This window comes from Carettochelys insculpta, chromosome 32 (genome assembly GCF_033958435.1).
Source record: "Carettochelys insculpta isolate YL-2023 chromosome 32, ASM3395843v1, whole genome shotgun sequence".
Taxonomy (NCBI): domain Eukaryota; kingdom Metazoa; phylum Chordata; order Testudines; family Carettochelyidae; genus Carettochelys; species Carettochelys insculpta.
In genome coordinates this window covers 5,803,753-5,942,840 of record NC_134168.1, presented here as the reverse complement: position 1 = coordinate 5,942,840, position 139,088 = coordinate 5,803,753, and the positions used below count along the sequence as shown (strand labels likewise).

The 139,088-nt window shown below is 51.0% G+C and overlaps 9 protein-coding genes across 11 annotated transcripts in view; 2 read left to right on the top strand and 7 right to left on the bottom strand.

Moving 5' to 3' along the window:
- Positions 1-809, top strand: part of LOC142004425 (cathepsin G-like) — a 10,879-nt gene extending 10,070 nt beyond the window's left edge. Inside the window, exon 5 of the mRNA XM_074982080.1 lies at positions 336-809. Within this exon, the coding sequence (XP_074838181.1) occupies positions 336-482 (147 nt within the window). The 3' untranslated portion in view covers positions 483-809. The remainder of the gene's footprint in view (positions 1-335) is intronic.
- An 11,663-nt stretch (positions 810-12,472) lies between these two features.
- LOC142004625 (mast cell protease 3-like) lies at positions 12,473-15,804 on the bottom strand. Its single transcript, XM_074982243.1, has 5 exons — positions 15,741-15,804; positions 15,034-15,184; positions 13,766-13,901; positions 13,415-13,678; positions 12,473-12,637 (listed from the first exon to the last, which is right to left on the bottom strand). The coding sequence occupies exons 1-5, from the start codon at positions 15,802-15,804 to the stop codon at positions 12,473-12,475; spliced, it is 780 nt and encodes a 259-aa protein (XP_074838344.1).
- A 5,297-nt stretch (positions 15,805-21,101) lies between these two features.
- On the bottom strand, positions 21,102-25,336 carry LOC142004426 (mast cell protease 1A-like). Its single transcript, XM_074982082.1, has 5 exons — positions 25,273-25,336; positions 23,067-23,214; positions 22,175-22,310; positions 21,542-21,814; positions 21,102-21,251 (listed from the first exon to the last, which is right to left on the bottom strand). Exons 1-5 carry the CDS (start codon positions 25,334-25,336, stop codon positions 21,102-21,104), a joined length of 771 nt encoding a protein of 256 aa, XP_074838183.1.
- Positions 25,337-33,351: 8,015 nt separating this feature from the next.
- LOC142004429 (mast cell protease 1A-like) lies at positions 33,352-39,334 on the bottom strand. Its single transcript, XM_074982085.1, has 5 exons — positions 39,241-39,334; positions 38,182-38,326; positions 37,590-37,725; positions 36,668-36,922; positions 33,352-34,038 (listed from the first exon to the last, which is right to left on the bottom strand). The coding sequence occupies exons 1-5, from the start codon at positions 39,317-39,319 to the stop codon at positions 33,892-33,894; spliced, it is 762 nt and encodes a 253-aa protein (XP_074838186.1). The 5' UTR covers positions 39,320-39,334; the 3' UTR covers positions 33,352-33,891.
- Positions 39,335-59,706: 20,372 nt separating this feature from the next.
- LOC142004422 (mast cell protease 1A-like) lies at positions 59,707-65,255 on the bottom strand. Of its 2 annotated transcripts, none has more exons than XM_074982075.1 (5): positions 65,189-65,255; positions 61,894-62,041; positions 61,278-61,413; positions 60,707-60,979; positions 59,707-60,425 (listed from the first exon to the last, which is right to left on the bottom strand). In XM_074982075.1, exons 1-5 carry the CDS (start codon positions 65,253-65,255, stop codon positions 60,228-60,230), a joined length of 822 nt encoding a protein of 273 aa, XP_074838176.1. In that variant the 3' UTR covers positions 59,707-60,227. The 2 variants fall into 2 exon arrangements, with proteins under 2 accessions (XP_074838176.1, XP_074838177.1); XM_074982076.1 differs by having other exon boundaries at positions 61,278-61,410; positions 65,189-65,252.
- An 8,922-nt stretch (positions 65,256-74,177) lies between these two features.
- LOC142004430 (mast cell protease 1A-like) lies at positions 74,178-78,095 on the bottom strand. The gene is made up of 5 exons (XM_074982086.1): positions 77,908-78,095; positions 76,291-76,438; positions 75,674-75,809; positions 75,102-75,374; positions 74,178-74,824 (listed from the first exon to the last, which is right to left on the bottom strand). Exons 1-5 carry the CDS (start codon positions 77,972-77,974, stop codon positions 74,663-74,665), a joined length of 786 nt encoding a protein of 261 aa, XP_074838187.1. The 5' UTR covers positions 77,975-78,095; the 3' UTR covers positions 74,178-74,662.
- Positions 78,096-80,268: 2,173 nt separating this feature from the next.
- LOC142004423 (granzyme H-like) lies at positions 80,269-84,487 on the bottom strand. Of its 2 annotated transcripts, none has more exons than XM_074982078.1 (5): positions 84,395-84,487; positions 82,867-83,014; positions 82,250-82,382; positions 81,315-81,578; positions 80,269-81,095 (listed from the first exon to the last, which is right to left on the bottom strand). In XM_074982078.1, exons 1-5 carry the CDS (start codon positions 84,459-84,461, stop codon positions 80,940-80,942), a joined length of 768 nt encoding a protein of 255 aa, XP_074838179.1. In that variant the 5' UTR covers positions 84,462-84,487; the 3' UTR covers positions 80,269-80,939. The 2 variants fall into 2 exon arrangements, with proteins under 2 accessions (XP_074838179.1, XP_074838178.1); XM_074982077.1 differs by having other exon boundaries at positions 80,279-81,095; positions 82,250-82,385.
- A 6,233-nt stretch (positions 84,488-90,720) lies between these two features.
- Positions 90,721-99,801, bottom strand: LOC142004424 (mast cell protease 1A-like). Its single transcript, XM_074982079.1, has 5 exons — positions 99,735-99,801; positions 93,400-93,547; positions 92,785-92,920; positions 91,715-91,987; positions 90,721-91,434 (listed from the first exon to the last, which is right to left on the bottom strand). Exons 1-5 carry the CDS (start codon positions 99,799-99,801, stop codon positions 91,273-91,275), a joined length of 786 nt encoding a protein of 261 aa, XP_074838180.1. The 3' UTR covers positions 90,721-91,272.
- A 15,254-nt stretch (positions 99,802-115,055) lies between these two features.
- On the top strand, positions 115,056-124,147 carry LOC142004428 (duodenase-1-like). Its single transcript, XM_074982084.1, has 5 exons — positions 115,056-115,104; positions 116,181-116,325; positions 119,928-120,063; positions 120,652-120,906; positions 122,927-124,147. Exons 1-5 carry the CDS (start codon positions 115,056-115,058, stop codon positions 123,071-123,073), a joined length of 732 nt encoding a protein of 243 aa, XP_074838185.1. The 3' UTR covers positions 123,074-124,147.
- Positions 124,148-139,088: the final 14,941 nt, after the last annotated feature.

Genomic DNA, 139,088 nt, shown 5'->3' with positions numbered 1-139,088 from the left:
GGAGCTGCAGGTGGGGATAAAGGTGCACAAGCTGCCCTGGACACCCCATAGACCTCTCCTGCCCCATCAGTGTGGTAATAAAGCCCACAACCACATTCTCTAACGCTGCACAACCCAACGCACAACTTTCTAACTTCACACACCAGAGCGATACATGCACGAAAATAAAATATACCCATTCCGCAGATGGCAGCACTGATCCCCAACCGCTACATAACCTGGTTTCCCATAAAGCTTCATTGAGTTAGCTATATTCATCAGCCAGTTTTCATAGCACACGGAGGACAGGTGTGATACTGGGGTTTACACTTGTGTCTCCACTTGTTCCGGGACAGGGCGATTCTGGAGGCCCGCTCGTGTGCCATGGAGTGGCCGAGGGCATCGTCTCCAAGAGCAAACGGAAGAGTATCAAGCCTCCTGCTGTCTACACTCGGATTTCCCACTTTCTTTCCTGGATCATGGAGACCATGAAAGAAATGTAGCCACACCAAGCGCTCGGTCTTCTGCTATGCATCCTGCTTCTGGAAATATGGGGTCAGACTTCTCTCTAAGTCTGGACCCAGCTACTCAGCAAGTTATGGTCCACAACAGTCTTGTGCCCAGACGGCAGATTTTACCCCCTGGCGGGGAAAGGCCCCAGGTCCCGTCTTCCTCAGCCAACCCACCCCTCTCTGTGTGGTGGAACGTAGCTGGTGCCTCTGAGACAGAAAAGACCACATCCTGTGTGAGGGTCTCTGAAGACAGCAGAGGAAAATGTGCAGGGTTTTCCGCTCTGCGGGTGACGCGCGGCTTGTGATGCATTAAATGGCTTTTTGCAGCAGCTGCTGGGGTCTCGAACGACTCGCTGGTTACCAAACCCCCCTGCCCTCTTCTGAGTAGGGGGTGGGGGATGTACAGTTAAAATGGCCGTGTGTGGAGACAGGAGAAGTGGCCCCATCCACCCACCCACCGAGCACTCGTCAACATTTCAGCTCCCGGCAGGTCCCTGTGGATCCGCTCAGGGAAAGAGAGCGCTTGAGCCCGGCACGTGCTGGCGCGGTCGGCTAAAGCAGGAAAGAAGCTGGGAGTGGGAAGGGAGAGTGGCGGGGGGAGGTTGGATGGAAGAAGGCAATTTCGGTGCACAGCGAAAAGAGATCACAGAATGGATGGAGCTTTGTATGAGACACAGAGAGACAAGTGTGTGGGGAAGGATAGCTAGATAGCTAGATATGGTGTATGGGGATAGATAGATACATATGGGATATGGGGATAGATAGCTATGGGGGATGGGGATAGATAGATAGATACAGGATATGGGGATAGATAGCTAGATATGGTGTATGGGGATAGACAGATACATATGGGATATGGGGATAGATAGCTATGGGGGATGGGGATAGATAGATAGATACAGGATATGGGGATAGATAGCTAGATATGGTGTATGGGGATAGATAGATACATATGGGATATGGGGATAGATAGCTATGGGGGATGGGGATAGATAGATAGATACAGGATATGGGGATAGATAGCTAGATATGGTGTATGGGGATAGATAGATACATATGGGATATGGGGATAGATAGCTATGGGGGATGGGGATAGATAGATAGATACAGGATATGGGGATAGATAGATAGATATGGTGTAGGGGGAAGGACAGATAGATAGATAGATATGGTGTATGGGGATAGATCGTTAGATAGATACGGTGTGTGGGGATAGATAGAAAGATAGATAGATAGATACGGTGTATGGGGTAGATAGATAGATAGATATGGTGGGTGGGGATAGATAGATAGATAGATGCAGTGTATGGGGTAGATAGATAGATAGATAGATATGGTGGGTGGGGATAGATAGATGCAGTGTATGGGGTTAGATAGATAGATAGATAGATATGGTGGGTGGGGATAGATAGATAGATAGATGCAGTGTATGGGGTAGATAGATAGATAGATAGATATGGTGGGTGGGGATGGATAGAGAGATAGATGCAGTGTATGGGGTTAGATAGATAGATAGATAGATATGGTGGGTGGGGATAGATAGATAGATGCAGTGTATGGGGTAGATAGATAGATAGATAGATATGGTGGGTGGGGATAGATAGATAGATGCAGTGTATGGGGTAGATAGATAGATAGATAGATATGGTGGGTGGGGATAGATAGATAGATGCAGTGTATGGGGTAGATAGATAGATAGATAGATATGGTGGGTGGGGATAGATAGATAGATGCAGTGTATGGGGTTAGATAGATAGATAGATAGATATGGTGGGTGGGGATAGATAGATAGATAGATGCAGTGTAAGGGGTAGATAGATAGATAGATAGATACGGTGGGTGGGGATAGATAGATAGATAGATGCAGTGTATGGGGTTAGATAGATAGATAGATAGATATGGTGGGTGGGGATAGATAGATAGATGCAGTGTATGGGGTTAGATAGATAGATAGATAGATATGGTGGGTGGGGATAGATAGATAGATGCAGCGTATGGGGTAGATCGATAGATAGATACTATGTATGGGGATAGCTAACTAACTAGCTAGCTAGCGAGATGAGTAGCCATATTACAATACATTATTTGTTCCACCCAGCTGTGCTGAAAGAAGGATGAAGATTTCTCTTCAGCAGCGACCTGTCCTCTTCAGTACCTACGGCTCTCCCGATTAGTGTGTTATCTGCCAACTGTATCAGCGAGGGTGGAGTTTTGTTCTCAAGGCCATTGCTAAGTTCTTCCGGGTATCCATCTCTGTGGGGACAGGCTGGTAGAAGGGGTCAAGAGGGGGTTAAAATACCTGTCAAAGGGGAAGGTAAAAGAGAGGAAGGAATTAGGTCACAGCACAGGTCTTGTTTTCCTTTGGGTGCTGAGCTTTAACAGCGCCCAGCCAGAACACCTCACACCTCGGTGGATTCTTCCAGACCATGAGCAAAGCCACCTCATGAGCTCTGAGACATCATGGACAACCTTGTCCTCTCCGCTCCCAACCGAGAATGAGGTGGGAGGACAGAGAGGCGGACTTCATGCTGAAACAGGTATTGTTCACCACCCAGCAACCCGAACCAGAGAGTTTTCTGACCTCAAATAACCAATTCTTGGTGGCTGATGACCAGTCCAGGGTCATGAAACACATAGAATTCTTGACTTGCTTCTGCACCATTACAACCAAAAAGCCGTCCAGTAGCCCTTTAAAGACTAACAAAATAATTTACTAGGTGATGAGCTTTGGTGGGACAGACCCACTTCTTCAGCCCATAGACATACCAGGACAGACTCGATATTTAAGGCCCAGGGAACCAAACATACTAATCAAGGTTGACAAATCAGGAAAATATTATCAAGGCGAGCAAATCAGAGAGCAGAGGGGTAGGGGAGGACAGTCAAGAATTAGATTAAGCCAAGTATGCACAGGAGCCCCTATAATGACCTAAAAAATTCCCACCCCGGTGCAAAGCACATGTGAATGTGTCGAATTTGGGTATAAAAGAGAGTTCAGCAGCCTCTCTATCCAATCTCTTTTGAAGATTCCTCTTCAGTCAGATGCAAACCTCCAGGTCGTCAACGGAACGGCCCACTCCATTAAAACTCCGGCCGACCGGTTTGGGGCTCAGGAGTGTTTCTATGCCTGTTTTGTGCCCGTTAACTCTTTGTCTGAGAGAGTTTGAAGTCTGTCCAACTGGGCATTGTTGGCACGTCTTTTCCGGTGTGGCGATGATCTGAAGTGGGTCCGTCCCACCAAAGCTCGTCCCCTAACAAATGATTTTGTTAGCCTTTAACATGCTGCTGGATTGCTTCTTTGTTTTGATAGTATATAGACTAGCACAGCTCCCTCTCTGTTACGATTCGACACCACTGTTGTTGTGAGCCTGTCGTACAAACCAGAGGGGTTAGAACAGCTCATCAGTTTGCTGGTGCGACTGGAACCTGGTGGGATGACTCCCAGGTCAAGGTCAGTGATTGTAACCCATTCAGGAAGGATCAAGGGGACACGAGGAAGGTGGAGGGGAGGGATGCTCGGTTCAGAGTTTTACTCCTTGTTTCCAAGGCTTTAATAGCATGGCAGGAAATGGCCCCGCAGATGCTTCTGGATGCGTAAGAGTTTGTATCCACCACAGAGAGGTCCAGGCCACCACAAGGGAGGAGGAATGGTCCTTCTCACCTCTAGGTGTCACCTGGTTGCATCCCCACCGGGGGCTCAGGTTATGAAGGGCATTGGCCATTGATTGCATGTAGACTTCTGGGAATACTCACCTGTCCCAGGCCACAGGAATCCTGGCTCCCAGCCCCTTCCTTTCTCCTGCTCTGAGCAGCGTATCCCGCACCTGTCACCTCCGACAGAGAAGGGAAAGAACCTGGGAGGCCCTTTCCTACTCTAACCACTAGACTCCACTGTCCTCCCAAAGCCAGGGAGGGAACCCAGGAGTCCTGGCTTCTCGTCCCTGTGCTTAGCATTGGTACCAGCTGGCCAAGTGTTCACTGCCCAAAACGAGCCAGTCCCATCTCCTATGAAGTTGAAGAGGGAGAGGGGTAGGTTGGATATTAGGAAAAACTACTTCCCCAGGAGGGTGGTGAAGCACTGGAATGTGTTGCCTAGAGAGGTGCTGGAATCTCCATCCCTAGAGGTTTTTAAGTGCTGGCTTGACAAGGTCCTGGCTGGGATGACTTAGTGGGGGTTGATCCTGCGTGAAGCAGGGGGCTGGACTAGATGACCTCCTGAGGTCCCTTCCAGCCCTGGGATTCTGTGATTCCATCTCAGACCTGACAAACTCACTATACCTCCGAAGAAAAGTTATCCACCAAGGCTCTGTTCCCAGCTCTGGTCAGGGAGTGGGGGCTGGAAACCAGGACTCCTGGGTTCTCCCCGGCTGTGGGAGGGCAGTGGGGGCTGGTGGTTAGAGCAGGGGCTGGGAGCCAGGACTCCTGGGTTCTCCCCGGCTCTGGGAGGGCAGTGGGGGCTGGTGGTTTGAGCAGGGCCGGGAGCCAGGACTCCTGGGTTCTCCCCGGCTGTGGGAGGGCAGTGGGGGCTGGTGGTTAGAGCAGGGGCCAGGAGCCAGGACTCCTGGGTTCTCCGTGCCTCTGGGAGGGTGGGTAGAGCAGGGGGCTGGGGGCCAGGACTCCTGGGTTCTCCCCGGCTGTGGGGGGGCGGTGGGGGCTGATGGTTAGAGCAGGGGCTGGGAGCCAGGACTCCTGGGTTCTCCCCGGCTCTGGGAGGGCGGTGGGGGCTGGTGGGTAGAGCAGGGGGCGGGAGCCAGGACTCCTGGGTTCTCCCCAGCTCTGGGAGGGCGGTGGGGGCTGGTGGGTAGAGCGGGGGGCTGGGAGCCAGGACTCCTGGGTTCTCTCCTCAACTTTGCTGCATCATTTCCCCTGTGGTGCTGCACAGTGAGTGGTCTCAGCTGCAGTACCACCCCGCTGGGTGGCCACAGCCCCACCGCGAGGCTTCTCTGAAATGCTCCAGCTGCGGCTGCTGTGAATGGGTCTCAGCCTCACTCCTCCGCCAGCTGAGTCACCCTGAGACAGACCCCAGGGCCCCGTTCCCACCCGTCACTGTCAGCCACTGCCCCCACCACAGAACCACAGGCAGGGGCTGAACCAGAGGTGCAGCAATTCTTTCCCTCCGCTCTGCGCTGAGCGGCCTCCGTGGGGCTCGTGTCCAGTTCTGGCCCCACATTTAAGGGAAGACGGGGAGAAGCTGCAGAGGGTGGAGAGAACAGCAGCAAGGCTGAGGCCAGGTCCAGAGAACATGAGCTGTGAGGGGAAGAACTGGGCTGGTTTTGTTCAGAAAAGAGCAACCGGAGAGGGAACATGGTGGTGCTTTCAAATACCTCAAAGAGGATTAAAAGGAGGAGGGAGAAAACTTGTTCTTCTTGGGCCTCTCAGGATGGGACAAGGATCAACGGCCGTAAACTGCAGCAAGGGAGGTTTAAGTTGGCCATTAGGAATAAACTTCCCAACTGCCGGGGTGCTCGAATGCTGGACTAAGTTACCTGGGGAGGTTGTGGCGTCTCCATCATCGGAGATGTTTCAAAGCGGGTTAGACAGACACCTCTCAGCCGTGGTCTAGAGGGTCCTGCCTTGAGGGCAAGGAACTGGACTTGATGACCTCTTGAGGTCCCTTCCAGCTTCATTGTGATTCTATGAATAAACCAGCTGCCGCCTCACCCAGGTACCAACAAAACCAAATGTTTCGGGGTCGTTTTTGGGCGGGGAAGATGGAGTGGATGAAACACCCGGGGGTTCCCATCCACACAGATGTTTTCTCTCTTCCACCGCGGTTGTAGGTGATTCTCATGGATGATAAAGAGCTACAGGCGGAGGGGGAGCAGCCCCCTCCATGATCTCTCCCTGTTTCTTTACACACGAATGAAAACCGGGCAGGACAAAGGAAACAGCCTGGGTCTAGGGACGAGATCTGACGGAAGGGAACCGAGACAGCACAGTTGCAGAAACCAGGGTTGGGAGAAACCTCACTGGGAGTAGCTTGTATGAAACTTATCGCCGTCCAGTAGCGGGTGAACATAACCCTGCAGGACCGGGCGCATGGCCCCACCTGGCGCTGTACCCATGGGAGGCAGCCACAGCCCATGTTAAGAAAAGCCGCCTAAATAAATCAGTCACCCCTAGGGATGGTGCAAACACCTCCAGGTTACACTAGAGGAGCAAAACCCTCTGTCCCATTTCCTGCCCCAGAACCAGCTGGGAGCCGCCTGCCCTGATTAGCAGCAGATCTGAGACCCCAAAGCCATTCGCTAAAGATGGGGTAACTACTGCCCCACTCCACCTGTGTATGGCGCTAATTCCCCACCCAGAAGGCCAGGGCTGGAGAGCTGCCCTCTGGCCCCACGGGGTATCCAGTGTGGGGCAGAGCTGAGCCGGGGGATGGGTTGCAGGGAGAGGGAGCCCAGGTGAGAACCACGGGAGGTGGATTGAATTGGCTGGGACTTCCCTTCGGGATGGGGAACTCGGCACCTGCTTGGCCGAGGGAGACAACGATGATCTTTGCTCGAGCTTGGTATCCCCCCAGGTGAGATCATCGGGGGCCATGAAGCCCGGCCCCACTCCAGGCCCTACATGGCCTATCTCAGGATTCAAGATGGAGAGGAATATAAGAGCTGTGGAGGGTTCCTGGTGAAGGAGAACTTCGTGCTGACGGCCGCTCACTGCTGGGGAGCGTAAGCGCCTCTGTCGCGGGAATGTCGGGGCAAGAAGGGGTTAGCAGGTGATGGGGGGCTGGGTGCTCTCGCTCCATTGTAGGTTGCAGGGTAGGACGGGTTGGGAGAGCAGAGCCCAGGGGTCTGATCTGCTCAGGAGTCACTGGCGCATCTCAGCAAACCGTGGCACAGTCCCAGAGCTGGGGAAATCGCTGGGGCTATGGCCAGTGATGCTGACTAGGGTCACCTGGTCCTTTGCGCGGATCAGGGCCGAGATGGGCTCACAGCACCAGGACCACTTTGCAGGGCTCTGGGCTGCACCTCGCCAGGGAGGAGCCACTGGGGTGCAGGGGACCAGGATGACAACAGGCGGTGAAGCAGCTCAAGGGAACACGCCAAGGGGCCGATGATGTCTCTGGGGGGATGCTTTGTGCTGGGGCAATACCCACCTGAGGGGAAGGTCCTTCATGCCGTGCCCCATCCCACCTCAGCAAGCCCATCTCCTCGCAAGAGGGTCTGCAGCCAGCTCTGTTCGAGGGACCTGGTCTCCTGGCCCATTTCCCAGCCCCTGAGCAAGACATTCTCCAGACCTGGGGGGGGATTTGAGCTAGAAAGGGTCGGTGACTATTATGCCTCTTTACTGGCCAGATGCTGAGTCCAAAATGACGTCTCCAGTGTCTCTTGGGGTAGATCTCTCTATGGGTCAGACACGTGCCCGTCCCATACCACCAACACGATCTCGCCCTGATCACCAAGTGTCGCTCTTGGTTTCTGCAGTAGGATCACTGTTTACCTGGGAGCCCATAACATTAGCCGACCGGAACGGAGCCGACAAGAAATCCTGGTGAAGTGTTCGTACCCCCACCTGGATTATGATGACCAGACCAAAAATAATGATGTCATGTTACTGCAGGTATTACCCCGCCCCCAGTGACCTCACACTGCTGTAGGTACCGCCCCCATCCCACCACCCCGCCCCTAGTGACCTCACACTGCTGTAGGTACCGCCCCATCCCACCACCCCGCCCCTAGTGACCTCACACTGCTGTAGGTACCACCCCATCCCATCACCCCGCCCCCAGTGACCTCACACTGCTGTAGGTACCGCCCCCTTCCCATCACCCCGCCCCCAGTGACCTCACACTGCAGTAGGTACCAACCCCATCCCATCACCCCGCCCCCAGTGACCTCACACTGCAGTAGGTACCAACCCCATCCCATCACCCCGCCCCCAGTGACCTCACACTGCAGTAGGTACCAACCCCATCCCATCACCCCACCCCCAGTGACCTCACACTGCTGCAGGTACTGCCCCCATCCCATCACCCCGCCCCCAGTGACCTCACACTGCTACAGGTACCGCCCCCATCTCATCACCTCGCCCCCTGTGACCTCACACTGCTGCAGGTACCGCCCCATCCCATCACCCCGCCTCCAGTGACCTTACGGACTTTCATTGGCTTTGGTTTTTCTCCTGGTCTATGGGAACATCTCTGCCCATTGTTGACTCTCACCTTCAGCTTGACCCTGGTCTCTGTTCTGTTTTTATCTCAAGCACAGAGCCCCCCTCAATGGATGCATAAGCCCCATCCTCCTTCCCCTCTCCCTCGAGCGCATGCGTCCAGGGACCACATGTCATGTCGCCGACCGGGGACAGACAAGTTCAGCTCACGGGGCGAGGGCAGACCACCTGCAGGAGGTGGACCTGGATGTGGCCAAGGGAAACCTGTGTGCCAACTATAACCCCAAGACCCTGCTGTGTGCGGGGCACCCAAGGGAGGAGAAAAGCTCTAGCCAGGTGAATCTCCTCCTCTCACCTTCTGGGGGTCCTTGGCAAATGCTTGTGTCTGAGCCTGTTGGTGTTGCAGCTGAGTTGCAGAGTCGGAGAACAAGCCCTGGCGGGCTCAGGGATATAGAAGTTGTTGGCAAAAGAACTTTGCTTCTCCCAGAGGTGGAAGAAGCCTGACGGCTGTGAAGGCTGAGGTGGAGGGATGCTTTGATTCTCTGTGCTGGGCATGTGGAGGTGCAGCTACAACCTGGGGTTGATCTATCTCTCATTCCATTCCACCAGGTAACTCTGGCAGCCCCCTGGTGTGTGGGGGAAAAGCCCAGGGCATCGTGTCTCGGGCATCTCCAGATGGGACCCCTCCGGCGGTGTTCACAAGAGTGTCTTTCTTCACCCCCTGGATACAGGCGACCATGAGGAATTCGCAGCCCTGAACCCTGCTAGCAATTTCTTCACTATCCCATGGATATGCTCAGGTAAAGGGCTGAGTCTGCCCTCTTCCGCCTATCGTCTCACTTCCCCACACGCCCATGGCTCCTTACGGGCATTCCCCAAACTATAAGCATCCAAATTAGGGGCTTAGCATTGAGATCCAGGTTCATGGCCAGGAAGGCAGGACCACAGCAAAGGCAGGGCTGAACTGATAGGAGACCAGTCCTTGGAGCTGATCCTGGATTTCCCATCTGCCCTGCTCCACCCTGCTATGAGGCTCTTGCCTTCCACTTGCTGCTCTGCAGCCAGCAATGAATAAAAATGAAGTATAATAAGGACATAATAAGGATGGAGTTTAATAAGGACAAATGTAAAGTGCTCCACTTAGGAAGGAACAATCAGTTTCACACATACAGAGTGGGGTGAGACTGTCTAGGAACAACTACAGCAGAAAGGGATCCAGGGGTTATAGTGCACCACAAGCTAAATATGAGTCAACAGTGTGATGCTGTTGCAAAAAAAGCAAACGTGATTCTGGGATGTATTAACAGGTGTGTTGTGAAGAAGACACGAGAAGTCATTCACCGCTCTACTCTGTGCTGGTTAGGCTTCGGCTGGAGTATTGTGTCCAGTTCTGGGCACCGCAGGTCAAGAAAGATGTGGAGAAAGTAGAGAGGGTCCAGAAAAGAGCAACAAGAATGATTAAAGGGCTACAGAATGTGACCTGTGAAGAAAGGCTGAAAGAATTGGGCTTGTTTAGTTTGGAAAAGAGAAGATTGAGGGGTGACATGATAGCGGTTTTCAGGTATCTAAAAGGGAGTCATAAGGAGGAGGGAGAAAACTTGTTCTTCTTGGCCTCTGAGGATAGAACAAGAGGCAATGGACTTAAACTGCAGCAAGGGAGGTTTAGGTTGGACATTAGGAAAAAGTTCCTAACTGTCAGGGCGGTCAAACAGTGGAATAAATTGCCAAGGGAGGTTGTGAAATCTCCATTGCTGGAGATATTTAAGGATAGGTTCGATCGATGTCTATGAGGGATGGTTTGGACAGTACTTGGTCCTGCCATGAGGGCAGGGGGCTGGACTCGATGGCCTCTCGAGGTCCCTTCCAGTCCTGGTATTCTATGATTCTAGGATAAAAAAACGAGTTGGGTACTGAACGATCAACATGAGCAGTGAAATCCAGAGATGCATTGACTAGGAAGGAATTATCCCCTGAAGGGGAAGGCCAGGCAATGGTAAATGCAAGAGGCTGGCCCTAGGACACAGAATCACTGGGTTGGAGGAGACCTCAGGAGGTCATCAAATCCAACCCTCTGCTCAAAGCAGGACCAACCCCAACGAAATCATCCCAGTCAGGGCACGTGGATTTTTTTTCCTCTATCTGTTATAAACAAGTGCTCACAAATCTAGCTGGTGCCTTAGGTAGGTGTCAACAAAATCAGACGGACCACATTTCAAGGAGGATGTGGCGAAATTGGAGAAGGTCAACAAGAATGATGAAAGGTCTAGAGAACATGGGCTGTGAGGGAAGACTGAAAGAACTGGGCTGGTTTAGTTTAGAAAAGAGAAGACTGAGAGGAGATGTGATAACCTTTTTCATGTGCCTAAAAGAGGGTTACAAAGAGGAGGGGAAAATTGTTGTCCTTGGTCTCCCAGGATCGTACAAGGAGAAACGGGCTTCGACTGCAGAAAGGGAGGATTAGGTTGGTCATTGGGAAAAACTTCACAACTGTCAGGGTGGTTAAACACGGGAGTAAATTGCCTCAGGAGGTTGTGGAATCTGCACCACTGGGGATATTTAAAAACAGGTTAGACAGACGTCTATCAGGGTTGGTCTCCATGGTGCTTGGTCCTGCCATGAGGGCAGGGGGCTGGACTCAATGACCTCTCAAGGTCCCTTCCAGCTCTGGTGTGCTATGGTTCTCTGATCCTGTCCTCCAGCGAGGTGTGACGGTCTGTAACAGATGCCAACTAACTCGTTTTCCTTTGCATTCTCTGCTAGGACATTGCTCTGTCGGCATTGAGGGGCATTTTCTTCCAAGCTACCAGTGACTCAGAAACAAGCGGGGTCATTTCTAAACACGAGCATGTGGTCTGTCCGCTTGCATCCATCTGTTTCTTCCTGACTAGGTGGTAATCACGGCTTTTGACAGCAGCCTTCAACTTCCTGAAGGGGGGCTCTGAAGAGGATGGAGAAAGGCTGTTCTCAGTGGTGAGGGATGGCAGAACAAGGAGCAATGGTTTCAAGTTACAGTGAGGGAGGTGTAGGTTGGATATTAGGAAAAGGTCTTCCCCCAGGAGGGCAGTGAAGCCCTGGAGAGAGGTGGTGGAATCTCCATCCCTAGAGGTTTTTAAGTCCCATCTTGACAAAGCCCTGGTTGGGATGATTTAGTTGGGGGTTGATCCTGCTTTGGACATGGGGTGGCTGGAGTCAGTGACCTCCTGAGGTCCCTTCCAGCCCCAGGATTCTATGATTACAACCTCCATGCCCAGCCATGTGAAGCAGAGAGGGGAAACCGACCGAGCTCAAGCATAACAAAACCTGACTAGAAGCTCCACCTATACCATACTTGAGGCTGGAACAGTGTTGCCCTTCCTGGACCTTCACATGTGTCGGGAGAGAGGAGCAGAAAGGAGGGGGGCATAAGACCGAGTCCCGACTTCTTAAATTGGCGTCTGGGAGTCTGGTGCTGCAGATGGTGTAAGCGAAAGAGACTGGGACAGCTGTGCAGGGCATTGGTCCCAAGGAAGCCCCAGAGTGCCCATCCCGTGGGAGGCAGAGACTGGGGTATGGGATAGGACCCAGACGTCTGGGATCTCAGTGCAGGACGCTCACCCTCCAGGGGGCCCCACGGCTCCTCGGAGAGACAGGGCTGGGGAATGGGACCCAGGAGTCCGGGATGGCAGGGCAGGATGCTCATGGCTAGAGGGTGCCACAACATACATGAACATCCACCGAAGAGAGTTCCAGATGAGTTTGATTCAGGAGGCATGTACAAAGCGGGGCATTTATTGAAGCACTCTTTGGTCTCGGCACCAACGCTCTGTGGAACTCAGAAAGCCCCAAACCCCAGACCAACCCTTCCCCCTTCAAGGAAAGGGTCAGGTCCTTCAAAGTGCCGTTCCCCTGCGCCTGAGACGCCTCAGTTTGCTCTTGATCCAGGTGATGTACGTGGATATCCTGGTGAACACCCTCGGGGGGGACCCATTCTTTTTCCCAAAAGACACGATGCCCTCGGCCGTCCCCGCACACACCAGGGGGCCCCCGGAGTCACCCTGAGAAATGAAGTGGGTACAAGATGAACAGGAGCTCAGAGCAGTCTGGTCACCTCTGCTATCTGACTTGCTCTATATCCAGTTGCAAGGTGCACACAGCGAGCGATCAAGTGAGAGAGAGAAAGAGAGACGGGGATGCAGAGGTAGACAGATAGATAGATAAATAGATAGACAGATAGATACGGTGTATGGGGATAGATAGATGGATAGAGAGAGAGAGAGAGAGAGATACGGTGTATGGGGACAGATAGATAGACAGATACAGTGTATGGGGATAGATAGATCGATAGATATGGTGTATGGGGATGGATAGATAGATAGATACGGTGTATGGGGACAGATAGATAGACAGATACGGTGTATGGGGATAGATAGATCGATAGATAGATAGATAGATGGATAGAGAGCGAGAGAGAGAGATACGGTGTATGGGGACAGACAAATACATAGATGGATAGATAGATACAGTGTATGGGGATTAGATAGATAGATAGATCCGGAGTATGGGGACAGATAGATAGATCGATAGAGATGGTGTATGGGGATAGATAGATGGATAGAGAGAGAGAGAGAAAGATACGGTGTACAGGGACAGATAAATACATAGATAGATACGGTGTATGGGGATAGATAGATAGATTGGACGGTGATGGGTAGAAGGAAAGACAGATGTAAGTCTTAGTGTTGGCAGTTGAAGGTTACCTTAATTGGACCTCTATCTAACTGGGCTCCTTGGGTTCAACCCAGAACCACCCCTCCCCGGGGCTGGGTGCTCACCCAGAACGATGCCTTGTTCTCATCAGGGTCCCCCACACACATCATGTGGGAGGGCTTGTAGCGGCTTTGGATGAACTCGTCAGCCAGGCAAGTCTTATTTGACATCACCTCCAGCTCCACCTCATGGAGGATGCTGGTGGTTTTGTAGAGGCTGGTCCTGCCCCACCCAGCCACACTGCACAAGGAACCTGGATCCACCTGCTGGCGAGCCCTGGGCAGGTTGATAGTGCCCACAGCATCGGTTAACTCCACCGGCTCTTCAAGCTGAAAGAAGGGAGAGCGGAGGGGTCATAATCCGACCTTGAGATGGACCACGAAAGGTTGGGCACTTGGAGCCTATGGGGCAGATACCTGTAAGAGCATCAGGTCATTCACAAAAGACTTATTGTCGTAGTCAGGATGGGGGATCTGCTGCTGCACAGAGATTCGTTGCTGGGTCTCCTCTTCTTGACTAATGTCGTGGGCCCCGAGAACCACAGTGATCTCTCTGAAATACATGCAGGAATCAGAGTAGAACAGACGTTTTAGGAACCAATGCCAACCCTGTCTGTGATTTGGAGTGGGAGGAGATTGCCTTTCTCTGGAGAGGAGGTTGGGTCGGGGGCACTGTGCTGTAAGGAGAGGGGTGGACGTTGGGTCAGGGGCGCTGTGCCGTAGGCAGAGGGGTGGAGGTTGGGTCGGGGGCGCTGTGCTGCAGGTAGAGGGGTGAAGGTTGGGTTGGGGGTGCTGTGCTGTAGGTAGGGGGTGGAGGTTGGGTCAGGGGCGCTGTGCTGTAGGTAGGGGGTGGAGGTTGGGTCGGGGACTCTGAGCTGTAAGAAGGGGGTGGAGGTTGGGTTGGGGGCGCTGTGCTGTAGGTAGGGGGTGGAGGTTGGGTTGGGGGCTCTGTGCTGTAGGTAGAGGGGTGGAGGTTGGGTTGGGGGCGCTGTGCTGTAGGTAGAGGGGTGGAGGTTGGGTCGAGGGTGCTGGGCTGTAGGCAGAGGGGTGGAGGTTGGGTCAGGGGTGCTGTGATGTAGATAGAGGGGTGGAGGTTGGGGCGAGGGTTCTGGGCTGTAGGCAGAGGGGTGGAGGTTGGGTTTGGGGGTGCTGTGCTGTAGGTAGAGGGTTGGAGGTGGGTTGGGGGTGCTGTGCTGCTGAAAGGGGGCGGAGGTTGGGTCGGGGCACTGTGCTGAAGAGTGTGGGGTTTATGTTCATTGGGGTGCTGTGCATGGGAATGTGGTTAAACTTCAATCGGGGTTCTGCAGGATTTTGCCTTTGGGGTGATTATATTTATTTTTCTTCTACAATTGGTGGATTGGTCGATGCCTCCAAGGACGCCCATAACGCTTTAGCGAAACATCCAGAGGTGACATTGGATGAAGTTCCTGAATCACAAAGACTTCATCTGTCAATATGGATGAACTCGTTCTTGGGCTGTTGGACATTATTTTTCCATTTGTCCTTTAGTGAGAAATAGACTGGTCAGGTGAGGTGGGGGCTGGACATCTGCCTCCCTGAACCTCTTGGGGCTCTGCACCGTGGATTCCCACCCAGTTGGCGGATGGGATGCCCTTCCCTCAGGAGCCATGGACACCTGGGTGCCAGGTGCAAGGAGAGACCAGAACGCCGAGGTGGGTTCTTACCTTGCAGCACAATGAGCAGCGGTCAGCACCACGTCCTCCCGCACCAGGAACCCGCCACATCTCTGCTCTTTGCCGTTGGAGAGCTTTCTTTCAAGATAGGCCATGTAGGGTCGGGAATGGGGCTTGGCTTTCCGGCCTCCGATGATCTCCCCTGGACCCCAGGGAGAAACAAAGTGAGGGCTCTCAGCAGCTGCCCTGATCCTGGCCACCCCACGTCCCAGATGTTCAGAGGTGCCTGGCCCTCAGCTGGCAGCTGCTGGAGCTGTTGGCCGTTGCATGCCCTCCTGGGAGCTGCTGTCCAGATGTGGAGGACACCCTCCCCGAGCCATCACCTCCCTGACTGCTAGGAAGGCTAAACCCTGAAATAAATTCCCTGGGGAGCTTGTGGGATCTCCATGGCCAGAGATATTTAAAAGCAGGTTATTTAGACATCTCCCGGGGTGGTCTAGACAGTTCTTGGTCCTGTCATGAGGGCAGGGGGCTGGACTCGATGACTTCTCAAGGTGCCTTCCAGCATCCCTCACACCCTCTCCCTTCAGCCCCTTAGCCCAAGGGTTCAAAGGTGCCACTCACTGAGCCCCCGCCTGGAGCCCCCCTATTGACCTCTTAGACCAGGAGGTCTGTGTGTACCACCCATTAAGCCCCCTTCCTCAGAGCTCCCATTCAACCCGAAAGCCCCAGGGGCCCCCTTTCCCAGGTGTACTCACCACCCTGAGCCCTGGGGGGCAGGAGAAGGGCCATGGGGAGCAAGAGGAAGTTCTGGACCTGCATGTTCGGAGGCAGGCTGGTGACGGTACATCTGCCTGATGCCTGCGGGTTTTATAGACACAGCTTGGAAGGGCTCAGGGTCGGCAGGAAACCTCAGGGCCACCCACATGCTCATCTCAATGCAGGGCTCAGGCGTCTCCGTTTCCAACCACAGCCAACCGCACGGTCTGGGGGCAGGCCAGGTCCCACATCAACCCAGTAACCGGGGAGCCTGCAGAACTGGCTGGGTTCTTCACAGGTGGGTCTCAAGGATGGTGGACAGAGAAGACCCTGGTGGTGGAGCAGGTCTAACAGGATATCTGGATGCTCCAGCTGCTGGCTCACAGCTGGGCACATCTGGAGCTCTTAACAGCTGGCTTAGTCCCCACTCAGCTCCTCTGTGGTGAGCATTGTGGGTGACAGTGACTGATCTCAACAGCGGGTGGGAACGGGGCCCTTTCATCTTTCTCACTGTGGCTCAGGTGGCGGCTCGCTGTGGCAGGGCAGACAAGACACAGGTCCCATCACAGCAACAGCGGTGGGAGGGTTTCAGCGCGAAGGGGATGTGGCATTCTCTGTGACAAGCTTCTGCTGGGAAATAGCCTCCGAGACGAAGCTGCGTCTGACTGTAGCTTCACAAGAACAAGTCTGTCTGTAGCACCTTGAAGACGTAGGGACTGAGCTTGTGTGTGAAAGACCCTGGTCATTCTGGAGAAGAAATGAGCAAAGAGGGTAAATGTATCGCGGGAAGTAGGGAAAGAAAAAAATAAAAGGACCGGGGCGGTGTGGGGGGTGGAAGTCAACTGTCATTGAAAGGACGTCTGCAAAGAGTAAATTAAGTCGTGAACATTTTACCAAGAGTCCTGGAGGATCGTTGGCTATTTTGGACGGTTTTTTGAAGACCTGCTCCAGGATGTATGGTGGGGAGGTCTCTGGTCTGAGGGAGAGAGAGGTCAGATTCGATGATCCTTGTGTCCTTGAAATCTATGATGCTAAGCAAGTGACCCCTTACCCCAAGAGTGGGGGAGAGCCATGGTCATGGGTGTGCAGAAATTTTGGGGTGCCCAGAGTCCACCCCCTCTCCACTCAAACTCTCTCCCACCCACATATGTCCAAGGCAGAGATGGGGAACCTCTTTGGGTTGAGGGCCACTGACCAACAGAAAATTCAGTCAGGGGCCACATAGAAGTGAGAAGCACAGAAGAAAAACCCTCACGGGCGTAGCCCGTGACTGAGACACCTCAGTCCCCTCATGCTCCAGCCCCGTGGCCAGTGGGATGGAGAAGTGGGGCTGAGGTTCAGGGCTTCTCCCAGGCCAGATTAAATATGCTGAGGGTGAAGAGTGGGACCAAAAATGTGGGGGTTTGGGGTACAGGAGGGGCTGCCAGGGTGCAGGTATACAGTATGGGCGGGAGGGTGTTCCAGGAGTGGACTGGGGGAGGAAGTTTGGGGTCTTGGTGGGACAGAAGACGCAGGAGTGGGCTGGGGTTGGAGTGTCTGGGTGGGAGTTAGGGTGTAGGAGTGGGCTGGGGTTTAGGGATCTGGGTGGGAGTTAAGGTGTAGGAGTGGGCTGGGGTTGATGGATTTGGGTGGGAGTTAAGGTGTAGGAGTTGGTTGTGGTTGATGATTCTGGGTGGGCGTTATGGTGTTGGAGTGGGCTGGGGTTTGGGTATGTGGGTGGGAGTTAAAGTGTAGGAGTGGGCTGGGGTTGATGGATTTGGGTGGGAGTTGAGGTGTAGGAGTCGGCTGTGGTTGATGGATCGGGGTGGGAGTTAGGGTGTAGGAGTGGGCTGGGGTTGATGGATTTGGGTGGGAGTTAAGGTGTAGGAGTGGGCTGCGGTTGATGGACCTGGGTGGGAGTTGAGGTGTAGAAGTCAGCTGGGGGCTCTTTGCCCACCACAGTTTCTGCTCTAAAATATCTGGCCCCTTCCCGCTTTTGACTCATGTTCAGCTTGTTGTCCTCTGTGGCTCCTGCTCCTTTCTGCCCTCCTCCTTCCTAGCCAGTCGCTTCCCTTTCTGCGTGTTTGACTCAGTAGGTGCCTCGGCCCTACCTCCAGTACCAGCTGTGCAGCTGGGGTAGAGTTCACACGTTCATCCCTGCTGCCCAGAGGAAAGCTGAGGGGTGTCTCCTTGTACTGCTCCACCAGCTGGCATGGCCTTCCCAGAAACACCCCCTCACCGACTGCAGGGACACGTGTCAGCAGCTTCCATAGCTCTCCTGTGCTGCCAATGACATGGGGGCGGGTGGTCCCTGGCTTGTTTTGCATTGGCAGGGGTGGCACATGCTGCTGGGAGGTGGAGTAGGAGGTCATGTGGCTTTGCAGAGAGATTGGGAGACAAGGAGAAGGTATTGCAGGGGTCTGCAGATGGTCAGCTTTGGTACAGCTGGACCCAAGCCCAGGAAGACTCCTGGCCCCGGAGGCTTATATAGCCCAGTGCCCTGGAAAGAGGTGGGAGAGTCAGAGAGACCTGCCTGACCCCATCTACCACTTCCCACCAACCCCTTGATAAGGGTGTGAATATAAAATGTCTGATTCTTAACCCCCCTTCCCTCAGAGCCAGCCAACCCCTTGCCCTGAAGAGACGTAAGAGATGGAACTTGGGTCTGACGTTGCATGGGGAGGGGGAAATACATAGTTAGCCAATTAGAGAAGGGGCTGTAGGGCGTGGTGGTTGGGAATGCGGAGAAATGCACAGCGAGACGGACAGATGTAAATGTGGATGAATTAGATAGATGGGTAGATAGATAGTATGGGGGTGAGGGCTTGTCTAGAGAGAGAGGTTGGAATAGAATACATTGATGCATGGATGGATGGGGACAGGTTGAGAGGGATGTGGCTAAATGGACGGGAAGTTGGCCATAGACCTAGATCAATAAGGCTAGGATAGATTGATGGGTGGGGACAGCTGGAGACAGACGGCTGGAGATGAGAACAGATAGCTCGATGGTGACGAAGAGGTGGCTATAGCTGGGAGGCACAGGATAGACCAGAAGTTGGGGGTGGGAAAAGGCAGGTCCATTATTTTTTCCCGAGAACTGTTTAAAACTGGTCCCAATTTAATGGCAGAAGCTGAATGTCTGGAGTTATGGCAGCTGGTTGCTCAGGCAGCTTTTTCTCCTTGGAGTTCTCTTCCCATCCTTGTCCCGTTCAGCAAGGACTCCTCCCGCCTGAGGGGGTTAATTCCCCACTGGTGTCCACCCAATCCGCCTTCTGCATGAAGCCACTACCCAGCTTTCCCTCGTGGGGGGTTCAGTTCCTCCTGGGCCTGGCAGGTTGGGAGCCAGGTGGCTGCTCTGGATTTCACAGCTTGGGTTGAGCATCCATTTTGTTGGGAAACTTAATTTTTATTCATTGCTGGCTACAAACCGAATCAGGCAGCAGTGCAGGGCAGGGGAACGGATCCATGCGGGTGATTAATCTGTGATTAGTTCAGAGAAGCCTTAACTGAGTTCCAGGGGATGCCAGGGGACGTCGTGAAGACCAGGTCTTTAAAGCTACGTCTACACGTGCAGCCAACATCGAAAGAGTCTATTTCGATGAATAACGTCTACACGTCCTCCAGGGCCGGCAACGTCGATGTTCAACTTCGACGTTGCTCAGCCCAACATCGAAATAGGCGCAGCGAGGGAACGTCTACACGTCAAAGTAGCACACATCGAAATAGGGATGCCAGGCACAGCTGCAGACGGTCACAGGGCGGACTCAACAGCAAGCCGCTCCCTTAAAGGGCCCCTCCCAGACACAGTTGCACTAAACAACACAAGATACACAGAGCCGACAACTGGTTGCAGACCCTGTGCCTGCAGCATAGATCCCCAGCTGCTGCAGAAGCAGCCAGAAGCCCTGGGCTAAGGGCTGCTGCCCACGGTGACCATAGAGCCCCGCAGGGGCTGGAGAGAGAGCGTCTCTCAACCCCCCAGCTGATGGCCACCATGGAGGACCCAGCAATTTCGACGTTGCGGGACGCAGATCGTCTACACGGTCCCTACTTCGACGTTGAACGTCGAAGTAGGGCGCTATTCCGATCCCCTCATGAGGTTAGTGACTTCGACGTCTCGCCGCCTAACGTCGAAGTTGGTGCCGCTACTTCGAAGTAGCGTGCACGTGTAGACGCAGCCTAACAGGATTAAAAAAAGAGCTAGATAAATTCCTGGAGGTTAGGTCCATCCATGGCTATAAGCCAGGGTGGGTAGGAAGGGTACCCCTGGCCTCTGTTCGTCTGAAGCTGGGAATGGGAGACAGGAGTGGGACCACTTGATGGGTACCCATTCTTTTCCTCGCCCCTGGGGCACCTGGCATTGGCCGCTGTTGGAAGAGAGGACACTGGGCTAGATGGACCTTTGATCTGTTCCCGGCTATTCTTAGAATGATAAAGTCACAGAACACTAGAACCGGGTGAGACTCGAGAGGTCCTTGTGGCCAGTCCCCTGCCCTCATGGCACGACCAAGCATCATCCAGACCATCCCCTGTAGATGTCTATCTAACCTGCTCTTAAATATCTCCAGGGATGGAGATGCCACAACCTCCCTCGGCAATTTATTCCGGTGTTTAACCACCCGGACAGGTAGGAAGATTTTTCTAATGTCCAACCCAAACCTCCCTTGCTGCCGTTTGAGCCCATTGCTTCTTGGTCTAACCTCAGAGGCCAAGGAGGACAATTTTTCTTCCTCCTCCTTGTAACCCTCTTTTAGATATTTGAAAACCACCATAATGTCCCCTCTGAGCGTTGTGTTTTGTAAACTAAACCAGCCCAGTTTTTCTATTCTTCCCTCCCAGCTCATGTTATCTAGAACATCCATCATTCTCGTTGCTCTTATGTTCCCTTGCTACTGGCCTGGCCAGCTCTGGGGACATGTGTCTTTGGAATGGGAAGGGTCTATTCAGGACAGAGCAGGCTGGAGTGTTAACAGGACTTTGTAGGTCAGGTAACAGTGAAGATCCCCCGTGCATGGTGACAAACTGGCCGACATGGGGGTGAGCCACAAACCGTCGGGTCCTCCCCTGAGCTGGGCTCTTCTCCATGACCCCAGGGAAAAGAAACCAGCTGTTTCCATGGCACAGGGGCAGCCGAGGGATCTGGGCTTTCCAAAGGAAGTTGACGAGAGCTGGCTTTGAACTTGGCTCCTAAGTCCCTGAGGCTCCTGACCTTGATACACATAGATTGGGTGCTGGCTGAGAGGATCAACAATCAATGGTGGGAGGAGGGAAGCATCAGCCTGGGGGCTGTCAGCCGCTCTGCAAAGCAGGCCCCACATCTCGGCATGTGCAAAGAAGACAAGCGGCAGAGCTGTGGTCCACGCAATGATTCCTGGTGGGGCTCAGGGCTGCAGCCTCCTCATCGTCGCCTGTATCCAGGGGAGGAAGGTGGAGACACGTGTGTACACTGCAGGAGGTGTCCCCTCCTCGGACCCCCAGGAGACGATGCCCTGGGCTGTTTTATTGCACACCAGGGGGCCCCCAGAGTCGCCCTGTGAAATGAAACAAGCCATAGGTGGAGATCAGCTCCCTGAGTCCTTTCCTACTGACGGACAACCGCTTCCGTCCACCCGACCCTGCTTCGCGCCCCATATGGCCACCAGCTGGTCTCAGCGGCCCAGCCAATCGCCTGCCCCCCAAGAAAAGACCAGTTCTTCCCCGCATTCATTTGCACAGCAAGCACAGATAGGCTTGATCACTAATCATGCCTGATGACCACAACTGTCCAACAAACAACCTCATGAGCAGTAACCATGTAGGAAGGAAGCTGGAAGAGAATTACCAGAAAAGAGCTTTCGTTGCCAGCCGGGTCCCCCACACACAACATGGTGGTGGCGTTGTAGTTACGATACACCCCGTTAAAGTCCCTTGGACACATGTCATCGTCCATCACCTCCACGTCCACCTCCTGGAGGACGTCCGGATACGATTCATTCTCCGCGCTAGTCCTGCCCCAACCAGCAACGCTGCACATGACTCCTGGCTTGACTTTCTGGCCAGGGCGAGGGAGGGTGAGGATATTCACCCATCCATTCCGCATCGCTCGCTTCTGCAGCTGGGACACAAAAAACGATAAAGGTCGATCTCGGCATGGCGTGCGAGTGGAATGCTGGGAGGGGGGCGGTACCTACAGCAGTGTGAGGTCACTGGGGGCGGGGTGATGGGATGGGGTGGTACCTACAGCAGTGTGAGGTCACTGGGGGCGGGGTGATGGGATGAGGCGGTACCTACAGCAGTGTGAGGTCACTGGGGGCGGGGTGATGGGATGGGGGTGGTACCTGCATCAGTGTGAGGTCACTGGGGTGGGGTGATGGGATGGGGGCGGTACCTACAGCAGTGTGAGGTCACTAGGGGCGGGGTGGTGGGATGGGGCGGTACCTACAGCAGTGTGAGGTCACTGGGGGTGGGGTAATACCTGCAGTAACATGACATCATTATTATAGGTCTGGTCATCATAATCCGGGTGGGGGTACAAATGCTTCACCGGGATTTCTTGTCGGCTCCGTTCTGGTCGCCTAATGTTGTGGGCTCCCAGGTAAACAGTGATCCTACTGCAGAAACCAAGAGCGACACTTGGTGATCAGGGTGAGATCGTGTCGGTGGTATGGGACGGGCACGTGTCTGACCCAGAGAGAGATCTACCCCGACAGACACTGGAGACGTCATTTTGGACTCAGCATCTGGCCAGTAAAGAGGCATAATAGTCACCGACCCTTTCTAGCTCAAATCCCCCCCCAGGTCTGGAGAATGTCTTGCTCAGGGGCTGGGAAATGGGCCAGGAGACCAGGCCCCTGGAACAGAGCTGGCTGCAGACCCTCTTGCGAGGAGATGGGCTTGCTGAGGTGGGATGGGGCACGGCATGAAGGACCTTCCCCTCAGGTGGGTATTGCCCCAGCACAAAGCATCCCCCCAGAGACATCATCGGCCCCTTGGGGTGTTCCCTTGAGCTGCTTCACCGCCTGTTGTCATCCTGGTCCCCTGCACCCCAGTGGCTCCTCCCTGGCGAGGTGCAGCCCAGAGCCCTGCAAAGTGGTCCTGGTGCTGTGAGCCCATCTCGGCCCTGATCCGCGCAAAGGACCAGGTGACCCCAGTCAGCATCACTGGCCATAGCCCCAGCGATTTCCCCAGCTCTGGGACTGTGCCACGGTTTGCTGAGACGCGCCAGTGACTCCTGAGCAGATCAGACCCCTGGGCTCTGCTCTCCAAACCCGTCCTACCCTGCAACCTACAATGGAGCGAGAGCACCCAGCCCCCCATCACCTGCTAACCCCTTCTTGCCCCGACATTCCCAGGACAGAGGCGCTTACGCTCCCCGGCAGTGAGCGGCCGTCAGCACGAAGTTCTCCTTCACCAGGAACCCTCCACAGCTCTTACATTCCTCTCCATCTTGAATCTTGAGATAGGCCATGTAGGGCCTGGAGTGGGGCCGGGCTTCATGGCCCCCGATGATCTCACCTGGGGGGATACCAAGCTCGAGCAAAGATCATCGTTGTCTCCCTCGGCCAAGCAGGCGCCGAGTTCCCCATCCCGAAGGGAAGTCCCAGCCAATTCAATCCACCTCCCGTGGTTCTCACCTGGGCTCCCTCTCCCTGCAACCCATCCCCCGGCTCAGCTCTGCCCCACACTGGGCACCCCGTGGGGCCAGAGGGCAGCTCTCCAGCCCTGGCCTTCTGGGTGGGGAATTAGCGCCATACACAGGTGGAGTGGGGCAGTAGTTACCCCATCGTTAGCGAATGGCTTTGGGGTCTCAGATCCGCTGCTAATCAGGGCAGGCGGCTCCCAGAAGGGGCCTGGCTGGCTCTGGGGCAGAAAATGGGACAGAGGGTTTTGCTCCTCTAGTGTAACCTGGAGGTGTTTGCACCATCCCTAGAGGTTACTGATTTATTTAGGCGGCTTTTCTTAACATGGGCTGTGGCTGCCTCCCATGGGTACAGCGCCAGGTGGGGCCATGCGCCCGGTCCTGCAGGGTTATGTTCACCCGCTACTGGACGGCGATAAGTTTCATACAAGCTACTCCCAGTGAGGTTTCTCCCAACCCTGGTTTCTGCAACTGTGCTGTCTCGGTTCCCTTCCGTCAGATCTCGTCCCTACACCCAGGCTGCTTCCTTTGTCCTCCCCGGTTTTCATTCGTGTGTAAAGAAACAGGGAGAGATCATGGAGGGGGCTGCTCCCCCTCCGCCTGTAGCTCTTTATCATCCATGAGAATCACCTACAACTGCGGTGGAAGAGAGAAAACATCTGTGTGGATGGGAACCCCCGGGTGTTTCATCCACTCCATCTTCCCCGCCCAAAAACGACCCCTGAAACTTTTGATTTTGTTGGTACCTGGGTGAAGCGTCATCTAGTTTATTTATAGAATCATGAATAAGCTGGAAGGGACCTCAGGAGTCCAGTCCCCTGTCCTCAAAGAAGGACCAAGCACCATCTAGACCATCAGTGACAGATGTCTGTCTAACCTGCTCTTAAATATCTCCAGTAATTGGGATTCCACAACCTCCGCAGAAAATTTATTTCAGGGTTTGACCACCCTGACAGTTGGGAAGTTTTTCTTAATGTCCAACCTAAACCTCCCTTGCTGCAGTTTAAGCCCATTGCTCCGTGTCCTGTCCTCAGTGGCCAAGAAGAACAATTTTTCTCTCTCCTCCTTGTAACTCTCTTTGAAGAACTTGAAAACTGCTGTCATGTCCCCTCTCAGTCTTCTCTTTTCTAAACTCAACAAGCCTGGTTGTTTTTGTCTTCCGTCTTCACTCATGTTCTCTAGAACTTTCATTGTTCTTGTTGCTCCTCTCTGGACCTTCTCCAATTTCTCCACACCTTTCTTGAAATGTGGTGCCCGGGACTGGACACGATACTCCAACTAAGACTTTGTCAGTGCAGAGGGGAACAGAAGAATGACCTCTCGTGCCTTGCTCACAACACCCCTGTTAATACACCCCAGCATCATGTTTGATTCACACTGTTGACTCATATTTAGCTTGTGGTCCACTATAACCCCTATATCCCTTTCTGCCATACTCCTTCCTATACAATCGCTTCCCATTCTGTATGTGTGAAACTGATTGTTCCTTCCCAAGTGGAGCACTTTGCATTTGTCTTTATGAAACTTCATCCTGTTTACCTCATACCATTTCTCCAATTTATTCAGATCATTTTTAATTTTGACCCTATCCTCCAAAGCAGTTGCAACCCCTCCCAGCTCGGTATCATCTGCAACCTTAATAAGCCTCCTGTCTATGCCAATATGTAAATTGTTGATGAAGATATTGAATAGAACCAGTGCCAAAACAGACCCCTGTGGAACCCCACTTGTTCTGCCCTTCCAGTTGTCCCTGGAGGTTTTCGGTGATACCTCACAAGACACACTTTGCATGAAATAGATAATTGTCCTGGAGAAGGGGTGAAAATAGGCTGACAGCTTGTCACTGGCCCCTGGACACCATCCAAAGAACCCAATCCCAAAAGCTCCTCAATTCATCCCAAAGTTCTTGCACCCCCGAGCCCAGCTGCACTCACCAGCCAACGTCCCACTGGGCAGGAGAAAGTCCATGAGGACCAGGAACAGCAAGGGGACCTGCATGTTTGGAGACAGTGCTTCTGCCTCAGGACTGGGGGCTTTGTAGACTCTGCTTGGGGGCCAGGAAACCTCAGCGTGACCCACATACTTATCTCAATGCAGTGCTGAAGTGTCTCATTTTCCAACCACAGGCAACCACACGGGCTGAGGAGAAGGCCAGGCCACGCCCCACCTAAGGTCCTGCACGGCTGGCTGGATTACCACCTGCCTGGGTCGCTGCTGAGCTGGAGGGATGATACACCACCAGATGGAGGAGACCTCAGTGGGGATGCATCCAGGGCTGCTCTGATGGCTGGTGTGGGGGGTGGGTCTAGCTCATCTGGCTCAGCTCCTGCCTGTGGCTGTGTGGTGGGGGCAGTGGCTGACAGTGACGGGTGGGAACGGGGCCCTGGGGTCTGTCTCAGGGTGACTCAGCTGGGGGAGGAGTGAGGCTGAGACCCGTTCACAGCAGCCGCAGCTGGAGCATTTCAGAGAAGCCTCGCGGTGGGGCTGTGGCCACCCAGCGGGGGTGGTACTGCAGCTGAGACCACTCACTGTGCAGCACCAGAGGGGAAATGATGCAATAGAGTGGGGGAGTGAACCCAGGAGTCCTGGCTCCTGCTCCACCCACCAGGCCCCACTGCCCTCCCAGAGCCAGGGAGAACCCAGGAGTCCTGGCTCCCAGCCCCCTGATCTACCCACCAACCCCCAGTGCCCTCCCAGAGCCAGGGAGAACCTAGGAGTCCTGGCTCCCAGCCCCCCGCTCTACCCACCAGCCCCCACCACCCTCCCAGAGCTGGGGAGAACCCAGGAGTCCTGGCTCCCGGCCCCCTGCTCTACCCACCAGCCCCCACCACCCTCCCACAGCCGGGGAGAACCCAGGAGTCCTGGCTCCCGCCCCCTGCTCTACCCACCCTCCCAGAGCCGGGGAGAACCCAGGAGTCCTGGCTCCCAGCCCCTGCTCTAACCACCAGCCCCCACTGCCCTCCCAGAGCCAGGGAGAACCTAGGAGTCCTGGCTCCCAGCCCCTGCTCTAACCACCAGCCCCCACTGCCCTCCCAGAGCCAGGAGATAACCCAGGAGTCCTGGCTCCCAGTCCCCCTGCTCCTTGACCAGAGCTGGGAACAGAACCCAGGAGTCTTATCTCAAAGCCCCCTTGGGACCAGCACTGGTACCACCCAGCCAAGTATTCACTGCCCCACACAAGCCAGGCCTATCTCAGGCCTGACAAACTCATTCCGCCTCTCATTCGGCTGTGTGTTTGCTTTGCTCAAAATAGAGATGAAGCTGGTTGAAACATGTTGTTTGGGACCTGCGAAACGCTCTGAAGTTCCTGCCTGCACGAACGGCTCATACCACATTTGTGCCCTGGGGAAACAGGCACGTTTTGCTTTCACACCAGAAATGTTTGCTCTGATCTGGGAAAATGAAGCACATAAATTTCCCTTCCACCTCCCTCACCCACCCATGAGGGCTTTCAAAAATCAGACGGCCCCTCGTGGATGTTGGCATCACAGAGGATTCATGAACGGCCCTCTGGGCACTGGCAAATGCTACCTTCATGGAAGTATGATGCACGTGGAAGCTGAAAGAAGTAACAAATAGGAAGACGATGGTCTGTTTTTTTAGTCAGCGCAGACATTTTCCTTGATTGTGGCTGTCTGAGCCCCTCATCAAGTCTCCCGCAACCTTTCTTACTCCTCGGGGAATTCTCCGCCGAAATATTGCGTCCAAAATGAACAATCGTGCACGGGTTTTCAAATTCTGCACCATGCTGTGCGTTTTGCTTGTCAAAACAGAGCAAAATCTTCCTGCTCCTTTCAATCGGTTGGGTCATTTATTTCCAGTTACGTTAAAAAAGCAGCCCTGTAGCCCTTTAAAGACTACCAAAATAATTTATCGGGGATGAGCTGTCGTGGGACAGACCCGCTTCTCCAGATCCAAGTATCTTTCAGCTTGTGGCTCTGTTACATGACAGAGAAAAGGAAATCTGGTCTGTTTTTTCTGTTGTGACAAATAGGTTGCTAACGAGGCAGATTGATCAAGGATGAATTTTTCCCCGCAGAAAATACATCCAGTAAACTTTCATAGCCGGCATTCTATCATCCAGAACTCTCAAATCACCGACATTTTAACCCTAAGTAAATGTTCGTTACGTTTTCTATACATGAAGCCAAGTGAAAGTGAACACAAATCAACACAACCGACTCAGGATGGCTACAAGTACAGAGGTGAGGTTTTCCAACAAAAATCGGTGTTTTTGTCAACAAAACACGCCGAGCGTCCAGACACAGAGGGGGCGTCTCCACTTGCGTTCCTCTTTCAAAAGAGGTGTGCAAATGAGGAACATCAAAAACGCGAATGAGGTACACGTTTGTATATTGGACACCTCGGCTGCATATTCTGATTTCGAAAGCGCTTCTTTCGAAAGAAGAAAGCCAGTGGAGACGCTGCTCTTTCGAAAGTCAACTCCAACTTCGAAAGAATCCTTCTTCCCATTAACAAGGGGGAAGAAGGATTCTTTTGAAGACAGGTTTGCTTTCGAAGGAGCAGCGTCTACGCTGGCTTTCTTCTTTCACAATTAGAATATGCAAATGAGGTGTTACCTCATGAGGTGAACACCTCATTTGCATTTTCGATTTACCTCATTTGCATGCCTCTTTCGAAAGAGGAATGCAAGTGTAAAGGCCCCCAAAGGCTATTTCTTCTTGGCACTGCCCAGAGCTATGCAAAATGAGCTGCTCGGGATTACAAATGGCACCCCATTTGCATACTCCCGGAGCTCATTAATATAGCCCCATGAGAGCTCAGCATTGGCAGAAGAGGGTGCTGGCACTGCAGAGGCTGTGTGGATGTGACTAAAATGCATTTTGTTGACAGCCTGTCGGCAAAACTTGGCCCCTCCACCGACAAACCATGTGAGGAAGAGTTTGCCAACAGATTTTGCCAGCAAGAACGCTGTGTGTATGTTCTGCAGGGGCCTTCTGTCGACAGGCAGGGCCTTCAGGACACTGGGGCTACATCGACAATAGAAACATCTATCTACAGACATTACTGTCGGAAGAGATAGACCTACGAGGAGAGGCTGAGGGACTTGGGCTTCTCTGCTTTACAGAAGAGAAGGCTGAGGGGTGATTTAATAGCAGCCTTCAACTTCCTGGAGGGGAGCTCTAAAGAGGAGGGTGAGAAATTGTTCTCAGTGGTGTCAGAGGGCAGAACAAGGAGTAATGGTCAGAAGTTGAAGAGGGAGAGGTGTAGGTTGGATATTAGGAAAAACTACTTCACCAGGCGGGTGGTGAAGCACTGGAATGTGTTGCCTAGAGAGGTGGTGGATCTTCCATCCCTTGAGGTTTTTAAGTCCCAGCTGGACAAGGTCCTGGCTGGGATGACTTAGATGAGGTTGATCCTGCTTGAAGCAGGGGGCTGGACTCAATGACCTCCTGAGGTCCCTTCCAGCCCTGGGATTCTGATTCTATGAAGTGGGTTTTACCTACGAAAGCTAATGCCTTAATAAGTCCCTAACTGTTATATCGCACCTCTCCTTGTAGAACCTCATCAGATTTCTTTTGGCCCAATCCTCTAATTTATCTAAGTCACTCTGGACCCTCCAACCTACCTACCTGTTCCCCTAGCTTAGTGTCATCCGCACATTTGCTGAGGGTGCAATCCAGTCCCTCATCTGCGTTCATCTCTTGGCGATCACACTTCTTCCTGCAAGATATAGATTTCCAACAAGGAGAAGTTGCCTCTGTAAAGAGTTAACCAGTTCAGAACTGTATCGAGGCCTAATGGTTTAGTTGTGGATTTGCAAGAGTGCTCCAGTCAGCTGCTTACCCTTGTAATCAAGTTTTGAAATGGTTTTTAATCCATTCCTCAACATCCAGGGAAGGCCAAACTGGAGAAGAATGCTCCACCCCGACTAATCACCCTATGGCTAGTCTGCACTGGCCTAAGTAAGTCGACTGCAGATACACAAATCTAGCTATGGCAATTGTGCAGTGAGAATCAATGTATCTGCATTCGGTTTGCTTGGCCATCCTCACCGAAGAAGGTTGATGGGAGGGCTTCTCCCATCAACCTCCTTTATTCCTTGTGTCTGGCAAGGAGTGCAACCCCTGAAAAGTCGATGTTGTGTGTGCCTATAACACGCACAACGGCAAACCCCAGAAGATCGACTCTGAGTCTAAGTTGCAATGGAAATAACATCTTTCTTTTGCTGTAATTTTCTGACCTGAGGGCCACACCCGCGTTCATCCAAATGCTGGCTCAGGCATCTCACTTTCTAAACACAGATGCTTGAGGGAATATTGGGGTGTGCAGCAGTGTGTCAAGAGGGTGATGCTGTTGCCAAAAAAGCAAACATGATTCTGGGATGCATTGTGAATAACACATGAGAAGTCATTCTTCCGCTCTACTCTGAGCTGGTGAGGCCTCAGCTGGAGTATCGTGTCCAGTTCTGGGCACCGCAGTTCAAGAAAGATGTGAAGAAAGTAGAGAGGGTCCAGAAAAGAGCGACGAGAATGATTAAAGGTCTAGAGAATGTGACCTATGAAGAAAGGCTGAAAGAATTGGGCTTGTTGAGTTTGGAAAAGAGGAGATTGAGGGGGGACATGAGAGCGGTTTTCAGGTATCTAAAAGGGAGTCATAAGGAGGAGGGAGAAAGCTTTTTCTCTTTGGCATCTGAGGATAGAACAAGAGGCAATGGACTTAAACTGCAGCAAGGGAGGTTTAGGTTGGACATTAGGAAAAAGTTCCTAACAGTCAGGATGGTTAAACAGTGGAATAAATTGCCAAGGGAGGTTGTGGAATCTCCATCGCTGGAGCTATTTAAGAAGAGGTTAGATAAATGTCTCTCAGGGATGGTTTAGACAGTACTTGGTCCTGCCATTGGGGCAGGGGGCTGGACTCGAAGGCCTCTCGAGGTCCCTTCCAGTCCTAGTGTTCTATGATCCTATGACCAGTCCTGCAACCAAGGGTTGAGGATATCTGTGAGAATAAGGTTCCGATGAAACCACGTTAGCATGGAACCGGTTTCGTTCTGATTGGAACTCACCAGACGCATCCATGGTATGATTTGAACCTGGGACACCTTCACCGTTGTCAAGGACGATACCATATCTCCATAGGTTCTCAGCATCCAGGGCTGCTTGTTCTAAGAGATATAGTCAGCCCTGCTTGGGGCGTGCTTACAGTTCCCTTGCTCATCAAAGGAGCCCACGTGGCCAACAGTTGTGGTTGGAGGTCCAATTATCTGGAAAACCAATCGGTCCAACTGATGTACATATTCTCTTTTCCCACGGCCGCTGCTGTGAAGCCATGGAGGTAGGGTACGGTCCTTGACGACAGCGAAGGCGTCCTAGGTTCGAATCATGCTACAGGCATCAGTTTACGCCAGTCTGATGAGTTCCAATCAGAATGAAACTGGTCGTGTGGTTTCACTGGAACCTTATCCTAACATGGAGGTGAGATGTTCCTATCTCAGAGAGATGGAAGAAGCCTTCAGAGATCGTCCAGTCCACTCCCCTGTCCTCACAGCAGAACCTGTTGGCCCCAGATCCCTAAATGGCCCCCCTCAAGGACTGAGCTCCGAAGTCTGGATTTAACAGGCCAATGCTCAAACCACAGAATCCAGCTCACAGCTGCACACCTCCAGGGCCCTGACTCACCTGGCCACATCCTCCTACAAGTCCCAGCCTGAGTCTCTGTGGTGAGGGCTGCTGGAGACACCTCTTGATATTTGTGGGGGGGTTACAATGCAACCCTTTGAGTGGCCCAGGCTTGAGCCGGGTGGAGCTGAGGCAAACAGCCCTTGGAAGGTGGCTTCTGAGAAACCCCTGGAGACGTTATTGACAAAGTGGTGGGGATGTGGCAGCCTCCGTGAGGCTCTGAATTGGAGAGCAGCAACTGTGCAGCACCAAATGACAGCGACACAGCAGAGTCAAGAGAGAACCCAGGAGTCCTGGCTCCCGGCCCCTGCTCTACCCACCAGCCCCCACAGCCAGGAGAGAACCCAGGAGTCCTGGCTTTCAGCCCCCTGCTCGAACCACCAGCCCCCACTGCCAGGAGAGAACCCAGGAGTCCTGGCTCCCCTGCCTGCTCTAACCACCAGCCCTCACTGCCCTCCCAGAGCTGGGAGAGAACCCAGAAGTCCTGGCTGCTATTCTGAAATAACTTTCCCAGTGTCTACACACCCCAACCAGTATTTCAAAATAACGGCTGGCTTATTTTGCATTTGGTAAACCTCTTTCTATGAGGAATAATGCCTCGACAGATAAATAGATATTTCGGAAGAGGGGCCGCGTAGACAGGGATTACGTGCTGTTTCAAAATAAACTGTTCCAGAATATCTTATTCCAAAATAAAGCTGTTGGGTAAACATTGTGTTTCAGATTAGATCTCCTGGAAGCTGGACTCTAATCTGACGTAATCTCTATTGGGTGTGGACGCTCTATTTCGGCATAAGTTTTGGTTATTTTGGGGCTTCCCTGTAGTGTGCATGTGTTATTCCAGAATAATAACTCCAGAATAAGATGTTCCGGAATAACGCTGGCGTGTAGACACACCCTGCCTGGCTGTCCTCCTGTAACACTGAATCGTTCGCACACACAATGTCCGGTGCAGAGGCCAGTGATGAAAAAGGCAACACGAATCATTGAAGGAAAATATTTTATGGTGTATAAATAGCGCTTCCCCCTCTTTTTCAAACAAACACCTGGTTTTAATGTTCTCCCAATATTTGGAAATACGCCTGTCTTCATTTTGTCCCCATGTATCTCAGCCATGTTTCCTGGCTTTATTCAACCTCTCCTTAGCATCACAAGAATAAACGATAAAAACTGAAATACTCTTGGGTTGGGAGAGGGGAGGAAAAAAACCCACAGAAAACAAAGACAAGTTGGATCTGGCTCCAAATGAGTGAAACAAAACATTCAGCATTCCATTTTTTCTCAGAGGGTCATTTCTGCATCCCATGGTCATGTGCTGTTGAAGTCAGCGAGCCAGGGAGCTAAGGATAGGTTGGCGAGCAAAGCCATGTGGTCCTGTTGCTGCTGAGTGGTTGGTTGAAAGAAAGTTCTTAAGACACCCATGATGCACTGCCGCCGCAAGAAATGTTCATAGTAGAAAACTCAAAGAATGTGATGTAAAAATGTTCAGCATTTCTTGAGGGCCTACAACATGGAGCTGAGAAAATAAATTGCCTAGAGAGGTTGTGGAATCTCCATCACTGGAGATGTGGAAGATCGGGTTGGATGGACAACTATCAGGGATGGTCTAGAAGTGCTCGGTCCTGCTGTGAGGCCAGGGAACTGGATTCGATGACCTCTTGAGGTTCCTTCCAGTTCGAGTGTTCTATGCACCTGTGACTTAAATACCTCTGTCCAGGTGGAGCATAGGTCATCCATAAGGTTCCTCCACTTCCTTCTGTCTCAGGACACAACCCCAGACTCTAGACTTTTAACTTGGAGATACACATGTCTCATACAACTGGAGGGGAACCTCTAGAGGTCATCAAGTCCAGTCCCCTGTCCTCATGGCAGGACCTATCACCATCCATGATAGATTTTTTTTTTAATCTAACCTACCTGAGGCCCTTGAAAGGCCCCTTCAAGGACTGAACTGGATTTGCTCTGGATTTAAAAGCCCAGTGCTTTAACCAGTGAGCTATTCTTTCTTTCCTCAGCTAGCCCTCCTATTCATGAATGGGAATTCCAATGACTCAGAAGAAAACATCGTCGCTGAGTATTGTTCTGGATTAACGAGGCATGTGGATTGGACAGATATAATACAGAAGAACCTGGCTGGAGATTAATGCTTTCTGCTGTTTGATTCTGACTGTGCTCATGGAAAGAGAAATTCAGATATTCGTTCGAAATAAGGATACGTCTACACTAATGGGAAGATTGATGGTTGATCATCCAGGGTTCAATTTAGAGCATCTGGTGGGGATGCATTAACCTGAACTGTTATGACACCTCCGTCAACCCCAGTACCTCCTGGCAGTCACGAGGAGTAAGGGAAGTCGGCTGGAGAGTTTTTCCTGTTGAATTCTTGCTGTGTGGATGGTGGCAAAAATCAATTTGAGAGACGTCAACTCCAGCTAGGCTATTCTTGTAGTTGGATTTGTGTATCGAAAATCGATTGCACTTCCTAGTGTAGACTGGGCCTATAGCAGATCCCATCTACTACCAGATTGCATCATCAATTTCTGCTCCCAATTGCAACACCCTCATGGTCCCTTGGCAGAAACGCAAGAACGGCCACACGGGGTCGGAGCAAAGGTCCATCGAACCCAGTATCCTGTCCTCCAACAGCGGACAAAGTCAGGTCCTCCAGAAGGAGTGAACAGTACAAGTGATCACGAAAGTGATCCTTCCCCGACTTTCATTTCCAACTTCTGACAAACAATAGAATAAAACAAAATTTCAAATGTCAAGGGGCCATTTTCTAGGCACAAACAGATGATAGGACTGAGCCAGCCATAGTCTTGCCTCTAACACTTGTAAAAATACTTTGAGTTAAGCACCATAGACATAGATCCCACAATGGCCAAATTTGCCCTTTCAGGGAGGACGTCTGTTTTAACTCAGTTTCTGCAGAGTCTCGGTGATCCAGGGGATGAAGTTGGAGATTCTCGTGTATATGCTGGGAGGACTTCCATCCAGAGTTCCACTGGAGACGATGCCCTGGACCACTCCATCACACACCAAGGGACCACCGGAATCGCCCTGCCAATAAAAAAGAAGAAAGTCAGTGCATTGTGGGACATGTAGTCCAGACATGGGCTATATGAGGGAAAAGAGAGGCCTCAACTAAGCTCCCAGAAGGCAAAGTGATAATTAGGACCTTACAGCTTAATGTTGAACTGTCCTAAAATGAAACATGTTGCATGAACTCAACCAGCAATATTCTAAATTCACAGAAAACTCAAGTTGGAAGGAGCCTCGAGAGAGCCTCTAGTTCAACCCTCTGCTTGGAGGCCAGACTCAATAACCCTGGCTCGTCTTTGAGAGATGTTTGTCCAACCTGATCTTAAAAGCCACCAATGACAGGGATGCCTGCGCCTCCCTACTGTTGGGGAACCCCGTTCCCCTGGGGTACAGTGTCCCCCAAAGGTCCAAGGCTGGAGGTCAAAGCAGTCAGGCAAGAGTGAGATCTAAAAGGAAACTTTATTTGCATGCATGCAGGCTGCCAACTTCCAAAGAAGTGGGAGCCCTGAGAACCAGTTCCAAGGACTCTTTGTACAGTTTGTTTCGACAGTTTAGTCGTTAATTGTTTTCTTTAACATATGAAAGTCTCAGCAGAATTGTCCTGGGACGTGTCTGCAAACACCAGCTGTGCTTGAGGCCAGTATACACCACAAAGGTACCTGATAACCCAGACAGAGGAGCCTACAGGATAAATTGTCTCTAGGTGACAAGGTTGGGACTTCAAAGAGGTGCAGATGACCCCCTAGTATCCCCTTACAGAGTGAGGCCTGGTTAGTGTGGAAAAAACTCTTTTAACCCTTAGAGCAGTTTTCCCCCCACACGTTCCAGAGCTGATGGATGCTCAGGGTTAGAAAGTTTTTCTTAATACCCAGCATGAGTCCTTCTTGTTGCAAATTAAGGCCATTTTTTCTTCTCTAACCTTCAGTGGACATGGAGAACATTTGGCCCCTGTCCACTAACCAGCAACTCTTAGCATATTTGAAAAGGTTTGTTGTGTTAAGCTCCCGCTTAATTTTCCCAAGTCAAAACACCACTCAGTTCTTTCAGCTTTTACCCCTCGGTCAACACTTCTAATCCCTGAATGCTTATTGGCTCTCGTTTCTCTTCTCTGAACGCTCTACTATTTGCTCACCAAGAAGGAAACATTTCAGTCTCTCTCCATCTCATCTAGTTTCAGTTCCATTAAAAATGTCTCAGGCAACATTTCAACATTTCTGAGTCAATCTGGCTTTTGGAGTTTCCATTCCCCCCAGAAGTTGACATCTGAACTTTTCTTCAGAAACAATGATTGAAATGTGGCTGTTTCCTGTAAGATGGGAATGTTGACTCCCTTTGATTGCATGGTTACCTTGGCAACATCAACAGTAAAGCTCCCAAACTCATTTATGAGGCTAAGATTTCAGGGTCCTCTTTACTGAGTTGCCCCAGGGTTGAGTTCACCAGGCGACCCTCCAGCGATGGTGAAGGTCAGAATATGTGGTAGGGCTCAGAGGGAGATCTCCCTTTTCATCATCATGTTTCTGAAATATTTTGCTAGAAAATCACAGCCCAATAATGTCTAATGATGCTGCATCATGGGAGCTGAATTTCAATATCTCATGCCATTATGGGAATAGAGGACTGGAATTACATCTACATGAATGACGTTGATGAGGGGATGGATGGCACCCTAAGCAAATTTGTGGACGACACTGAGCTAGGGGGTAGCTAGATATGTTGAAGGGTAGGGAGACGGTCCAGAGGGACCTAGATAAATTAGAGGACTGGGCCTAAAGAAATCTGAAGAGGTTCAACAAGGACAAGCGCAGAGTCCTGCACTTGGGATGGAAGAATCCCAAGCATTGTTACAGGCTGGGGACCAATAGGTCAAGCAGAAGTTCTGCAGAAAAGAACCTAGGCATTACAATAGTTGAGAAGCTGGATATACTCAAGTGTGCCCTTGTAGCCAAGAAGGCTAACGGCATATTGGGGTTTATTAGGAGAAGCATTTCCAGCAGATCTACAGAAGTTATTATTCCCCTCTATTCGGCACCGGTGAGGCCACATCTGGAGAATTGTCTCCAATTCAGCCCCACCTCCACTTACAAAAAGGTTGTGGACCCATTGGAGAGAGTCCAGCGGAGGGCAACAAAAATGATTCAGGGGCTGGAGCGCATGACCTAAGAGGAGAGGCTGAGGGATTTGGGCTTATTTAGCCTACAGAAGAGAAGAGTGAGAAGTGATCTCCAAGCAGCCTTCAGCTACCTAAAAGAGGGTTACAAAGAGGCTGGAGAGAGGTTGTTCTCAGTGGTGACAGACGGCAGAACAAGGAGCAATGGTCTCAAGTTACAGAGGGAGGTATAGGTTGGATATTAGGAAAAACTATGTCACCAGCAGGGTGGTGAGGCACTGGAATGCATTACCTACAGATGTGGTGGAATCTCCATCCCTACAGGTTTTTAAGCCTGGCTTGACAAAGCCCTGGCTGGGATGATTTAGTTGGGGTTGGTCCTGCATTGGGCAGGGGGCTGGACTCGATGACCTCCTGAGGTCCCTTCCTGCCCTAGGGGTCTATGATTCCATGAAAGTGGTTCCCACCGGCTCCTTCCCTTGTAACAGCTTCCTGCACCTCCAGTGTCACTGAAGGGTGGGGTGGGGAGATAGATACCTGGGATGCTGACTTGTTGACATGGGGGTTCCCCGCACACAGCATGGTGGTGGAGTTGTAATACTGGAAGCGCTCTTTGCACAAGCTGTCCGACACCACCTCTTGCTCTGCCTCCTGAAGCCTGTCGGTGTTGGTGTTCGCGCCAGTCCGGCCCCACCCTGCCGTACTACACGCAGTGCCTGGGCTGATGGCCTGATTGGCCTCTGGCAGGCGGATAGTCGCCACCCAGTCATTCAGCTCTGCACCTTTCAATAGCTGCCATGGATGGGAAAGACAGAATGGACCTGAATCAGTGCACGTCTCGGAGATTTGGGGTATTGCACAGCTATCCATGCAATGAGTATGCGAGGGAGGTCACTGGGGGCGGGGTGATGGGAGGGGGATGTTACCTGAGAAGTGTGAGGGCAATCTAGGTCCGGTGATGGGATGGGGTGGTACCTACAGCAGTGTTAGCTCACTGGGGGTGGGTTGATGGGATGGGGTAGTACCTACAGCAGTGTGAAGTCACTGGGGGTGGGGTGATGGGATGGGGACGGTTCCTACAGCAGTGTGAGGTCACTGGGGGGTGATGGGATGGGGTGGTACCTACAGCAGTGTGAGGTCACTGGGGGTGGGGTGATGGGATGGGGGTGGTATCTGCATCAGTGTGAGGTCACTGGGGGTGGGGTGATGGGATGGGGCGGTACCTACAGCAGTGTGAGGTCACTGGGGGTGGGGTGATGGGATGGGGCGGTACCTACAGCAGTGTGAGGTCACTGGGGGTGGGGTGATGGGATGGGGTGGTACCTACAGCAGTGTGAGGTCACTGGGGGCGGGGTGATGGGATGGGGCGGTACCTACAGCAGTGTGAGGTCACTGGGGGTGGGGTGATGGGATGGGGTGGTACCTGCAGCAGTGGGAAGCCCCAGGGGGCGGGTGTTACCTTTAGCAGCATGATGTCATTGTCAAAGTTCTCATTGTTGAAGTCAGGGTGCTGGACCCAACGCCGGACCTGGATCCGTTGCCAGTTGTGTGCTGGTTCTATAAAGTCTTTGACTCCCAGGTAGACAAACATCTTGCTGGAAAAACAAAGGGGTGGGGATAATATATGGCAGTTACTGCCTGATGGGCAGCAGGTTGGGGATGTCACAGCCCTGAGGGAAAGGACACCAGCCCTGCTCCTGACCTTTGCCAATTTCTATGTGAAGCTTTGCGAAAAAGCCCTGCCTGGGATGATTTAGGTGGGGTCGGTCTTGCTTGGAGAAGGGGTCTGGACTCGGTGACCCCCTGAGGTCCCTTCCAGCCCTGGGATTCCATGATTCAACATATCACCCGCTGTGCTCCCACCCCAAGGTAGGGGACTGGCAAGCTTGGATGATGCAGATAATGGGGGTTTTCCCTCTAGGGGCCCCAGCCCTGATCCGGCCCCCGGCGTCGAGTACGATTGGCTCTGCAGGTGACCAATGGGAGAATGGGTGTTTCCCCAGGGCATGGCACTGGCTGGGCTTAGGTTCAGGGGGAGACGTGTTTCTTACTCCAGGTTGCAGTTACAATGAGCTGCCGTCAACACCACATCCTCCTGGATCAGGAAACCTCCGCAGCTTCCTGTGGATCCAATCTGCACATAGGCCATGTAGGGTCTTGAGGTGGGTGAGGTTTCCTCGCCTCTGATGACCGCAGCTGGAGAGAGACCGGGAGGAGTTCAACAGGGAGGCTGGAGCGTGGAAGCAAGATCCCACCGGAGCGCAAACTCTCAGCCCTCAGCCCAACCTTGATCATAGGATCACAGAGCTGGAAGGGACCTCAGGAGGTCATCGAGTCCTGCCCCTGCCCAACGCAGGATCAACCCCAACTAAATCATCCCAGCCAAGGCCTTGTCAAGCTGGGACTTAAAAACCTCCAGGGATGGAGATTCCACCACCTCTCTAGGTAACTCATTCCAGTGCTTCACCACCCTCCTGGGGACATAGTTTTTCCTAATATCCAATGACCTCCCACACCATAACTTGAGACCCATTGCTGCTTGTTCTGCCATTCATCACAGCCTCTCTCCATCCTCTTTAGATCCTCCCTTCAGGAAACTGAAGGCTGCTATCAAATCCCGACTCCCTCTTCTCTTCTGCAAACAAAAGAAGCTCAAATCCCTTAGGAACTCCTCAGGGATCGTGTGCTTCAGCCCCCGAATCATTTTTGTTGCCCTCCGCTGCACCTTCTCCAAAGCATCCACATCTTTTCTATACTGGCAAGGCCCAGAACTGGACACAATACTCCAGATGTGGTCTCACCTGAGCTGAGTTAATGGGTTCATAACTCAGATAATGAAAGAGAATGAGGGTGGAAAACTTCTAAACAGGACCCCAAATAAAGCCAAAAAGGGGAGAAATGTTTCGGGGGGAAGAAAATGGAAACAAATGAAAACCACAATATTGGCTTTGAAAGAGTCTTTTTAGAGTTTTCACTTCACCAAGAAAAAGCTTTGTGGAGGAATGCCATTTTGGCCCAGATTTTTGGTTTCCAAACCCAAAATTCAACCCCACTCCCCGGGTTAAGCCCGCTAGAGCTGGGATCTCAATGGCTGACTCAGCCGTACTCACCAGAGAAAACACTGGGAGGCAGGAGAAATTGCCCGGCCAGCGGGAGAACGCCGGTGGAGAGCAGCAGAAGCAGAAGCATCCTTGATTCTAGTCCTCGAGCCGAGACTGGTGGGTCCCGTCTCAGCCCCGGGTTTTATTGAGATCAGGCAGCAGGGCGGGGACCAGGGGCAGGCAGGGTGGCCTAACCAGTTTATAAGGAAATCTCCAGAAATGATGAGTCAAGGGTGGAGTTTCCTCTGGAAGAAACCTCTTGCCACATCCACATCAGCAGATATTTCTTTTTCCTGCTCTGGTCCTTCTTTGTCTGGTGCTGGGGCTGGTGCTGAGGCCTCCCTGCTGCAAAAGGCAGAATCCTCCCTAGCCTGTGTTCCTGGATCCCCACGTCTCCAGGCGAGGTCACATCTGGAGTACTGCATCTAGTTCTGGGGTCCCCAAGACAGAAAGGATGTGGATGCATTGGAGATGGTCCAGGGGAGGGCAATGAAAGTGTTGAGGGGCTGGAGCACATGACCTATAAGGAAAGGCTGAGGGATTTGGGCTTCTTTAGTTTGCAGAAGATCAGACTGAGGGGCAATTTGATAGCAGCCTTCAACTTCCTGAAAGGAATTACAAAGAGGATGGAGAGAGGCTGTTCTCAGTAGTGATGGATGGCAGAACAAGGAGCCATGGTCTCAAGTTACAGATTGGGAGATCTCGGATGGATATTAGGAAAAACTCTTTCACCAGTGATGACGCACTGGGATGTGTTACTGAGAGAGGTGGTGGAATCTCCATCCCTAGAGGTTTTTAAGTTCTGGCTTGACGAAGCCCTGGCTGGGATGATTTAATTGGGGTTGGTCCTGCTTTGGGCAGTGGTCTGGTCTCGATGACCTCCTGAGGTCCCTTCCAGCTGTAGGAGTCTATGATTCTATGTTCAGGCCAGCAGGGTCCATTCCATTTCTCCATCTAGACTCTGATGTGACCTCCGATGGAGAACCTCACCTAGCTGCCCTCGTCTATCTATCTATCTATCTATCTATCCCCTTCCGCCATATCAATCTGTCTACCTACACACACCCTTTGTATTTATTTATCTATCTCTGAATCTATCTGGCTGAAGACCTGAGCCCATGGTGATCAACTCTGAGAACTCATGGGCAAAGTCAGGTATCCCAGAGATCTGGAAATCAGCAGATAGCATCTGTTTATAAAAAGGGGTAAACCAGGGATTCATAGATCAGACATCTTTGTTTTGGTACCTAGGAAGGGAATGGAGGAAATCATCCCACATGCCCATTGTAAGCCTCCGAAAGAAAAAGCGGGTGATAAGGCAGATGTATCATAGATTTGAGAAGAACAAATCATGTCTCATCAGCCTCGCTTCTTCTTACGGGGTTCCAAACTGAATGGACAGGAGTCAAGCAGTAGACTGAGCTTGACTTTAATAAGGCTTTTAATTCTGTCTTGCATGACCTGCTCATAAACAGTTTTGGTCAATGTAGCCCAGATAAAGCCAGTATAAGATGGGTGCACAGCTGGTCAGAAAACCTTTTCCAGAGCGTTATCCTCAGTGACTGATGACCAAGCAGGAAGAGTGGGGTCCTACAGGCATCTGTCCTGGGTCAGGTTCTATTTAATAACTTCAAAAATTACTCCCACTGGTGGGAATGGGGGGAAGAACCCCAGATCTTGTAAATCACCAACAGAGTGCTGGGCCATCTCTTTGAATCCTCTATGCAACTCTTAAGGGATGGGAGACAGCTTAGCAACATCGTCCAGGCATCTCGAAGGGCCGTCTATCCCCGGCCTTGCCTGCTTCTGCCTGAGGCCTTCCGCTTTCTGGGAACATGGAGTCTGCACCCTCCACACCTTGTCCGTGAGACCGCAGAAGACATCAGCACCAATGACTGTGTTGAAAGCGTGCCTCTAAAGCAGGGAGATAATATCTCTTTGGAGAACAAGATTAGAATTCCAAATCGTCTTGACAAACCGGAGAGACGTTCTGAAGCGGGTAGGGTTTGCACTGGGTTGGGTTTGGGATGAATTTGTGTAGATTTTTGTAGGAGAGGGTTGTGTTGAAAAGAGCTGGCTAGTTCAAGAGTTCATTTAGAAGAAACTGGGTAAAGTTAGTAGAACTTGGGGAGAAGACAAGATTCAATAAGGACAAATGCAAAATCAGTCTCTTTAGAAAGAAACAATCAGTCGCACCCCTGCAAAATAGGAAGAAAATTGCCTGGGAAGGAGGATGACTGGAGAAAAGTAGCTGGGGTCATAGAACACCACAAATGAATCATGAACCAAAAATGTCATCGGGTTGCAAAACAAGCAAACGTCTTTCCTGGATGCATTAGCAGGAAAGTTGTAAGCGAGATAAGCGAAGAAATGATTCTGCTTTGGTCAGCTCTGCTAAGGACTCATATGGAATGTTGCATCCAGCTCAGGAAACGACACAGGAATGATATTGAGAAATTGGAGGATGTCCAGAGAACAGCAACAAAATAGATTAAAGGACTATGAAAAATGGCCCATGAGGAAAGTTTGGGGAAAAAAAGGATGTCTTTAATCTGGAGAGGGCTGAGGGGAGACTTGGTAACAGTCTGCACCTACCTAAAAAGTTGCCATGAACTGGAGGGTCATAAATGTTCTACTAAACCCCTGAGGACAGGAGAAGAAGCAGTGGGTTTAAATTGAATCCAGGGAGATTTAGGTAGGACATTAGGAAAAACTTCCTAACTCTCAGGGTGGCTAAATACGAGAGCAAGTTGCCTAGGGAGGTTGTGGAATCTCCTTCACTGGAGGTTTTCATGAGGGGGTTACAAAAATGCCCAGCAAGGATGTTCTAGAGCACAGCTGGGTGAACTCTGGTTGCCCACAAGTGTCCTCTGGCCCATCGGACATTTTAATTCATCCCTTGGGGTCCTTCTGGAGAAAGCGGTTGTGTCTCGTCTTGTCCCCTTCTGCGCATGAAGCACTTCTGCATGGATCCCAGAAGTCAGGGCCACCAGGGGGCTCTGCGTGCTGCCCGGTCCCTAGCACCAGCTCCGCAGACGTGATCGGGAACCATGGCCAATAGGAGGAAGAAGTACCTACAGCAGTGTGAGGTCACTGGGGGCGGGGTGATGGGAGGGGGCGGTACCTACAGCAGTGTGAGGTCACTGGGGGCGGGGTGATGGGATGGGGTTGGTACCTACAGCAGTGTGAGGTTACTGGGGGCGGGGTGATGGGATGGGGTTGGTACCTACAGCAGTGTGAGGTCACTGGGGGCGGGGTGATGGGATGGGGGTGGTACCTACAGCAGTGTGAGGTCACTGGGGGCGGGGTGATGGGATGGGGTTGGTACCTACAGCAGTGTGAGGTTACTGGGGGCGGGGTGATGGGATGGGGGCGGTACCTACAGCAGTGTGAGGTCACTGGGGGCGGGGTGATGGGATGGGGTTGGTACCTACAGCAGTGTGAGGTCACTGGGGGCAGGGTGATGGGATGGAGGGGTTTAAATCTGCTTTGGAGGCTCTGACTATGAGTCTGTGGAGACTAGACATCAGAGATGCTTTCGGTGTCTGGGCTGGGGCACAGGTGTTATTGTGAACACAGCCACATACCACCCATTCACACATGGGGGGCAGGGCTTTGTTTTCTCACCTATCCCAGATACCAATCGGTGTTACCAACAGCCGTCGCCAACAGAAGCGCTTGGGCAGGGCAGAACATACTTCTTTGGACAGAGATAGCAGTTCGGAAATACCCTAGGTGGAAAACACCTCATATCGCATTCCACACCCCCAGAGCCAGCCAGACCCCCGCCACGGGGCTGGATCGGAAATTGTCACTCCCGTACGTGAAAGGTCCAATGTCCCATTCCACCCACCCTGAGACAACACATCTCCCACCCCAGACTTGACTTGTGTTAAACCCTTGCACACCACTTGGAGCATTGGCCATGTACAAGTCTCCTCCACTCCACTTTTGGGACAAAACTTCTAGCTGGCCACGGGAGCCTCCTGGTTTTGTCCTTCAGTCTCAGCAGATCTTCTCCACGTTGTCCGAGGTCGTTAGTATTAATTTCACCAGTGCTGCATGACGACAAAATCCCCTCCCTGTCCCTAAGCCCCACCCTCTGGCCAGTTTTGCTCCAGCAGGGCATGGAGAACTTATGGAGCTGCCTCTTCACTGTGAGCTCTCCTAGATCCTGCAAAAGGTCCCCTTTCTCCAGGACATCATCCTGGCTCCAGAAAGATCACAGAATCATAGAATCCAAGGGCTGGAATGGACCTCAGTGGGTCGTTGGGTCCAGCCCCCTGCCCAGAGCAGGACCAACTCAATCATCCCAGCCAGGAGTTTGTCAAGCTGGGACTTAAAAACCTCTAGGGATGGAGATTCCACCACCTCTCTAGGTAACACACTCCAGTGCTTCACCACCGTCCTGGTGAAATGGTCTTGGCCTTGGGCTGGACTGCAGAATGCTGCATTGGTTGGATTCACCCCCCTGGAGTATGACTGTAACAAGGTCACCAAATGCTCCAAATTCCTTTCTGTCCCTGTCCCCACCTGGTCAGTATTTTCTATGTTTCCAGTGGCTGTGACACCCACAGATTTCATAGCAGCTGCAGCTGGGACACTGGGGTGACTCTGATTTTGGGTGTCCAACCTGAGATATTGTGTATAGACAGGACTCAGAATACCAGGGTCCCCTCAGGAAATCATAGACTATTACATTTGGATTCAAGAGGTCATCAAGTCCAGAACTGGACTACTAGACATGGCCATCCACAGACAGGGAGGTTGATAGAGGAAACGGAGGAGCATTGGGGGCCAGCAGAAACAATATAAGGAAGTGATGAAGGCAGCCGGTGTTGACATCTGGGAGAACCTGGCCTAGGACCATCCCCAGCGGACAGCGGTAATCTGTGAGTAGGAGGACGTTAATGGGCCCATCGACCTCTCTAACTTCTTGTGAGAATGAGGAGTACCAGGATCGATTGCTGAGCCCTCATTGTTTGATTTAGCGTGTCTCCACTAGGCACACTCAACTGAACCCTGGAAGATCAATCTCAACCAGGTCGATCTTCCAGTAAGCGTGGACATACCCTCAGACCAGTGAAGTTATTTGAAGAAATGACGAGGAGCCAGCCACTCCCTACGCATCTCCTGTGCGATCAGTGGAGCTGGGTTGTGAAATGAGACCTTTCCCCACTGCAGGGCACTAGCTCCCCTCCAACCCCAAATGCAGGATGTGTGAACCGGTCTGCAGCTATTCTGGTGGTGTAAATATCATCATTACGTTGGGATACAGCCCGAAGGGTCTCTGTTCAGCTGAGGAATGTTTAGGTCTAGGGGCAGAAGACCATCTAAGGCATTAGATGAAACCATCCAACCCACCGATGAACATTTCTTGTGGAGTGTAAGAACATAAGAACAGCCACACTGGGTCAGACCATAGGTCCATCAAGCCCGGTATCCTGTCGGCCAACCGTGGCCAATGCCAGGTGCCCCAGCGGTAATGAACAGAACAGGTTGATCGTCTTCTCACTTAGCAGATTCCAAACTCCTGCCGAGAGAAAAAACACTGCACGTTACACCGAGGTTTGAGACCACCACCAGTTGTGTTGGGAAAAAAATGGTTGCTTGCTGTAAATGAAACGTCCATGGAAAACTAGGGTGTGGAGCTTGTTCTTATGGAGCAAGAGGGTGGATGTGGTTGTCAAAAGGGTAGTTGGTTGTACCCCTGGTGGTGTTAAGTGACAATTTCCAAACCACCACCACCTATGGGTGGCCCGGTGCTCTAATGTGGACCTCTGGGTGCTTGTACGTGAAGGGCCTAGTCTGTATTTCCAGAAATGGTCTTAACATCTACTGCTTCAGCTGTGACTTTCTTTTTCCTCCTGGTAGCCAGTTACCAATATTCCTTAAGAGTGAGGAACTCCCGGCCCACTGTCCAGATCTGGACCCTGTCTTGTCTGGACACAGCTCCCCTCCACCGTACCTGGGCCGGATCAGGCGAGCTGTGGTCCAGGTCGAGCCCACGGGCTGGGCCGGGGGGCCACAGGGCAGGAAGCAGCTCTGATGTCACTGCTGTTCACGGCTGTTCCCCCTGGCGGGGAAGGAGGAGGAACCGCAGCAGCTTTGGCAACCTTCCTGGAGGCGTCATGTCATGGCTCTGATTGGCCAGGATTTCAGACAATAGAACAGTAGAGGGCAGAGCCTGGGAGCAAGGAGGGAGGGGACCCAGAATCATGTACCTCCAGGGGTGCTGCAAAGATAAGCTGCACCCTCTCCCCCAGGAGATACACCCCCAGACGGCTCCTGTGCCCCCTCCCATCCAGACCCCTACTCTGACCCCCTTCCTTCCCCCTCACTTCCAACCTCCCTCCTGCCCTCTCCCTCCCAGACCCCTCACCTTTACCCTGACCCGTCCCATCCAGACCCCACACCCCAAACTCTTCTGCGCCTTCCCTCCAACCTAAACCCTTCAACCTTGACTTCAACCTAGGTCCACTCCTGCTGGGGCCCAAATCACCCACCCCACAGCCCACTCCTGCACCCTCCCCTCTGCCCAAACCCCACAGCCAGGGAGCACATCAGAGAAGTTTTTTATTTATTTTGATTCTCACGTGTGTGGTCCCCTGACCCGAGAAAGGTCCCCCCAACCTTGCAACCTCAGGACAGCTCTCTGATCCCCTCATCCTGGTCTCCACAGCTATCTCTTTGGTCTTTTTTCATGGTTTTAAATAGTGAAACCCACCCCTTCAGTGTGTGCCTGGTGTTGGATGGGTAAGGAGATATTTAACCACATCCTGGACTTTTGACACTATCTTTACTCTTTTCAGCACCCAACCTCTCTTCCAGAGGTAGCATCTTCACCCTTCTAGCACCCCTGCTCCACCCCTGAGCCTGAGCCCAGAACCTAAACTCCACTCCAGCACCTACCCCCTGAATCCTTCCCGCCTGCCAAACTCTCTCCCAGGGCCATAGGCAGGTGAAGGGGTAGGATTTGGAGTGCGAGACAAGTGTGGGTTCTGGCTATCCTGGGCCTGTGAACTCCTTTGCTCTCAGGAGATAACAGAACCGCAAGGCAAGTTTATACTGGACGATGCTGGGAAACCTTGTTATAAAGATAGCTGGTGTTTTCAAAGTCAAAAGAAAACCCATGCGTCTTCTCTCTCCTTCTTACACCTCTGCCCTAGTGGTTTTGAAGTTCTTTTCTTAACTCTATGGCTAACAGTGCAAAGAAAGACACCCCTTTCTTCAAAAGATGGTGTACTTTCCACAAAATAAAAAAAAAACTTGCTTCAGAAACGGACAAAACAGCAAGGCTTCAGTTATACTAGGGAGCTTCGCTAACCAGACCCCGGTTTGGTCAACAGAAATGGCGGAAAGTCCAAACGCAAAATGCATTTTGTCGACAGGTTATTGACAAAACTTGGCACTTTTGTCGGCAGCGTTCTGCCTCTCAGCCACGAGACGTAAGGTTGCTGTCGACAGATTCTGTCATAGACTCATAGACCCCTTGGGCTGGAAGGGACCTCAGGAGGTCATCGAGTCCAGCCCCCTGCCCAAAGCAGGACCAACTCAACTAAATCATCCCAGCCAGGACTTACTCAGCCTGGGTCTTAAAAACTCTGGGGATGGAGATTCCACCACCTCACTAGATAACCCATTCCAGTGCTTCACCACCCTCCTGGTGAAATAGTTTTTCCTAATATCCAAACTAATCCTCTCCTTCTGTAACTTCAGACCAGTGCTCCTTGTTCTGCCATCTGTCACCACTGAGAACTGCCTCTCTCCATCCTCTTTAGAGCCCCCGTCAGTAAGTTGAAGGCTGCTATCAAATCTCCCCTCACTCTCCTCTTCTGCAAACTAAACAAGCCCAAATCCCTCAGCCTCTCCTGTTGACAAAAGAGCCACGTGGACACTCTGAGGAGATCTTCTGTCAACAGACAGGGTATCCCAAACAATGCAGCCCTATCTGCTGTGCTTTCCAGGTGCCCATTTCGTGGAGAGAGTGTCTGGTCAGCCCAGCCTCTCTGTCGACAGAGTGGAGAGCTCTTCCAATTGGTTTCCGGGTGTGGCCACTATCAGTCTGCAGAAGTTCATTGGGAAATCTCTTCCAACAGTGATTTCTGTCCACAGAGCTCTGGAGTGCAACCACAAAAATAACGAGAAGTCCTGGGGCTCCGCGTGGACTACCTGATGCTTTAGAGCACAAGCTTTCATGGGCAAAGACCCACTTTATCAGATGCAAGAAGTCTTCTCCAAACCAAGCTTTCATAGGCAAAGACGAAGGGTATCTGACCTTTCGCGGACATCTGATGAAAGCTTGTGCTCCAAAAACTCTATTAGTCTATAAGGAACCAGAGGACTTCTCGTCGTTTTTACGGATACAGACGAGCCCATCGACCTCTCTAGTCCATGTAGTGTAACCGTAGGCTCAGTGTTTTAACCCCTGCATTGGCAATAAATGTTTAAAGGACAGAATTGCTACAGTAACATGCCCCTGCTTCTCTTTCCCCCTAGAAGACAAATGTGTGGAAGTAGTAGATAAAACTCCCTTCTAACTGTTTGGAAGAGAAGCTTGGGGTTACTTTTCATTCTTTGGCTAGCAGACAATAAAAAGATACACCTTAGAATCACGCTTCTGATGAAGCAGGTCTTTGCCCATGAAAACTTATGCTCCAAAATATCTGTTAGTCTATAAGGTGGCCACAGGACTTCTTGCTGTTACCTTAGGAGACCTCAGGAGGTCATCAAGTCCAACCCCTGCTCAAAGCAGGACCAACCCCAACTAAATCACCCCAGTCGGGTCTTTATCAAGCCTTGTTTTTATATCCTCCAAGGACAAGTATCAGAGGGGTAGCCGAGTTAGCCTGTATCTTCAAAAACAACCAGAAGTCCTGTGGCACCTTATAGACTAACAGATATTTTGGAGAATAAGGTTTTGGGGGAAAGACCTCTCAGGACAGAGATTCCACCATATCCCTAGGTAATCCACTCCAGTTCTTCACCACCATCCGAGTGAATTTCTTCCCAATATCCAACCTAGACCTCCCCCTCTGTAACTTGAGACTATTGCTCCTTGTTCTGCCATCTGTCACCACTGAGAACAGCCTCCCTCCAGCCTTTTTGTAATCCTTTTCAGGAAGCTGAAGCCTGCTACAAATCCCCTCTCACTCCTCTCTTGTGCAAACCAAATAAGCCCAGATACTTCAGCTGCTCCTCATAGGTCATGAGCTCCAGCCCCTTAATTATTTTCATTGCCCTCCACTGAACTCTGTCCTTTGCATCCCACATCCTTTCTATGCTCGGGTGGTGGCCCCAAAACTGGACGCAATACTCCAGATGTGGCCTCACCAGTGCCGAAGAGAGGGGAATAATAACTTCTCTAGATCTGCTGGAAATGTTCCTCCTAATGCATCCCAAGATGCTGTTAGCCTTCTTGGCTGCAAGGACACCCTTTTGATTCATGCCCTCCTTCTCATCCACTATAGTGCCCAGATCTGTTTCTGCTCCACTGCTACTTAGCCAGTCGGTCCCCATCCTGTAGCATTGTTTGGGATTCTCTGCACTTCTCCTTGTTAAAACACATCAGATCTGTCCTCTAATTTGTGTAGGTCATTCTGGACCTTACCCTTATCCTCCAGAGTGTCTACCTCTCCCCATATGAACCTCTCTTCTTAAGCATTTACCTTAGGTGTTTACTTTTTCTGAATGGTAAAGTTTTGCCATTATTTTAAACTATGTAATTTTTGCATGTGCGATTTCATTTTAGGACTATGTGCTTTTAACGTTTGCTTTGTCAACCTTTAGCTAGATCTTAGACGAGAGGCCTGTGGTTGTAAAAATGGTGTAATTTCTTTACAGAAGTTTCCTTTGAATAACTGTTTAAACCATGACACTGACTGTGGTTAGAACGTATGTATTCATAGTCACATCAACCAAAGTACTAGGGAACAAGCTTATCTGTGAAACAGTGAGAAGAGATATTTATCTACTTCCTTCACACAGTTAGTCTGTGAACAAAAAGGGGAGGGCTCTGTTACTGCATTATTTCTCTCCTTTCTTGTAAAACAGCTCAATAAATGTATATTTTAGAAAGAATCCATGCTCATTGCCTTATAAGTGGGTAATGCTATTTAGATTCATAGAATAATAGAATTCTAGGGCTGGAAGGCACCTCAGGAGGTCATCTAGTCCAGCTTGCTGCCCAAAGCTGGGTCAACCCCAGCTAAATCATCCTAGCCAGGACTTTGTCAAGCCTAATGTTTAACCTAGGTCCCTTCCAGCCCTATGAGATGTGTGTTTCCATATATTACTTCGAGTACAGAAAAAGCCCCGCTGAAAACCTCGTGGGACAGCAGGGGGCACTGTTGGTTCAACAGGTGAATTCCCGCTGGGTCAGTATCTCAAGGAGGCTTGAAACTGGGTAGCAACAAAATCATCTTTCGAGCATTTAGGGACCACAAGGGGAAGACATGTTCAAGGTCCAGGCGGAGGAGTTAGAGACAGAGGCAGACACACACACACGCCTCAAGTGTTTTATGGCCGGCTGGGAAGATGAGTTTCACAAGGACTTTCCCAGGCATGTCCCAGACCAACGTGAACTGAGTGCAGGTTTCACGCGCAGGACAACAGGATGGTCCAGATCAGGATCAGAAGGAACTGAGAAGGTCACCTATGGGACCTGTCTTCTGCAGAAGGTATGAGCTTCACAGCTGATGCCAGTAATGTGGAAGGTCTGACTGTCTCATGAGGGGAAGAGGACATAAGGCCTTTTCCTTCTTGGGGGCACCGGCTCTAACACCAGCCTTTCTATAGATTTATTTTTGCAGCATCCTGCAGGATGAAATTGAATCGATCCCTACTCTAGAATCTACAAGTCTGTTCCCCCAAGTGATCAATTAGTTCATAGCACTTTCCTAACAGAAATAAAGATGATCTACTTTTCACATGCAAAGCCGAGGGAGGCCATGGCTGGTCCCCCTAGGAAGAGCAGGTGTCTCCTTTAATGCTTCTTCTGGATCAATGTCCTGAGGGTCTCCTTCACATACCAAAGGGACACCTGGGTCACCCTGGAATTAAGAATAACCACAGTGGCATCTTGTACATCTCTAACATGACTTTTCATCTACAGTTAGATGAAAATCCTAAGCCACACTCAAAAGCTGCCCCACACAAAGCTTCCCAAACCTACCTTAAACTGTGGCCAACCCTACCAGACTCCAACACAACAGAAGCCAATGCAACATTATCCAACAGGATTCTTTTGGGTAGACATTAAGTTTGGACTAGGGCTGATATGATCATTTTAACCAGGGACGGAGTTTGGCGTAAGTGTGGTAGGATTTTGTTTGGTGAGGTTTGAGTTTGGGATAGTGTTGACTAGGGTTGTGTTAGGCAGGGTCGGAGTTTAAGCATGATTGGTAAGGATGTGTTGGGCAGGATTTGAGCTTCAGGTATGGTTGTGATGGCCGGGGTGTGAGTGAGTTTGGCTTAGGAATGGTTAGGGTTATATTGGCCTGGGTTTGAGTTTGAGGTAAGGTTGTGTTGGGTGGGGGGGCAGAGTTTGAGGTAGAATTGAATATGATTGTGTTGGGTGGGATTTAAGTTTGTTGTAGGCTTAGTAAGGTTGTTTTGGGTGGGCTTTGGGTTTGGGGTAGGGCTGTATAGGGTTATGCTCATAACGGGTTGAGTTTGAGGTATGGTTATGTTAGGTTGGCTTTGAGGCTGGAGTAGGGTTGTGTAGGGTTGTGTTCGGTTGGTTTGAGATTGGCATAGGATTGTGTGGAGTTGTGTTAGGTTGGCTTTGAGATTGGGGTAGGGTTGGGTAGGGTTGTATTAGGTTGGTTTGAGATTTTGTAGTGTTGGGTAGGTTTGTGTCCATCAGGGTTTGAGTTGGGGTAAGGTTGTGTCAAGTTGGGTAAAGTGGGGCTTGAAAATGAGGTGGAATTGTAATGGGTTTTGTTAGCCCAGGATGAAATTTGGGATTGAATTTTTGTATTGAGTTTGAGTAGGTAATTGGCCTATTTCTGTTTGCCCCAGTTTATTCCATTTTATTTTGTTTTTTTTTCATTGTCCTGTTTTAGGTGTAATTGTGATGCGGTTCCAGGGTCCCCCATGCTCTGCACCCCGTCCGCAGGCAGGTGTGACTCTCACTCAGCTGGAGAACAGCAGGTTTATTAGCCGTCAGGACACAGCATCTTACAGAAGAGTCAGTACAGCAATCAGAGACAGCCAGTCCAATCCATGTTGGGGACAGGAGGCCCCAAGGGAACCCCGGAGCCAGGGCCTGGCCCCCTCCTTTGTCGCTCTCTCTCCCGGCTCAGACTAACTGCTTTCCAGCTCCCAGTTCCAATTCAAACCCCTTCAGGCTCCACCTCCTCCTTTCTCTGCAGTCCAGAGGTGTCACCTGGTTGACTCGGTTGGCCTCAGCAGGAGCCCCCCACCCTCTGTGAGCCACTCACATACACCCACATATCCCCCACTACATCACAGTAATACAAAGGGCCTACAGAGTTGATAGGCTAGAAGAGGTTGGCTTTAGCAGCTTTTTTCATTTTTGTAGGTGTTAGTATTGTACGTAAATGTTCACAAAAATGTTGTCAGAATAAGTATATCCCACATCAGGTGGTCTTACAATATCCGTATCTGATATTTCAGCTTCCTTTTTCTAACCACAAGCTGACACAAAAGGTTGCAGTTATCTTTGGACCATCATCAGGTGCCCAAAAATATCATGGCCCGGACGTACGGGTCATCTTGGTTACCACACAGGTCATGAGGTGGCATTTCTTGGTATTCTACTTCCGGTGCCCATTCTTGGAATTTGCTCTCGCAGCCGCAACATCCCACTTCATATGTGTTCAGAATGGTGTCTTAGCATTAATTCCACCAAACACGTGTACACCCGAAAAGCTGCGGTGCGGAGGCCTCCTTTGGTATTGGGAGGCTGGGCCAAAGGGGAATCAAAGAGGTCAATAACATCCCATGGCAAATAGTGAGAAACTGAACGCTCCGAGGTTTTTCTAAAGATTCTCTAAAACCCTCTCTAAAAATTCTTCTCTCTTCTAAATGGCAAGACTTTGTCACACAAGAGGATCTTTGGAACAGAGCAGGACAAAAACCACTTGACTTGGAAGCAAGAGAAGGAACTGGGGCTGGCTGTCAGAACACCATCCCCCCAGCATCATCCGTCAATCCCTCGCATGGAACCCTCAAGGCAACCACAAAAGAGGAAGACCCTGGACAATGTGGAGAAGCTCTAGTGAGACCGAAGAACAACAACTGGGCTACCCTTGGACTCAGCTAGAAGTTTTGTCCCAAGACAGAGTGGAGTGGCGAAGTCTTGTAGATGTATAAGTAACAGAGAGGGAGCTGTGCTAGTCTATACACTGTCAAAACAAAAAAGCAGTCCAGTAGCGCTTTAAAGACTAACAAAATAATTTATTAGGTGAGCCTTCGTGGGACAGACCCACGTGGGCTGAAGAAGTGGGTCGGTCCCATGAAAGCTCATCACATAATAAATTATTTTGTTTGTCTTTAAAGTGCTACTTGACTGCTTTCGTGGAGTATCAGGGTTTAAATCAAGTAAGTCAAGAAGTAGTTTCACTCTTTTAAAATCTTCAAAGTGCCCGCAACTCCGATATCACCTCTCCTTCTCACCACCGGAGGAGAGGAGAAGGTTCTTCAACTTCTGGGGTTCTCAGGAGAGAGCATGAATTTGGTGTTTTACTAGGCATAGATAAGGCCTAGATGAAAATCACAGGCTAGGTCTTGTGGGGGAAAAACTGCTTTAAGGGTTAAAAGAGTTTCTCACACTAACCAGACCTCACTCTGGAACAAAAACTAGAGGGTCATCTGCACCTCTCGGAAGTCCCTATCTTGTCGCTTAGAGACGATTTATCCTGTAGGTTTCCCTGTCTGGGTTATCATGTACCTTTGTAATGTAAACTGGCCTCAAGCACAGCTGGTGCTTACAGACATGTCTCACGACAATTCTGCTGAGACTTTCATATGTTAAAGAAAACAATTAATGACTAAACTGTCGAAACAAACTGTACAAAGAGTCCTTGGAACTGGTTCTCAGGGCTCCCACTTCTTTGGAAGCTGGCAGCCTGCATACATGCAAATAAAGTCTCCTTTAGATCTCACTCTTGCCTGACTGCTTTGACCTCCAGCCTTGGACCTTTGGGGGACACTGTACCCCAGGGGCTCGGGATCCCCAACAGTCTACACTACACCTTAAAGTCAATTGTAGATATGCAATTCCAGCTGTAGCAATTATGTAGCAGTTATTGAATTATCTACAATCGACTTACCTGGCTTTCTTCCCTTACTCCTTGTGAGACTGACTAGTAGAGGGGTCAACCGTCAACCCCAATAGTTTGATTTTGCAATCTATCTATCCATCTATCTATCCACATACACCGTATCTACCTATCTATCTACAGACACCGTATCTATCTATCTATCTGTCTATCTATCTATCCCCATACACCATATCTATCTATCTAGCCCCATACACTCTATCTATCTATCTATCTATCTATGTATCTATCTAGCAATCTATCTATGTATCTCTCTATCCCCATACACCGTATCTATCTATCTATCTAGCAATCTATCCCCATACACCATATCTATCTATTTGTCTATCTATCCATCTATCTATCTGTCAACCCCAAATAAATCGTCCCAGCCAGGACTTTATCAATCCAGGACTTGAACACCTCTAGGGATGGAGATGCCATCACCTCTCCAGGTTACCCGCTTAAGATGTATACAGAGGACACGTTCCATCCCTCACCTGCTCATCTTTGCTTCCGTCTTTACCCCAAACTACGACTGCTTTCTTTTCTCCAAATGTCAGCCAGGCTGGCCAAATCTCTGGCACCATTTTCTGCATGCCTGGAGAGCAGATTTGAGTTAAACTCCGATCCCCCTAAAAAAACAATGAGAGAAGCAACGAGGCCACTTATTTTCTGCTCATCAAATGGAAATGTTTTTTAGCCAGTGCTCCAAAAGTTCTTCTTAGACCTACATTTAATATTAATTCTTCAGGAAATTATATGAAGGATGCATCTGACTCCTCTTCCACTGTTCAAAGGTGCTACATCTACAGAGCAGCAGAGAAGAGTGCGGGGTGATTTGATAGCAGCCTTCCACTTCCTGAAGGGAAGTTCTAAAGAGGATGGAGAGAGGCTGTTCTCAGTGGTGATGGATGGCAGAACAAGGAGCAATGGTCTGAAGTTACAGAACAGGAGGTGTAGGTTGGATATTAGGAAAAAAATCTATTTCCCCAGGAGGGAGGTGAAGCACTGGAATATGTTACCGAGAGAGGTGGTGGAATCTCCATCCCTAGAGGTTTGTAAGTCTTGGCTTGAAAAGGGGGAACTGGAATGACTTAGTTGGGGTTGGTCCTGCTTTAGGCAGGGGGCTGGACTTGATGTCCTGCTGAGGTCCCTTCCAGCCCTAGGAGTCTATGATTCTATTTTTCTATGATTATTAGGGCACCCCAATAAAGTTTAGGGTGGAAACATTGATTTTCCACCATCTTCAGAACATCCCTTCACCGGCTGGAAGACTGTTCTCAGAAGGGTGGCTCAGTGGTTTGCGCATGGGCCTACTAAACCTAGGACTGTGAGCTCAGTCCTTGAGGGGACCATTTAGGACCTGGAGCAAATAGAAGGAAGGTGCTAGGTGCTGCTAAGAGGGCAGGTGTTTGGACTCCATGACCAAGGTCCCTTCCAGCTCTATGAGATGTGTACCTCCCCTCTTGTCTGGAATGAATGCCTTTAAAGGGTTAAATCCAGCAAGAGCAGGGTCTTGGTCAGGAAACAGCCAGGTAAGCCAATGGGAAGAGAGAGGAGGATATTTGAATTGAATCAGTTACCTGTCAAGGGGGTCTTTCTTTCGTCTGGCCAGAGGAGAGAGCCACAGAGATGGTTTAATCCCGAGCAGACTCCCTCCCAGGATCAGGGAGTCTGTGACCTTGGGAGGCTTTTAAGCAGAACCCCAAAGAGGCAAGGTATTTTAAGGTCTCCTGTGGGTCCCACCTTCTGCACTCAGAGGCTATGTCTAGCCTTAGACTAGGTCTAGTTTCTTGCATTTGTTTCCCAGACCCTCTTCTCCTGAGGTGGAGGCCAACCAAGCTGCTCCAGAGAGGATGGACTGACGTTCCTTGTGACCAAAATGGAATCCTTCAGAGGACCAAGAGAGTGACCAATCAGACCCCAGCAGAGCCGGCATCTTAAGATAATTCAGCCCAACTCATTCACAATCTTCTCCTTAGCTGGAGGTCCAGTTTCTTCAATGCCCTCACGACCCCTCACCATATCTACTCAGTCTTAAGTCCCATATCCTGCCCATGGGGGAGCCAGATTGGCTGCAGACAGACAGCTAGCGGTAGGGAGTGTGAGGTCCCAGACCACCCTGGGAGGTTTTTACTGAGGGAGCCGCACAGATCCAGGGCTGATAGGTGTACCGTCCTATGCACCCAGAAAAGTTCCCCAGGAGCAGACCTGGCTACAGCACTCTGCCTTGGATGCCCCCAAACTAAGGACAGTGGATTGGATTGGAAGCTTACAGGGCCCAGCCTGCAGGTCTGATTAGAACAGACTACAGGTTGCGTGGTGGGACTGGATCAGGAGGGCAATATCTCCCTCTCTACAGAACCAGCCAGGCAGAGCAAGAAATGGAAAGGTTGAGCCCCTCAGCAAGCCCGGTTGCTTTCGGCCCAGGCTTGTAGCGGATGGAAGTAGCTTTCATCCATGACATCAGAAACCTCAGGGGCACCATGGGAGCATTAGGGTTCTTTCTTTCTCACATTCAAGATATTGAGGATAAGACCACTTGGTGAGAAATGACTCACAATCCAATGCATTGTGCAGCTCTGGTCAATGCATTGCTGGGACTAAGCAATGCACAGCTGGGGCCATGCACAGCTGGAGCTATGGAAGCACATTCGGGGCCATGCACAGCTGGAGCTATGGAATGCACAGCTGGGGAAATGCACAGCTGGAGCTATGGAAGCCCAGCCGGGGCCATGCACAGCTGGAGCTATGGAAAGCACAACTGGGGCCATGCACAGCTGGAGCTATGGAATGCTCAGCTGGGGCCATGCACAGCTGGAGCTATGGAATGCGCAGCTGGGGAAATGCACAGCTGGAGCTATGGAAGCACATTCGGGGCCATGCACAGCTGGAGCTATGGAATGCTCAGCTGGGGCCATGCACAGCTGGAGCTATGGAATGCACAGCTGGGGAAATGCACAGCTGGAGCTATGGAAGCCCAGCCGGGGCCATGCACAGCTGGAGCTATGGAAAGCACAACTGGGGCCATGCACAGCTGGAGCTCTGGAAGCACAGCCGGGGCCATGCACAGCTGGGGCCATGCACAGCTGGAGCTATGGAAGCACAGCAAGGGCCATGCACAGCTGGAGCTATGGAATGCACAGCTGGGGACATGCACAGCTGGAGCTATGGAATGCGCAGCTGGGAGCCATGCACAGCTGGAGCTATGGAAACACAGCCGGGGCCATGCACAGGTGGAGCTATGGAAGCACAGCCAGGGCCATGCACAGGTGGAGCTATGGCAGCACAGCTGGGGCCATGCACAGGTGGAGCTATGGCAGCACAGCAGGGGCCATGCACAGCTGGAGCTATGGAAGCACAGCCAGGGCCATGCACAGGTGGAGCTATGGCAGCACAGCTGGGGCCATGCACAGGTGGAGCTATGGCAGCACAGCTGGGGCCATGCACAGCTGGAGCTATGGAAGCACAGCCAGGGCCATGCACAGGTGGAGCTATGGCAGCACAGCTGGGGCCATGCACAGGTGGAGCTATGGCAGCACAGCAGGGGCCATGCACAGCTGGAGCTATGTAATGCACAGCTGGGGACATGCACAGCTGGAGCTATGGAAGCACAGCCGGGGCCATGCACAGCTGGAGCTATGGCAGCACAGCTGGGGCCATGCACAGCCAGGGCCATGCACAGGTGGAGCTATGGAATGCACATCTGGGGACATGCACAGCTGGAGCTATGGAAGCACAGCTGGGGCCAAGCACAGCTGGGAGCCATGCACAGCTGGAGCTATGGAATGCGCAGCTGGGAGCCATGCACGGCTGGAGCTATGGAAGCACAGCAGGGGCCATGCACAGCTGGAGCTATGGAAGCACGGCTGGAGCCATGCACAGCTGGAGCTATGGAAGCACAGCAGGGGCCATGCACAGCTGGAGCTATGGAAACACAGCCGGGGCCATGCACAGGTGGAGCTATGGAAACACAGCCGGGGCCATGCACAGGTGGAGCTATGGCAGCACAGCTGGGGCCATGCACAGCTGGGGCCATGCACAGCAGGGGCCATGCACAGCTGGTGCTATGGAAGCACAGCTGGGGCCATGCACAGATGGAGCTATGGAATGCACACCTGGCGCTATGCACAGCTGGCGCTATGGAAGCACAGCTGGGGCCATGCACAGATGGAGCTATGGAATGCACACCTGGCGCTATGCACAGCTGGCGCTATGGAAGCACAGCTGGGGCCATGCACAGATGGAGCTATGGAACGCACAGCTGGGGACATGCACAGCTGGCGCTATGGAAGCACAGCTGGGGCCATGCACAGCTGTAACGTACTAATAGCATTCTTGGGTGCATTAAATGAAGTACCACAGACAAGTCAGCACAGAAGGTTATAATTCCACTGTACTCCACACTGTCAGTCTCTTTGGTTCTAGGAGGCTCCTGCTGGGAGTCAACCCAACCCTATGCCAAACTCAAACTGAACTGAACACAGTTTTACCCCAGATCAAATCTTTTCCAATATGTCTCTACACCAAACTCAGCCTCAGCAACACCAAACCTCCACCCAACTCAAAACCTGCCCAACAGAACTTTACCCACACACATAACGCTGGCCAACACGATCCTACCAACCCTACCCAAACGAAAACTCTGACGAACACAACGGAGTGTAATTCTACCTCAAACCCAACCTTGTGTAACTAGACACAACCTTAGCCCAAAACCAACACTTGACCAACATAGCCCTTCCCATCCCTACCTTAATTTCAAACTCCACCCAGCACAGCCTTACCGCATACCTCAAACCCATCCAGATCAACCCTACCAACCCTATTCCAACCTCAACCCCATCCAGATCAACCCTACTTCACCCCATCCCAAAACCAAATCCCAACGAACAGAATTCTTCTGCAGTATTAAACTGTGCTCAACACAACCCAACCCTAAGTCAACCCCCAGGCTAAGGAGGCCAACCCAACACTATCCAAAGCTCAAATAGTAAACAGCACAAGCGCGAGCGACCCGTCTTCAAGATCAAATGCCACAAATCACAATCCTACACAAATCTATCACACTTAACTCTTGTTCCACAAAACATACTCCAAACTACCCCATTTCTACCCAATTAATCCCCGTCCTATCCCGACCCAACATACACCTGTCCTGCTAGTGTCAACTCACAATCATCCCTACCCATGTCCACCCAATTCAAACCCAACACAACTGTAACAAACTTAACTGAACCTACGTATAATCTACCCATTTTATCCCCTAACCAGCCTCAGTTAGACTCACCAAGGTCTGCCTAAAGCTATCAAGTGTGACCCAAATAATAAAGGGGAAACTCTTTGAAACTAGAAAACATTTTTGTGAATGTTGAAAAGGGCCATTTTACACACAACATAGTTCCTTTCAAATATTTTAAACTTTCTTCATTCACATATGATCGAATCTTTACCTAAAAAGTTGTACTAGAACTGTGCAAGAGATAACTGTGGTTTTTCTTCACCTTATTGTGTCCAGTTCTGGGCACCCCAATTCAAGAAAGATGTGGAGAAATTAGAGAAGGTCCAGAGAAGAGCAACTAGAATGATAAAAGGTCTGGAGAATATGACTTATGAAGAAAGGCTGAAAGAATTGGGCTTGTTTAGCTTGGAAAAGAGAAGATTGAGGGGGGACGTGATAGCGGTTTTCAGATATCCTAAAGGGTGTCATAAGGAGGAGGGAGAAAACTTGTTCTTCTTGGCCTCTGAGAAGAGAACTAGAGGCAATGGACTTAAGCTGCAGCAAGGCAAGTTTAGGTTGGACATTGCCTACCAGGTGTATGTGACCCTGCAGTCCCAGGACATGAGCAGTGAGTGGAAAGGGCTGACACAGAAGTGAAACTAACTATATACTGCTCCTGGTTCCTCCTCCAGTTTGCTTGGTTGGCACGGAGGTGGTCAGGTGTCAGTGGTGGGATACAAGCATCAGGAAGAATGACCAGATATGCAATGCATTTATTATTTCCTCTATGATTTCCCTCGTCCTTCTACCAGACCTGACATGATCTTCTCCCGTTCTAGGGGTGAATTTCCCCAGGCTCCAAACCCACCTCTGGTGACACCTGCTAAATACAACAACTAGCTGTGAGTCAGAGGTTGCAGGGACTCGGTTCATTCAGTTCCCCAAAGGCACAGATCCATTGTTTTCGAACTTCATTTTTATTCCTTGGAGCAAGCAGAGTACACATGTCACAGGCAAAGCAACAGGACAGGTTAGAAAGAAGCACTCTCAGTGGTCGTTTCATGCTCATTTGCTTCCCCGCCTAGCTTGCTAATTCCCCATCTCATTAATAAGTTCCCAGGGGCGTAACTGGGGTGTGTGGAATGGGAGGTGGCCACTCTGGGGGAACTAATGTGTGAGGGACCTCATGAGGACAGGGCAGATTTTTCTGCCCATTTTAAATGAGTTAGGGTGAGGTAATGGTCAGGGGCCCTCAGCCTCATTGACTGGACCACAGGACACGGGGGAGAGCTACCGATTGGTGGATCTTCCCCTGTGTCTGGATTCCCACTATTACCAGAGCGGGCAAAAAAACAGGTAAAAAGAGGCAGGCTTGGGGAGGGGGAAATAAATCGAGCTCCTAATTCCCTTAGACTCCCTGCTTTGACACCCATGAGTTGGGAACTGCCAGAGCATAGCACAGCTTGGGAAAGGGGTTCTGGGAAGCCCTATAGCTGGGCCACACCACTGGTCTGTCCACCGATTCCCAGATGATCTCCGGACTGTGACCTCTTCATCATCTCATGTATCCAGGGGATGAAGGTGGCGACTCTTGTGTACACACTGGGTGGGATCCCAAAGGGTGATCCCCAAGAGACGATGCCCTGGGCTTTTCCTTCACACACCAGGGGGCCCCCAGAGTCACCCTGTGCAAAAAAAAAAGCAAACCACAGATGGGGAACAGCTTGGTGAGTCGTTCCCTGTTTTTCTTCAAACACTGATGGTCACAGATCCCACATCACATCCTCCCCCGGCCCCTTTCTGGACTCTGTTTCCCCAGGAGAGAAGATGAACTTTTTTCTCTTTTCCTTTGTCCAGCTCTGAGCATCGCAAGTCCTAATCTCTGAGCTTTGGGGCTGGTGTCCAACTACCACACCAAGAGCATCATTAATAATAACGATTTATCAAGGGTGATTGAGAGTTTCACCTGAAAAGAGTTTTGGCACCGATGTCGGTCTCCAGCACAAATCATGGTGAGTGGGTTATAGTAAGAGGGTCTCAGACAAGGAACATTCCAACAGGCCTCATTGTCCTGCACCTTCAAGTCCACCTCCTGAAGAGTCGGCGAGGTCTCATTGTTCCATGAATTTGTTCTACCCCAGCCAGCGACGCTGCACACGGTCCCTGGCCGCACTTTCTGACCGGATGGGGGCAAGGGGATGACACTGATGTTTCTGTTGAGAGCTACAGCACGTTCCAGCTACAATCAAGGTGGGGAAGAAGCGGCAGGGTCAGTTTGCAGGTAAGAGCTGATGACAAGTGGGAAGAGATTCCAACCATGCAGAAAGAGCAGCCGATGTATGGCCATGGGAGTCACTCGGGGAGGAGTGATGGGATGGGGGCAGTACCTGAACCAGTGTGAGGTCACTGGGGGCAGAGTGATGGGATGGGGCGGTACCTCCACCAGTGTGAGGTCACTGGGGTGGGGTGATGGGATGGGGCGGTACCTACAGCGGTGTAAGGTCACTGGGGGTGGGGTGATGGGATGGGATTGGTACCTGCAGCAGCATGATGTCATTGTTTAGAGTCTCTCTGTTGTATTTCCAGTGGGGGATTGGGCGGCACACACGGATCCATTGTTGGCTCTGTTCCTGTTTGTTAATGTTATGGGCTCCCAGGAGCACAGTGATGCTGCTGTAAAAGCCAAGAGAAGCCCATAAGACACTGGGGCTGGGCTCGAACAGGTGCTGGTCTAACTCACAACCACTGATCTCCCAGGGACAGGGCAGCCTGGGGCTCTCAGGTGGAGATCCCACACTCCTTCATTCCCCTTCCCACCAGGTTTGTGTTCCTTGTTCAAGAAGTCATCTACCTCCGGAGCAGCTGTCCCCAGCCCAGAGTCCTGCACAGCTGTCCTGGGGCTATGAGCCCTTCCATGCCCCCTGTGGGGTAACTGACCATCGCTTGCTTGCTTTACCCCAACCTGGAGCTGGACCCTGGGTTGCAGAGGCCCTTAGAGACACACAGACATCCCCTGAGCAGATCAGACCCCTGGGCGCTGCTCCCCCAGCCTGTCCTACTCACTGCTCCTTCTCTGTGACCCACACCAGCATCAGAGCTCCTGGCTGCTCCATCGTCTGCGAATCCCAACATCCCCAGCACAGAAACACTTACTCTCCATTGCAGTGAGCGGCCGTCAGCACAAAGTTCTTCGACACCAGGAATCCTCCGCACGTGTATCTCTTGTTTCCTTGTCGTATCTCCAGATAGGCCATGTAGGGTCTGGAGTGGGGCTTGGCTTCATGTCCACAAATGATCTCACCTGTGGGGAGACCAGGCTGTCACCCAGAGCTCCATGATCTTCCTTGTGGTGAGGCACTGAGCTGCCCACCCCAGTAGGGACTCCTCACCACCTCAACCCGCTACCTCTGGTCCTCTGCCTGAGCGATCCCTGTGCATGGAATCCTGCCCCTTGCTCAGCTCTGCCCCAGACTGGGCACCCCACAGGGTAACTCTGCAGCTCTGAACTGGTTTGATAGGAAACCGAGGGGATTGTCCTGGCTCACTAATCACACTGCCTTCAGCGAACAGGCTGAGGAGCCCAAATTCTGCTAGACAGCCACTCCCACGTCCCCGGCTGATATTCAACTTGTGCATCAAACCATGGTGGCAAAGATGGATCCAGGCTGTCCCCTGTCTGGTATGGCCCGACCCAAGGCTGCTTTTATTTCTCTAAAGCAGGTTTCCCATCCTATGGGAGAAGATCCAAGCATTGGTCTCGATTTCATTTCTAAAGGTTCTCCTTTCGCCAGACAGAATCCCCCTGCTCTACTCCATCTTGCCCCTCTTAGGTGCCTCAGAACACAAAGGACGAAGGAAACAGCAGTCTGACAATGCCTGGGAGCGCAGATGTGCTTATCTCAAGCACGGTCTTTGATGCCTCAGAGCCCAGATGTGCTGCCTCATCACGACCGTGGACAACGGAAAACACAGCTAAGAGGGCTAACAGGCCAGGCGATGACCACAGGGCCTCAAAGTGACCTTGGCTGGTCCTGATAATTGATATGCCCACACATCGTCCCAGGAGAGGAATCTCCCGCCTATGCGAAAAGAATGTCTTGTCTGAATGATTTAGTTATCTCTGTCTTACAAGTGTAAATCAAGTTGCGACTCCCTTGTGAGAACTGGCGTCCCAAAGACAAACCAGTACAATTGGCACCTTTCGATACGGAAGAGCGTACTTGACCCAAGGGCTATAAAGATGGGTCCGGCAGCCCGCTCGAACTGAGCTCCAGTCACCTATAGCTCCCAGTCAGGTAAGGTCATTGCATCCCGAGGACCAAGGGGACGCCCTCCTCGTGCTCTTCTTCCCAAGGGATTAAGTGAAAGGCGCTGGCTACGCTGGAGTCAGAGGACACAGGGGTGAGAATTCTACCTACAATGTACATTTGTGCATATTTAATAGCAAGAGCTCTGTAGGCTGATGCGTTTTCTCCTTCTATGTGTAACTTGTCATCTAATTGGTCTGCCATGTGCATCATCCTACTAGCAGTAAAGAAGAATGAGCAATAACCTTGTAACTGTTAAGACTTATTTCTGCCTTTAATAAATAGCAACCATTTAAGCTTCAGCCTGACTCCTTCCAGTTACCATAACTCGGCCAAACACAGACAAAGAAGCTGAGCCGTTTGGCTATATCAGCCTGGTGAGTGGTAAGGTGCGGTAAAAGCTGAGCGCTGAGTCTTGTCGCCTCCAAGGGGCAGACCCCTGAGGCACCCTTCAGCCTCCCTGGCTGCCCGATGTGAGGGGACAGTCTGTCCTAGCAGTGAAAGACTTGGGTGGAATAAGACTCACAGACCACTCATGCCAGGTGCCCCAGAGGAGGTGAACCGAATGCAATGGTCAAGCGATTTGTCTCCTGCCGTCCATCTACCACCTTTGACAAAAGGCACCATACGTTACCCCTTCCTAATAGCCATCTATGGACCTAACCTCTGAACATTTATCCAGCTCCGAACATTTATCCAGCTCTTTTTTAACTCTGTTAGAGTCCTGGCCTTCACAGCGTCCTCTGGCGAGGAGTTCCACAGGTTGACTGTGCGCTGTGTGAAGAAAAACTTTCTTTTATTAGTTTTGAACCTGCTCCCCATTAATTTCATTTGGTGTCCTCTAGTTCTTATATTACGGGAACACGTAAATAACTTTTCTGTATTCACTTTCTCGACACCATTCATGATTCTATATATCTCTATCATATCGCCCCTCAATCTCCTCTTTTCTAGACTGAAAAGTCCCAGTCTCTCGAGCCTCCCCTCACATGGGACCCGCTCCAAACCCTTCATCATTTTAGTTGCCTTTTTCTGGACCTTTTCTAACACCAACATATCTTTTTTGAGGTGAAGAAACCACATCTGCACGCAGTACTCAAGATGTGGGCGCACCATAGTTTTATATAGGGGAAGTAAGATATTCTTCGTCTGATTGTCTCTCCCTTTTTCAATTATTCCTAACATCCTATTTGCTTTCCTGACTGACCTTTCCTGATCTGTTGGAGCTAAATTTGCCCCCATCATATTGTATGTATAAATGGGGTTATTTTCCCAATGTGCATTACCTTACACTTAGCCACATTACTTTTCATTTGCCAGGTTATTGCTCAATCTTCTTAACTACTAGTTGGATGATGCATAAGCCACATTAAATTTCCTTTGGGCAGAACTGACCACCTCCCTGACTTCCAGCCTTTGCAAAGGTGGGGTTCTCCACACCTCCAGCAGAGTTACCGTGGCTGGCACTACCAATGAGGTTCTGCCCCAGCTGGCTTCCAGCCATGAGGCAAGTGACGGGCAATGGTGCCTCCCCAAATGGTTTTTGAGCTGTGGAGACCAGGGGTTCTTGCATCTGTGGCTTCTGGTCACAGCTCTGCCCAAACTGACGGTCTGCCATAAGGGGCAGGGGTTCTTCCCCAACCCCAGACAGCTTCCAGCTGCCGCAATGAGGGTTCCCCTCATACCTTGGGGGGTTCCCTCTGTTGGCGCTGCCGGCAGGGGCTCCACATCACAGCCCCAAGCTTTCCCGTTCCTCCTCCAGCCTCTTCCAGCCCCGAATGTGATTCCACTATCTCTCCCGACCCCCTGAGCGACTCCTAGCCCCCGACTTTGACTCCCTGAGCTCTCCCTTACCCCCTGCAGGACCGAGTGACTCCTAGCCCATCAATGTAACTCTCCTAAGCCCCATCCAGCCCCTGGAAACCAGATGGCCAAGCTCCCTGGCCCTACTTAAATCCCGGAGTGTCTCTCTCCAGCCAGCTCCACAACTCAGGGTCCTTCACCCCCTTCTCCAAACCCACCGAAGGAGCCAGCGATTGCCCCCAGCAGAAGCATCTGACTCTGGGGAGGAGCTGGGATTTGCAAACAGCCAGAGAGCTCCCTGCTCTTCTTCCCATGGGCTCAGGTCCCCCAAGACTTACCAGCCCCAGTACCGGGGGGCAGGAGACATGCCACAGGCACCAAAATCAGGATCAGCATCCTCAGCATCTGGGTTGAGCAACAGGGCGTGTGCCTTGGCCTGGGGGGATTTATAGAAGCAGCAGCAAACCACAGGTCAAGTGTGTTGCAACCTTGTGGGTTTTATGCAGGGGCCCTCACAAACTCAGCAGTTCACTGGGGGCCAGGGGAGGGAGCTGGCAGCTGGAAAAGCCACTTCCTCTGGAGGAACAAGCCCAAGAAAAGTCACGGCAGGACAGGGTATCCCCCCAGCACACCTGGCAGCTGCATCATCTACAGCTGTCCCATCTCCTGCACGCAGTAGCTTCTCTGGGGTGGCGGGGGGGGGGAAGGGTGGCCCAGGCTGTGTCACCACTGCCTTGGCTCAGCTGCCCACATCCTGCCCAGATCCAATCTCAAAGCTGTGAGCAGGGGAGCGGTGGGGGGGGTCCAGCTGTGGGTTCCAGGGGCCCAGCCACCGATCCCACGGTAGAACTGCTCCCAGAGGTCCCAGACTACATAGACGTCTGGGTGATGGAGTTGGGGGAGGACACAGGCAACGGTCATGGGTGACTCCACATGTGCCCATGGATTAGGGATGTCCAGCATATTGACATACAATGGTAATTTAGTGTGGTATTTTTCCAGGTGTCCAAGTGAGGCTGACTGGTCTGGAACTCCCTGCCTTTGCTTTGTGCCTTTTCTGAAAGATAATTGCTAGGTTTGCCCGTCTCCCATTGTCTGCGACCTCACCTGTCCTGTGGCTCTTCTCCAATAGAATTCTCAACTCTGCCAAAATTCCCTCAATAAGTTCTTGAAGAATCCTGACGCATTTCATCTGCGTCCGTGGACTTGAATATTTCTCAACAACCTACATATGTTTGAACGTGCTCTTCCCCTCCTTTGGTGGGTGTTTCTTCTCCCATTTTCGCATTAATTGTGTTGAGAATTTGGCCCCCAATAACTTTTTTACTGGAGGCAAAACGGATATTAAACACCTCCACTTTTTCACGTTATCTGTGTGTAGTTCTCTTTCTTGCTTAAGTAGTGGACCAACCCTTTCCTGTAGCTTTCTTTTTCTCCTAATATATTTTAAGAACCTCTTCTTGCTCCCTTCCATGTCACTTGCTACTTGAAAGATATTTCATTCTCTTGCCTGTCTGATCATTCTGACATAACTGTCCTAGTCTTTTTTATTTGCCTGGCTAATTTCTTCCATGTTTCCCCTTCTTGTAGCGTTCTTGATTAATATTGAGTCATTAAAGAGCTTCGTTTGGAGGTATATTGAGCTATTTCTTTTCTTCCCATCAGTGCCTTCCATGGGAATAGTTAGCAATTTGATTACCATATTGTGGCCTTGAGAAATTGTTAAACTTCTGGAATTCCCTTAGCCATTTGATTTTTTTTTTGAAAGGGACCATATCTATGAAATTCGCTCACTTGTACTGTGTTATAATCAGAATGTGATGGCCATCCCCTGCCAGGGCTTCCTGGAAAATATGTTATGAATTCAAATATGAAAAGCTCAGAGATGCTTCAGACAAAATACCCCTTGCAATCTATCGTTTGAATATTCTTTCCTGGCTCCTTAAAACTTATTTTTGTGCGTGTGTCATTTTGTATATGAGGGTCTGAGTATTATCTATGAATTTGTACTGCAAATGTTCTCTCCTGTTAAGATCTGAGTAGGAGACATGGGTCTCCTTTTGTGAGAGGTTGGTTGTCAGTGAATATCAGCCCTGGACTGACCACGGGCCTTGATTGCTTCCACTCCCTAGCTGAAGATATTTGCTGGGTATGTTCAGACCAGCAGATAACCTGTGGAAGATTGCCTAAAAAGTGCATGGATGGGTGACTTGGACATTTGACAGGCTCCGTGTTGGAGAATCCTTTTCTACAAAGAGAACAATGGAATTCCCTGCACAGGAGGAAAGTATGCAAAAGGCCATGGGGTTCCTCCATCTTTGTTTTCAGTCTGCCTAGGAAATTTCGTGACACTATCTAAAAGGGAGAGAGAAGTGAATTGGAGACCCAGCTTAGGATAAGATCATTCCAGACTTGAAGCTTTTACCTGACAGAAGAATCACTTCTTAGGGTAAGAATTCACATACCACTTTATTCTTAGTGGAATAGATCTAGCTATGAATTTTTCTTTATTTTAATTTCAGAACTCACTTTGATCTGTCTGCGTTACTTATAACCTCTTACATCCCAAGAAGTTGGTTGTATACTGCATGATCAGCACACCGGAGTATGTCCCAAGGGATCTTCTGTGACTCCACCCCATCACACAGGAAGTCTATTGTTTCAGGATCACTTATGCCTCACTTTCCCTTCACCTTCAGATTCGCCACCAGTTCCTCCTTGGTGGTCACCAGGAAGCCTATAATACCCCTCTCAACCACTTCTTCCTTCACTATCTGATAGAGAGTGTTTTCCTGAAGACATTCCAGAGACATATTTGGAAATGTTGGCTTTTGCCTTTTTACTTTTCCAGATGATGTCTGGCTTCTTGAAGTTCCCTCTTCACCCCACCATGTGACCTCTCTACTCGTTAAATTTTGAAGCTAGCTTGAGTCCGCTGGAATAAACACCACATTTTATGGAATCCAGTCCTGGAAGGGTTTTCTTTAATTCTAGATGTCTGACAATCAGGGTTAAGAGGCTCCAACTCCTCAGAGCTTAAATCCAGGGCTCTGTTCTCTCTGTGAGAGCAGAGAAGAAGGAAAAAGAAACCGCTAGAAATAGCTGATCGAGCAGCAGCCAGCTGTCAGGAGCCGAATGCCTCAGAGGTTCTGGAACTGCCATGGCGTCTCCAGGTTCAGCCGGGAATCCCCAGACTCAACATGCTCTTTCTAAAGCCCATGTGTGTTGTCATCAGGGGATCCATCCCTCACCCCATTCTGTGAGCTTGGAGGTGGGTATCCCCCCTCCACAGCAGATCAGTGGCCCCATTCACCACCAGACCAGAGTGGCTGGAGGAGGTGTGTGGAAGGGGAATTAAGGTGTGGGGGATGTTGCAGCATTCCCAGGCTCCTGGTCCAATGTGTGGGATCCCGGCGGCCAGCCCTGTGTGTCCTGTTCCCAGTAGCCAGCCCTGTGCACCCCAATGCTACCAGCCACCAGCCCTGTGCACCTGGAACTCGCCTGCTGTCTCCATGCACCTGGGACTTTGCTCCTCCTCCCAGCCCTCAGTGGGAAGAGGAGGGGAAGGGAAGATGGGGGTGAGGAGGCTGCAGCAGAACCCTTCTGTAGCCAGACACTTTTGTCCCTGTGCCCTCTTTCGAGGCTCACCAGCTCATCTTCACTTTTGCACCAGCTCTGTCCCACCAGCCCATCACTTATCTACCACAATCAGACCCAGCATAAAGTCCTGAGAACTTCCAGTTTGGATGACCTTGGGCCGTGCCCAGCCACTTTCCCTCACTCTAGGGCTCCCAAACCATGATCCTGGGGCCAGGCCTCTTGGGGGCATAGGATGCCACATTCTGGATGCCCGACACCAGCACTGTGACCTGATGGAACAGCGGCCGTCCCTCTCCCAGATGGAATCAGAGCTGTTGTTTCTCTGGTTTTCTATCTGCAGCCAAAACAGCTCAACTGTGGGCAGGGCATTGAATTTGAGAGTGTTATAGAGTTATCTAGTAACTCTCCTATATCTAGCACATTAATACAACATGAGTTGGTAGCTACTGATAGAGAGACGTTTGTTCTCGGGGTTGGGGGGGCCTCTTTTCTGAATGTTCCAATGTTGCAACTGTAGAGGTCAGCAAACCCAGGTGCTTGTCCTGTAGGGTAAGGATTTATACTCTGCACTTTCAATCTGGCAATGCACGTTCATATCTCCAGGTGCTTTTTGAGTCAACTTGGTGCCCTTGTAGCCAAGAGGCTCAGAGCGTATTGCGTGCGGAAGGAAGAACAGTTCCAGCCGAAGGAGAGAAGTTATTATTCCCCTCTGCTCAGCACTGGTGAGGTCAGATATGGAGGATTGCATCTAGTTCTTGATCCCGAGTATGGAAAAGATGTGGGTGCTTTGAAGTGGGTTCAGTGGAGGCCAATGAAAATGATTTGCATGGCGAGAAAGTGACCTATGAGGAGGGGATGATGGCTTGAGGGTTAGTTAGTTTGCAGAAGAGAAGAGTGAAGGGCTGTTTGACAGCAACCTTCAACTTCCTGAATAGAGGGGATCTAAAGATGGAGAGAAATTGTTCTCTGTGGTGACAGACAACAGAACGAGGAGTGATGGTCTGAAGTTAAAGAAGGAGGGGGTTAGGCTGGAATTAGGAAAAACTACTTCACCGGGAGGGTGGTGAAGCAATGCAATGAGTTAACCAGAGAGATGGCAGAATCTGCATCCCTGGGGGTTTAGAAGTCCCAGCTCGACAAAGTCCCGGCTGGGATTGCTTAGTTGGGGTTGATCCTGCTTTGGGCAAGTGGCTGGACTTGATGACCTCCTGAGGTCCCTTCCTGTCCCAGGATTCTGTATTTGTATGATCTGGGAAGGAGAGAGAGAATCTGAGGAAAGAGCTGGGTTAGTTGGACAATCAAAAGATCCAGGCTAAGGAGAGGTTGAGTTGAGCTCTGCATTGGTGATCTGGAGAGTGGAGGATCTCGCTCGGTCTTCTGGAACAACCTTCTGCCTCCTCTGGGAGAAATGGACCTGCAGAGTTTCAATGGGGAGATGCTGGCTAAGGGATATTAGGAAAAGGTTCAACTAGTAGCCAGAGGGGAGGGTTGAATAAATTTGGAATGAGCTCTCAGTACAAAGCGAAGAAGGGAATTAATCGAGGAACCGAAAGACTTGAAGAGAAAATCTTCTTCTGTTGCCCTTTCATCACTGTGGGGGAACACACAGTAGGAATTGGAATTGCTCCTGTATGAACATCAGCTGAACCTGTCGACCCATCCAGCTGTGAATGTGTTAATTCCCACCCCCGGGCCATCATCCAACCCTCATTCTGCATGCAATCGCTGAACCCAGATGAGCTTGGTCCCAGCCCAATGCATTAACCACTCACCTAAACTTACCCTCTAGGGGTTAAATACCCCACCCCACTCTCACCTGAGCTCAAAAAGATGAAACACGGCTCAGGATTTCATGGTGGGAGTTGCCCACTCAATATTGGAATGACTGGCTCTGTTTTTTGTAACTTCAGGTTTATTCATTGCTGGTTACAAAGCAGGCAGTAAAAAGCAGGAGGTCAGGGGGCTGGGAGCTGGGAAGGAGGCGATCAGCCCCATGGATTGATCTCCAGAAGGTCAGCACAGCCATTGTCCAGTTGCCTATGGGCTGGCCTTGCCGGCCCTCAGCACAGACGTGCGTGGAACAGGTCCTGGTTACCCAAACGGAATGAGCTTTTTGTAAAGGGTTGGTGAGCACAGGGCCAGGTGCGGATTTAACATGGCTCAGCAGCTCAGGAAATGACTAAGATGTCCTAGAAAAGGTCTGTTGTTTGGCTGATATTAGGCAGACCACCAGGTCTGTCCCAGTCTTTAGCTAATATCTGTTGCCGCAGGGAATCAAACAGTCTCTTCCTTACCAAAGAGGCAGCTGAAGGCTGGGATTTCCCAACAGGAGCTGGGCCTAAACCTGGCTCCTCACTCCCCTGGGCTCCCTCCCTTGATGCTCATGGGTTGGGTGTGACTTGAGTTAAGCAATGCTCGGGGGAGCTCAGCCCCACTGCAATGCAGGAGCCACACGTGGTGCCCTACATTGGATGGAGGCAGAGCAGCTGTGGTACGCGGCGTGATTCACAGCCGGGCTCCAGGTGGCAGGTTCTTCATCGTAGCTTCGATCCAGGGGATGAAGGCGGAGACTTTGGTGTACACTCCGGGAGGTTTGGGCGGCCCCCAGGATACGATGCCGTGGGCCTTTCCCCTGCACACCAGGGGGCCCCCAGAGTCACCCTGCAGAATGGAACAAACCAGAACTGGAAAACAGCTGAGTGGAAAGGACATAGAAGTGCAGGGCTGTAGAGCACCTCAGGGATCACCAAGTCCAGCCCCCAATTATGCTGCCTCACATCTCATTGGTCTCTGCTTGCCCCTTCCGTGCACCCCCCCATTCCTCTGTCTGGTCTCTGCCCCCCCCGGGACACACTCGATATTTATCCCGTGACTCGTTTACACCACCCAGTGCAGCAGGGGGCGGATCTCCACGCGCTGCTCATTGGCCTGTCTAGAAAACCAACTTCCTCATTAATTACACCGACGCCCAAAGGGAGCTTGTGCAGGAAGGAGGGGCTGTACCATAGCAGAGTCCTTCAGATACGCCGGCTCCCCCCCACACATCATGGTTGAGACGTTATAACACTTGTTCGGAACATGCGTCATCCAGCATCACCTTCACATCCACTTCCTGGAGATTGTCTAATCTGGACCATCCTACTGCCTTGCACATGAAACCTTCACTCCGTTCACATTGGTTCTGACACACTCCTGTGAAAGCCCCTGGGAAGTCTGTCTTTCGACCTGGCACACCCTGTGTGTGGTGCTGTGAAATGCTTGATGCTGCAGTCTGTGTGTGTGTCTGGATTCCTCTCTGTGTCTGACTCTCTGCTCTGCTTGGAGCTCACCCCATCTCTGCCCCTCATGGTCCCTCAATGCTGGACAGAGAATTTTGTACCACCTGCTCCCTGTGTCCTGGAGTGGTCGGCCCAGCACAAAATCACCTGTTGGGTGTGCAGCTCGGCCTTTGGTGAACTTGGTATCTTTGTTGATATAGGCTTGGTCTACACTGGACAGGTAAGTCACCAATGGATGCGCAATTCCAGCAAAGGCAAGTGTGTAGCTGAGGATGACTTATCTGCAATCAACCCAACCTGACCTGAACATCCACCCAGAGGGAGGGCGATTGGAGAAACTCTCTCATCAACTTCCTTCACCCCTTGTGCTATTGAAGAGTACAGGGATTGGCTTCCCCAAACAGGTCGATTTTCTTGGTAGTGTAGACATAGCTGTGTTCTTGTCATATGGGTTCCAGGATATTATAGAAACAGGGTGCGTGAGGTGACGTCCTATTGTATTCATTTCTCTTAGTGAGAGAGGTGAGGCTTAGAGCTTATGCAGAGCTCTTCTACAGGTCTGAGAAAGGTCCTCTGTGCGTGGCCACTCGACAAAAGGTGGAAGCAGATTGTTTAGCATAAGAAGTTTAACGTGTTTCAAGAGACTATTCAGGGTGAAGGGAAGGAGTGATAGAATCTGAGGAAAGAGCTGTGTGAGCTGGAGAATCACAGGATACAGGCTAAGGAGAGGTTGTATTGAGTTCTACATTGGTGGTCTGGATTGTGGAGGATCTCACTGGGTCTTCTGGAACAACCTTCTGCCTGTTATGTGCCCATCTGCCCATGCTACCTTGCACAGAACAAACTGTGTTCTGCCCGTGGATGAAGAAATTAGAGAGAATATTAGCATCAGGGTGTCCACACCCAAACCCAAGGCAACCAAGAACCATCTCTCCCATCCCACTGCAGACAATCCCATGAGCTCCCTGCACAAGGCTACGGCACAAGGGGCTGGTGCCATCCTTGACATGGAAAGGTGACTGAGGTGAGCCGAAGCAGAGGGGGGGCATCCTTGGGATAACTGGGATCCTGCCCTCAGTACTGAGCACACTTTAAAAGTGAAGGTGGCAAACTGGAGTTAGAGGAGGACAGGGCAAGCCACTCACTGGAGATGGGGCCCAGGACACCTGGATTCTACCCCTTGCTTTGGAAGGGTAGTGGGGACTAATGGTTAGAGTGGGTGAGCCAGGGGTTCTAGATTCTATCCCCAGCACTAGGAGGAGATTATGGTCTACTGGTCATGGCAAAATGGAGGGCTAGGAGTCAGGACTCCTGGGTTCTAACTTTTGGAAAGCCTCCCATTGTGGCAGCCACTGAGGCAATACAGAAAAAAGCAAGCCCCCCTCTGCCCAGTGGCTCAGCATCAGGAAAGAGGACAGGAGTCAACAGGTGGCCGACGGAGGTCCACCAGGAACAACAGACATTGACAGATGACGTCTTGTTAAAATCTGTGATGTCCCTTCACCCAGGATCACACCCACACGGAGCCTCGGGATGTGTCCTGACCTGGGCTAGGTTTGCAAGGCATGTACAGGTTGAACCTCACTAATCCGGAACGCTCTCACCCAACAACCTCCCTAATCTGGCATGGTGTTAGGGAGCCAGGCAACCACTTCTCAAGGGTATTGCCAAGGTTCCCACAGCCCGTAAAGTTTGTTTCCAGCCACCAGTCCCGGCAGTCAGTATTCTGGCCTGTTATTTAGCTGTAATTTACCCCAAATGTCTTCTAAGAGCCCAGGGAGCAATGGAAGTGTTGGTGATGTGCTAGAAAATATTGACCTCCCATCCAGCAAATTCTCTCTTTTGGCAACAGTCAGGTCCTGAAGGTGCTGGATGAGAGATGTTAAACCTGTACTTCACAGAGCAATGCACTCGAATACACCGGCTCGAGTAAGTCGGGCCTGGGGGAAAAGGGTCACAGACCTTCAGATTGAAAGGCTTGACAGAGGACATTGCCTACCAGGCGTTTGTGACCCTGCAGTCCCAGGACATGTGCAGCGAGTGGAAAGGGCTGACAAAGAAGTGTAACTAACCATATCCTGGTCCTGGTTCCTCCTCCAATTTGCTTGGTTGGCACGGAGGTGGTCAGGTGTCAGCGGTGGGATACAAACGTCAGGAAAAATGACCGGACATGTAATGTACTTATTATTTCTTTTATGATTTCCCTGGTGCATCTAACAGACCTGACATGATCTTCTCCCGTTCTAGGGGTGAATTTCCCCAGGCTCCAAACCCACCTCTGGTGACACCTGCTATATACAACAACTAGCTGTGAGTCAGAGGCTGGAGGGACTCGGTTCATTCAGTTTCCCAAAAGGCACAAATCCATTGTTTTGGAACTTAATTTTTATTCCTTGCAAGCAAGCAGAGTACACATGTCACAGGCAAAGCCACAGGACAGGTTAGAAAGAAGCGCTCTCAGTGGTCGTTTCATGCTCATTTGCTTCCCCGCCTGGCTTCCTAATTCCCCATCTCATTCATAAGTTCCCAGGGGCGTAACTGGGGTGTGTGGAATGGGAGGTGGCCACTCTGGGGGAACTAATGTGTGAAAGACCTCATGAGGACAGGGCAGATTTTTCTGCCCATTTTAAATGAGTTAGGGTGAGGAAATGGTAGGGGGCCCTCAGCCTCATTGGCTGGACCACATGACACGGGGGAGAGCTACCGATTGGTGGATCTTCCCCTGTGTCTGGATTCCCACTATTACCAGAGCAGGCAAAGAAACAGGTTAAAAAGAGGCGGGCTCGGGGAGCGAGAACTGAATCAAGCTCCTAATTCCCCTAGACTCCCTGCTTTGACACCCATGAGTTGGGAACTGCCAGAGCATAGCACAGCTTGGGAAAGGGGTTCTGGGAAGCCCTATAGCTGGGCCACAGCACTGGTCTGTCCAACGATTCACAGATGATCTCCGGACTGTGACCTCTTCATCATCTCATGTATCCAGGGGATGAAGGTGGAGACTCTTGTGTACACACTGGGTGGGATCCCAAAGGGTGATCCCCAAGAGACGATGCCCTGGGCTTTTCCGCCACACACCAGGGGGCCCCCAGAGTCACCCTGTGAAAAAACAAACAAACCATAGATGGGGAACAGCTTGGTGAGTCGTTCCCTGTTTTTCTTCAAACACTGATGGTCACAGATCCCACATCACATCCTCCCCCGCCCCCCTTCTGGACTCTGTTTCCCCAGGAGAGAACATGAAGATTTTTCTTTTCTTTTGTCCAGCTCCGAGCATCGCAAGTCCTAATCTCTGAGCTTTGGGGCTGGTGTCCAACTACCACACCAAGAGCCTCATTAATAATAAAGGTTTATCAAGGGTGCTTGAGAGTTTCACCTCAAAAGAGCTTTGTTGCCGATGTTGGTCTCCAGCACAAATCATGGTGAGTGGGTTATAGCAAGAGTGTCTCGGACAAAGAATATTCCGACAGGCCTCATTGTCCTGCACCTTCAAGTCCACCTCCTGAAGAGTCGGCGAGGTCTTCTTCTTCCGTGAACTTCTTCTGCCCCAGCCAGCGACGCTGCACACGGTCCCTGGCCGCACTTGCTGACCGGATAGGGGCAAGGGGATGAGACTGATGTTTCCGTTTTGAGCTACAGCACGTTCCAGCTACAATCAAGGTGGGGAAGAAGCGGCAGGGTCAGTTTGCAGGTAAGAGCTGATGACAAGTGGGAAGAGATTCCAACCATGCAGAAAGAGCAGCCGATGTATGGCCATGGGAGTCACTCGGGGAGGAGTGATGGGATGGGGGCAGTACCTGAACCAGTGTGAGGTTACTGGGGGTGGGGTGATGGGATGGGGCGGTACCTGCAGCAGTGTGAGGTCACTGGGGGCGGGGTGATGGGATGGGGGCGGTACCTACAGCCGTGTGAGGTCACTGGGGGTGGGGTGATGCGATGGGGCGGTACCTGCAACAGCATGATGTCATTGTTTAGTGTTGCTTTGTTGTATTTCCAGTGGGGGACTCGGCGGCGCACAAGGATCCGTTGTTGGCTCCATTCCCGTTTCTTAACGTTATGGGCTCCCAGGAGCACAGTGATCCTGCTATAAAAGCCAAGAGAAACCCATAGGACACTGGGGGCCGGGCTTGAACTGGTGCTGGTCTAACTCACAACCACTGATCTCCCGGGGACAGGGCAGCCTGGGGGTCTCAGGTGGAGATCCCACGCTCCTTCATTCCCCTTTCCACCAGGTTTCTGCTCTTCATTCAAGAAGTCATCTACCTCCAGAGCAGCTGTCCCCAGCCCACAGTCCTGCACAGCTGTCCTGGGGCTATGAGCCCTTCCATGCCCCCTGTTGGGTAACTGACCATCGCTTGCTTGCTTTACCCCAACCTGGAGCTGGACCCTGGGTTGCAGAGGCCCTTAGAGACACACAGACATCCCCTGAGCAGATCAGACCCCTGGGCGCTGCTCCCCCAGCCTGTCCTAGTCACTGCTCTTTGTCCGTGACCCACACCAGCATCGGAGCTCCCGGCTGCTCCATCGTCTGCTAATGCTGACATCCCCAGCACAGAAACACTTACTCTCCATTGCAGTGAGCGGCTGTCAGCACAAAGTTCTTTGACACCAGGAATCCTCCGCATGTTTGTGTCTTGATTCCACGTCGTATCTTCAGATAGGCCATGTAGGGTCTGGAGTGGGGCTTTGCTTCATGTCCACCAATTATCTCACCTGGGGAGAGACCAGGTTCTCACTCAGAGCTCCATGATCTTCCTTGTGGTGAGGCACTGAGTTGCCCACCCCAGTAGGGACTCCTCACCACCTCAACCTGCTACCTCTGGTTCTCTTCCTTGGGGATCCCTTTGCCTGGAACCCTGCCTCTTGCTCAGCTCTGCCACAGACTGGGCACCCCACAGGGTAACTCTGCAGCTCTGACCTGGTTTGAGAGGGAAAAGCTGGTGGTTGCCCTGTCTCAGTTATCACACTGCCTTCAGTGAACAGGCTGGGGAACCCAAAGTCTCCTTCAAGGCCACTCCCACGTCCCCGGCGGATATTCAACTTGTGCCTCAAACCGTGCTGGCAAAAATGTATCCAGGCTGTCCCCTGTCTGGTTTCTATCAAACCAAGGCTGCTTTTATTTCTCTAAAGCAGGTTTCCCAACCTGTGGGAGGGGATGCAAACATGGGTCTCCATTCCACTGCTAAAGGGTCGCTGGGTGGTTGGGCAGTTCCACAGGTGGCTCTTCAGAAGCCATTCACACTCCTGAAATGGTTCTCAACTTCTTAATGGCATTAACAGCCGTCAGGCACTGAAGCCAGTTAATTAGATTGAGAACCCTGTCAGCTGCCGGGCGGAGAAGTGCAGACCTGAGGAGCAGCGCCCAGCTCAGGTAAGGTGGGCACCTGGGTTGGAGACTGGGAGGGAGGGTCAAGCTGATCAGCTCCCTGGCTTCCAGCCTGTGCAGAGGTGGGGTTCTCCCCACCTGCAGCAGCGTTCCCATGGCTGGCACTGCTGGCTGAGCTCTGCCCCAGTCAGCTTCCATCCGTGGGGTGAGGCTGGGGGGTTCTGCCTCCCCCCAGCCAGGGATCTGCCACAAATGCCTCAAAGCCATGGGGACCGGGGCTCTTGCAGCTGGGGCTGCTGGTCAAGGCACTGCCCTAGCTGACTTTCTTTCATGAGCATCAGGGGTTCTTCCCCAGCCTCAGCCACCTTCCAGCTGCCGGGATGGGGGTTTCCCCTCATACCTCCTGGGGTTCCCTCTGCTTGCACTGATGGCTGGGGTTCCATGTCCCATCCACGAGAGTCCCTCATTCTCCCCTAGCCTCCTACAGCCCCGAGTGTGATTCCACTACCTCTCCCTACCCCGTGAGTCACTCCTAGCCCCCGACTTTGACTCCCTGAGCTCTCTCTAACCCCCTGCAGCCCCTAGTGACTCCTAGCCCATCAATGTAACTCTCCTAAGCCCCATCCAGCCCCTGGAAACCAGATGGACAAGCTCCCAGGCCCTACTTAAATCCCAGAGTGTCTCTCTCCAGCCAGCTCCACAACTCAGGGTCCTTCACCCGCTTCTCCAAACCCACCCAAGGAGCCACCAATTGCCCCCAGCAGAAGCATCTGACTCTAGGGAGGAGCTGGGATGTGCAAACAGCCAGAGAGCTCCCTGCTCTTCTTCCCATGGGCTCAGGTCCCCCAGGACTTACCAGCCCCAGTGCCGGGGGGCAGGAGACAGGCCACAGGCACCAAAATCAGGATCAGCATCCTCAGCATCTGGGGAGAGCAACAGGGCGTGTGCCGCTGCCAGGGGGGATTTATACAGGCAGCAGCAAACCACAGGTCAAGTGTGTTGCAACCTTGTTTGTTTCATGCAGGGGCCCTCACAAACTCAGCAGCTCACTGGGGGCCAGGGGAGGGAGCTGGCATCTGGAAAAGCCCCTTCCTCTGGAGGAACAAGCCCATGGAAAGTCCCGGCAGGACAGGGCAACCCCCCAGCACAGCTGGCACCAGGATCATCTGCAGTTATCCCATCTCCTGCACGCAGTAGCTTCTCTGGGGTGGCGGGGGGGGGAAGGGTGGCCCAGGCTGTGTCACCACTGCCTTGGCTCAGCTGCCCACATCCTGCCCAGATCCAATCTCAAAGCTGTGAGCAGGGGAGGGGGGGGTCCAGCTGTGGGTTCCAGGGGCCCAGCCACCGATCCCACGGTAGAACTACTCCCAGAGGTCCCAGACTACATAGTCGTCTGGGTGGTGGAGTTGGGGGAGGACACAGGCAACGGTCATGGGTGACTCCACATGTGCCCATGGATTAGGGATGTCCAGCATATTGACATACAATGGTAATTTAGTGTGGTATTTTTCCAGGTGTCCAAGTGAGGCTGACTGGTCTGGAACTCCCTGCCTTTGCTTTGTGCCTTTTCTGAAAGATAATTGCTAGGTTTGCCCGTCACCCATTGTCTGCGACCTCACCTGTCCTGCGGCTCTTCTCCAATAGAATTCTCAACTCTGCCAAAATTCCCTCAATAAGTTCTTGAAGAATCCTGACGCATTTCATCTGCGTCCGTGGACTTGTATATTTCTCAACAACCTACCTATCTTTGAACGTGCTCTTCCCCTCCTTTGGTGGCTGTTTCTTCTCCCATTTTCGCATTAATTGTGTAGAGAATTTGTCCACCAATAACTTTTTTACTGGAGGCAAAACAGATATTAAACACTTCCACTTTTTCACATTATCTATGTGTAGTTCTCTTTCTTGCTTAAGTCGTGGACCAACCCTTTCCTGTATGTTTCTCTTCCTCCTATTACATTTTAAGAACCTCTTCTTGGTCCCTTTCATGTCTCTTGCTACTGGAAACATATTTCATTCTCTTTCCTGTCTGATCATTCCCACATAACTGTCTTAGTGTTTTTTATTTCCCTGTACTAATTTCTTCCACGTTTCCCCTTCTAGTAGGGTTCTTGATTAGTATTGAGTCATTAAAGAGCTTCTTTTGGATCTATATTGATCTATTTCTTTTCTTCCAATCAATCCTTTCCATAGGAATAGTTAGCAATTTGAATTACTATATTGTGGCCTTCAGAAATTGTTAAACTTCTGGAATTCCCTTAACCATTTGACCTTTTTTCCCCAAAGGACCATATCTATGAATTTCACTGTCTTGCAGTGTGTTTTAATCAGAATGTGATGGACATCCCCCGCCAGGGCTTCCTGGAAAATATGTGACGAATTTAAATATGACAGAGTCAGAGATGCTTCGGACAAAATACCCCTTGTAACTTATCATTAGAATATTCTTTCCTGGCTCCTTAAAACTTATTTTTGTGCATGTGTCATTTTGCGTATGAGGGTCTGAGTATTATCTATGAATTTGTACTGCAAATGTTCTCTTCTGTTAAGATCTGAGTAGGAGACATGGGTCTCCTTTTGTGAGAGGTTGGTTGTCAGTGAATATCAGCCCTGGACTGACCACAGGCCTTGATTGCTTCCACTCTCTCGCTGAAGATCTTTGCTGGGTGTGTTCAGACCAGCAGCTAGGCTATGGCCGATTGTCTAAAAAGTACACTGATGGGTGACTTGCTCATGTGACAGTCTCCATCTTGGAGAATCCTTTTCTACAAAGAGAACAATAGAATTCCCTGCACTGGAGGAAAGTATAATAAAGGCCCTGGGGTTCCTCCAACTTTGTTTTCAGCCTGCATAGGAAATTTCCTGACACCACCTAAAAGGGAGAGAGAAGTGAATTGGAGACACAGCATAGGATAAGATCATTCCAGATTTGTAGCTTTTATCTGATAGAAGAACCACTTCTCAGGGTAAGAATTCACATACCACTTGTTTCTTAGTGCACTACAACTAGCTATAAATTTTCCTTTATTTTAGTTTCAAAACTCACTTTGATCTGTCTGTGTTACTTATAACCTCTTACAATCCTAGAAATTGGTTGTATACTGCATGATCAGCACACCAGAGTATGTCCCAAAGGATCTTCTGTGACTTGGCCCCGTTATCTAACCTTCCCCTTTAGGGGTTAAATACCCCACCCCACTCTCACCTGAGTTCAACAAGATGAAACAGCAGCTAGGGATTTCATGGTGGGAGTTCCCCACTCAGTATTGGAATAATATTTTTTTTTTGTAACTTCAGGTTTATTCATTGCTGGTTACAAAGCAGGCAGTAAAAAGCATCAGGTCTGGGGTCAGGGTGCTGGGAAGGAGGTGATCAGCCCCAGGGATTGATCTGCAGAAGGTCAGCACAGCCATTGTCCAGTTGCCTATGGGCTGGCCTTGCCGGCCCTCAGTACAGACGTGTGTGGAACACGTCCCGGTTATCCAAATGGAACGAGCTTTATGGAAAGGGCCAATGAGCACTGGGCAGGGTGCGGTTTTAACATGGATCAGCAGCTCAGAAAATGACTAAGATGTCCAAGGAAAGGTTTAGTGATTGGCTGACATTAGGAAGACCACCAGGTCTGTCCCTGTCTTAAGCTAATATCTGTTGGCCCAGGGAATCAAACCGTCTCCCCTTAACAAAGAGGCAGTTGAAGGCTGGGATTTCCCAGAAAGAGCTGGGCCTAAACCAGTCTCCTCACTCCCCTGGGCTCTCTGCCTTGATGCTCATGGGTTGGGTGTGACTTGAGTTAAGCGATGCTCGGGGGAGCTCAGCCCCACTGCAATGCAGGAGCCACACGTGGTCCCCTACGTTGGATGGAGGCAGAGCAGCTGTGGTGTGCGGCGTGATTCACAGCCGGGCTCCAGGTGGCAGGTTCTTCATCGTAGCTTTGATCCAGGGGATGAAGGCGGAGACTTTGGTGTACACTCCGGGAGGTTTGGGCGGCCCCCAGGATACGATGCCGTGGGCCTTTCCCCCGCACACCAGGGGGGCCCCAGAGTCACCCTGCAGAATGGAAGAAACCAGAACTGGAAAACGGCTGAGTGGAAAGGACATAGAAGTGCAGGGCTGCTCTAGTCTCTACCTCCTCTGGGACACACCCAATATTTTTCCTGTGACTCGTACATCACCCAGTGCAGCAGGGACATTGGCCTATCTGGAAAACGAACTTCCTCATTAATAACACCAACGCTCAAAGGGAGCTTGTGCAGGGAGGGGCTGTACCTTAGCAGAGTCCTTCAGATACTCCGGCTCCCCCACGCACATCATGGTTGAAGCGTTATAATGACGATACACTTGTTTGGGACATGCGTCATCCGGCATCACCTTCACATCCACTTCCTGGAGTGTGTCTGGAAACGGGGAGGCATTTGGGTAAAGCTTGCCCCAGCCGGCGACGCTGCACATGGTCCCTGGCTTCACTCTGTCATTGGCATAGGGCAAGGTGAGGGTACCCACGAAGCTGTTCAGCTTCACGCTCTTCTCCAGCTGAGACACAAGTACAATTAACTTCACTCTCTGGGTCACAGTGAATGATACATTGACATCTCATCCTCTACAAGTCCCATAACCATGGGATCACCAATAGCGAGGTGATGGTACATACAGGAGGGTGAGGTCACTTGGGGTGGGGTGATGGGATGGGGCGGTACCTACAGCAGTGTGAGGTCACAGGGGGTGGGCTGATGGGATGTGGGCGGTGCCTACAGCAGTGTGAGGTCACAGGGGGCGGGCTGATTGGATGGGGGCGGTACCTACAGCAGTGTGAGGTCACTAGGGGCAGGCTGATGGGATGGGGCGGTACCTACAGCAGTGTGAGGTCACAGGGGGTGGGCTGATGGGATGTGGGCGGTGCCTACAGCAGTGTGAGGTCACAGGGGGCGGGCTGATTGGATGGGGGCGGTACCTACAGCAGTGTGAGGTCACAGGGGGCGGGCTGATGGGATGTGGGCGGTACTTACAGCAGTGTGAGGTCACAGGGGACGGGCTGATGGGATGGGGTGGTAGCTACAGCAGTGTGAGGTCACTGGAGGTGGGAGGATGGGATGGGGGCGGTACCTGCAGCACTGTGAGGTCACTGGGGGTGGGGTGATGGGAGGGGGCGGTACCTACAGCAGTGTGAGGTCACTGGGGGTGGGGTGATGGGATGGGGTTGGTACCTGCAGCAGCATGATGTCATTCTTCTTAGTCTCTTTCTTGTATTGGTCGTGGAGGATGTGGCGGCTCACATGGATTCTTTCTTGGCTCTGTTCCCCTTTGTTAATGTTATGGGCTCCCAGGAGCACAGTGATGCTGCTGTAAAAGCCAAGAGAAGCCCATAGGACACTGGGGGCCGGGCTTGGACAGGTGCTGGTCTAACTCACAACCACTGATCTCCCAGGGACAGGGAAGCCTGGGGCTCTCAGGTGGAGATCCCACGCTCCTTCATTCCTCTTCCCACCAGCTTTGTGTTCCTTGTTCAAGAAGTCATCTACCTCCAGAGCAGCTGTCCCCAGCCCACAGTCCTGCACAGCTGTCCTGGGGCTCTGAGCCCTTTTCTACCCCTGGTGGGGTAACTGACCATCGCTTGCTTGCTTTACCCAAACCTGGAGCTGGACCTTGATTTGCAGAGTTCTTTAGAGACACACAGACATCCCCTGAGCAGATCAGACCCCTGGGCGCTGCTCCCCCAGCCTGTCCTACTCACTGCTCCTTCTCTGTGACCCACACCAGCATCAGAGCTCCTGGCTGCTCCATCATCTGCTAATCCCAACATCCCCAGCACAGAAACACTTACTCTCCATTGCAGTGAGCGGCCGTCAGCACAAAGTTCTTCGACACCAGGAAACCTCCGCATATGTGGATCGCGTGTCCACGTTTTATCTCCAGATAGGCCATGTAGGGTCTGGAGTGGGGCTTCGCTTCATGTCCCCCAATGATCTCACCTGGGGAGAGACCAGGTTCTCACCCAAAGATCCATGATCTTCCTTGTGGTGTGGCACTGAGTTGCCCACCCCAGTAGGGACTCCTCACCGCCTCACCACCTCTGGTCCTCTGCATGGGGGATCACTGTGCCTGGAACCCTGCCCCTTGCTCAGCTCTGCCACAGACTGGGCACCCCACAGGGAACTCTTCGACTCTGACTTGGTTTGATAGGGAAAAGCTGGTGGTTGCTCTATCTCAGTTATCACACTGCCTTCAGTGAAGAGGCTGGGGAGCCCAAACTCTGCTTCAAGGCCACTCCCAGGTCCCCGGCTGATATTCATCTTGTGGATCAAACCGTGCTGGCAAAGATGGATCCAGGCTGTCCCCTGTCTGGTTTGGCCCAACCCAAGGCTGCTTTTGGTTCTCCAAAGCAGGTTTCCCAACCTGTCGGTTGGGATCCAAACATGGGTCTCAATTCCATTTCTAAAGGGTCGCTGGGTGGCTGAGCAGCTCCACAGGTGGCTCTTCAGAAGCCATTCACACTCCTGAGGTGGTTGTCAACTTCCTAATTGCATTAACAGCCGTCAGGCAGTGAAGCCAATGAATTAATTTGAGAACCATGTCAGCTGCAGGGCAGAGAAGTGCAGAGCCAAGGAGCAGTGCTCAGCCCATGTGAAGTGGGGTGTGGGTAGGAAACTGGGAGGGCGGGCAGAGCTGACCAGCTCCCTGACATCCAGCCTCTGCAGAGGTGGGGTTCTTCCCACTTCCAGCAGTGTTCCTGTGGCTGTCACTTCCCGAGGCTCTCTGCCGCAAATGGCTTCCAGCCATGGGACCCGGGGGTCTTACAGCTGGGCTGTTGGTCATGGCTCTGCCCTAGCTGACTTTCTTCCGTAAGGATCAGGGGTTCCAGCTTCCAGCTGCCGGGAGGGAGGGTTCCCCTCATACCTCCTGGGGTTCCCTATGGTGGTGCTGCTGCCTGGGGCTTCACATCCCAGCCCCAATGGTTCCTATTCCTCCCCTAGGCTCCTTCATCCCCTTGTGTGACTCCACTGCATCCCTCTACCCCATGAGTGACTTCTAGCTCCTGAGTTTGACTCCCTGAGCCCCCTCTAGCTCTGTACAGCCCCTGAGTAACTCCTAGGCTCCAAATGAAACTCTCCCACCCCCTCCCACCTCTGGAAAGCAGATGGCCAAGCTCCAAGGCCCTACTTAAATCCCAGAGTGTCTCTCTCCAGCCAGCTCCACAAGTCAAGGCCCTTCACCCCCTTCTTCAAACCCACCCAAGGAGCCAGCGATTGCCCCCAGCAGAAGCATCTGACTCTGGGGAGGATCTGGGATTTGCAAACAGCCAGAGAGCTCCCTTCTCTTCTCCCCATGGGCTCAGGTCCTCCAGGACTTACCAGCCCCAGTGCCGGGGGGCAGGAGACAAGCCACAGGAAGCAGGATCAGGATCAGCATCCTCAGCATCTGTGGAGAGCAACAGGGCGTGTGCCTCTGCCCAGACAGATTTATAGAGGCAGCAGCAAACCACAGGTCACGTGTGTTACAATCTTGTGGGTTTCATGCAGGGGCCATCACAAACTCAGTAGCTCCCTTGGGCTCATGAGAGGGAGCTGGGAGCTGGAAAAGCCCCTTCCTCTGGAGGAACAAGCCCATGGAAAGTCATTCCAGGACAGGGCATCCCCCCAGTACAGCTGGCACCAGGATCATCTGCAGCTATCCCATCTCCTGCACGCAGTAGCTTCTCTGGGGTGGCGGTGGGGGGGAAGGGTGGCCCAGGCTGTGTCACCACTGCCTTGGCTCAGCTGCCCACATCCTGCCCAGATCCCATCTCAAAGCTGTGAGCAAGGGAGGGGGGCCCAGCTGTGGGTTCCAGGGGCCCAGCCACCGATCCCTCAGTGGAACTTCTCCCAGAGGTCCCAGACTACACAGTCCTCTGGATGGTGGAGTTGGGGGAGGACACAGGCAATGGTCATGGGTGACTCCACATGTGCCCACGGATTAGGGATGTCCAGCATATTGACATACAATGGTAATTTAGTGTGGTATTTTTCTGGGTATCAAAGTGAGGCTGAGTGGTCTGGAACCCCCTGCCTTTGCTTTGTGCCTTTTCTGAAAGATAATTGCTAGGTTTGCCCGTCTCCTATTGTCTGCAACCTCACCTATCCTGCTGCTCTTCTCCAATAGAATTCTCAACTCTGCCCAAATTTGCCTCAATAAGTTCTTGAAGAATCCTGACTCATTTCATCTGCGTCCGTGGACTTGTATATTTCTCAACAACCTACCTATCTTTGAACGTGCTCTTCCCTCCTTTGGTGGCTGTTTCTTCTCCCATTTTCGCATTAATTGTGTAGAGAATTTGGCCACCAATAACTCTTTTACTGGAGCCAAAACAGGTATTAAACACCTCAACTTTTTCATTTTATCAATGTGAAGTTTCTTTCCTGCTTTAGGAGTGGACCGACCCTTTCCTGTATCTTTCTCTTCCTCCTATTACATTTTAAGAACCTCTTCTTGTTCCCTTTTATGTCCCTTACGACTTGAAACAAATTTCATTCTCTTGCTGATCTGATTTCATTCCCACATAACTGTCCTAGTCTTTTTCATTTCCCTGTACTAATTTCTTCCACGTCTCTCCTTCTTGTAGGAGAGATTAGTATTGAGTCATTGAAGAGCTTCTTTTGCAGCTACTTTGACCTCTTTCGTTTTTTCCCATCATTCCCTTCCATGGAATAGTTCGTAATTTGGATTTCCATATCATGGTCTTTTGAAATTGTCAAACTTCTGGAATTCCTTTAGCCATTTGATTTCTTCTTCTTCTTCTTCTTAGCTGGAGCTATGGAATTCACAGCTGGGGACATGCACAGCTGGAGCTATGGAACGCATAGCAGCGGCCATGCACAGCTGGAGCTATTGAAGCACAGCCGGGGCCATGCACAGCTGGAGTTATGGAATGCACAGCTGGGAGACATGCACAGCTGGAGCTATGGAACGCATAACAGCTGGAGCTATGGAAGCACAGCTGTGGCCATGCACGGCTGGAGTTATAGAATGCACAGCTGGGGCCATGCACAGCTGGAGTTATAGAATGCACAGCTGGGGCCATGCACAGCTGGAGTTATGGAATGCACAGCTGGGGCCATGCACAGCTGGAGTTATGGAATGCACAGCTGGGAGCCATGCACAGCTGGAGCTTTGGAAGCACAGCTGGGGCCACGCACAGCTAGAGATATGGAATGCACAGCTGGGAGCCATGCACGTCTGGAGCTATGGAAGCAAAACCGGGGACATGTACAGCTGGAGCTATGGAGGGACAGCCAGGGCCATGCACAGGCGGAGCTACGTAATGCACGGCTGGGGCCATGCACAGCTGGTGCTATGGAAGCACAGCTGGGGCCATGCACAGCTGGCGCTATGGAAGCACAGCTGGGGCCATGCACGGAGGGAGCTATGGAACGCACAGCTGGGGACGTGCACAGCTGGCGCTATGGAAGCACAGCTGGGGCCATGCACAGCTATAACATACTAATAACATTCTTGGGTGCATTAAATGAAGTACCACAGACAAGTCAGTGCAGAAGGTTATAATTCCACTGTACTCCACACTGTCAGTCTCTTTGGTTCTAGGAGGCTCCTGCTGGGAGTCAACCCAACCCTATGCCAAACTCAAACTGAACTGAACACAGTTTTACCCCAGATCAAATCTTTCCCAATATTTCTGTACACCAAACTCAGCCTCAGCAACACCAAACCTCCACCCAACTCAAAACCTGCCCATCAGAACTTTACCCACACACACAACGCTGGCCAACACGACCCTTCCAACCCTACCCAAACGAAAACTCTGACGAACACAACGGAGTGTAATTCTACCTCAAACCCAACCTTGTGTAACTCGACACAACCTTAGCCCAAAACCAACACTTGACCAACATAGCCCTTCCCATCCCTACCTTAATTTCAAACTCCACCCAGCACAGCCTTACCGCATACCTCAAACCCATCCAGATCAACCCTACCAACCCTATTCCAAACTCAACCCCATCCAGATCAACCCTACTTCACCCCATCCCAAAACCAAATCCCAACGAACAGAATTCTTCTGCAGTATTAAACTGTGCTCAACACAACCCAACCCTAAGTAAACCCCCAGGCTAAGGAGGCCAACCCAACACTATCCAAAGCTCAAACAGTAAACAGCACAAGCGCGAGCGACCCGTCTTCAAGATCAAATGCCACAAATCACAATCCTACATTAATCCATCACACTTAACTCTTGTTCCGCAAAACATACTCCAAACTACCCCATTTCACCCAATTAATCCCCGTCCTATCCTGACCCAACATACACCTGTCCTGCTAGTGTCAACTCACAATCATCCCTACCCATGTCCACCCAATTCAAACCCAACACAACTGTAACAAACTTAACTGAACCTACGTATAATCTACCCATTTTATCCCCTAACCAGCCTCAGTCAGACTCACCAAGGTCTGCCTAAAGCTATCAAGTGTAACCCAAATAATAAAGAGGAAACGCTTCGAAACTAGAAAACATTTTTGTGAATGTTGAAAAGGGCCATTTTACACAAAACATAGTTCCTTTCAAATATTTTAAACTTTCTTCGTTCACATATGATCGAATCTATACCTAAAAAGTTGTACTAGAACAGTGCAAGAGATAACTGTGGTTCTTCTTCACCTTAGGGTGATTCTGGTGGCCCCTTGGTGTGCCAGGGAGTGGCCCAGGGCATCGCTTCATTTGTCGATCAGGAATTGTACCGACCAAGCATGTTCACAAGGCTCTTCAACTTCGTCCCACTGATCCAGACCATTATACAGAATCCACATTAAAGAAGACGTCTACTTTCCTGACTTTTCCTGGCTACAGCAGATGTGACCTACCTTAGCTTTGCATGCAAAATGTAGATTATCTTCAGCATGGTTAGAGAAAAATGTTGTGAATTGATTGGTCCCAGAACACACTGGGGAAACAGTTTGTAGATATTTAGAGAAAAAATCCTGTGTTATCTTGGTGAGTTTTTTTGGAGCATCCTATGAGTTTCAAGGTCAGAATTCAGATTCTTTCTATTAAACCCTGTAAGTCTCCCCTTCCTGGGGTAAGATAAGAACTGGTACCAACTAGGGAGAACAAGTCCTTTATCTGACCTTTCCAGTTCCCACTGTTTCTAATCTGGACCATCCTACTGCCTTGCACATGAAACCTTCAATCAGTTCACATTGGTTCTGAGACACTCCTGTGAAAGCCATTGGAAAGCCTGTCTTTTGACCTGGCACACCCTGTGTGTGGTGCTGTGAAATGCTTGATGCTGCAGTCTGTGTGTGTGTCTGGATTCCTCTCTGTGTCTGACTCCCTGCTCTGCTTGGAGCTCACCCCATCTCTGTCCCTCATGGTCCCTCAATGCTCGACAGAGAATTTTGTACCACCTGCTCCCTGTGTCCTAGAGAGGTCGGCCTAGCACAAAATCACCTGTTGGGTGTGCAGCTCGGCCTTTGGTGAACTTGGTATCTTTGTTGATATAGGCTTGGTCTACACTGGACAGGTAAGTCGACAACGGATGCACAATTCCAGCAAAGGCAAGTGTGTAGCTGAGGATGACTTATCTGCAATCAACCCAACCTGACCCGAACGTCTACCCAGAGGGAGGGCGATTGGAGAAACTCTCTCATCGACTTCCCTCACCCCTTGTGCTGTTGAGGAGTAGAGGGATTGGCTGCCCCCACCAGGTCGATTTTCTTGGTACTGTAGACATAGCTGTGTAATTGTCACATGGGTTCCAGGATATTATAGAAATAGGGTGGGTGAGGTGATGTCCTTTTGTATTCATTTCTCTTAGTGAGAGAGGTGAGGCTTAGAGCTTATGCAGAGCTCTTCCACAGGTCTGAGAAAAGTCCTCTGTGTGTGGCCGCTCAACAAAAGGTGGAAGCAGATTGTTTAGTACAAGAAGTTTAACGTGTGATTCCAGAGACTATTCAGGGTGAAGGGAAGGAGTGATAGAATCTGAAGAAAGAACTGTGTGATCTGGAGAATCATATGATACAGGTTAAGGAGAGGTTGTATTGAGCTCTACATTGGTGGTCTGGATTGTGGAGGATCTCGCTGGGTCTTCTGGAACAACCTTCTGCCTCCTCTGTGCCCATCTGCCCATGCTACCTTGCGCAGAACAAACTGTGTTCTGCCCTTGGATGAAAAAATTAGAGAGAATATTGGCGTCAGGGTGCCCACACCCAAACCCAAGGCAACCAAGAACCTTCTCTCCCATCCCACTGCAGACAATCCCATGAGCTCCCTGCACAAGGCTACGGCACAAGGGGCTGGTGCCATCCTTGACATGGAAAGGTGACTGAGGTGAGCCGAAGCAGAGGGGGGGCATCCTTGGGATAACTGGGATCCTGCCCTCAGTACTGAGCACACCTTAAAAGTGAAGGTGACAAACTGGAGTTAGAGCAGGACAGGGCAAGCCACTCACTGGAGATGGGGCCCAGGACACCTGGATTCTACCCCTTGCTTTGGAAGGGTAGTGGGGACTAATGGTTAGAGTGGGTGAGCCAGGGGTTCTAGATTCTATCCCCAGCACTAGAAGGAGATTATGGTCTACTGGTCATGGCAAAATGGAGGGCTAGGAGTCAGGACTCCTGGGTTCTAACTTTTGGAAAACCTCCCATTGTGGCAGCCACTGAGTCAATACAGAAAAAAGCAAGCCCCCCTCTGCCCAGTGGCTCAGCATCAGGAAAGAGGACAGGAGTCAACAGGTGGCCGACGGAGGTCCACCAGGGACAACAGACATTGACAGATGGCGTCTTGTTAAAATCTGTGATGTCCCTTCACCCAGGATCACACCCACATGGAGCCTCGGGATGTGTCCTGACCTGGGCTAGGTTTGCAAGGCATGTACAGGTTGAACCTCTCTAATCCGGAACGCTCTCACCCAACAACCTCCCTAATCTGGCATGGTGTTAGGGAGCCAGGCAACCACTTCTCAAGGCTGTGGCCAAGTTTCCCGCAGCCCGTAAAGTTTGTTTCCAGCCACCAGTCCCGGCTGTCAGTATTCTGGCCTGTTATTTAGCTGTAATTTACCCCAAATGTCTTCTAAGAGCCCAGTGAGCAATGGAAGTGTTGGTGATGTGCTAGAAAATATTGACCTCCCATCCAGCAAATTCTCTCGTTTGGCAACAGTCAGGTCCTGAAGGTGCTGGATGAGAGATGTTAAACCTGTACTTCACAGAGCAATGCACTCGAATACACCGGCTCGAGTAAGTCGGGCCTGGGGGAAAAGGGTCACAGACCTTCAGATTGAAAGGCTTGACACAGGGCATTGCCTACCAGGTGTTTGTGACCCTGCAGTCCCAGGACATGTGCAGCGAGTGGAAAGGGCTGACAAAGAAGTGTAACTAACCATATCCTGGTCCTGGTTCCCCCTCCAATTTGCTTGGTTGGCACGGAGGTGGTCAGGTGTCAGTGGTGGGATACAAGCGTCAGGAAAAATGACTGGACATGCAATGCATTTATTATTTCCTTTTTGATTTCCCTGGTGCATCTAACAGACCTGACATGATCTTCTCCCGTTCTAGGGGTGAATTTCCCCAGGCTCCAAACCCACCTCTGGTGACACCTGCTATATACAATAACTAGCTGTGAGTTAGAGGCTGGAGGGACTCGGTTCATTCAGTTCCCCAAAAGGCACAAATCCATTGTTGTGGAACTTAATTTTTATTCCTTGCAAGCAAGCAGAGTACACATGTCACAGGCAAAGCAACAGGACAGGTTAGAAAGAAGCGCTCTCAGTGGTCGTTTCATGCTCATTTGCTTCCCCGCCTAGCTCTCTAATTCCCCATCTCATTAATAAGTTCCCAGGGGCGTAACTGGGGTGTGTGGAATGGGAGGTGGCCACTCTGGGGGAACTAATGTGTGAGGGACCTCATGAGGACAGGGCAGATTTTTCTGCCCATTTTAAATGAGTTAGGGTGAGGAAATGGTCGGGGGCCCTCAGCCTCATTGGCTGGACCACATGACATGGGAGAGCTACCGATTGGTGGATCTTCCCCTGTGTCTGGATTCCCACTGTTATCAGAGCGAGCAAAAAAACACGTTAAAAAGAGGCAGGCTCGGGGAGGAAGAACTGAATTGAGCTCCCAATTCCCCTAGACTCCCTGCTTTGATACCCATGACTTGGGAACTGCCAGAGCATAGCATAGCTTGGGAAAGGGGTTTTGGGAAGCCCTATAGCTGGGCCAAACCACCGGTCTGTCCAACGATTCACAGAGGATCTCCAGACTGTGACCTCTTCATCATCTCATGTATCCAGGGGATGAAGGTGTAGACTCTTGTGTACACACTGGGTGGGCTCCCAGAGGTTGATCCAAAAGAGACGATGCCCTGAACTTGTCCCCCACACACCAGGGGGCCCCCAGAGTCACCCTGTAAGAAAAAAAAGAAAACCACAGATGGGGAACAGCTTGGTGAGTCGTTCCCTGTTTTTCTTCAAACACTGATGGTCACAGATCCCACATCACATCCTCCCCCGGCCCCCTTCTGGACTCTGTTTCCCCAGGAGAGAAGATGAACTTTTTTCTCTTTTCTTTTGTCCAGCTCCGAGCATCGCAAGTCCTAATCTCTGAGCTTTGGGGCTGGTGTCCAACTACCACACCAAGAGCCTCATTAATAATAACGATTTATCAAGGGTGATTGAGAGTTTCACCTGCAAAGAGTTTTGGCACTGATGTCGGTCTCCAGCACAAATCATGGTGAGTGGGTCATAGCAAGGCGGCATCTGACAATGAAAATTGCCACAGGCCTCACTGTCCTGCACCTTCAAGTCCACCTCCAGAAGAGTCGGCGAGGTATCATTGTTGCTTGAACTTCTTCTGCCCCAGCCAGCGACGCTGCACACGGTCCCTGGCCGCACTTGCTGACCGGATGTGGGCAAGGGGATGAGACTGATGTTTCCGTTGAGAGCTACAGCACGTTCCAGCTACAATCAAGGTGGGGAAGAAGCGGCAGGGTCAGTTTGCAGGTAAGAGCTGATGACAAGTGGGAAGAGATTCCAACCATGCAGAAAGAGCAGCCGATGTATGGCCATGGGAGTCACTCAGGGAGGAGTGATGGGAGGGGGCGGTACCTGCACCAGTGTGAGGTTACTGGGGGCGGGTTGATGGGATGGGGAGGTACCTACAGACGTTGGCGGTCACTGGGGGTGGGGTGATAGGAGGGGGGCGGAACCTACAGCGGTGTGAGGTCACTGGGGGCGGGGTGATGGGATGGGGCGGTACCTACAGAAGTTGGCGGTCACTGGGGGTGGGGTGATAGGAGGGGGGCGGAACCTACAGCGGTCTGAGGTCACTGGGGGTGGGGTGATGGGATGGGGCAGTACCTGCAACAGTGTGAGGTCACTGGGGGCAGGGTGATGGGATGGGGGTGGTACCTACAGTGGTGTGAGGTCACTGGGAGTGGGGTGATGGGATGGGGCGGTACCTACAGAAGTTGGAGGTCACTGGGGGTGGGGTGATGCGAGGGGGCGGTGCCTACAGCAGTGTGAGGTCACTGGGGGTGGGGCGATGGGATGGGGCGGTACCTACACCAGTGTGAGGTCACTGGGGTGGGGTGATGGGATGGGGCGGTACCTACAGGGTGTGAGGTCACTGGGGGCGGGGTGATGGGATGGGGCGGTACCTACACCAGTGTGAGGTCACTGGGGTGGGGTGATGGGATGGGGCGGTACCTACAGCGGTGTGAGGTCACTAGGGGCGGGGTGATGCAATGGGGCGGTACCTGCAGCAGCATGATGTCATTGTTTAGAGTCTCATCATTGTATTTCCAGTGGGGGATTGCGCGGCGCACACGGATCCATTGTTGGCTCTGTTCCTGTTTGTTAATGTTGTGGGCTCCCAGGAGCACAGTGATGCTGCTGTAAAAGCCGAGAGAAGCCCATAGCACACAGGGGCCGGGCTTGAACTGGTGCTGGTCGAACTCCCAACCACTGATCTCCCAGGGACAGGGCAGCCTGGGCCTCTCAGGTGGAGATCCCACACTCCTTCATTCCCCTTCCCACCAGGTTTCTGTTCCTCATTCAAGAAGTCATCTACCTCCGGAGCAGCTGTCCCCAGCCCAGAGTCCTGCTGAGCTGTCCTGGGGCTCTGAGCCCTTTTCTACCCCCGGTGGGGTAACTGACCATCGCTTGCTTGCTTTACCCCAACCTGGAGCTGGACCCTGGGTTGCAGAGGCCTTAGAGACACACAGACATCCCCTGAGCAGATCAGACCCCTGGGTGCTGCTCCCCCAGCCTGTCCTACTCACTGCTCCTTCTCTGTGACCCACACCAGCATCAGAGCTCCTGGTTGCTCCCTCTTCTGCTAATCCCAACATCCCCAGCACAGAACCACTTACGCTCCATTGCAGTGAGCGGCCGTCAGCACAAAATTCTTCGACACCAGGAATCCTCCACATGCGATGTTCTTATTTCCTCGTCGTATCTCCAGATAGGCCATGTAGGGTCTGGAGTGGGGCTTGGCTTCATGTCCACAAATGATCTCACCTGTGGGGAGACCAGGTTGTCACCCAGAGCTCCATGATCTTCCTTGTGGTGAGGCACTGAGCTGCCCATCCCAGTAGGGACAACTCACCACCTCAACCCGCTACCTCTGGTCCTCTGCCTGAGCAATCCCTGTGCCTGGAACCCTGCCCCTTGCTCAGCTCTGCCCCAGACTGGGCACCCCACAGGGTAACTCTGCAGCTCTGAACTGGTATGATAGGAAACCGAGGGGATTGTCCTGGCTCACTAATCACACTGCCTTCAGCGAACAGGCTGAGGAGCCCAAATTCTGCTAGACGGCCACTCCCACGTCCCCAGCTGATATTCAGCTTGTGCATCAAACCATGCTGGCAAAGATGGATCCAGGCTGTCCCCTGTCTGGTTTGGCCCGACCCAAGGCTGCTTTTATTTCTCTAAAGCAGGTTTCCCATCCTATGGGAGAAGATCCAAGCATCGGTCTCAATTCCATTTCTGAAGAGACCCCTTTGGCCAGACAGAATCCCCCTGCTCTACTCCATCTTGCCCCTCTTAGGTGCCTCAGAGCACAAAGGACAAAGGAAACAGCAGTCTGAGAATGCCTGGGAGCACAGATGTGCTTCTCTCAAGCACGGTCGTTGATGCCTCAGTGCCCAGATGTGCTGCCTCATCACGACCGTGGACAACGGAAAACACAAGTAAGAGGGCTAATAGGCCAGGCAATGACCACAGGGCCTCAAAGTGCCCTTGGCTGGTCCTGATAATTGATACACCCTCACATCGTCCCAGAAGAGGAATCTCCCGCCCACACAAAAAGAATGTCCAGTCTGAATGACTTAGTTATCTCTGTCTTACAAGTGTAAATCAAGTTGCGACTCCCTTGTAAGAACTGGCGTCCCAAAGGCAAACCAGTGCAATTGGCACCTTTCGATACAGAAGAGCGTACGTGACCCAAGGGCTATAAAGATGGGTCCGGCAGCCCACTTGAACTGAGCTCCAATCACCTATACCTGCCAGTCAGGTAAGGTCATTGCCTCCCAAGGACCCAGGGGACGCCCTCCTCCTACCCTTCTTCCTGAGGGATTGAGTGAAAGGCGCTGGCTACGCTGGAGTCAGAGGACGCAGGGGTGAGAATTCTACCTACAATGTACATTTGTGCATATTTAATAGCAAGAGCTCTGTAGGCTGAGGCATTTTCTCCTTATACGTGTAACTTGTAATCTAATTAGTATGCCATGTGCATCATCCTACTAGCGGTCAAGAAAATCGAGCTATAGCCTTGTAACTGTTAAGACTCTTATTTCTGCCTTTAATAAATAGTAACCATTTAAGCTTCAGCCTGACTCCTTCCAGCTACTGTAACTCGGTCGAACACAGACAAAGAAGCTGAGCCGTTTGGCTATATGAGGCAGGTGAGTGGTAAGGTGTGGTAAAAGCTGAGTTATGAGTCGTGTCGCCTCCATGGGACAGACACCTGGGGCACCAGTCAGCCACCCTGGCTGCCCGCTGCGAAGCGACTGCCAGTCCTATCAGTTAAAGACTCAGATGTAATAAGACTCACAGACCACTCATTAGCCGGCCATCGGGTAACAACTCCAGGAGGCTGGGCAGCTCCACAGGTGGCTGTTAAGAAGCCATTCACAGTCCTGAAGTGGTTCTCAACTTCTTAATTGGATTAACAGCCATCAGGAAGTGAAGCCAATCAATTACATTGAGAACCATGAGCTGACAGAGAATTGCAGACCTGAGGAGATGCACCCAGTTCATGTAAGGTGGGGACCTGGGTCAGAGATTGGGAGGGAGAGCATAAGGACATTAGAATGGCCACACTGGGTCAGACCAAAGGTCCATCTAGCCCAGTATCCTGTCTGCCGACAGTAGCCAATGCCAGGTGCCCCAGAGGAGGTGAACCGAAGACAATGATCAAACTATTTGTCTCCTGCCATCTATCTCCCGCCTTCGACAAAAGGCTAGTGATCATACCTTACCCCTTGCTAATAGCCATCTATGGGCCTAACCTCTGAACATTTGTTGAGCTTGTTTTTTAACTCTGTTAGAGTCCTGGCCTCCACAGTGTCCTCTGGCAAGGAGTTCCACAGGATGACTGTGCGCTGTGTGAAGTAAAACTTTCTTTTAGTAGTTTTGAACCTGCTCCCCGTTCATCTCATTTGGTTTCCTCTAGTTCTTATATGATGGGAACACGTAAATAACTTTCCTGTATCCACTTTCTCCACACCATTCATGATTTCATATACCTCTATCATATCGTACCTCAGGCTCCTCTTTTCTAGACTGAAAAGTCCCAGTCTCTCGAGCCTTTCCTCATATGGGACCCACTCCAAACCCTTCATCATTTTAGTTGCCGTTTTCTGAACCTTTTCTAACACCAACATATCTTTTTTGAGGTGAGGAGACCACATCTTCACGCAGTACTCAAGATGTGGGCGCACCATAGTTTTATATAGGGGAAGTAAGATATTCTTCGTCTGATTTTCTATCCCTTTTTAAATTATTCCTAACATCCTTTTTGCTTTCCTGACTGACCTTTCCTGATCTGTTGGAGCTAAATTTGCCCCCATCATATTGTATGTCTAATTGGGGTTATTTTCCCAATGGTCATTACCTTACACTTACCCATATTAAATTTCATTTGCCAGGTTATTGCTCAATCTTCTTAACTATTATTTGGATGATGCATACGCCACATTAAATTTCCTTTGGGCAGAGCTGACCACCTCCCTGACTTCCAGCCTTTGCAGAGGTGGGGTTCTCCACACCTCCAGCAGAGTTACCGTGGCTGGCGCTACCAGCGAGGTTCTGCCCCAGCCGGCTTCCAGCCTTGAGGCAAGTGACGGGCAATGGTGTCTCCCCAAATGGTTTTTGAGCTACAGAGACCAGGGGTTCTTGCATCTGGGGCTACGGGTCACGGCTCTGCCCGAACTGACTGTCTGCCATAAGGGGCAGGGGTTCTTTCCCAACCCCAGACAGCTTCCAGCTGCCGCAATGAGGGTTCCCCTCATACCTCGGGGGGTTCCTCTGTTGGCGCTGCCGGCAGGGGCTCCACATCCCAGCCCCAAGCGTTTCCGTTCCTTCTCCAGCCTCTTCCAGCCCCGAGTGTGATTCCACTACCTCTCCCTACCTCTCCTTCTACCTCCCTCTCCAGTGAGCGGCCGTCAGCACAAAGTTCTTTGACACCAGGAAACCTCCGCATGGCATGCTCTCGTGTCCACGTTGTATCTCCAGATAGGCCATGTAGGGTCTGGAGTGGGGCTTTGCTTCATGCCCACCAACGATGTCACCTGGGGGGACACCAGGTTCTCACCCAGAGATCCATGATCTTCCTTGTGGTGAGGCACTGACTTGCCCATCCCAGTATGGATTCCTGGACACCTCAGCCCACGACCTCTGGTTCTCTTCCTGGGGGATCCCTTTGCCTCGAACCATACCCCTTGCTCTACCTGCCCTAGACTGGGCACCCCACAGGGTAACTCTGCAGCTCTGACCTGGTTTGATAGGAAACCACAGGTGGTTGTCCTGGCTCAGTAATCACACTGCCTTCAGTGAAGAGGCTGGGGAGCCCAAAGTCTCCTACAAGGCCACTCCCATGTCCCCAGCTGATATTCAACTTGTGCCTCAAAGCATGCTGGAAAAGATGGATCCACACTGTCCCCTGTCTGTTTTGGCCTGACCCAAGACTGTTTTTGTTTCTCTAAAGCAGGTTTCCCAACCTGTCTGTGGGGATCCAAACATGGGTCTTGGTTACATTTCTGAAGCATGGCCAGGTGGCTGGGTAGCTCCATCGGTGGCTCTTAAGAAGCCATTCACACTCCTGAAGTGGTTCTCAACTTCCTTATTGGATTAACAGCCATCAGGCAGTGAAGCCAATTAATTATATTGTGAACCATGTCAGGTGCAGGGCAGAGATTGCGGACCTGAGTTGTAGCACCCCACTCAGGTTAGGTGAGGGCGTGGGTCTTAGATTGGAGGTGGGGCAAAGCTGATCAACTCCCTGGCTTCCAGCCTCTGCAGGGATGGGGTTGTCTCCACCTCCAGGAGGGGTCTCATGGCTAGCACTACCAGTGAGGCTCTGCTCCATCCGGCTTCCAGCCATGGGGCAAAGGTCATGGGGGCTCTGCCTCCCCCGAGCCAGGGCTTAGCTCCATCTGGCTTGCAGCCATGGGGGTTGGGTTTCTTGCAGGTGGTGCTTCTGGTCAAGGCTCTGTCCTAACTAGTTTCCTGCCATGAGGGCCATGGGTCCTTCCCCAGCCCCAGCCAGCTTCCAAATGCATAGATGGGGGGTTTCCTTTGTACTGGCTGAGGTTCCCGCTGCTGGACGGGGCTCCACGTCTCAGCCTCTATGGTCTCTGTGCCTCCCCTAACTTCTTCCAGCTCCTCAGTTTGACCCCCCGAGATCCCTCTAACTCCCTGCAGCCCCTGTGTGACTTCTAGCCTCTCAATGCAACTCCCCTCACCCCTTCCAACCCCAGTGTGGCTTCCCAAGCCCTTGACCGTGGGGTTTAAGCCAGATGTGGGGAGCAGGTTGGGGATGAGTGTCTTTCCACCACAGCAGCTCTAGTAATGGTAGTGCTAGTACTTTATTAAGGTACTTCCCCTTTTCTAAGAAGTAACTATCTTGACTATAAATGCGAGGGGGGCACAATTTTATATTCCTGCCTTAGGTGCAAAATCAGCTACTTATGGCTCTACTCTCCCCCGTTCCTTGGTTTTGAATTGCCTTGAGTCAGCAAGTGTTCCTGAGTTGCCTGAGCAGGTCCCTATCTGGAAAAGGTTGGGAACCGCTGCTCTAAAGCCATCCATGGCCAATATCTAGAGCAGTGTTAGCTGCACACGCGGCCAGCCAATTTGAACCAAACACAGGTTTTCTAAAGAAGTAATGGGAGGCCGAATCTTTTCTCTTAGCTATAGCCACCTGAGAGAGAGATCTTGGAGTCGTTGCAGAGGGTTGTCCGAAAACACGCGCTCAGCGTTCTGCAGCAGTCAAAAAGGTAAGCAGAATGCTAGCATTCATTGAAAAAGGGATAGAGAATAAGACTATCTTAGACCCTCTACATAAATCCAGGAGGAACCCTCCTCTTGAGTAGTGTGCATAAATATGGTCTGATCTTCTCCAAAAAGATATCTTAGCATTTGGAAAAGGTTCAGAAAAGGGCAAAAAGTGATAAGGGGTTTGGAACGGGTCCCATGTGAAGAAAGGTTTTCAAACCTGGGATTTGTCCACTTAGAAAAGAGAAGCAGAAGGGGGGATGTGATAGAGCTCTACACAATCCTTAGTGGTGTGGAGAAAGTGAATGAGGAAAAAAATCCCACAGTACAGGAATGAGGCATCAACAAATGAAGTTAATGGGTCACAGGTTTGAAACTACCCAAAGGAAGTTTCTCTTCACACAGCATATATGAGGGAGGTCAGATTTAGGAACAGTCAGACTCCATGGTTTGGTTTAAACTTGCACTATCCCTCTTTCAGAGACACTCGAGTAGGTTGACCCAACCCTGCTCCAGCGAGGTTAGCTGGCCTGAAGGAAGTTTCACAGGCTATCGGCCTGGTTTCCTTCAGTATCAGAGCAGCTCTGAGAAGAGATGACCTGGTGGAACTATGGATGTGTCTAAACGTCAGGCTAGGGAAACTGCTATAGGTCTGCATGGAGCTCACACCTGGACGTTTCTGGAGAGGACTCATGGCTGTTAGTTTGGCCTCATATCAAAGACTCTTTTCTGTCCGTCTCTTCCCAGTATTTCTCCATGGTGCTTCCAATTCAGATCAGGGTTTCTGTCATAGTGGTTATGGCACAAACCCCAACCAAGATCAGCAACTTGTTGGCTCAGGAGCCGTACAGACCCTGCCCTAAAGTGCTTTCGTTTCATATGCCAACCCGGGGAAACGAACAAGAAGCTAGAAAGTCAGGAGCCCTCACTCATAACTCCTCACTCTGCACTCCTCACTGGGCTTTATACCCAAGCCACTGCTGGAAACCAGATGGCCAAGTTCCCAGGCCCTACTTCAAGTGTCTCTCTCCGTCCAGCCCCACAACCAAGGATCCTTCACCTGCTTCTCCAAACCCACCCCTAGGAGGGTCCTAGCATCCAGCGGTTGCCCCCAGCAGAAGCGTCCAACTCGGGGAAGGAGCTGGGATTTGCAAACAGCCAGAGAGCTCCCTGCTCCTCTCCCCATGGGCTCAGGTCCCCCAGGACTTACCAGCCCCAGTGCCAGGAGGCAGGAGACAGGCCACAGGCAGCAGGATCAGGATCAGCATCCTCAGCATCTGTGGAGAGCAACAGGGCGTGTGCCTCTGCCAGGGGGATTTATAGAGGCAGCAGCAAACCACAGGTCATGTGTGTTGCAACCTTGTGGGTTTCATGCAGGGACCCTCAGAAACCTCAGCATCTCACTGGGGGTTGGTGAGGGAGCTGGCAGGTGAAAAGCCCTTTCCTCTGGAGAAAAAAGCCCATGGAAAGTTACTCCAGGACAGGGCATCCCCCACAGCACACCTGGCACCTGCATCATCTACAGCTGTCCCATCTCCTGCACGCAGTAGCTTCTCTGGGATGGCAGGGGGAAGGGTGGCCCAGGCTGAGTCACCACTGCCTTTGCTCAGCTCCCCACATCCTGCCCAGATCCGATCTCAAAGCTGTGAGCAGGGGCGGGGGGACCCAGCTGTGGGTTCCAGGAGCCCAGCCACCGATCCCACAGTAGAACTTCTCCCAGAGGTCCCAGACTACACAGTCCTCTGGGTGGTGGAGTTGGGGTAAGACAGAGGCCAGTGGTGATGGGTGACTCCATGAGTGCCCACGGATTAAGGATGTCCAGCACATGGAGATACAGCTGTAATTTAGTCCGGCATTTTTCCGGGTATCAAAGTGAGGCGGACTGGTCCGTAACTCGCTGCCTTTGCTCGGTGTCTCTTCTGAAAGACAAGTTCTAGGTTTGCCTGTTCCCTGTTCTCTGGGACTTCACCTGTCCTGCTGATGTTCTCCAAAATAATGTTTAACTCTGGCAAAACTGCCTTAGCGAGTTCCCAAAGAATCCTGCAGCATTTCATCTGGGTCCGTGGACTTGAATACATCTCAGCTACCTAAATATCTTTGAACGTGCTCTTCCCCTGCTTTGGCAGGTTGTTTCATCTCCCTTTTTGGTATTAATTGTGTTGAGAATTTGGTCACCAGTAACTCTTTTGCTGCAGGCAAAATAGATATTACATACCTCCTTTTTTCACATTATCACCACCTATTGTCACTCAGCCCCATCTGCACACATGACCCTTGCTTTGTCCAGTGAGCCAGCAATCACTCCAGAAGAAGCAGCCAACTCTGGGAAGGAGCTGGGCTTTGCAAACATCCCAGCGAGATCTCAGGTTCAGACTCCCTGCATTCACCAGCCGCAGGGCCGGTGGGTGGGGTGGGGGGCAGGAGAAAGGCTGTGGGCAGCAGGATCGGGATCAGAATCCAACATTCTTGGACAGTCCCTTGGCTTGTGCCTGAGCTGTGGGGGATTTATAGAGGAACATCAAAGAGCAGGAACAGTAAGATCTTATGGGGACCACACTAGGGCATCCAAAACCTCACCCTTACACTGCTGATAAGTGGCAGGCCAAGAGAGGGACCTAGCAGCTGGAAAACACCTTCCTCTGAAGGAAGGAACCTAGGGAATGTCCTTGGGTTCCCCCGTGAAAAAAATCTGAGAGCAGAAGCCTCTGGGCCCTGCCTGGAGCCCATAATACAAGGGACCAGCTATCCCATCTTCTCTGCTCAACAGCTCATCTGGGGGGATGGTGGCTGAGTTTGAGCTACCGCTGGTTTGGCTCAGCTCCCCACGTCCTGCCCAGAGCGTATCTACGAGCAGCGAGTCAGGGACGGGGCCCAGCTGTGGGTTCCGGGAGCCCAGCCACAGATCCCACAGCTGAACTTCTCCGGAACATGAGGCGTATGTAGTCCTGGGGGTGTTGGGGCTGCGGGAGGACAGAGGTCACAGTGAAGGACAACAGGGAAGGCCCGGACCAGATGGTTTGAGAGCTGTCCTCCTCTTGCTAACTAGTCGGGGAGGTCTAGGCTGGATCTTAGGAAAAAACTCTTTCCCCAGAAGGGTGGTGAAGCACTGGAATGCGTTGCCTAGAGAGGTGGAGGAATCTCCATCCCTGGAGGTTTTCAAGTTCTGGCTTGACAAAGCCCTGGCTGGGATGATTTACTTGGGGTTGGTCCTGCCCTGATTCTGAGAGTTTGGGAGAAAACAATCCCACACCACAGGGATGACTCCTTGGGAACGTGACCTTGGCAGTCCAGATATTTGAACCGCTCACACGCCTTAAAATTCTTAGCCCCAGGACGTGGCTTAGAGGTGTCCTGAGACCCCAGCCTCACTTCTCTATCAAGCTCGAGCCTCTGAACAGTCTCAGTAGCTTTTGCAAAGCCCCAGCATCAGGAGTCATGGGATTACCTCATGCAACACTTGGCTTCTGCCCTGGTAAAATTCGAGTGTGCGAGCCAAAGGGGCTGTGCGGAGAGAAGCTTGTAGAGGTGACCCCGAAATGCATGAAGCCCTCTGACCTTCTCACCTGTCCCACTCCCTTAGGAAGCTGCAATACCCACAGTGAGGGAACCCCTCTCTTCTCTCAGGGGTCTTCCTCCAACTCCCCAGAAGTGGCATCTTCATGACTTATCTTAGGAAGGCGCAGTGTTTCTGCCAGGGCACAGGGAGATTGAGTCTTATGGTTCCTGTCTCCACCCAACTGGGGCAGCAGAGTCCCAGTGGATGCTAGGCCATCCTAGGGCCTGGACTTGCAGCCACATGGGCACCCTGTAAGGCCTGGCACAGCTGGGACTTTTCCAGTCTGGTCCATAATCAACTGGGCTCAGCTGCTTCTTTTTTTTTCAGTATTGAGATGTCCTCAGGAGGCAAGACTGGAGAGTAAAACCGTCCCGTCTGCAGCAGGCTGTCAGCGCTGGGGCTGGATTAACACCCCAAGCATCCCATCCCCCCATGGCAGCAGAAGGGCCTTCTCCTACATGGCCATGACACCCAAACGGAAACAGTTCTCAGAGTCAGAAACAAGGGAGCACAAGGAGAGATGTCTCATAGAGTGACTTCAGGCTGATGGATGATGCAGGCTGGTATTCAGGGTCATTGGCACCCTAGACCTATGCCTGCCCATGGCTGGTTAGCAAGGGGATGTAATCCAGCTCGCTATCATGGAGTTGAGTGCACCATTGAATAAGAATCCAACAAAAAAAAAGGAAAAATTGGGAAAAATGCTCAGGGGCGTGCCAGCACGGAGCAACAAAATCCAAAAGGCTGGAGGACAAAATATATTCCACCTGACTTGGGACCTAAAAAGGTATAAGAAGAATTTCCTGGACGAAAGGAAGAGCAAGGCTACGTCTACACGTGAAGCCTACATCAAAATAGCTTATTTCGATGTAGCGACATCGAAATAGGCTATTTCGATGAATAACGTCTACACGTCCTCCAGGGCTGGCAACGTCCACGTTCAACTTCGACGTTGCGCGGCACGACATCGAAATAGGCGCTGCGAGGGAACGTCTACACGCCAAAGTAGCACACATCGAAATAAGGGTGCCAGGCACAGCTGCAAACAGGGTCACAGGGCGGACTCAACAGCAAGCCGCTCCCTTAAAGGGCCCCTCCCAGACACAGTTGCACTAAACAACACAAGATCCACAGAGCCGACAACTGGTTGCAGACCCTGTACATGCAGCATGGATCCCCAGCTGCAGCAGCAGCAGCCAGAAGCCCTGGGCTAAGAGCTGCTGCCCACGGTGACCATAGAGCCCCACAGGGGCTGGAGAGAGAGCGTCTCTCAACCCCTCAGCTGATGGCCGCCATGGCGGACCCCACTATTTCAAAGTTGCTGGACGCGCAACGACTACACAGTCCCTACTTCGACGTTGAACGTCGAAGTAGGGCGCTATTCCCATCCCCTCATGGGGTTAGCGACTTCGACGTCTCGCCGCCTAACGTCGAAGTTAACTTCGAAATAGCGCCCGGCGCGTGTAGCCGTGACGGGCACTATTTCGAAGTTAGTGCCGCTACTTCGAAGTAGCGTGCACGTGTAGACACGGCTCAAGAGAAAGAATGGGAAAGTGTACATCCACCAGGAAAGAAAACTAACAAGTGATAACATGAAAAAAGCTGAAGTGTTTAATGTCGTTTTGCTTCCACCTTCGCTAAAGGAATTATTGGTGACCAAACACTCCACGCAACTGATGCTAAAAAGGGGGAGGAACACATGCCAAAGCAGGAGAAGAACAGGTTTTAAGGATATTTTGGTATTCAAGTCAAGAGACCATGATGAAGTTCATCCGTGGGTTCTCCAGGCAGTAGTTGGAGCAATCTTGGGGCCATTAGGAACTACCTTTGAGAATGTATGTGGAACAGGAGAGGTCCCAGCCAACAGGAGGACAAACCCTAGCACATCTAGGTGTGGGTATATGGCCTGGGTTGTCCTCACCAGGCCTTGCCTCTGGGGCACACAGACAGTATTACGTTTACTTCTCTCTTGGGAAATCTCCACTCCTCCCCACCCGCTGACATGGCTGAGTCATTTCCCTTTGGTTCCCAGGAGCACTTCAAATTGTTTTCTCAGTGTGCTGTTTCATATCTGCATGGCCCTCTGCCAGGCTTGGGCTTGAGATAAGAAGCAATGGGTGGCGAAGTGCGGAGAACATTTCATCTCAGAAGACTTGCCATAGAGTAAAATCGTAGAGCTAGCCAGCAGGAAGGAACCTCAAGAGATCACCCAGGTTGCACTCCGTTAGGAAGCAGGACCATGTCACCTTCACGCAGGGTGCAGGGCCTTCCATAGGGGGCAGGGAGTGGTCAAAAGGGTAGGGGTCAGGGGTGGTAGGATGGAAGTGCGCGTCCCAGGGAGGTGTTCATGGAGCAGGAAGGTTGGGAACAGGGCAAGGACCAGGGAGCTGGAGGAGTCACAGAAGAGGAATGTGTCCTGTGGGCCACTGAGCTGGGGAGGGGGCTTCCTCGTGGTTTGTTGGCTTGACAACTTCTAAGTTCCTTAAATATCTTTAAGCCTGTTCTTCTGCTTTGGCATGTGTTCCTCCCTCTTTTCAGCATTAATTCCATGGAGTATTTGGTCACCAGTAACTCCTTTTGTGAAGGTGGTAGCAAAACAGACAAACATCACAGCTTTCTTCGTGTTATCATTTGTTAGTTCTCTTTCCTGGCTAAGTAGTGGGCCTACACTCTCCTGAATCTTTCTCTTGCTCCTAATGTATTTCAAGAAACTCTTCTTATTCTTTTTTATGTCCAGTACTAAATGGAACATATTTTGTCCTCTAGGTTCTCTGATTTTGTTGCTATCTGATTGTGCTGTTCTTTTGTTTGCTACTTAGGATTTTTCCCCATTTTCCCCTCTTTTCTGGCAATTTTCAGTCATTAAACACCTCCTTTTGTAGCCATCTTGGCCTCTTACCGTCCTTCCCATCATTCCTCTCCACGGGGATAACGTGCAGTTCTGACTTTAACGTTGTCTTCTTGAGAAATGGCCACATCTCTGGAAACCCTTTAGCTCTTAGATTTTCTTTGTGTGAGACCATGTCTACCAGTTCTCTGAGATTATTCGTTTGCCTTTTTTGGTGTCTTTTGGCCTCATTCTGTTGCACTCCCTCCTGCCGTTCATCGGGACCAGGATGTCTATCATTTCAGGATCACTTTCACCAATATGGACTTCCTCTTTCAGATTCTCAACTGTTTCCTCTGTGTTGGTCACAGTCAAATGTATCATGCCTCTCCATCCCCGTGTCTTCTTTCGCTTTCTGATACGTGAAGACAATTCAGTGACTTACGGGAAATACTGAGTCTTCCCTCATTATTTTTGCGGTAGGGCTATGTCTACTTTAGGGAGTTTTGTAAACAAAACTCACCAAGTGCCCACACTAAAAATGGGTTTTATTGACATACCCTGACCCTTTTGTCAACAGCCTTCTGCCTCCCCTGCATGAGGCAGAAGAACCTTTCTTGACAGAATCTGTTGACAAAAAAGCTGTGTGCATGCGCGCGGAGGCCTTCTGTCAACAGACAGAGCTTCCGGGACGCTGGGCTCTCCTGTCTGCTGTGCTTCTGGTTGTCTGTTTTGGCAAGAGAGCGGCCGGCAGTCTTTGGATCTGCTTTCGTGTGTGTACATGATCCATCAACAGAAGTTTTGTTGGAAGATATCTTCTGATGAAAACTTCTGTCCACAGATCACCGTACTGTAGACATAACCTAGATAAGAACACAAGAATGGCCTTTGGTCCAACCCAGTGGCCAGTGCCAGGTGCCCCAAAGACAACGATCAAGCGATTCGTCTCCAGCCTTCCATCTCCAGCCTCTGACCATCAGAGGCCAGGAACACCATTCCTACCCTTGGCTAATAGCCTTTTACGGACCTGACCTCCATGCATTTATCTAGCTCTTTCTTAAATTCTGTTACAGTCCTAGCCTTCACAGTCTCTTCTGGCAAGTAGATGTTAAGGTCTTCTCCCCACCCCACCATATACCCTCCATGATGGTTAATTTCATGGGCTGGCTTGTGTCCTCTGGAATGAATGCAGGGGTTTATGAAATCCAGTCCTGTGAGGCTTCTCTTCTGTCCTGGATCTTTGTCTGTCAGGGCCTGGAGCTCCAGCCAGTCAGTGATTAAACAAGCACTCAGAGGTGTTTGTCAGGACAGAACAAAGCTCTAGGATCCAGCCAATATAAAGGCATCTCCTCGTGCTGTTGTAACCCACCCGCCAGAGGTGTGTAGGTCACTATCCCATGTCGTAACACCTAGACCACTTAAACAGAGAGAAAGAATGAGTTTGCTGGACAGCCTTAGTGGGGGAAGAGGTGGCTTTTAGCTCAAACTGTAGAAGCTCCTTTACTGAGCTCCACTGGTCCTTGATTCAAGTCCACCCGCTGGTGGTGACACTGCCAGGTGATCTGGAGACTGCAGGATGGAGCCTTGCCCATCTGCATGGGACTATCGCCTGTCAGGACCCAGGAGATGTGAGGGGCTCACGGGGCAGAGAAGCCAAGGCGTGGGATCCACCCGCCCAGCAGGCACTAAGTCACACTTGCTAAATCCTCAGCTGCATCCCCCACTGCCCTGTGTGAGCTTTGATGATAACATCTCAGCTCCGCTGAAGAGCAGAAGCCTCATTCACCACCACACCAGGGTGAGGGAGTGGAAAAACATGGGCTGCACAATTGATTGAGGTCAGCTCTAGGCAGGCCCGTCTCCAGCTGTGGATGGCCCCAGCTGTGCATTCCCTAGCTCCAGCTCTGCATTGCATAATTCCAGCGGTGCATCTGCGAATTCCAGCTAGAGACAGTCCCAGCTGTGCAATGCACTAGTCTGTGGGCCATTTCTCACGGAACGGCCTTATCTCCAGCAGCTCGAGTGTGAGAAAGGAGCAGTCCCAGCTCTTCCATGGTGACCCTGAGCTTTCTGAGGCTTTCAGCCAGAAGCCACATCCCTCTCCGGCAAGCCTGTGCCTGAGTCATGTGGGCGTTCGGCCTTTCTGACCATTGTTAAATTTAGCCTGAGGTTTTCTGCTGAAGGTTCTACTCCAGGAATTATTGTGGCAGGGTTTGTCAAGTGTGTTACAGGGTGTGTCAGGCCATGATGACCCCACGTTGCTCTCCCAGAGAAGAACAACAATGAGCTTAAATTGCAGCAAGGAAGGCTTAGATTAGACATTAGAAAAACTTCCCAACTGGCAGGGGGGTTAAACACTGGAATAAGTTACCTAGGGAAGCTGTGGACTGTCCATTGCTGGAGATATTTAATAGCAGGTTAGGTAGACATCTGTCGGGGATGGTCTAGGTGGTGCTTGGTTCTGCTGTGAGGGCAGGAGACTGGACTTGATGACCTCTCAAGGTCCCTTCCAGTTCTAGTGTCCTATGATCCTACGATTCCTTAAATTAAGTTTGTTTCTTAATGTTGATTTAATTCTGGGTAATTATCCATCCATCCTGCCCGTCCTTCCTTCCATCTATCCCTGCCTGTCCATGCAGCCAATCATCCCTGCCTAACCATCCATCCATCCATCTCCACACCTACATTCTTAGATCAGTAGATTGCAGGGCCAGAAGGAACCATGACGCTCAGTTTCTTAGACAGCATGTTGCATAGATGCTCTCTGTAGTCAGTGTAGTATGTTGATTGTAATGGGGTTTTCACTGTCAGTCCTCTGGGTACAATGTCCATTTTCTTGCATTTGGAGAGATGACATACCAATTTGTCTGTTTCGGTCCTAGATAGATAGCTAGATAGATAGATACGGTGTGTGGGACTGAAACAGACAAATTGGGATATCATCTATTCCTTTCTCCTACACCCAGGCCAGTCTAAATATTAGGAGAAGGGAAAAAAATTGTTCTCCTTGGCCTCTGTGGATAGGACAAGGAACAATGGGCTTAAACTCCCTGGCAGATGTTCGTCCCTGGGCCAGTGGTTCCCAAACTTCCAGGCCTCACACCCCCTTTTGGATTTCTGAGAAACCCTCAAACCTCCCCCCACCTCTTCTTTACCATCATCCAACCCCCATTTAACGAAAACTTGAATTCATAATTTGAAATAAACACAAACGCTTGATATGAAAACGTTATTCAAAATTAAAAAGAAGCATTATTTTTTCTTGGCCCCTTGTGGTTGACTGGTGCAGCCCCAGCTGGCCAGTTATCAGAGCTGCCCGCACCAGCTGCCTACCCACCTGAGACCTGCACTGCCAGAGCCACCAGCCCAAGGCCCAGGCCGCCTGGGCCAGCTGCCGGGACCAGCTGCCTACCCACCAGCCACCCACCCCAGCCATGGGCCAGCCACCTGAGCCACCCACTCGAGCCCCACGCTGCCAGGGACAGCCACCCACCCGCCAGTCTGAGCTGCCCAAGCCCCACACTGCTGGGGCCAGCTGCCCACCCAAGCCCCTCCTGTGCCCTCCCACAAAGCCAGGCACCCCCAGCCCCTCATCCAACCCCATCCTCCTCCCCGCCAACCCACACGCCCTCTCATTTGCAGAAGCCAGCCAGCTCCACGTGGGTTTTTTTAGAGCAGCTGTGCCAGGTCACCCACGTAAAATGGCAGGGGCTGAGAGCCGGAAGCAAAGGCCGGATCTTTCTTCAGTTATGGGGGGGCTGGGTCACCTTGCAACCCCCCTGGAATGTCTTCACACCCCCGGGGGGCATGCCCACCCAGTTTGGGAACACATGCCCTAAGCAGTTTATTCCAGCTCTTAATCACCCTGAGGGGAATTCTTTCTTTTTTTTTTTTTTTCCTGGGATTTCCTATTTAATTCTGTCTTGCTGCAATTTAATCCCATTCCTTCCTGCCCTTTCCTTGGCAATTCAGGAGCTCACCTTCCCATCCATGGGAATCTTTTAGGTATTTGAAGACTGTTATGATATCCTCCTCAGCCTGCTCTTCCCCAAACTTACACAAGTCCATGTCTTCAAAGTTTCCTCGTATGCTACGTGTTCAAGTCCATTAATCTATTTTGTTGCTGTCTTCTGGACTTTCTCCAGTTTCTCCACCTCTTCCCTGAAGTGTCTTGGCCTCATCTAGAATATTTCATCAGTGCTGACTCGAGCAGATTAATTACTTTTCATGGCTTGCTTGCAACACTCCCGCGAATACATCCCAGAAAACAGTCCATTTGTTTTGCAACAAGGTTGCATTGTTGGTTTATGTGTAGTTGGTGATCTACCATGACCCCTGCTACTTATCTTCAGTAGTTCTTCCTGAAAATGTCACTTCCTATTTTCTCTGTATTGAACTGGTTGTTCCTTCCAAAGAACAGTAATTTGCATTTGTCCTTAATGAACTGTGTTCTGTTTATTTCAGGCCATCTCTCTGGTTTCTCAAGATCATTCTGAATTCGAATCCTGGCCTTCAAAGGGCTTCCGAACCCTCTCAGCGTAGTATTATCTGCCTCGAAGTATCCTCTCCACACCATTATCCAAGTCACTAGGGCTATGTTCACACTGTGTCCTTAACTCAAAATAAGATACGAAATTTGAGCTACGCAAATTTCAAAATTGAATTGAAATAGGATGTGCAATGGGCTATTTTGTGATTTGATGCAGTCTGCCCAAATGTCACGTGAGGGCGTGATACCTCAGTGGTTTGTGCGTTGGCTTGCTTAACTTGGGGTTGTGAATTCAATAGTGGATGGGGCTGTTTATGGGTCTGGGGCAAATAGAATTTAAAAAAAAAAATCTGTTGGGGTTGGTGCTTGGTCCTTCCAAGAACACAGGGGACTGGAAGTGATGAGCTCCGAAGGTCAGTTCCAGGTCTATGAGATGCGTGTCTCCAAATATCGGGCTGTTTGGAGGCATCCCTTAACCCTCAAGCAATGAGGGGTAGCGGGTTACCACATTAGCACAGTCAGTATGTTGAAAAATATTTTGAAATATCAGGCGTGTTTCCTAGATGCAGAGCTCCTATTTCAGGAGACTTTCCTGAAATACCTCCACAGTGCAAATATAGCCTAGCAGAATAACCTGGTGTTCCTCAAGTCCTTAATTGCTATATCGTTTTTTTTTCCCTTCTGTAAATAAAAGAAAAATGTAGAAGCTTTATTTGGATAATATAAGGCAGAACAACAAGTCCTGTAACACCTTATAGATGAATAGATATTTTGGAGCATAAGCTTTCATCTGATGAAGCGAGTCTTACGCGCCAAAATATCTGTTAGTGTATCAGGTGCCACAGGACTTCTCATTGTTCTTGAAGATACAGACTAACACAGCTATCTCTCTGATACTTGTATAAGGCAGTTCATCCAGCATCGTCCGTCAAGCTCTCCCATGGAACCCCCCAGGCAAACGCAAAAGAGGCAGACCTCGGACAATGAGGAGAAAATCTACTGAGATTGAAGGACACCAACTGGGGGAATCCTGGAGCTGGTTAGAAGTTTTGTCCCAAGACAGAGTGAAGTGGAGGAGGTTTGGAGATGACCTAGGCTCCACCCGGCCAACAAGGATTAAATAGTAGTATAGGGTAGGAGGTTGTACAGTGCCAGGGGTTGTGGGCAGAGAGGGGGGAGCTGAGAGCAGGGGGTGGGTGTGCAGGAGTCCAGGCAGGAAGTTAGAAGGTATGGGAGAGATCAGGGCAGGGGGTAGTGGGGTGGTAGTGGTTTTACCCCCACCAATTTCTTTATCCCTTCCACAGTTCAGGGACACACACAGCTTTACTCAGTCCCTAGAGCTCAAGGCGTGACCTTGTTAATTTAACCTCTTCCTTTCCCCAATCCCTAGGGCTTGGGCGTAACTCCCTCCGACACTGCAGGATGCGTGCCACTCATAAAGCCTGACACTGTAATAGTCTCATCCTCTAATTACTGATAATTACTCAGCAAGCAGAATCCATGCTCAGCATTGTGTTCACCAATCCTGATAAAAGCAGGCACATTTCTGCCATTGGGACAGACCAAATCAGTGTCTCAGGATGCTGGTTATAATATATGGAGACACACATCTCATAGAGCTGGAAAGGACCTCAGAAGGCCATGAAGTCCAAGCCTTTGCTTTTTGCAGTCAACCAAGCACCAGGTCCCTAACTGGGCCCCGAAAGTATTGAATTCCAACCACTGCTTTAGCAGGCCAATGGTCAAACCACTGCACTATGCCTGCACCTCGAGGTCTGGCAGCTTTAGTATCAAGGTTGAGTCTTCCCAGGTTTTTCTTCCTCTCTTCCTTCTTTCCTCCTTCCTGATGTTCTCCTTCTGGGACTCCAGTTGGGAAGTGAAACTCAAGTCCTGCTTAGCCAGACGTTGGCCAATTATTTTAGTCTAATTTTACCGACCCGTCATAATCTACGGTAACAGAATTACCTAACCAATCAGACCCCGCCCTCTACATTTGATTTACAACTAGGAAAACCAATTATACAGCAGACAGAAACAATGACAAACCAGACAGAGTTAGATACTTTACGCCTTAGGCTCAACAAAGGGAGCAATTACCTTACACATCACACAGACTGTTTCCCCATCTTTGGTATGCTTCGTGATCTCAAGCCACGCATTTAATAGACATTTGGTGTCAGTAATTTTCTGTCCCCTCTTCCACCCTTCACCCCCATCCCATGTAGCTGATTCGTCAGTTTTCGATTCATTTTTTTCTGTCTCTACGTTAAATTCTTGTTGTGCTGGTTCATTTTCGTCAGAATTTCCAGATCTGAAGCAGCGGGTCTGTCCCAGGAATGCTCATCACTTAATACATCATTGATGGTCTTCAACGTGCTCCAGGACTCATCATTTTGTTAAGTAGACAGGCACTGGTTATTCTACAGCACTCTGTCAACAGAAGTCGCCGTCGGAGGAGATTTCCCGACAAAACTTCCGTTGGCAGTGTAGCCATGAGCAAAAGGGAGAGCTGCCTATTGTCTTGTAAGAGCTGTCTGTGGAGAGAAGGTTCCTCCAGAGCATCCCCTCAGCCTTTTTGGTCAACAGAAATCTGTCGAAGAAGGTGTTCTGCCTTGCAGCAGAGAGGTAGAACCCTGTCGTGGAAAATGCTGGGTTTTGTCAATACGCGGTCGACAGAAGGCACTTTGGGTGTAAACAAGCATCATGTTTCGTCGACAAAACCCATTTTGTCAACAAAACTCTCTTCTGTCTCCACAGCCACCTAGATCAGACAGAAACCAGCAGAAAAATGAGGACAATCATCCTAGAATGGAGATTCCCCAACCTCAGCTATGGATAAGTAGTTCCCTGCCAGACGAAATGCCGTTAACTACGTTTTTTATGCCCATCTTGAGATCTGCTGTCTTTGGCCTGGCAATAAAATGGGGTCTCCTTCCTAACAGCCTTGTAGGACACTGGTGTAATGACATTTAGATGGAGCATGAGTATGTGATTTCCAGGCCTACAGTTAACGGCGGTTGGTGCTCTTTTCTTCTGGGTGAGGAGGCTTCTCAGAGTGGTTATAGAAAAATGGTATTTTTTGTACAGCAAACTCTCAATGTAATGAACTAATAGCGATGGATGAGATCTGGAAACGCAAAGGGATTAGTTTAGGAATGAAGCTGAGCGTCTTGAAAAACGTGTGTATTCAGCAGCAGGTTGAGTGGATGTGAGAGGGGGGTGATAACGAAAGATTTGAAAAGAAGAATATTGGCGTATGAGAGGAGTTGTTATAGACGGATCCTGAGAATAGGATGGATGCAGAAGGTCACCGATGAGGAACTACATAGAAAGATGCAGCTGAAGGAGAACCTGCTGCAGATGGTCATAAAACGGAAGCTGAAAGTATTTGTACATAGTTGCAGAATGAACAATGCACGAAAAATTAAGATCCTGGTATGCGGCATAATGGACGGTTCAAATAGGAGAGGCTGACCCCACAGAGAATGGGTAGATGATGTAGTAGATTGATGAGGAGCTAGTCTACAGAAACTAAACCACTCTGCACTGGACAGGGAAAGATGGAAGGAAATAGCTAGGGAGGCATCAGACACCGATGGGTGCCGAGCCCCTGGTTATTGATGATGGTCATGAATAGCCGGGAATGGGTGTCCATTAGTGCAGAAGCGGGACCAAGGAGGGAATCCTGCACCTAGTTCTGGCAGCAAACTGAAGGCAGAGTAGGATGGACACAGGCGATTGGTTGGAGGACTGGAGAGAACACCTTGCCAGGAGAGATGGGAAGTGCTTGGTCTGGTGAGACCACATCTGGAGTACTGTGTTCAGTTCTGGGCCCCCCAGTATGGAAGGGATGTGGGTACATTGGAGCGGGTCCAGCAGAGGGCAATGAAAATGATCAGGGGGCTGGAGCACATGACCTACCAGGAGAAGCTGAGGAATTTGGGCTTATTTAGTTTGCAGGAGAGAAGAGTGAGGGACAATTTGATAACAACCCTCAACTTCCTGAAGGGGGGCACCAAAAAGGATGGAGAGAGGCTGTGACGAATGACAGAACAAGAAGCAATGGTCCAAGTTACGTAGGGGGAAAGTTGGTTGGATATAAGGAAAAAGTATTTCTCCAGGAGGGTGCTGACGCTCTGGAATGTGTTACCAAGGCCGTGTCTACACGTGCACGCTACTTCGAAGTAGCGGCGCCAACTTCGAAATAGTGCCCATAATGGCTACACGTGTTGGGCGCTCTTTCGAAGTTGAAATCGACGTTAGGCGGCGAGACGTCGAAGCCGCTAACCCCATGAGGGGATGGGAATAGCGCCCTACTTCGAAGTTGAACGTCGAAGTAGGGCACGTGTAGCCGATCTGCGTCCCGCAACATCGAAATAGCGGGGTCCGCCATGGTGGCCATCAGCTGAGGGGTTGAGAGACGCTCTCTCTCCAGCCCCGGCGGGGCACTATGGTCACCGTGGGCAGCAGCCCTTAGCCCAGGGCTTCTGGCTGCTGATGCAGCAGCTGGGGATCCATGCTGCATGCACAGGGTCTGCAACCAGTTGTCGGCTCTGTGGATCTTGTGTTGTTTAGTGCAACTGTGTCTGGGAGGGGCCCTTTAAGGGAGCGGCTTGCTGTTGAGTCCGCCCTGTGACCCTGTCTGCAGCTGTGCCTGGCACCCTTATTTCGATGTGTGCTACTTTGGTGTGTAGACGTTCCCTCGCAGCGCCTATTTCGATGTGGTGCTGCCCAACGTCAAAGATGAACGTCGACGTTGCCAGCCCTGGAGGACTTGTAGACGCTATTCATCAAAATAGACTATTTCGATGTCGCTACTTCGAAATAAGCTACTTCGATGTAGCGTGCACGTGTAGACGTAGCCCAAGAGAGGTGGTGGAATCTCCATCCCTAGAGGTGTTTAAGTCCCTGCTTGACCAAGCCCTGACTGGGATGATTTAGTTGGGTAGGTGCTGCTCTGAGCAGGGGGCTGGACTCGATGACCTACTGAGGTTTCCTCCAGCCCTGGGGTTCTATGATTTGGCTTCTCCACAAACCACTGGGGAGGGGACTGTGCTTGGGGCACCAAGAATTTGCAGGAAGATAAATCTGGGTAGCAGGGGGTCCTTTGTTCCCCCGGGAAAGGCAGAACAAGATTCCAGGAAGGAAACCAAAGGCTGACCAAATCCATCAGGAAAAGAAGCATAGGGAGCCAGCTCCCAGCGGTAGCGGTGACATCAGACCTAGCCTGACCGCCAAACTCCAGTGACTAGGCTCAGGGTGGGGCTTCTGGGAGAGAGTCTCTGAGATCACCCCAGAGGACAGATGGGACGGACCTGGTAGGCGAATATTCATGAAGCCAGGTATCCTGGAAGGTGAATATTCATGGAGCCAGGTATCCTGGAGCAGAACAGACAAAAGAGGAAGTTACCATCTGCAGCTGAGAAGCCTCAGAGGCCAGCAGGGCACCAGTGCAGGAAGGAAGCCCATGGGAGGAGGTGGCTTTCGGGAAATCTTCACTCCTGACGCAACACAGCAGGGGAATTCCTTGGTGGCTGGGTAGATGACCTGCCATTTCTTGGGTCCTCTCTTTCCAGGTTCACTTCCTCAGCTCCTGCTCAATATAAACCTCAGGCCTGAGACAGACCCACCAGTCCTAGTTGCTGGAGTCATGCCAAAGATGGTGCTGTTGCTTCTGCTCGCCACGGCTGTTCTGCCGCTTCATTCCTGTGAGTACAGCTGAGAGTCTGTCTGATTTCCCAGCCCCCAGGAGGGTGGGTTCGGGGTTTACACTGGGAGTTGGTCGAACCGTAAAACTGGGGAAAAAAATCCTTGTTTTCTCCCCATAACGGTGCACTTTTTTTTCCAACTAACGAGATACCCTAAAAAAAATTGTTTCAAAATTTTTATTTTTTAACTGGGCTCATATGATTTGAGGTGTTTCCATTGACCAGAAGCTTTTTTTCTTCCTGATTTTTGGATCCTATTGAGGTGGTTATCACCCTCATTTCATGAGCGTTGCACCGAAAAAGCAATTTGGATGCAAAAGCTTAAGCCAGCACCAGCTTTTATTTTCTCCTTTGTTTTCAGGTGCTTCCTGGAAATCAAAGGACTTTCGGCGTGGGTAGATTTTTTTATTCTTTCCTTTAAGTTCCGTTTAGAGGATCCCTTTCCATTTAAAATATTTTAAGAAGTAATTCACTCCTTTTCTAAACGAAGGCACGTTTCAGCACAAAAAGGGGAGACATTTCATTTTCCAGTGACCAGGATGGAAACTTGGCCACTTTTTCCAGAAAAGAAAATCCTTTTGATGCACCAAAATTACTCTCATTCTTGGGCAAATTTGCCAATGTCTCATACATGTTTGCCCGGCTTTAGTGATAATAAATGATGAGACCAGGGCTACTGGAGACCACATCCTATGCCTGGGGTCTGGAGACAGAATTAACCACCAGGATCAGACAAGTACCAGGAGATGGGAGAATAGGGTTTGGAATGGGGGACTAAAGAGTATCCACGTCCTCGTTGTCTATGTGGGGAGATGGCCTGGGAGGGCCCCACAGACAGCCCTACGGATGAGTGTGTGTGGGACGAGGGATGGATAGACAGGTCCATGTGGGAACAAGCAGATGTACAGAGAAACCTGCATGTGATAGAGAGGTCTGGGTGAGGTCGGGGCTGATGAAGGGGGAGGTTTTGCTGGTGGTGGGGGTCAAAGATTTGAGCCAGGCTGGGATGAGAAATTAGGGTCTGGGGTGCTCTGGGTCCCAACCTCCCTTTTGAATCCCTTCCTGCCTATCCCCAGCTCGGGTGATCGGGGGCCAGGATGTCTCACCCACCTCAAGACCCTACATGGCCTACGTGCAAATCGGGTCCACAGGACGCTGCGGAGGGTTCCTGATACGGGAGGATGTGGTGGTGACGGCGGCTCATTGTAGCTGCAACCTGGGGTAAGAAATGCGCCTTCCCCCACCCCAAAGCCATCTGGGCTCCCCTCCCTCCATGGTACCTCTCAAGGGAAGTGCCCCATGTCCCATTCCACTTCTCCACAGTTGCAAAGAAGTCATTCCTTCGCCTTGGGCTGGATGGAGCCTCGTGCCCCTGGAGGTGAAAGGCCCAACGTCCAACCCTCACCCCTGAATTTCCCATTTGGAGGTGAGGTTGGAACTGGCAATATCATAGAATCATAAACCACTAGAACTGGAAGGGCTCTCAAGAGGTCCCAAAATCCAGTCCCCTGCTCTTATGCCAGGACCAAGCAGCATCTAGATCATCCCTGTTAGATATTTATACAACCTGTCCTTAAATATCTCCAATGATGGAGATTCTACAACCTCCCTTGGCAATTTATTCCTGTGTTTAACCACCCTGGCAGGTAGGGAATATTTCCTAATGTCCAACCTAAACTTTCCTTGCTGCAGTTTAAGCCCATCACTCCTTGTCCTACCTTCAGTGACCAAGGAGAACAATTTTTCTCCCTCCTCCTTGTAACACTTTTTTAGGTACTTGAAAACTGCCATCAGCCCCCCTCTTAGTGTTCTTTTCTCTAAACTAAACAAGACCAGATCTTTCAGTCTTCCCTCATAGCTCATGTTCTCTAGACCTTTCATCATTTTAGTTGCTGTTCTCTGGACCCTCTTCAATTTCTCCACATCTTTCCTAAAATGTGGTACCCAGAATTGGACACAATACTCTAGTTGAGGCCTAATCAGTGCAGAGTACAGAAAATAAGTGACTCCTCAAGTCTGGCTCACCACGCTCCTGTTAATGCATGCCTGAATTATGTTTGCTTTTTTTTTTTTTTGCAATGGTGTCACACTGTTGCCCCAGAGACGAGGAGTTTATCAGACATGAAAATTATGCATTTCCCATGGTGCCTGTTGTACTCTAAGGAAATGTCTATGTTTACTTGAAGATTGACATATTGATGATCAATCTTCCAGGCTTCAATTTAGTATGTCCAGAAAGGACGCTCTAAATCAAACTGTCCTGGTCCAACCATCAACCCCATTACCCCTGGCAGTCGTGACAAGTAAGGGAAGTCAACTGGAAAGTTTTTCCTGTCGACCTCCCACTGTGGCAAATATCAATTTTAGATACACCAATTCCAGCAACAGAATTCTCGTAGCTGTATTTACGTATCTAAAATCCTTTCTCTCTCCTAGAGTTGCCTGGGCCTTAATCCCAAATCCACCAAACTGGTTCTCCCCTGATGGGGTGAACAGCCCAGCTGACATGTTTAGCCAGTCCAGTGAGGACAACCCCTATGACTGAGTGACTTTACTGAGCTCCATCTAGCTTCTTCTCAGGTCTTGGCCCTTGACCATCCCTTCTCATTCCAGACTCTAGATTGTTCTTCATTTGTCCAGAATCCCCGAATTGCCATTGGGGATCTTCGCCCTCCTGAACGGAACAAGCTTGCAGGAAACTGACTGAGATCAGGGCTGGGGCTCAGCCGCCGTACCAGAAAATGATCCAAGCCCCAGGGTTTTCATTCATAGTCATCAGCCGTCAGTTCTTTTGTGTCCCTGGCTATTTTTTCAGAGTCAAATGGGGAACACCTAGATAAAGAGATAAAGAAAAGATGAGGAGATACCCCTTCTCGTGTGCTGCTGAGACTGGAGGAGGGAAGGAGGCGTCCAGGGGGACTGAGCAGAGAGTTAAACATCTTCTGGACTTAAACATCTTCTCTAATGAATTAAACAACCTCTGATGTTCCACATGAGGACCTCCATCTCTGGTCATTAAGGCAGATCAGGGCCTCCTGCTGTGGCTGTCCAAATCCAGTAGATGGCAGTGGTACATAAAAGAACCTCTTCACTCCTTTTTTATTTGGATGTTTCCCCCTGTCTGATCTGACTTGTTTTTTCCTCTTTTGACAAGTAATGTTGGTATTGGACCATTTCCACCTTGCTGAATAGACCTTGTCAGCTCTGGCCCTCCCTCTTACTGGGACCCCACTCTTTAAATACCCCTCTGAAACCACCCCCTGTCCTGCCACTCATGCATCTGATGAAGAGGGCCTTTGCCCACGAATGCTGATGCTCCAAAATATGTTAGTCTATAAGGTGCCATAGGACTTTTTGTTGTTCTCGAAGCTACAGACTAACACGGCCACCTCTCTGATACTCTGATCTTATTTCTGGCTCAGCCCAGGCTAGTCACTGGGATTCTCCCCCTTTTAAGCAACTTCCCGGGCTGTTAGAAAGCGATGCCCAATTTACAGCTTTCCATGTTCATATTCCTTCTTCTGCCATATGTAAGTCATCGATTTACGGATTCCAAGATCATTGCAATTAATATGTAAGATCTTCTGCATAACACGGATCAGAGAACATATTTGAATTAATGAAACGTTGCCAGAGATGGGGAATACACCATGATCTTTGGGAAATTGGTCCAATGGTTAATTGCTTCCCCCATGAAAAAACTCATATGAGGAAACCATCCTTGAGAAAGAAAAAAAGAAAACAAACAGCCCTTCTGGATCTGAAACCTTCTTGATTTTGAGTTTCTCTGTACAGTAAACTCTGTCCTAACCGGCACTCTATCACCCAGAACTCTCACATAACTGGCATTTTAATCCTACGTATGTTTTAGTTATGTTTTCCATATGTACAATGTAGTGAAAGTAAATACAAATAAATATGACAGATGCAGTCGGGCTATGTCTACACAAAAGGGTTCTTCTGGCAAAACTGGGCTTTTGTTGGAAACCATGAGTGGAACGTCTACACACAAAATGTGTTTTGTCAACAAAACTCAGCACGTCCACCGGCAACATTAGACCTCTCTGTGCTCAGGTATAACGCCTTCCTCAACAGTTTCCTGTTGACAAACCAGTCACGTCGATGCTTCCAAGGCCCTTTTGTAGACAGACAGGGCTTCTGGTTCACCAGGAAGCCCTGTTTGCAGAGCTTCTGGTCAGCTGTTCCATCGAGAGAGGGCCGGGCAATCTGGCTACTCTCTGTCGACAGACGTTTTGCCAGGAAATCCATTCCAACAGTCACTTCTGTCGACAGATGTTTCTTGTGTAGACGTAGCCTATACATTTCCATGACTGCTGTTGGCAAATAACGTACTTTGCTTCCCTTTTTGTTTCTTTCTTAATATCTAACCTTGTTTTTCTTTAGTATTATGCATTGCTCGGTGTACCTCTCTGTTATCCAGAATATTTGAATATCCAGTCCTGGGGCTGCCGGATACGGAAGAGTTTACTGTACAAGGCAGATTTTCCAATCTTTTGACTGCTTTTTTCTGACCTAGTCAACCTCTTTCTTGAACCATAAGTTGCAGAACTGAAGAATAGCTCATCCTGCATAGAACGGTCAGATGAGAAGTGTTTTGGGGTCTCTGTGGCCAACCAGTGGGGAGAAAGGGGAAGGCCATCCATATACAGGTGAATCAAAGGGTCACCATGTTACAAAGATGATGGTAGAAATCTTCACAGGACAGGCACTGGGCTGGTGTCCTTTCCTAAGGGACTGTGTCAGCTCCATGCCACTGTGTAATGGTCTCTAACAGCCCCATATTCTCCCCTTGGATTTTCCAGTGACATCTTTGTTTACCTGGGAGTCCAAGACTTCTCAAAACCAGGACAGACCTGGCAAAGAATCCGAGCCCGTCGCTGGGTCCAGCACCCAGACTTCAACAATGAAAGCTTTGAAAACGACATCATGTTGCTTAAGGTACCATCGCCCGTGGCGTCACAGTACTATGGCACTTTGCCAGATCCCATCACCACACCCCTCATGACCTCACACTGCTGTAGGTACCACCCCCATCCCATCACCCCGCCCCCAGTGACCTCACACTGCTGCAGGTACCAACCCATCCCATCACCCCTCCCCCAGTGACCTCACACTGCTGTAGGTACCAACCCCATCCCATCACCCCACCCTCAGTGACCTCACACTGCTGCAGGTACCACCCCATCCCATCACCCCGCCCCCAGTGACCTCACACTGCTGCAGGTACCACCCCCTTCCCATCACCCCGCCCCAGTGACCTCACACTGCTGCAGGTAAAGCCCCCATCCCATCACCCCGCCCCCAGTGACCTCACACTGCTGTAGGTAAAGCCCCCATCCCATCACCCCGCCCCCAGTGACCTCACACTGATCTAGGTACCACCCCCAACCCATCACACCACACAGAGTGACCTCACACTTATTCCCTGGACACACCTGGCTCTGCTTTGTCTGGGTATTGCTACTCCTTGCTAAATCTGATCTTTGTGCTGATCTGGGTCTATCTTCTCTCCCTCGTACATGGCAGCTCTCCTACGACGCTGAGCTGAACGAATGGGTGGGGACCATCCCCCTGCCAGAGGCCAACCACACTGTCAGCCCAGGTTCCAAATGCAGCGTGGCTGGGTGGGGTCGGACCGGAATGAACACGACCAACAACAGGCTGCAGAAGGCAGAGCAGGAGGTGGTGTCCGACAGCCTGTGCAGGGAGCGGTACCCACACTATGACCCCACCACCATGCTGTGTGCCGGGAACCCCCATGTGAAGAAGGCGGCATTCCAGGTAAATATCCACCTGCCCAGAGACCCCAGAGGTGCAGCAAGCAGATCCAGGGAAGAAGGTGTTCAGAGGCCCCCATGGCCATGTCCCTACCATTTTTGACTTCCTAAGAAGGGAGACGAAGGTGTAGCATGGAAATGAAGCCTAGCCAAGGAGCACAACTCATTGAATATCCCAAGACATGCAGCTCCCAGAGTTAGTGCCCTCCTGCCCGGCGCTGTTGGACACTGGATGACCTTTAACTTGGGCTCAAGCACTTAGGGAGAAATAAGGATTGTTGTTCTGAGCTGGTGGGTGATCAGCTTGGAGCAGCAGAGGTTGGAGGGACACCTGGATGTGTCTAGTAATGGAGAGAAAGCTGTGCTAGTCTATGTGCTACCGCTGCTTTTTTGTTCCAGGTGTGTCTGTTGGTTGCAAGAGCACCTTCCGCCACCAACGGGATGTGGCTGGGAGTGAGATAAGGAGATCCTGAGAGAGAGGGACATTTTAATGCCAGTGGGGAAAGCTCTGGTGGGATCTCAGCAGGAGCCTGGTGCCCAGTTCTTGCCAGGCCTGTCGTAGAAATCGAGGCACCTTTACTAACAGCAATGACATTACTCGTTTCTTCAAATGTTCATAGAATCCTAGAGTCCTAGGGCTGGAAGGGACCTCAGGAGGTCATCAAGTCCAGCCTCCTGCCCAAGCAGGACCAACCCCAACTAAATCCTCCCAGCCAGGGCTTTGTCGAGCCAGGACTTAAAAACCTCTAGGTATGGAGATTCCATCACCTCTCTAGGCAACACTTTCCAGTGCTTCACCACCCGCCCGGGGAAAGAGTTTTTTCCCCCTAATATCCAACCTAGACCTCCCCCTCTGATCCTTGTTCTGCCATCTGTCACCACTGAGAAGAGCCTGTCTCCATCCTCTTTAAAGCCCCTGTTCAGGAAGTTGAAGGCTGCTGTCAAATCCCCCCTCACTTCTCTTTTGCAAACTAAATAAACTCAAATCCCTCAGCCTCTTTTCATGGGTCACGTGCCTCAGCCCCTGAACCATTTGGGTTGCCCTCTGCTGGACCCACTAAAGACAGGGCTAGAAGTAATCATCTTAATCTGCAGCAAGGGCATTTTAGGTTGGCTCTCATGGGAATCTGCAGTTTCTGATTGGATATTATAAAAAACTTCCAAGCTGTCAGGATCGTTAAGCTCTGAAACAGGTTTACGAAGGAGGTCGTAGAATCTCCATCACTCAAGGTCTTAAAGACCTGTTTGGACAAACACCCGTCAAGGGTGATGTAGATTTATTTGCTGCAGCCTCCAAGTAGAGAGCAAGATGAGCCTCCTGAGGTTTCTTCCAGCCAGACATTTCTATGAATCTAGGAAGCTAGCTGTAGAGCTCTACTAAAATGTTTCATTTTCTACCACTTCAGCAGCCACCTCTGGTTTCCTAGCAGCTCATTGCCTTCTGGGAGCCATAGTTCCGTCGTCCACTTTCTCTTATGTCGCCTCTGCCTGGACGACATCTCCCACAATGCTCTGAGTCATGAAATTCACATGACGTCCAAAACATCTCAGGCAGAGGCATTTCTGGGTTGCTTTAAAAGCGATGAAATCCTCATGAGATTCAAGCATGGAGAAGAGAATACCGATGGGAACTATGAGTCCCATAAATCAATGCATGGGTAGGGAAAAGTAGTTCAACACTGTGTTTGACCGATTCCCCGCCGTGGAATGGTCTGAACTGGGTAGAAAGGAACCAAAATGGAATATTAATTTTTAATTTTTTCATGAGACAAAATGGGAAAAACATTCTCAGAAGAACCATACATTTTAATAGAAAATGTCAGTGCTATGGAAACTGACTTTTCCACAGCTACTTAAGTCTGCCCATCTCTAGATTTCTCTGCCCATGAATTTTCAGGATGGTTCTGTTTGGTGGCTATGCCTGGACCTTGAGTGGTAGAGAACACTTTTCCCAGTCACAATCTCCAGAGGACAGGCCAGGCTGGTTTAATAGCAGTCACTGATGTTTTTCTTTTTATTGGCAGGGTGATTCCGGTGGGCCCCTGGTATGTGACAGGGTGGTCCAGGGCATCGTCTCCAATGGAGACCTGAATGGACGTCCTCCCAGCATATACACAAGAATCTCCAGCTTCATCCCTTGGATCGATGAAACTCTACAGAAGTTGAGTTAGGAGACACTTACCGTTACAGGGCCAACCAGGCTTCATGCCTGTTTGGAACTCCTGAGAGAGTTTGCATTAGTTTATTTTATTTTTTTTTAAGTGTTAGAGAAACACTATGAACAGATCACTCAAGAAATCTCATAGTGGCTAGAAATACCCCTTCGAGGGTTGAAATTTTGCTCTGTTTGATTGTCGTGCCAAGCAGCTTATGGAATCATAGAACACTGTAACTGGAAGGGACCTCGAGAAGTGGTGGAATCTCCATCCCTAGAGGTTTTTTTGAGTCCTGGCTTGACAAAGTCTTTGCTGGGTTGATTCAGCTGGGGCTGATCCTGCTTTGAGCAGGGGGCTGGACTCAATGACCTCCTAGGATTCTGTGATTCTGTGAAAGGACCTGGACAGCCAAATGAACCAGACCAAGATGACTGGACGGTGAAATGGTTCTGTGAAGGAAAAATCATCATTTCAAGGATTTTTCACGTGTTTTGAGCCAAACCCAACTTCTGCTTGTTTTCTGTATTTTATTTACTTTTTTCTCCTCCCCTCTCCTGACAGCTATTTAATTATTTATTATTTATTATTGTGATACTGACCGGAGTGTTGGAAAACCCAAAAGGAAGGGAACCCGGAAAGCACGGATGAGAGATATTGGGGGAAAAGTCTTATATACAGGTTGAACCTCTCCAATCCAGCATCCATGCGACCTGACCTGTGCTGGACAAGAGAATTTGATGGCCCACACCAGGTTATTATTTTCTCCTGGCATTACCAAAACTTCCACGGCTTACTGGGCTCTTAGAAGACATTTAGGGATAAATCACAGCTAAAGAACAGCACAGACCACTGAGAGCCAGGACTGATAGGTGTAAGCAAGTTTTATGGGAAAAAAAGAAACTTGGCCACGCCCATAGTAAGAGGTCATCTTGTTTACCAAACTCATCCTGGATTACAGATGTTTCCGAATAAGAGAGTTCCAGCTTAGAGAAGTTCAACCCGTACTTCCAAATATTTGGTAAATATCAAAAACAGATGCGTGTTTTGGAAACAAAATGACACTTGAAAGGAAATAAATAAAAGAGTTAAACAGTGCTTTATTTGAACCGTTGGTGCTACTTTTTCCATCGCCGGCCTGTAGATTGGACATTCTGTGTGTGATTGATTCAACGTTCCACAGGAAAATACAATGATTCAACAGGAGAAACTATTTCACCAGGAGGGAGGTGAAGCACTGGAAGGTGTTACCTGGAGAGGTGGTGGAATCTCCGTCCCTAGAGGTTTTTAAGTCCTGCCTTGACCAAGTCCTGACTGGGATGTTTTAGTTGGGGTTAATCCTGGTTTGGGCAAGAAGCTGGATTCTATGACCTCCTGAGGTCTCTTCCAACCCTAGGATTCTGTGATTCTAAGGTTAGGGATGTAATGAAGCTCTGGGCAGGATAGGAGGAGGCTGGGTTAAGCCATAAGTTTATACTTAAGAAAGCCTTCTGGTATTGGCACCTCAGAGGTGTTTAGGTGGCTAACTCCCATTGAAACCACAAGGAGCCCGAGCACACATAAGGATCTAGATGCCTTCAGCAGATCACAAAGCGCTTTACAAAGGAAGGTTGGTACCATTAGCTCCAGAGGGGGAACTGAGGTGCCATGACTTACCCCCGCCCACCCAGCACCAGAGCCAGGAACAGATCCCAGATGTCCTGAGAGACAGGCCTGTGCTCTGTACTGGGCCATAACAAACAGCAACTCAGTCAGGGAGCCTCAGGCCCCCCAGAACTCTGCACCGCACTTAAATTTCCCTTCCCATCTTGTGTCCCCTGCAATCAATGAAGAGCTGCTACCAAGATCGCCGGCACTGAATTCCCTCCTGACCCATGTCTCCTGGGCAGGTGCTGGTACCACTAGAGCAGAGTAGAGCTCTGGCTACAGGGAGTGGGGATGAAATGTTTGCAGGCCTGGAATTACGCCCACTCCCAAGTCCAGTGGCCATGGAGGAGATATAGACAGAACCAATCTGTGTGCCTCCATCCGCTCTCCGTCTGCTCCCCAGGACGGAGCAGCCTTCCCTGTAAAGCTGTGCACCTGTCTACCCACCTAGATGTAGACCATCACCACCTCCTCCCATCACAGAGCCCTTCGAAGCTGTCCAGGGCCCCTTCCTCTTCAGATCTGGACTATCCTGCCCCAGCACAGATTTTATCCAGGGCCTGGGCACCCTTGACCCAATGGGGTCAGTGGGAAACCAGTTAATAATCCTCTTCATTTGGATAGAAACAGGGCACAGTGAAAGGCCCTGAGACCAGTGGCTCACATTCTAGGTCTAGGAGACCACAGGTGACTAGAGAGAGCCTGAAGAGGGGCAACGAGGGAACACTGGGATGCACACTAACAGGAACCAGCTGATGGTTGTCTGTCCCAGTCTGGATCATCCCTCCCCTGAGCATCACAACCACGGATGGTCCATGGACCCGGGCTGCTCCAGGGCAGGTTTGTGATGCATGATCTTGGCCGGAGAGCCGTTCCAAACAGAAGTGGGATTTTCTCCCCACCTGAATAGCTCCTGGCTATGGTTACTTGGCACAGGGGGCACACAAGGGCTCTCTGAAAGAACGCTTCACATCTGTGCTGAGATGCCTCCTGGAAGGTCTGTCCTGCCAGCTCTTTTGGACACTTCTGTCCCCAGGGTGGAGTAGTAACTCTGTAAATGGAAAACTAAAAACATTGTGGCACTTATTTCCCCTCCAACCAAGGCCTAAGGTGTGCTTTGTTAGCAAAGGTGGCCCTGGTGTCAGCGGTGGGATACCAGAGTCACAAGTGCTGACAACACGCACTGAACTTTGTTTTTACTCTTGTGATTGATGTTGTGTTTCTAGAAGCCCCAGTAAAAGTACTCCAGTAGTGAAGGGTGAACTCCCCTGGGGACCCAAATCCCCACTGGTAACAGCCTCTCAGAGCAGTCACGAGCTGGGAGGTTGGCAGCCTTCTTTCAGTTCCAAGGACAACAAAAATTACTTGCTCTGCAACTTGATTTTTATTCATGGCTGGCTGAAAGCAGAGAACGACGTGCAGCAGGCTGTGTGGCCGAGCAGAGACAGACAGGTTAGAAGGAAGAAATCAGCCCCTGAACAGGTGGGAGTGATACTCAGTGGTTAGAGCATGGGCCTTGTAAAGCCATGGTTATGAGCTCAACCCCTGAGGGGGCCTTTCAAAGGTCTAGGGCAGGTCAGATTAAAAAAACAAGAGAGGGGACCTCTTGTGTGTGCAGGGCAGGGGATTCAGTGATGACTTCAGGTGCCTTCCAGCTCTATATGATACATATAAGGGCTCTCCCACTGTAAGTGCGGGAGAAAAAGTTCAGTGGTTAGGGCATTGGCCTAGAAAACTGAGAGTTGTGAGCTTAATAATTGAGGGGGCCTTTCAAGGCTGGAGGATTTAATAAAAACAAAAACCTGTCAGGGATGTTGATAGGCCCTGTTTTGAAGGCAGCAGACTGGATGACCTTGCAAGGTCCCTTGAAGCTCTACGAGATACATATGACAGGTTTCTTTGTCCATAATTTGGTAATTTCTCTTCTGAACAAACTCTTGCAGCCCTTACCATGGGTGTATGGGATGGGCAATGGCCACCCCTCGAAAATGCTGGGGGAGCATAGGGCTGGCTGCAAGTTTAACACAACTTAGAAGGTCAGGTAACCATGAACATGTCCCATAAAAGGTCGCTTGACCAGGCGACATGGGGAAGAGCCACAAACCACCAGGTTCCACCATGGATTTGTGTTGGGTCTGTTCCTCTCTTGGCAGCAAATCCTCTGCTTCCCTCCTGAGGAGAGAACATAAGGACCTCTATGGGCATTTTTAAGGGACCCTGTGGGAGCTGGACTAGAGTTGGAGCTCCTAACTCCCCTAGGCTCACTGCTCTGATGCACGTGGTCTGGATACCATCTAAATGGAGTGAATGGTAGGGCTGAGTTTGCAGGGAGGGGAAGGCTTAGGTGACTTGCAAAGCAGAACCGTTGCTCGGGTTTCTCTAAAAGAGGACTCAACCCCTGCTCTGGCGCATGCAGAGATTCCCGTCTGGGCTCAGGACTCCAGCTTCTTCATGGTCTCCTGTATCCAGGGCATGAAGGTGGAGACTTTTGTGTACACCCCTGGTGGGGTGAAAGGCCCCCAGGAGACGATGACCTGGGCGGTTCCTTCACGCACCAGGGGGCCCCCAGAGTCGCCCTGTGAAAAGGAGGAAGAAACACGTGAATGATGGGTCTCACTGACAGGACCCAAAACCCCAGCCACCCTCAGGGTGCCCCTCCTCGAACCCTAGAATCCCAGGGCTGTAAGAGACCCCTGGAGATCACCGACCCCAGCCCTCTGGCCAAAACAGGACCAGCCCCAACTAAGTCATCCCAGCCAGGACTGGGGAAGCACCGGTGTAAAAACACAAGTTTGCCCAGGTGTGATTGTACCTGAGGTTGGTCCTACTTCTGGATACTTGAGTCTCAGCACCCTTCCAGCCAGAGAAACCTTCTCAGTTACATCCTGAGGAGGGTCCATACCTGCCTGTCCCCAGCCCAGAGTCCTACAGAGCTGTCCTGAGGCTGTGAGCCTCTCTCTGCCCTGGGTCCGGTCGATGGGCCAAACCCTAGCTGTTGTCATTGGCTGCAGATCCATGATTTACCCAGTGCTCGGTCTGCACCATGCTTTGCAAAAGGCCCTAGAGATACATCACCCTCCACTCAGGAGATCAGACCCCTGGATTCACTTTTCACAGACCGTCCTACTCACTGCTCTTCCCCTGTGACCTACGATAGTGCCAGAGCTCCCAGCTCTTCCATCACCTGATAACCCAGACCTGCCCCAGCATCCCCAGCATAGAGGCACTTACCCTCCATTGCAGTGAGCAGCTGTCAGCACAAAGTTCTCTGACACCAGGAACCCTCCACAGCTCGATTTCCACATTCCACTGTGGGTCTCCAGATAGGCCATGTAGGGTCTGGAGTGGGGCCTGGCTTCATGTCCCTCGATGATCTCACCTGGAGGAAGAGCAGTTCACACAAAAAGCCCCATTACTTCTCTGTCTTGGGACCGACCTTCCCGTTCTGAGGGGGAGTCCCAGCAATCTCATCCCACCCCCCATGATGGTCTCCCGGGGGGGACACCTGTGGACAGAAAACTATCCACTGCTCAGCTCTGCCCCACACTGGGCACTTCATGGGGTTGGAGAGTAAATGCAAAGCTCTGACCTCTGGATGGACAATCTGTGTCAGACGTACCAGGAGTGGGTCAATAATTGTATTGCCTTGAGCTAACAACCTGGTGGGCTAAGGTCAACCCAAATGAGTCCAGGCAGTTCCCAGAAAGTCACTGGCAGGTCTTCTGTGGATTCTTCATTTCCATCAGCCCCAGGAAGGATGCTCTAGCGCTCGCTCACCAAAGCATTGGGGCGAGGGAAAGTGGTTTCTACTCCATGAACGCTTTTTTTTCCCACTTCCTGCCTGAAGTGTTCTTCTGAAACTGGTTCTTTCCCTCCATTTTTGGGACATTTTTAAGTGAAGATTTTCCTGTTTTGGTCGCTGAAAAAGAGGTCATTGGGGGACTGGAAATGCAAAGGAAAAATAGAAATCTTTTGGGATCAGCACTGGAGACATCACCCAGGTGGGCGGTGAAAAGTTCACCTTAAAGAAACAGTTATTTGCATTATTGAGGCACGTAGACTCGAGATCAGACCACCTCATTTTGTTGGGCATTGTCCAGACCCCTAATCCCTTCCCCAAACAGCATCCAATTCAAAGTCACGGCCTCAATAATTCTTGTGTTTGAAAGGGAAATCTGAGGCCCAGAGAGATTATTCTCAAGGGTGTTGAATGCCAAGTTCCCATCAACAACCTCTGAAAATAACAGGCACTGGGGCTGCCTCAGGGTCTCCTCAGAGATTCCTGGCTCAGCTGGAAAAAATCCCCAGTCTCTTGAGTCCAAGCCTGGATCGTAGCTCATGGCCGTTGTTTCACCCGCCTACCAGTGGCTCATTGCATCTCTCCTCCAGCCGCCCTGCTGGCTGCTCGCTGGGCCCTCCAGTGGGGAACACTGTTTGCCAGTGGGGTCCCATGGAAATCCCAAATTGGGACTGAGCCATCCAACCCCACAGGCTGCCCTGAGAGCCCCAGCTTCACCCAGGAGAGGCTGCAGGGTTCACAATTGCCCCTCAGTCCCAGCAGGGTTGAGGAAGACCTCACTGTAGCCTACAACTCCCCAACCATGTTAGGGCCTCTCTGCACACAAGCTTCCTTCCCCCCACTCACCAGCCCAGGCCCTGTGGGGCAGAAGAGAAGTCCAGGAGAGCAGTCCCAGGATAAAGAGCATCATCATCAGAGACGTCCAGGGTCAGGGATAGAGCCTCTGCCTCCACCCTGAGGTTTATATGGACCAGGTGGAGGCCAGGGCAGGGCAGGGTCCTGCTTGACACCTCCCACTTGAGATGGGCTAGGGATGGAGATGCCCACTGGGGACACCTCAGGTCACAGCCATGCCCACATGGCAGGGAGGTTGTGTCACTGCTCTGGAGACCTAACACCCTGGCTGGCTGCCGTGACTCATGGTGTCCCTCTCCAGCTGTCTGCATGAGGATGTGGGTAACACTGCATGCCTCCGGCTGAGGATGTGGCTAGCGCTGCCCCCCACCCAACGAAGAGTGTCAAGAAGTGTCCTATGGCTTCCTATATGTTGCAAGACCTGACTCCCAGCACCCTCCAGAGACAAGAACACATGCTGTGACGCCTGTCTCCAGGCCCCCACACATAAGGCCTTGCTAGGGGAACCCTAAAGAACTGAAATCTAGGGACCCTGTCCGACACCTGCTGCTTGAAGATCAATTGTTTAAGGAGAAATGGTCTGAAGTTACAGAGGGGGAGGTGTAGGTTGGATATTAGGAAAAACTGTTTCCCCAGGAGGGTGGTGAAGCACTGGAATGCGTTGCCTAGAGAGGTGGTGGAATCTCCATCCCTGGAGATTTTCAAGTCCCGGCTTGACAAAGCCCTGGCTGGGATGATTTAGTAGAGGATGATCCTACTTTGGGCAGGGGACTGGACTTGATGACCTCCTGAGGTCCCTTCCAGCCCCCTGATCATTCTGGTTGAAGAAAATCCCACGGGTGTTTGCAACAGCTCCCCTTCCAAGAACGTGGCAGTGGTGGAGGATGACGTGTGTCTCAGGAATCCTGACGGGACCTATCGTCACTATAACGCCTACACCGTGATGCATGTTGGGAGGCTGGGACAGTGTAAATGTGATCTCTTCTGGGTGCCTCTGAATTAGCGAAGCTCTGGCTGCTGCGGTCAGGGCTCTGAGTGTAGGTGGGGTCAGGACCCGGCATGATATGTGTGGCAGCGATGGATGGAGAACTGGCTGAACATCTGGGGAAGGCAGGGATCATGATGGCTTCCAAGAATGAAGTGAGGGAGACGTGGAGGAGTGGGAGCACCCCGAGACTGGCTGGGGTCAGGAACGTTGTGGCTGAGCCCTGTTCTCTGTGTATTTCTTTCTCTTTTTCTGAGAGCCCCCTGGTGCGTGAAGGAACCGCCCAGGGCATTGTCTCCTCGGGGCCTTTCAGCCCCCCGGGCGTGTGCACAAAAGTCTCCGTCTTCATCCCCTGGATACAGGAGACCATGATGAAGATGAAGCCCTGAGCCCCACTGGGAATCTTGTCCTCCTCCGGGGACACCTATATGTAGGTCTGGTCCACAAAAAGGGTGAACCCTCCACACAAACTGAGCCCCCTCCACCTCAGCAGTCTGTCCATTCCAATAGTGCCAGGGCCCATGTGCACCAGGGCAGTGAGCCTAGGGGAGTTAGGAGCCCTGGCTCTAGTCCCGCCCCCATAGGATCCCTTAAAAATCCCAACAAAAGTCCCGACACACCCCCCATCACTAGTGAAGAGCAGGGGAAGAGACCCAAGACAAATCCCTGGGACAACCCGGTGGTTGGTGGCTCTGCCCTCACGTCACCTGGTCATGTGACCTTTTATGGGGGAGACTCATCACCTGCAGCCTGCCATGTGCTCCCCGGGCCTTCCCCAGGGGTGGCCATCGTCTCTCTCATGCACCCCTCTTCTCAACCCCTGGTGGGGGCTGTGAGAGTTTGTTCAGAGGAAGGGAAATCAGCAAATCATGTGCTGGAATGATTTCAATTCATGTGGTGATTGAGTACTTCCTACCTCTCCTTCTCTGCTCTGCCACACAGCCTCCTGTGTTTCGCTCGCTGCTTTCTAGGCGGCCATGAATAAATATCAAGCAGTAGAACATTTGATTTTTTGCTCTCCTGGGAACTGAAGGAGTGCTGCCAGCCTCACAGCCTCTGAGTTGTTCTGAGAGGCTGTCCCCGGGGGAATTCACCCCTCCTAGATGGACTAGTTCTTACTGAGTCCGCTAGAAACACAAAGTTAATCACAAGTGCAAAAGCAAAACACTGTGTGCTTTGCCAGCTCTTGTGACTCTGGTATCCCACCGCTGACACCAGAGTCACTAGTCTGCCAACAGAGCACACTCTAAGACTAGTGTTGGAGAAATAAGTGCCAAGCTTTTGTTAGTTTCCTGCACACAAAGTTTGTGGTCCATAATGTGCTCCAATGCAGGGACAGAAGTGTCCCAAAGAGCTAGAAGGACAGACTCCACCATGAGGCATCTCTGCCCAGATGTGAAGCCCTGACTCAGAGAGCCCTTGTCTCCCTCCTGGTGCCCACTCCACCAAGTGACTGTTACCAGGAGCTGTTCAGGTTAAGAGAAAATCCCAGTGTTGTTTGGAACAGCTCCCCAGCCAAGCTCATGAATCACAAACCTGCCCCAGAACAGCACAGGTCCATGGACCATCCATGGTTGTGATGCTCATGGGAGGGATGTCCCAGACTGGGACACAGAGCCATCAGCTGATTCTTATTTGTGTCCATCTTAGTGTTCCCTGGTTCCCCCTTCTTGGTCTGCCTGTTGTCACCTGTGGTCTCCTGTGCCAGACCTAGACTAGGAGCTTTCACTGTGTTCTGTGTCTGTGCCCAGGCCATCCTTAGGACTGCTCCACACGCCTCAGATCCTGACCAGATCAAGTTTCCCACAGCCTGTGCTTAGAGTGAGGGAGGCTGGATGAGCAGCCCTGCCCTGACTCCTGGTCAACACCCCTTCTCTCCTAGTCCACCTCAGCATCTCCATCTACCACCATCTTGTTGCTGCCAGCTGATTTTGCAGGGATGGTGCTGCTCATACCTGGCATGGGCCAGCAGGGAGGGGTCAGGTGTCTGGACATACCCAGATGTGTTCCTGGGGCCAAAATTTTTGCCGACCTAAGACAATTCAGTGCTGCTGTTTTCTTCCAAGCACCAAATTTCAGCCCTTCCCCAGTATCCTGTCCACAAGGGCTGTGAATAGAACCATTGAACCCTAGGGCTAGAATGGACCTCAGGAGGTCATCACATCCAGCCCCCTGCACCAAAGCAGGACCAACTCCAACTAAGTCATCCCAGCCAGGGCTTTGTCAAGCCGGGTCTTACAAACCACTAGGGATGGAGATTCCACCCTCTCTCTCAGTAACTCATTCCAGTGCTTCACTTCCCTCCTGGTGAACGAGATTTTCCTAATACCCAACCTCCCCCTCCCGCTCTGTATCTTCAGACTTTTGCTCCTTGTTCTGCTATTTGTCACCACTGAGAACAGTTTCTCTCCATCTTCTTTAGAGCTCCCCATCAGGAAGTTGCAGGCTGCTATCGAAACACCTCTCGCTGATCGATATCAGTGCAGCCCTGCTGTCCTGTGTGTCGGATAGAGGTGTGTGGCTCTGATCTCCCCGATACCAGCCTGCTCCAGCCATTATGGAGGTGACAAACAAAACATCTCTGCCCCACCCCACACAACAGATGACCAGAGGTTGAATCTTCTGCTGGTCCCATCGGTGTATGAATCCCACCCCCCATCAATGGAGTCCCAGACCAGTAGAGGAGGTGTTATCTCCATTCATCACACAGACCCAGAAGCATCACTGGTCCAGCCATGTCTGCATCAGACTTCCTCAAGGGCCAAGAATGGATGGCCCCAGAAAACACACAGCTGCCACCCGCCCAGCAGCCCTCAGAGCCACGTGGAGTACAAGGTGGACGCTCTGGCATAGTCTGAAAGTGGCCACAAGCTCCGACTGCTGTCGTTTGGTCCACCAGGGCCTGGGACAATTGCCTGGGCCACATTGGTGGGCCTGCCTGCAGCAGTGTGAGGTCACTGGGGGTGGGGTGATGGGATGGGGGTGGTACCTGCAGCAGTGTGAGGTCACTGGGGGTGGGGTGATGGGATGGGGGTGGTACCTGCAGCAGTGTGAGGTCACTGGGGGTGGGGTGATGGGATGGGGGCGGTACCTGCAGCACTGTGAGGTCACTGGGGGTGGGCAATGCTTATTTTCTTATAAATCCACTTCTCTGGTTTGAAACTAATTCAGTCCCCTGCTCTAGATTTTGGACAGCCCCAGCCTGAGCTCTGTCTATCACAGATGGAGGTGTCTCATCTCCTTGATACACACCTTTCCCCTGGCTCTCACCCTCCTGAGAAGGATCAAGGCATTGAACTCTCACAGGAAGCAAAGTTTTGGTCAAACCATGATTCCCACCACATCAGCACACATCTGTGGTGAGAGCCCAGACTCTCATTAGCTACTGAGCCACCTCCCCCAGCACTGCTCCAAGGGTGCACAGCACCCAGTGGTCTATGGCTGCTGGGTACACTGGGAGTCCCAGTTGAATTTGTCCCCAACTAGGCCTGTCACCAAGATGGGACGTCCCCTCTGGGCAAGGATCCATAACTGTGATCCATCCTCTATGGAGGCAGGACCCAGTTGGGCCTGATCTTCCCCTTCCACCTCAGCCTGTGGGTGACATTTCCAGGAACAGAGGGACCTGAGGCACCACAGAGTGGATAGAAACATAACCTTGAGGTGTCCCCATCCCTGTGCTTTATGGAAAGTGGGTTATAACTTTAAATATGCGTCTCAGAAACGCTTTGAACAAAATGCACCTTGTAGCCTATCATTTTCTAAAGTTATAACCTGCTGGAGCTGTGGAAGCCATTCGTGTTCACGTGCCATTTTTGTAGATGAAGTCGTAAGCATTTTCTAACAAACTTGTGCTCTGCGTGTTTATCTTAATGAAAAGTTCAACAGGAGATGTGGCTGTCCTACCATGAGAGCGTGGCTTGTGAGGAGATAGCAGTGCTTAGCCAACAAAGGGTCTTCCATGGGTGTCCACCCACACTTGAAGAACTTTTCTGTCACATTCAGAGCAGAGTGCAGGCAAGGGCTGATTGCCTAAAAAGGACGGGAATAGGTGGTCTCCCTCACGTGCCAATTTCTAACACTGTGAGGACAATGGACTTTCCTCCAGAGGGGAAAAGCATAAGAAGATCCTTCTGTCTTCAGCCTGCCTTGGGAATAGCCTGACACACTCTAAGGAAGGCAGAGGACTTTAAGGCAGACCCAAATCAGTAAGAGATCATTTCTGTTCTGATTATTTTGCCTGGTATAATGACAGATATTTAGGGTATGAACATGAGTAACTAGATTCTTAGGGGGAACTGAATTAGCTCTGTGTTCTCTCTTTTGTTTGATTTGGTATCTCAGTTTGATTTGCCTGTTTTTATTTATAACACCTTAAATCCTACTGATTTGCTTATTAAAAAGCTTCGTTGCTGATAATCAAGCAATTAGTTCTTTCTTTCATTGATACAGGGGGCTGACCTAGGCTACGTCTACATGTGAAGCCAACATCGAAATAGGCTATTTCGATGAATAACGTCTACACGTCCTCCAGGGCTGGCAACGTCGACATTCAACTTCGATGTTGGGCAGCACCAAATCGAAATAGGCGCTGCGAGGGAACGTCTACACGCCAAAGTAGCACACATCGAAATAAGGGTGCCAGGCACAGCTGCAGACAGGGTCACAGGGCGGACTCAACAGCAAGCCGCTCCCTTAAAGGGCCCCTCCCAGACACAGTTGCACTAAACAACACACGATCCACAGAGCCGACAACTGGTTGCAGACCCTGTGAATGCAGCATGGATCCCCAGCTGCCGCAGCAGCAGCCAGAAGCCCTGGGCTAAGGGCTGCTGCCCACGGTGACCATAGAGCCCCGCAGGGGCTGGAGAGAGAGCGTCTCTCAATCCCTCAGCTGATGGCCGCCATGGCGGACCCCGTTATTTTGAAGTTGCGGGACGCGCAACGACTACACGGTCCCTACTTCGACGTTGAACGTCGAAGTAGGGCGCTATTCCCATCCCCTCATGGGGTTAGCGGCTTCGATGTCTCGCCACCTAACGTCGAAGTTAACTTCGAAATAGTGCCCGGCGCGTGTAGCCGTGACGGGCGCTATTTCAAAGTTAGTGCCGCTACTTCGAAGTAGCATGCACATGTAGACACGGCTCTAATGAGCTGTCCCTGTGGAAACTTTTTGCACAGAGAGAGAGAGACGGATTTATTTGGGGTTTTGATTCCCTCTGGGGGTTGATTCCTTGGGTGTTGCATCCCAGAATGACATCAAGCCAGACCATTGGTTAAATAGAGTCTACATTGCTTGGCAGTGGGGGTGGTAACCCCAACTCTCTGCCTTGGCAGGAGAAGACCAGAGGATGTGGCCCAGAAGGACAGGACGATCGGGATCCCAAGAGAGGAAAAAGATGGGTGCCTCAGAATATCCAAGGTGTCTTCTGTGACTGCACCCATCTCAGTTGCCTGAACCTCCATCAAAAGTGTGATGCTGTTGCAAAAGAAGCAAACATGATTCTGGGCTGCATTAACAGGTGTGTTGTGAACAAGACACGAGAAGTCATTCTACCGCTCTGCTCTGCCCTGGTTAGGCTTCATTTGGAGTATTGTGTCCAGTTCTGGGCACCGCAGTTCAAGGAAGATGTGGAGAAATTAGAGAAGGTCCAGAAAAGAGCAACAAGAATGGTTAAAGGTCTAGAGAACGTGACCTATGAAGAAAGGCTGAAAGAATTGGGCTTGTTTAGTTTGAAAAAGAGACGATTGAGGGGGGACATGATAGTGGTTTTCAGGTATCTAAAAAGGTGTCATAAGGAGGAGGGAGAAAACTTGTTCTTTTTGTCCTCTGAGGATAGAACAAGAGACAATGGATTTAAACTGCAGCAATGGCCATTTAGGTTGGACATTAGGAAAAAGTTCCTAACTGTCAGGGTTGTCAAACTGGAATAAATTGCCAAGGGATGTTGTGGAATCTCCATCACTGGAGATATTTAAGAACAGGTTAGATTGATGTCTATCAGGGATGGTTTAGACAGTACTTGGTCCTACCATGAGGGCAGGGCGCTGAACTTGATGGCCTCTTGAGGTCCCTTCCAGTCCTAGTATTCTATGATTCTCTCATCTGCCCAGCCTGGCCTCTCACCCACCTCCTAGGCAGATGCCACACACCACCCCAGCTGTTCCCTCAACATTTTACTCCTAGTCCTGCTTCCCCAGGGCTCAGGCTGGGGAGTTGTAGGAGCACTATAGACCCAGTGGGCCCTGTCTTTAGAGAGTTCAGAGCACCAGGTATGCATGTCCTCCAGAGCACAGTGCCCCAGATGTGAACATCCCAGGGGGGTGCAGGACTTTATATGGTTGGGTCTGAGACATCTGCTGGCATGGCTTTACTGGTACCTAGGTCAGAAAAGAGATGGGAGTAAGGGGGAATGAGATGGGGTGCATCACAGAAGACCCCTTGGGATGTTCTGAGGGGTGTTTATCATGCCACTGAAATCCACCTTCTTTATCTCTGGAGCTCCCCACCATCCTGTCCTCCTGGGCCAGCTCCTCTGGTCTCCTGCTGCCAAGGCACAGAGTTAGGGGTACTGCCCCCACTGCCAAGCAATACAGACATTGTGTGCAGTCCCACAGTTGCAGACCGCACAAAGTCCACATCCCCAGCCAGGTTGCTATCTGCTAGTTCTGCACAGCAGTTAGTATGTGACTCACCCAATGTGTGAACTCCTTTTAAAAGTGCGAACACCTCCCAGCAGGACTCGGGGGCTGTGGTTTAGCTAGAACTGAGTGTCATCTGGGAGTGGAAAAATGAGAAACGCCTCCCTTTCATCCTCCCACCCCCAGGTCTATAAGTGACCCCAGCGGCAGATGCACCACCATCTTCCCCAGACTGCCTCTGAGGGTGCTGCTGCTCCCACTTTCCTTTGCTTATCTCCTGACCACAGGATCCAAGGCAGGTGAGTACATGGGACATGGGTTCCCCCATGCCCATAGACAGTGGGAAGACTAGGGAACATCACGGTCTTCTGTGACTGAGTGGCCAAGGACACAGGTTAGAGGGAACACGGCCATTAGGGGTCAAAGTCTAGGGTTATTGCACTGTTTCCAAACACTGGCTCCTCCCCAGAGTAATTTGCTTTTAGCAGGGCCATAGGGGTGCCCCCATCACCCAGATGGGCTGGGGGAACCAAGCAATAGGGTAAAATGTCAAATAAAGAGGGGCGCAATTGATGAAACCCTAATAAATACCCAGAACACTCAATAAGAGCTGATGTGAATGGAGGGCTGGGATCCAGGAATCCTGGATTCAATCTCTGCTCCTGGGAAGGGAGTGGGAGCTAGTGGTTAGAGCAGAGCCTGGGTAGAATGGGCAGAGGCGGACTTCTGGGTCCATTCTCCAATTCCCCACACTCGGCAGCAGGGATTGGAAGTGAGTCACGTTTCCATTGCACCTGGATGTAAAATGCAGCTACGTGTTCATCCCCCGTCTGCGTAACTCATCTGAAGCAGAGATTCTCGGTCTATTTCTAGGGGTCACAGTGGACCACAAAGTAGATACGAGTCAAGAGAAGAAAAGCAAACATGATTCTGGGATGCCTTAACAGGAGTGTAAAGTGCAAGACATGAGAAGTCATTCTTCTGCTCTGTTCAGCACCGATTAGGCCTCAACTGGAGTATTGTGTCCAGTTCTGGGCCCCAAGAAAGGTGTGGAGAAATTGGAGAAAGTCCAGAGAAGAGCAAGAAGATTGATGAAAGCTCTAGAGAACATGAGCTGTGAGGGAAGACTGAAAGAAGTGTTTTTTCGTAATTTAGAAAAGAGAAGCCTGAGGGAGGTTTTCAAGTACCTAAAAGAGGGTTACAAAGAGGAGGGATTAAAATTGTTCTCCTTGGCCTCTGAGGACAGGACAAGAAGCAATGGGTTTAAACTGCAGCAAGGGAGGTTTAGGATGGACATTAGAAAGAACTTCCTAGCTGTCAGTATGATTAAACACTGGAATGAATTGCCCAATGTGGTTGTGGAATCTCCATTGGTGGAGATATTTCAGAGCAGGTTAGATAGACATCTATCAGGGATGGTCTACGTGCTGCTTGGGTCTGCCGTAAGGGAAGGGGACTGGACTTGATGACCTCTCAAGGTTCCTTCCAGTTCTAGAGTTCTATGTTTCTCTTAAGCACCCAGTACCTTGGAGGCCTTAAACTCTGTGGGGAGAAAGCTGCACTAGCTGGCTGGGGTGGAAGCCTCAACAAACTTCTCTTGGCGGCTCTTCCAGGGGAGATCATCGGTCCTAGGCGAGAATACAGCCAGGAAGAGAGAAAGCTGCTGTGGAGGGTTCCTACGTCCGAGAGGATGTGGTGGTGACAGCAGCTCATTGTAACTGCAATCTGGGGTAAGAAGTGCACCATCCCCTACCCCTGAGCTCACATGTCTCCTAACCTGGAGCCATGCCAAAGCCACCCTCCCTCCGGCATGTGAAAGGTCCTGCAGATACACTGAGAAAGAGCGTTAGAAAGGATCCACCCACCCACACCACTGAGGTTAATGACCCACGAACGGAACCTGAGCATGCACCTCTCCACAGCACCTGTGTCCCCTTATGTTTCTCCGAAACATCACTGTGCTGCTGGGGGCCCAAGCCGTGGCCCTGGATGAGCACAATGAACCTGAGAGTCAGCAGATCCTGGTGAATCACCAAATTCCCCACCCAGAATATAATGATGAGACAATTGAAAATGATATCATCCTTCTGCACGTACCGCCCCAT

Excerpts from the sequence above, each read along its gene's own strand:
- LOC142004625 (XM_074982243.1), bottom strand. The coding sequence starts at position 15,804 with ATGCAGGTCCAGAACTTCCTCTTGCTCCCCATGGCCCTTCTCCTGCCC. Across the intron at positions 13,902-15,033 it reads GCTGCTCATTGTGCTGCAAG|AGAGATCACTGTGGTTCTCG; the intron begins GTAAGAACCCAC and ends CATGTATTTCAG. Across the intron at positions 13,679-13,765 it reads ATGACCTGATGCTCTTACAG|CTTGAAGAGCCGGTGGAGTT; the intron begins GTATCTGCCCCA and ends CCCTTCTTTCAG.
- LOC142004426 (XM_074982082.1), bottom strand. The coding sequence starts at position 25,336 with ATGCAGGTCCCCTTGCTGTTCCTGGTCCTCATGGACTTTCTCCTGCCC. Across the intron at positions 23,215-25,272 it reads GCCCAGTGGGACGTTGGCTG|GTGAGATCATCGGGGGCCAT; the intron begins GTGAGTGCAGCT and ends GTATCCCCCCAG. Across the intron at positions 21,815-22,174 it reads ATGATGTCATGTTACTGCAG|CTGCAGAAGCGAGCGATGCG; the intron begins GTATTACCCCAC and ends TTTGTGTCCCAG.
- LOC142004429 (XM_074982085.1), bottom strand. The coding sequence starts at position 39,319 with ATGCTTCTGCTTCTGCTGCTCTCCACCGGCGTTCTCCCGCTGGCCGGG. Across the intron at positions 38,327-39,240 it reads GCCTCCCAGTGTTTTCTCTG|CTGCGGTCATCAGAGGCGAG; the intron begins GTGAGTACGGCT and ends GTCTCTCTCCAG. Across the intron at positions 34,039-36,667 it reads TCAACAAGTCAGCATCCCAG|GGCGATTCCGGTGGTCCCTT; the intron begins GTATCTATCTCC and ends TTTTATTGGCAG.
- LOC142004422 (XM_074982075.1), bottom strand. The coding sequence starts at position 65,255 with ATGCTGAGGATGCTGATCCTGATTTTGGTGCCTGTGGCATGTCTCCTG. Across the intron at positions 62,042-65,188 it reads GCCCCCCGGTACTGGGGCTG|GTGAGATCATTTGTGGACAT; the intron begins GTAAGTCTTGGG and ends GTCTCCCCACAG. Across the intron at positions 61,414-61,893 it reads GCCGCTCACTGCAATGGAGA|CAGCATCACTGTGCTCCTGG; the intron begins GTAAGTGTTTCT and ends TGGCTTTTACAG.
- LOC142004430 (XM_074982086.1), bottom strand. The coding sequence starts at position 77,974 with ATGCTGAGGATGCTGATCCTGATTTTGGTGCCTGTGGCCTGTCTCCTG. Across the intron at positions 75,810-76,290 it reads GCCGCTCACTGCAATGGAGA|CAGGATCACTGTGCTCCTGG; the intron begins GTAAGTGTTTCT and ends TGGCTTTTATAG. Across the intron at positions 75,375-75,673 it reads ATGACATCATGCTGTTGCAG|CTGGAACGTGCTGTAGCTCA; the intron begins GTACCGCCCCAT and ends CCTTGATTGTAG.
- LOC142004423 (XM_074982077.1), bottom strand. The coding sequence starts at position 84,461 with ATGCTGAGGATGCTGATCCTGATCCTGCTTCCTGTGGCTTGTCTCCTG. Across the intron at positions 83,015-84,394 it reads GCCCCCCGGCACTGGGGCTG|GTGAGATCATTGGGGGACAT; the intron begins GTAAGTCCTGGA and ends GTCTCTCCCCAG. Across the intron at positions 82,386-82,866 it reads GCCGCTCACTGCAATGGAGA|CAGCATCACTGTGCTCCTGG; the intron begins GTAAGTGTTTCT and ends TGGCTTTTACAG.
- LOC142004424 (XM_074982079.1), bottom strand. The coding sequence starts at position 99,801 with ATGCTGAGGATGCTGATCCTGATCCTGCTGCCTGTGGCCTGTCTCCTG. Across the intron at positions 93,548-99,734 it reads GCCTCCTGGCACTGGGGCTG|GTGAGATCATTTGTGGACAT; the intron begins GTAAGTCCTGGG and ends GTCTCCCCACAG. Across the intron at positions 91,988-92,784 it reads ATGACATCATGCTGCTGCAG|CTGGAACGTGCTGTAGCTCT; the intron begins GTACCGCCCCAT and ends CCTTGATTGTAG.
- LOC142004428 (XM_074982084.1), top strand. The coding sequence starts at position 115,056 with ATGGTGCTGTTGCTTCTGCTCGCCACGGCTGTTCTGCCGCTTCATTCC. Across the intron at positions 116,326-119,927 it reads CATTGTAGCTGCAACCTGGG|TGACATCTTTGTTTACCTGG; the intron begins GTAAGAAATGCG and ends TGGATTTTCCAG. Across the intron at positions 120,064-120,651 it reads ACGACATCATGTTGCTTAAG|CTCTCCTACGACGCTGAGCT; the intron begins GTACCATCGCCC and ends CGTACATGGCAG.